Below are 144,179 nucleotides of genomic sequence, written 5' to 3' on the forward strand. Positions count from 1 at the left end.
TACTGAAATAGCTGTTGTGTTTGTGATTATTGCTCTCTATTTCAGAACGGTGATGCGACAAGTTCAAGCGGGGCTGTCAGCCGAAGACAAAAGCTGTCGGAATTATGCCAGTGCAAACGCCCGACGCGCGCACGCGCACACACACACACACGCCTTCCCTCTCAGAGTACCAGACACATCAGAGGAGACAGAGTGGTGGTGCTAGGGGCCCGAGGCCCTTCAATGACTGTTTTAGCCTGGGCTGGCTGGGACCCTGTCTTCCGCCTGTCACTGGACTCTGGTCTCAGGCACTTTTATTGGTCCATTACTGTCACCCAGATAAATGGGAGTAATGGAGATATTCTACTCAGCCACAATAACCAAGGAACAGGGACCGCCGTGTCCCCATAACTGTCACTAGGAATATATATGGTGTCCAGAAAGCCCCAGACAATCAAAAAGTTGTTCTATTTCGCCCAGCTATATACACATTTATTAGGAGAGGGGAAAACTTTCCAAATAGAGGTTTGAGTGTGACAACAGCTATGTCAGAAACAAAGGTAGTTGACTCTTGCTCTAACCCCATTAAATGATACCCTTTCAAATGACACCCATTGTTCAGAAATAAAAACAGGTGTTAAAAACATCCTCACAGGTCCAATACTGTTTGCGCATCCTTTGGCAGATATGACTGTTCTACTGCTGAGCAGAAGGACCCTAGGTACAGTAAGCTAAATCAAAGCCTCAAGGTGATATAAATGCGGCCGTCAGAAGCAGCTCAGCCTTCACAAACCGCCCATCTAATCCAATGGACAGGCATGAGTGCACAAGATCACCTCTCCATCTACAAAGACAAGTACCACTGTCAGATTAGGTGTTGAGGTGATCTATCTCCTACAGAGCCTCCAGAGGAGAGAGATAGACAGAGAGGAGAGAGGGAGGATATCATAACCTGAGCTGTTCATGATGACCCCAAGTGATGGAGTCAAGGCAAAGAAACATCACCTCCTGATCTTTACTGTGCCCATAAACCACAAACACAAAGCCACTGTCCTCTCTCAGGACGATCATATTGTCATCATGAGCATGGTACCGTGTTGAATTGCTCAGAGACCATGGAGACCATCTGTGCCCGTCTGCTTTTTCTACATTTGGACACAAGGCTTTCTGAAGTGACAATGAAAGTTCAAGAACAGGATGCGTTGATGAAAAGCTGAAGGTAAATGGATGAGATAAATAGACACAGTATCCTTTGCTGTTAATGGGCTCCCGAGTGGCGCAGTGGTCTAAGGCACTGCATCTCAGTGCTAGAGGCGTCACCTACAGACCCTGGTTTGATTCCAGGCTGTATCACAACTGGCTGTGATTGGGAGTCCCATAGGACGGTGCACAATTGGCCCAGCGTCGTTAGGGTTTGGCCGGGGTAGGCCATCATTGTAAATGAGAATTTGTTCTTAAATGACTTGCCTAATTAAATATAAATAAATAATATAGTTCATTTCTGTTAACAATACAGCTACTGTTAACCATAAACAGACATCTACAGTAGCATGACTCAGGGAAATTCACTAGCTCTACAGGGTTTCATCAAACTTTCAATCTACGTGTGCTTGGATATAATCTCTGCTCTTGTATATTTCTAAAGAGAAACACAGTGGTTCTGTGAATGTGCTGAAAGGATGCTCGGGTGGAAGTCTGAATCTCTGACTGTGTGTGTCATTCCGCATGGGAAAGGCTGAAATTATTACTGGCTTGCCGTACTCGCTCTCTCTGTAATTACTGATATTGTGCAGATGCAAATTTTGGGTGATGAATATGGAATTTAAATCAGATGAATTGCATAGTTCTCAACAGGATGCTTGTTGAGGCCTTCTGTCTTTTTATGGGATGATAATGTGTTGCAATCAATCCATAGTTTGGTGACGAACCCTCTTGAAAGGCTATTTTTGTTATATTCTTCTGCAGTATCTATTTACTGTGATCTGTCTGGAAGGTAGGAATCATATTCAAATTGTAGTGGCTGAGGTTATGCAAATTCTTATCTACAAAAAGCTCAGGTGGTAGGATCTATAAAATCGTTACGTTTGTGTGATTGCACTCAATAATGAACATGAATTCCGCTTCACTTATCCAAGTGTATATGGGGGTAATGAAGGCATACTGTGTGTGTGTGTGTGTGTGCATACAGGGTGTGTGTGTGCATACAGAGTGTGTGCGTGCTTGTATGTGCGCTCTGTCTGTAGATATGTGAGCTCAGAGGTTGTGGAGGGTCCAGGTCCACATCATTAATTAGAGCTGGTATAATCTGTGCCCCACTCTGAACTTTGCAGGGATTCCAGGGCTAGTGCAGCTGCCACCAAATTAATGTCAATGTCTTTGGATGTAAATGAGGGTCTTCTATTTTTGTAGTGCTCTCACAGATGGCAGTGGCTCTAATGCTCATTTCACGGTTATTTAAGAAGTAAAGCAACACTGATTGGGTAACCAATAGCACAACTATGTAAATACTTTGTAACTACATAAGTAGAAACACACTGTATACAAGGCATAGATTTAGCATCATATGAACATGGTTATGGTTATTGATTTGATACAGTATAAAAACAAGGACAGACTTTTACTATGACAACAGATGGGTTACAAGTCTACCTACAGCTAATGAATCCGTCCAGAAAATGTAGCTTTATGCTAGCTAGCTCCTCTGTGTGTTGTGTGAGGGCAACACCTCCCCTCCTCTGTCTCGTTAATGCTGGTCGTGCCGATGAGATCAATAGCGGCAGGACGAGTGTGAACTTTCCAGGGCCTAGTTAATTATGAGGAAATGGACGGGCTGCAATTACCATGCATGTCAGCATCTCCACTAAATAATGAATCCCTCCATCTCCTCGCCTCTATCTCCTCCTTCACTTCAAACCCACGCGTCATCCTGACTGACTGACCAGGAGACCTCTGCACGCAACATTATTGGATGATTTAGGTAAAGTATGTTACAATATACAGCTCTGGAAAAAATTAAGAGACCACTGCAGAAGTATCAGTTTCTCTGGTTTTACTATTTATAGGTATGTGTTTGGGTAAAATGAACATGTTTGTTTTATTCTATAAACTACTGACAACATTTCTCCCAAATAAAAATATTGTCATTTAGAGCTGTAACAACTTTCCTCTTCTTATGACGAGGAGTAAGAGATATCGGACCAATGTGCAGCGTGGTAAGTGTCCATTTTAATATATAAAACTGAACACTACAAAAATACAAAACAACAAAGTGAATGAACAAACGAAAATCGAAACAGTCCCGTATGGTACAAACACAGACACAGGAAACAACCACCCACAAAACACAATGATAAACAGGCTACCTAAATATGGCTCCCAATCAGAGACAACGACTGACACTTGCCTCTGATTGGGAACCATACTAGGCCAAACACATAGAAATATAACCATAGAACATAGAAAAACAACATAGAATGCCCACCCCAACTCATGCCCTGACCAAACTAAAATAAAGACCTAAAAAAGGAACTAAGGTCAGAACGTGACAAGAGCATTTATTTGCAGAAAATGACAACTGGTCAAAATAACAACAAAAGATGCAATGCTGTCAGACCTTGAATAATGCAAAGAAAATAAGTTAATATTCTTTTTAAATTTTTAAACGACACAATATCAATGTTTTAACTTAGGAAGAGGTCAGAAATCAATATTTGGTGGAATAACCCTGATTTTCAATCACAGCTTTCATGCGTCTTGGCATGCACTCCACCAGTCTTTCACATTGATGTTGGGTGACTATATGCCACTCCTGGTGCAAAAATTCAAGCAGCTCGGCTTTGTTTGATGGCTTGTGACCATCCATCTTCCTCTTGATCACATTCCAGAGGTTTTCAATGGGGTTCAGGTCTGGAGGTTGGGCTGGCCATGACAGGGTCTTGATCTGGTGGTCCTCCATCCACACCTTGATTGACCTGGCTGTGTGGCATTGAGCATTGTCCTGCTGGAAAAACCAATCCTCAGATTTGGGGAACATTGTCAGAGCAGAAGGAAGCAAGTTTTCTTCCAGGACAACCTTGTACGTGGCTTGATTCATGCGTCCAGATCATCACCGATCCTCCACCAAATTTCACAGTAGGTGCGAAACCTGGAGAGGCCTACAAGCCACAGTGTCTCACACCCACTGTGAAATTTGGTGGAGGATCAAGAGGAAGACACAAGCCATCAAACAAAGCCGAGCTGCTTGAGTTTTTGCGGCAGTTGTCATTTTCTGCAAATAAATGCTCTAAATTACAATGTTTTTATTTGGAATTTGGGAGAAATGTTGTCAGTAGTTTATACAATATAACAAACATGTTAATTTTACCCAAACACATACCTATAAATAGTAAAAAATAATTTTGCAGTGGTCTCTTAATTTTTTTCCAGAGCTGTATATTAGTTCAAATGCATTGTCTGCAGGATGGTACCAGGGGGTGATTACAGGACTTGCTTTTACAGGTATAGAGTTATCTCTTTTGTAATCAGCAGATGATATGCTGTTGGCCGTCCGTCTGTGGTGTAAGGTCTAGCTAATAAAGCTCATGTTAATTGCATCGCTGTCTGGCTCACACCAGCCCGGCTGATGTGATGACTCCCATCTCGCTCACTAACCTGTCATCTCCTCTGCCACAAGGAGAACTTCTGCACATCCCCAGGCCAAACTCATTTACTGCTGTAGTTTCATCACACCCACACACTCAAAGTAACAGCCAAACCTCGCCGCTGCTCATATCCAAAGGTGAATTATCAGGCCAGTGGACAAGACGCCATGGGAAAACGCCCTGGGTTAGCCTTCATAGCTGTTAATATGATTACATAACTATCTGCTTTTCTTTAGCTTTAGAGATCGCCTGGCGAAGAGCTTTCAATTCAGACTTTTAGTGAGTCTGCAAAGCCTTGTCATTATCAATCTAATCTCTTTGCATGACTTGCAGAGTGGACCACTTTTGACTGGGCGCTTGCAGAGTGCATTCCCGTGACATATTATGATTAATATTTGACTGGAACTGTCCCCTGGTATATTGTCTCCAACCCCCTGAGGGGACTGTATTGATAAATGGAGAGCACTAAGTTTAGCTTGTTTAATCTGCTCAGTCAAGGCTATACAACAGAGTTGTATGCCATTTAATTTGTCTCATTTCTTTCACCCGATGTTGTTTGTCACATCCCCATCAAAACTTGTGTTTATTTCTACTGCCTTATTTCACTGGAATAAATCATGAGTCATGGGGACCAGTAAGCAAAGGTTTATCTGTGATCACAATGCTATTGTATGGACAGACCTGTTGGAGGATAACACAATGTTCAGGGTACACAAAGGTTTAGTTTTTATTAAACAATGAGTGACATCTGGCCCTGACCTTTAAAGGACGCACACGTGGAGCCATTGTTAGCCATCTCCCCTGACGTATAGCAGCAGCCGTTGACTGGTCCTAGAGTGCTCCGTTCCAAACAGCGTCTCTGGAGTTGTGACATTCAACAGCACAGAGCAGATAGCACTGTTGTGAACACTCTGACACTAGCATGACATTTCCTCTCATCAGCACAAGCTGTCAGAGACGGGGCTTTCAGCTGTACACTCATTTGAACTCAAAACACCGGAGCAGCAGGTCCATAATACAGAGAGTTAAGACTATGCTTTCTGCAGAGTTAGTTAACCTATATCCACAAGTACTATAAGGTGCAAAAAAACTAAAAGCTGATTTACTTAACTCTGTACACTGAAGGAATTTCCAGAGTTATCCATCCCTGAGACCCTTGTACATCTAAAAGTTATTTTGATCTTAGGTACAGCAGGAGTTTTTGTAAAATAGCTTTATAAACAAAAAGAGAGCAATGCATCGATCTACGAGACTTCAACGGGCCAACCTTCTTTCTGATACATAGTGTATTGATCTGCTTCCTACTATTAAGCTAGAGGCATGACATATTTATTTATTTTCTATATAAAAATGTAATTTTGGGGGGGGGGGGGATCTTGTCTCATCGCTGCAACTCTCCAACAGGCTCAGGAGAGGCGAAAACATGACCCACCTAACCGCGCTCCTTAAAACCTCTACGGGATCGGTGTCCCTCCACCGGGACGGTTGAGCTAATGTGTGCTAATGTGATTAGCATGACGTTGTAAGTAACAAGAACAATTCCCCGGACACAGACATGTCTTATATGGACAGAAAGCTTAAATTCTTGTTGCAAGTAATGGCCCTGTCCAATTTACAGTAGCTATTACGATGAAAAAATACCATGCTATTGTTTGAGGAGAGTGCACAACAACAAAAAACTTTTGTCGCGGCTACTGGTTTGATACGTTCACCTCTGAAGGTAAATAATGTACTTACATTCAGTAATCTTGTTCTGATTTGTCATCCTGACGGTCCTGGAGATAAAATATAGCATAGTTGTGTATGATAAAATAAATGTTTATATTAAAATGTAGGAACTGGGTTCTAAAGTTTGAACCCCTGCTGTTTCTGGGCTTCTTCTATAGAAATAGATAATGCAGGCCCTCCTGAATGGCGAAGCTGTCTAAGGTGTTACTACAGACCCGGGTTCATTCCCGAGCTGTGCCACAACCAGCCATGGCCGGGTATCCCATAAGACGGCGCATAATTGGCCCAACGTCGTCCGGATTAGGGGAGGGTTTGGCCGGTGGGGCTTTACTTGGCTCATTGCGCTCTAGTGACTCCTTGTGGTGGGCCGGGTGCCTGTGGGCTGATGCCGGTCACCAGTTGAACAGTGTTTCCTCTGACACGTTGTAGCGGCTGACTTCCGGGTTAAGCTGGCGGGTGTTATTAAACCAGGTTTCAATACTGACCATTAAAATGAAGGGTGAGGTGTTGAGAGCTCATGTCAAAATGAGCGCATCTAATCCTTATAGTCCAGTCCATGCACGCAATATGCGGAACAGCCTGCTGTAAGGCCCTTCTAATGATGTGTCTCAAATGACCTTTCTCCGCGGGTGTCTGAGACGTCAGGAAGCATGTCTGAGACGTCTGCTTGCTGTGATGTATGGTGGGGAGCTGCTCTGACTTATTACCCTTCACTCATGTAACACAGTGCCTGATAGTCAAGTACTGCCCCTTCATTTAACGGATGCCCCTGGCACAATACGCCCTCTCTAGCTTCTCTAACTCTGCCACCCTCTTTATGTGGCTGATTTGGAGCTTGATTTCCTGTTTCATTGTTTTGTATGGATCAGTGGTCCTTGAGTGTGTACTGGAGACCTAGTGTTTGCGAGTGTGTGTGTGCGTGCAGTAGAGTGAGAATGTGTGTGTGCTCTTACTAGTGTGAGTTCCTCTCTGTATTGCAGTCAGGTCTGTGTTTCTTTGCCATTCCTCATCCATTCTCTCAGGGCTCTTGTTCAGTATTCTAACAGGACACACAGACAGACAACACACCAGTGCACATTGTGTGTTCTTTGAAAAGATGTGCTTCAACTGCAGGAGTTGTATTCCAGGGGATATAACCATAGGTACTGAGAATGTTTTTGCAAGCGCTACAGATGGCTATCATTCCGCTAATACAAGATTAGTCAAGGCCCAGTCCACTACTTTTGTGGGAAATACAGTATATACTGTATACACTGTATATACAAAAGTATGTGGACACCCCTTCAAATTAGTGGATTTGGCTATTTTAGCCCCACCCATTGCTGACAGGTGTATAAAATCGAGCACACAGCCATGTCATCTCCATAGAAAAACATTGGAAGTAGAATTGCCTTACTGAAGAGCTCAGGCCCTTTCCTGTGTCAGCATGACAATGCCCCCGTGCACAAAGCGAGGTCCATACAGAAATGGTTTGTCGAGATCGGTGTGGAAGAACATGACTGGCCTGCACATAGCCCTGACCTTAACCCCATCGAACACCTTTGGGATGAATTGGAACGACTGCGAGCCAAGCCTAATCGCCCAACATCAGTTCCCGAACTCACTAAGGCTCTTGTGGCTGAATGGAAGTCCCCCAGCAATGTTCCAGTGTTTCATTCTGTGTGCAGCATGGCGTGTCATCCAAGTCGGTGCACTCTGAACCAACAAAAAAAAATATTACTAATTTAATCATATTTGAAAAAATATACTCAGCACCCCTACTTCCTGCGGCTATGCTTCCAGATACAACAGAGTGCAACACAAGGTGGTGTGGAATCTGGAATCGTGCGTTAAGAGTTTAAAAAAGGTGCAGGTTCTGTGGCAGCGTGTTTTGTGTGTGAAAGGGGAGTAATAAGAGCAAGGTAGCATGGGCGATTAATGTGCTATCGATCCACTCACCTCTCCGCCCAAAGGCAAGGAGTCTCCAAGCAATCTACAGGTCAATTTACAGTTCTCCTCCACAAGGTCACCCAAAGGTTCAGAGTGCACCGGCTTGGATGACACGCCATGCTGCACACAGAATGAAAACCCCCTTGCAAAGCTTATTTCTCTGCCAGCCAGGGGCCACAGTTGCGCCTCTGGTCCTATCTATTTCAGTCCTCCTCCACTGACCTGGGACTTGTGAGTGGAATAAGTCCAGCGGTGTGGGAGCGTGCATCGGTTACAACTCTGACAGACACTTAGAGGGGGTGTGTTCGGTTGGGTTATCATTTACCGTTCAGTCATCAGCTTCTATTCTCAAACCATTCTCCTCTCCCATGAGCTCTCTGTGCAAATCTCTGTACAAATGTCTACAGCTGCCTTTCAAATGGCAACAAACAAAAATGTGGATTAACAGTGATGAAATCGAAGTGACTGTGGACTAATACAATTATGAAAGGTTAGATCATGGAGGTATTAGATTAGACGTGGAGAAAAGCATAGAGCATCCAGAGCCAACCATTTAGCCACTAAGTTGGGGGCAGTAATGCCATTACAATCTTAAAAGGCCAAGCAAAATGTTGCCTCGTGAGTATCTACCAATTCAGAGGCTGTGCCCATGAAAAATAATGTAAAGAGCACCAACTAGAAACGTAAAATCTTTCTTCAATAGTTTTTTCACATCTTCCTCCCTTCCACCTAATTGATCTCCCTATTATATTGTCCTTTACATCCTATTCCTTCTTCCACCTCTATCCAACGAAGGGAATGGATTGTATTATTCTCTCCGTCATTCTATTCTCTCACAGAAGAGAAAACTGCCAAGCTAGGGGTTAAAGCAAGCAGGGTTTAGGCAGAGTGACTGTGGGAGTCTACCTCTTGCATTTTAATCAACATCAGTCCATTTCAAATTAAAGGAGAAGCAGCAATGGAATGGAGACACAAGCTATGAAGTTTCTACTGCTGCTTGATGCACTTTGGATCATTAAACAATTCGGCATTTCCATAGTCATTTCTATAGTCAGCAAAGAGGTGGTTGTAAAATGCTAAGTTAAGATCACTTCTTCATCTGAGATGTATCCAATGACTATACTGTGAGCTGGCTGGCCATCAATGTTTATTGATGTAATGGTGTGAGGTATTGAGCCGTTATTCCCAAACCACACTGCTCCACACGCATGCAAGGTGAACATTATACAGCACCAAAAGGACATTAGTGACCACTGACATGCTAGGGAGGAAAAAATACATCCACTACATGACCAAAAGGATGTGGACACCTGCTTGTCAAACATCTCATTCCAAAATCATGGGCATTCATATGTAGTTGGTCTCCCCCTTTAATGCTATAACTGCTTCCACTCTTCTGAGAAGCGTTTCCACTAGATGTTGGAACATTGCTGCGGGACTTGCTTCCATTCAGCCACAAGAGAATTAGTGAGTCCGGGCACTGATGTTGGGCGATTAGGCCTGGCTCACAGTTGGCATTCCAATTCATCCCAAAGGTGTTCGATGGGGTTGAAGTCAGGGCTCTGTTCAGGCCAGTCAAGTTCATTCACACCGATCTCGACAAACAATTTCTGTATGGACCTTGCATTGTGCACAGGGGCATTGTCATGCTGACATAGTAAAGGGCCTCCCCCAAACTGTACAGTGAGCACTATGCATTGGGGCAGGTATCGTTCTCCAGAGTCCAATGGCGGCAAGCTTTACACCACTCCAGCCCGACGTTTGGCATTGTGCATGATGATCTTAGGCTTGTGCGTGGCTGCTCGGTCATTGAAACCCATTTCATAAAGCTCCCGATGAACAGCTCTTGTGCTGAAGTTGCTTGGAACTCGGTAGTGAGTGTTGCAACCGAGGACAAATTATTTTTACGTGCTATGCGCTTCAGCACTCGGCGGTCCCATTCTGTGAGCTTGTGTGGCCTACCACTTCGCGGCTGAGCCGTTGTTGCTCCTAGACATTTCCACTTTACAATAACAGCACTTACAGTTGACCAGGGCAGCTCTAGCAGGGCAGAAATTTGACAAACTGACTTGTTGGAAAGGTGGGATCGGTACCACGTTGAAAGTCACTAAGCTCTTCAGTAAGGCCATTCTACTGCCAATGTTTGTCTATGGAGATTGCATGGCTGTGTGGATGATTTTACACACCTGTCAGCAACGGGTGTGGCTGAAATAGCCAAATCCAATAATTTTAAGAGGTGTCCACATACGTTTGTATATAGTGTGTATATTTTTTGTATATTTATAATACAAAGCCTACACCGTCTACAGTATAGGGAATCTGCTCGCTTGGCAAGGATCATGTAGCGTTGCACAGTAGCTTTATTACCACATAATCAGTGTAATTATAAGTGATTAGCAATTGAAATGACTTCCTGTCATTTAAAGTCTATCATTCATATGAAATATTAGATTGATCATTACTGTAAAGGTTGCTGTTGTCATTTCTTAAATGTAATCTAACAGCAATCTCCAGAAGACGCAGCAGTGTTGGCTGATAATGCAATTTCTTACGTAATTGAAATAAACAGCTCATTAGACAAAAATGTAATGGTTTAGTACAATGACTGCACGAGTCATACCAATAAAGAAAAGGGTCAGACACTCAAACTTAGAAGGTTCAATTTTATTTAACACATGGAGATCAAAGATAAAGAAATACAAGTCTAATGACTTTTAAACCTTGCTCGAAGTGCTTACCAGGTAAACATTTTGTGGCACTGATTTCTATCACTTCTATCCACCTCTGTCCTATGTAGATGGTAAACAGTATATAATATTTAACAGCTGTTGTGTTGGAGAAACCAAAGGCTTTAATGATCTCATTAATTATTCAGAGGTTTTCATATCAGATGGTTCAGCTGAAGGAGAGAGAGGGGATGTTTATTAATGAAGGTTTTTCACAACAACAACGCTGCCTCTCCATGGTCATCATCAACCCTCTCTATGAGGAGAGTGGTCCTGCAAGATAGAGCTACTTGGTAAGCTACACTGGTGGCACATACACAGACCCTATACCGCTCATAACGATTTGGAGCTTAGCATTGATCTCAAGGAGAGGATGTGTAATGCATTGCTGAGTAGAATTGGAATTAAAAGGGCATGACCAAACAATCATCATATTGTCTAGTGTAGGTATTAGTAGTGGTCGTATCGGATAGGAGAGGTCAGTAGGTTTACAAGTAAATATTATATGCCCTTAGAGTTGTATTACTATAATGCATCATCATAACCCTACAGAAGATCCATGAAGATGTAAAAGACAGTACATCAAGTAGAAGTTCATTATTATGTACACTGAACAAAAATATAAACGCAACATGTAAAGTGTTGGACCCATGTTTTATGAACTGAAATAAAAGATCCCATAATTGTTACATACTGTACGCACAAAAAGCTTATTTCTCTCAAATTTTGTGTACAAATTTGTTTACATCTCTCTTAGTGAACATTTCTCCTTTGCCAAAAAAATGCATCCACCTGACATGTGTGGCATATCAAGAAGCTGATTAAACAGCATGATCATTACACAGGTGCACCTTGTGCTGGGGACAATATAAGGACACTGATAAAATGTGTAGTTTTGTCACACAACACAATGCCACATATGTCTCATGCTTTGAAGGATTGTGGAATTGGCATGCTGACTGCAGGAATGTCCATCAGAGCTGGTGCCAGAAATTTGAATGTTAATTTCTCTACCATAAGCCAACTCCAATGTTGTTTTAAAGATTTGGCAGTACGTCCAACCGGCCTCACAACTGCAGACTACGTGTGGCGAGCGGTTTACTGATGTCAACGTTGTAAACAGAGTGCCCCATGGTGGCGGTTGGGTTATGGTATGGGTAGGCATAAGCTACGGACAAAGAACACAATTACATCTTATCGATGGCAATTTGAATGCACAGGGATATGGTGACGAGATCCTGAGGCCAATTGTTGTGCCATTCAACTGTCGCCATCACCTAATGTTTCAGCATGATAATGCACAGCCCCATGTCGCAAGGATCTGTACACAATTCCTGGGATCTTAAAAATGGTCCAGTTCTTTCATGGCCTGCATATTTACCAGACATGTCACACATTGAGCATGTTTGGGATGCTCTGGATCGACGTGTATGACAGCGTGTTCCAGTTCCCACCAATATACATTAACTTCGCACAGCCATTGAAGAGGAGTGGGACAACATTCCACAGGCCACAGTCAAAAACCTGATCAACTCTATGCGAAGAAGATGTGTCATGCTGCATGAGGAAAATGGTTGTCACACCAGATACTGACTGGTTTTCTGATCCACACCCCTACCTTTTTGTAAAGGTATCTGTGACCAACAGTCATTCTCAGTCGTGAAATCCATAGATTAGGGCCTAATTTATTTATTTCAATTGCCGGATTACCTTACATGAAATGTAAATCTTTGAAATTATTGTATGTTGTGTTTATATTTTTGTTCAGTATATTTCATAACATTATTCATATCTGTTATTTAATATTTCATACATCTCTAGCACTGTACATCTTTAAATATGTAGAACAATACTGACAGATCTTAGAGGTATAAACAACATTTACAGAGAGCATACACAGTATCAAACCTTTCCTCAATCCAAACAACAGGTAGTATGAGACTCCCCAGGTACACACACTGGTTAATCCTGTCACAAGAAGCCTTTACCTTGTTATTACCAGTCCCAGTCCCAGTGCAGCCTGGGGAGTGAGGGCTGTGGTGTGTCAGCACTGCTAGCTGATTCTCTGAGAGATATTTTTCATGTCTGTCAGTACCATTGTTCTGTAACTGTGCTCCAGACCCTCCATGTACTCCAGGTAATGACTCACTCTGAAGCTCCTCCTGATGGGAAATGAGAGGAGAGAACACAACAACTCTGGTTAGGCTTCCAGTCCAGCCCTCTATGGGCTTGTTGTGTGTGTGTGTGTGTTTGGTGAGGAGGTTGACATAGCAATATACAACCAACAGCAACGTGAACTTTAACAACCTGTAATAGTACAGCCAGTGTGTGGGATGGCCTAATGTGCAATGACATTTTAACAACTTCAATTGGATCGAGGCCAAATTGCAAGGACAAAATACAATTTAATTTGGGCAATTTGTAGTCAGCAATTTAATTTAAGGCGTTATAATTACTCTCGGAGTGATACATATTTTATGGTGATTCTCAAGTACACAGACAATACAAAATGAAAAACAGAGGAAATAAACTTTTATGGGTTCATTGGAAAGTCGATGTGTGCAGTGCAAGCGTATTCTGTTTGCTACCTACAGTACACAGCACCCAAAGGAGCGATATCTTAGCCAATGACACAGGACAACCCTGAGCAAACAAGTGCAATGCAAATGCCCTTATATTCACACATTAAATGATGTAGTGGCAGGGGTTAAAGCCCCCAAAAATACCATGATTGAAACTTAAGTCGATCTCAGATCAATTGCCTGGGGCCTAGTTAACCTCCTTTTTATGTAAGAAAGTCATGACCATCATGCTTTTAGGGAAAGAGGATCGTTTTGTACATGTATTAAACTGTGAGTTTGACCAATTCCAGTCCCCTTGCTTAGGGGGTCCGGGTCCTCCCTGGGATCATTTTTATGTAGAAGGACTGAAAAGCTCAGTTCTGGTGACTTTGTACTTTCTTTTTTTTCTCTTTTTTTCTCCCCAGTTTTGTGGTATCCAATTGGTAGTTACAGTCTTGTCTCATCGCTGCAACTCCCGTACGGACTTGGGAGAGGCGAAGGTCGAGAGCCATGCGACCTTTGAAACACGACCCCGCCAAGCTGCACTGCTTCTTGACACACTGCTCGCTTAACCTGGAAGCCAGCCACACCAATGTGTCGGAGGAAACACCGTACAACTGGCGACCGAAGTCAGCGTCCATGTGTCCGGCCCACCACAAGGACTCACTAGAGCGCGATGGGACAAGGACATCCCAGCCGGCCAAACCCTCCCCTAACCCGGATGACGCTGGGCCAATTGTGCGCCACCTCATGGGTCTCCCGGTCGCGGCAGGCTGCGACACAGCCCGGGATCGAACCCGGATCTGTAGTGACGCCTCTAGCAATGCGATGCTATACCTTAGACCGCTGCGCCACTCGGGAGGATGTTTACTTTTTAAAAGGACATTCTAAAAAAACATAATGAAAATAAAATTATGCTGACGCTATCTAAAATATAATTTCCACCTCCAGAAATGGGCGCAATAACATATTGGTAAAAATGATTGGACCATCAGTAGGGTAGTGCTATGTTTTATAGGTGAGGGATCGCATTTTTTTTATTTAACTACTAAAGGTTTGTACCGACAGATTGAATATCATAAAAAAATAGGTGCATAAAATGCATCCTCCAATTGCAACGTCTGCCTATGTGCCCACACATCTTGTCTCAAGAATTATTAATATTTTTAGTACCCCCAAACACCAAGTTAGGCATACCTAATTTCAAAATAGGCCATTATCACTGTCAATAATGAATGATAATTCTTCACGTTTTACCATTGAAATGTCCAAACTGCGTGCCCATTGTTTGATCTCAATCAGTTTCATGGGAACATGCATTAAGATCTTCTTGAATAACTGTTTCATGAGCGAATTAAAGCAGATGGTGTTAACAAACTATTAGCATTTCTTGTAGGCCTATTTTGTTTCAACTAAAGCATGCGGTGCCTACTGTTGAGTTTTGGCCGCATGAGGATTTTTTTTTGACTATTCAGCTTCAGATAAGAAATGACTGAGGAGGTGTTTTTGGTGTAACATATTATAGACCTACTATGCTACAGTAGACTTATATGGTATTATATTCCAATCCTATATTCCAAAATGTAAAATACTAATGAATCATTATGTGATCTTGCGAGACATTTATTCAGCTTTATCTAACTTTACTAAACTAGCACCATTGTGAGAAGTGACATTTGTAATATAATAATAATAAGTGATGAGTAGGACTATTAGGCGTAGGCAACATCTTGATGAGGGTGATTATAAGCGTTTTGAGTGCCCTTCGTATCGTGGTGCTGAAAGGACAGCAGTGTTGTTCTGGGTTCACTGCAGGGTGTCCACTGCAGGGTGTCCACTGCAGGATGTCCGTGGAGTTTTATGAACATCAAGGCAGACACAGGGTGAATTTGGATGCTAGATCTCATTGGTGTGATGATAAGGTTCATGCGTGGATCAGTTTGTCTTCATATGCAATAGAGATGGTACGTTTCTGTAAGCTAAGCACTCGGACAGTAGGGCGAGTTCAAGTGGGTCGTATAAGAACGTTTTGAGAACAGAAGTTTTAGCAACCCCTGGTAGAGATTTCGGTCTGCGGCTGTTCTTGTTTCATCAGATTTGGCCTGCTCAAAATGGTCAATTAAATATAATTTATTTACAATTCATCAGAATATATTTTCCAGAAATAATTTTACCATGCAGCTAGGTGTATTCTCAAATTGAAAAAGTGAGGGAGCGCTACATCACTGTGAACCATGTTTATAGCCTATGCATGGTCTATATTATCAGATGTGCTATTAGCAATAAGCATCATCACCTGTAGCCCAACTGATGCAGCATAGTGGCTATAAAATGGACCTAGGCTGAAGCCATCTGCATTTTCTATTACAAAGTATGTCATTGCCCTTTTAAAATGACAATGCCCCTTTAAAAGTTCTGTTGCAACTGAGCCTATACCATGCTTGAATCTCCGGTTGTAAAACTGCATTTGTAAAACAATGCCACACTGAAGAAGTAGAGATTTTTTTTATAATTTAGATTTTTCATGGGGTTGTTTCAGCACCCTTACTTCCCGTGGCTATGAACGTGGTAGCAATGTAAAACTGGGATCCCCCTCTTTTTACAACAAAGGCCAAAACTGCTTTCAAAATAAATTTGAAATAAATTCAAAAGTATTTTCTGCTTTCAAATAAATTCAAAAGTATTGAATTAAGAATAGTTGTGCATTGAATGCTAGTTGTCAGAATACATGTTTCCCTCCTATGGCTCTCACAACTTGAACGCGCCTCGAGAGGAATATTTATCTCACATAGAAAAACCAGAGATGGAAACTCGAGTCTGAGCCTCGGACTCGAGTCGCAAAGAAAATGACTTGCGACTTGAATTAGACTCGGGATCAATTGACTTGAGACTTGACTTGGACTCTAGATGAGAGACTCGTGAACAATGCAAGTCAGTACTGGGATACGTTTTTGTTGTGCATTCTGTCAGATAACATGGAACAGGCGGCATTGTAACACAGAGATAGTAGTTTAACACAGAGGGCTGAAAAACATTCTAGAACGTCTGCGTCATTTGTACGTCACTGTAGTACTACAGCTAAACAAGCGTAATCAGCAACAATGTCATCAGGTGGTGAGGCTTTCGTTATTACATTTGGTTACAAGAACCTGCATTATAAAGCCAGTGGCAAAAAATGAAATGCTGTTTGCAAAACTTGTGGAATTAACATTAAAGATGCAGGCTCAACTACACCCGACATTTGAAAACTCACCGCAAAAGGTCAGTTAGGCTAGTGTTGATAAAACGTTTACAGGAGACAGGAGATCAAGTAGAGACAATAGGACGAGGTGGATAATTTTATAATAAGGCCGTTTTATTTAAGTGTAAAGATATCAGGCAAAAACGTGCACGGCCCCTTTCTGTCTAATTCTTATGGAATCGTCGGAGAAGAGATAGTTCCAAGAACCGTACAGTATTATATAGACAACAAGCAAAGTAGGTAGATCTGCGAGTCTGGCCTTCCGATTGGTCGATCTGGGTCTTGGGTAGTCCTGAACAGGCCTGGTGTCCACGTTCCATTGGTTCCTGAGATAGTTCTTTGTCCTGAGCTCCAAGCATGAGTTGTGTGTGTCTGTGTGATTGTCATGGGGGAGGGGAGTTGTGGGTATCGTGTATATGTCTAATGAGTCCAGCATATGTCCAAGAAAAAGAGGGGGTGTGTATGTTGTGTCAACTATAGCTAATGTTGAGAAGTTGTTAAAACAAGTTACCAATATCTAATACAATTTCTTACAAATCCCCCTCTTCACGTCTCACAAGAGACGTGACATAAAAGTATATAAAAAGACAAAACTAAAGGATAAAATTTGTCAGAAGACAAATTTTTAATTCCCTCTCTTCACGTCTCACAAGAGACGTGACATAAAAGTATCTTAGTCCTCAAATAGATAGACAGGTCCAGCTTCCCCATCATCAAGCAATGGGAACATTTGGGCCCTTTCCTGATTAGGGTCTATAGCGGCAGTTATAACACGACTAGCAAGCGTGCGCGCACATGGAATGCAACAGCATCCACAAAGTACAAGAATGGCCGCAAAAACAGAAATTGATACTAGGATGGAGGAAACCAGCGTCTTATATTTACCAAAAGCATCCATCCATGAGTCCCACATAGTAGTGTCCACTCCAGAATGCTGCTTCATCTTACCATTAAGGGTACGAAGTCCCTCCAATGCTACAGTCAGACTCCCATCCGTAGCTGTGTTATTGGGAATGAAAGTACAACACTGTTCACCAAACATTGCACAGACCCCCCCCCGTTCAGCCAATAACATATCAACCGCGATTCTATTTTGAAATGCCATCAGGGACGTAGCTGCCAATTGTCCATGGACCGCCTCGAAGCCTTGTTGAGTCCAATTGCCCAGTTTCTGGACATTAAAATGAATGTAGTTAATTCTGTCCACATTTTTATTAACTGTACACCACCAACAAAATGATGATTCAAACCCAGCTGTCACTTGGTCCACCAGTTTATATTCATCTGGCACCCCCTAGGGACACCAATAGCATCAATGTAAGTTGAGTCGTAACTGAGCAAGGACCAAAAAGGAGACCACTCCAATAACTACACCTGGAGTGGCCAACCACACATTAGTAAACCAAAAAACGAGAATATGTTAAACCCTCCGGTCCATCCCTCTATACAACCTGTACCAGGTGGGCTCGTCGCCACCCGGGAACTTCAAACCTTCACAACAGGGAGGACAAACATCACTTTTTATTCATTCAACAACATCATCTACAGCAAACCAAGGGTCCTCCTCTGTCAGCCCACTCTCCTGCGGAAGCTCGTTTTCGTATCAGCCTCTCCAACTGGAGCATCAAGCAGCGGCATCATACCAGAGGCCCCTTACACATCTGTAACAAACTTCTTCAAACAAGGTACGATACAGGCTACACAGAAATGAAAAACAACATCTAGTGTCAGAAATCCAGTAATCATCATTGCAGTGTACTTACCAAAACAACCACCCAGCCAGGGGAACAGTCCACTCTCCTCCACACCTGCAAGACCCTTCATCTCCACTGATAACCTTGCCAACCCACTCAGAGCTTTTGAAATGCTCCCATCCGGACTAGTATTGTTAGGAACAAACGTGCAACACTGTTACACCTCCCTAGTTGGCCAGACTTATGTCCAGTTTTAGTCTATTGTGTCTACTGGTTTGTGAGGTAGCATCCAATTGTTCAGCCATCCCTGTAAGTCCTGTGTGGGTGTGTTTAACAAATCATCATTAATTATAGTAGATATAATTGATCCAGACCTTTTGTTTTAGCATCAACAATAGCTGGGCCAATGATGGGCATCAGATGCCACAGGCCATCATTCCTGGTTAATGTCTGGAATTCGTGGGGGACCCCTATTGGGACCCCCAACAGGTTGGTGTGCATGTTATCTGTACCCTCGGACCAAGGAGCGTCACGTTTCTGCCGTCTCCTGGGTTGGTCCCAAGCCTCTGTGTCCTGTGTATTTCCCAGAAGTTGATTAGCTATAATAATAGGCAATGGTGGTATCAGACTGGCCAAAACACATGAGCAACGACAATTTCCTTTCAAAAATGGGGTCAACCGCCTGGCAGGTCCACACATCCACCATACATCAGCAACACCTCTAGTTCCTAGTGGTATTAGTGATGCAGGTAGTAGCAGGGAGCCTTCCATAGTCTATACCTCTACCTGTACCAGTGATACAGCTGTTATATCCCCCATATGCCTTAACTCCCCACGGTACCTTTTGGGGAGGGACCACTGGGAACACAAGACTCGGAGTTTTACACAGGGTTGAATTTGGCTTGAACTTTTCCAATATGCACATCCAACCTTCCCCATTACTTAGGACAAATGGGTGAGCAGCCAGAATAGGTCTGGCATGTCCACATACGACACAGTCCTTTCTATTAAGTGTTTTGTAGGCCAACCACATATTCTCCCTTTCCTCATAACCAGTTTTAGTCCCCAAATGTTCACTATCTGAGATGTCTTTTATATTTATTATCTGTACCAGATTGGAGAGCTTAGGTGATGGCGTGGGACTTGGTCTTGAAGTGGTGGAGGAGGCCGGCTGAACCCTGGTCCGTTGGAACTGGTGGTGGTTCTGGCAGCACTGCGATGGTAACATCCCCATCGTATCCTGATCAGACAGCTCAGGACTACAAGCAGTCCTGTAAAACCCCACCCTCTCCCAGAGAACACATCATCAGCCAGAGATCAAGCAACACTTTCACTTCTATGAACGAACACAGTGAGGAAAGGTCGGGGTCAGGGATTCTTCATTAAGGAGTTGATCCCCGAGCTCTATTAGCAACGGTTCTTCTCCTTAACTCTGTGATCATTCGGCAGTGTCAGTGTGTCTCACCCTCCAAGTGCGATATGCCCCCAGGTCGAGTGATTCACCTTCTCCCTTAATTCACCTGCAATGCATAAACTCTTGGACATACAGGTTTGGTTAACTAGAAATGTTTAATTTTAAATACGTTTATTATCCAATAGGCCCCATCCTTTCCTAGACCACAATGTACCCTCCTTCGTTTGATACCTGGCTCTGGCCAGGTATCAACCTTACCTACTCTAAATAATGACTTAGTACATCATATTATAAGAATGTCCCTTTTATTCCCCGCATATCCAATTCTCCATTGGGCGTACATTCATATCTATTCTTTTCCAATTCTCTGTCAAGTGACTTATCTACTTTGAAATGTATCTGTGCTGCTTATATATGTTAACCCTTTTCTCTCCTATCTTATTTCACAGCCTACCTTGCTCATTTCCTGGTCCACCCTCCCTAACCTGCTCTCAAACCTTCAAGGTCTCAACAGTACGGGGTAGACCCATCTGTCTGCCTTTTTCTATATGTTCCTTTACAATATTAACTAAGTGTCTCACTGTTTTGACTTTATCTGCATGGATTTAAAAATAACAACAGGTCTTATAGTGTCAATCTTTAAAGTCCTAACATAACCTTAATTAACCTATCTCTATCTTCTAATGGCCAATACAAATGCTTACCTTATGGTCAAGAGTTATAAACTCTATTATAATCAATTTACCTCAAAACTAGTATCCCAAATGACACAATCTCATTATTCTCACTACATTTCCCCGCGAGTGATCAAGTCGCCGGGAAATGCAATGGAAACAGAAAACAGGTCAAAATGTTACCCCTACATTCGTGTTCCATATCTAGACATACCAAAAGAACCCTTTATCTTCTCAAAGTCCCTTGCCTAAATAAAACTCAGAAAGTAAAACTCCTATTCCCATATGAGTGTATTCTTTTAAGATATCTTATCTCTGGGTACACGGAAACCCTTAACCTTAATGTTTACTCCAAAAAACAAAATTATGTCACCAGCATTCAACCAGGCCCCCCCCGTCGGCTGGGAGACCATTGGGTGCTGCAATACTGCCATCTTCTGTCCATTCTCTGCACAGCTCTCCACCCACTCTTATTCAACCTTCTCAATTTGAGCAATGTTAGTTCCTTATTTTGACTATTGTTTTCCAAATTTTTAATTTTTTTAATTTTTTTAATCTATTATTATCTAGTTAGACTAGAGTGTCCGTGACATACATCCATGGGGATCCGGTTATAGTTATTCTATTAACCATGTGAAAGTGCCCAGGGACACCCCAAATATCAGTAGGAATATCACAAATAAGGGGCCAGATATCCCTAGCCTTGCCCAGGGAGGGAGAAATATCCCTCTAACTGGGCGAGGTTCCTTTATCAGGGGAGGCGGAGTTTGATTCCGCATCACCTGAGTCAGAAATGTCTTCATTTGGAATCGAATTTAAGCTGTTTAAATCAGCTCTGACTTCTGTCAGTGTTCTAGAAGGGATTGGGGCTGGAGTGCAATGTGTGAGGTGGTGCCAAGGTGCGCCTGATTTACCTTTGACCTGGACTGAGTGTGAAGTAACCTCCCTCACTTCGTACAGTCCAGTCCACCTGGGTTCTAGCCACTTTCTCTTGTGGACATTAACCCCACCCAGTCACCAATTTTCCCTCAGTGGTGCCGGATCTCTCGTCAGCTTCCCTGTTGGACCTTGTGAATCTGTGTGAAGAGAGCTGCAGAAAGTTCCGTCAATTATCAGACATTACAATTTGTTGTACATCAAGGGCGGGCATATGACCTCCCTTCCTTGGTGGACCAAGCATGACTCCTCCAGCCATTGTCTCATGAGGAGAGAGATGGGTGCCTGCACCTGGAGAGGCTCTCATGGCCAGCAACGCCAGGGGCAGGACTTCAACCCAAATCAACTTCAAACCTGCACATACATTTGATTGGCGCGTTCCACGAGACTTATGAGATTGTGGCCTGTACACTAACCCCATCATTAAACAACAATCAGTTGACATTTACACATCCGACCCTATTGGTACATGGAGCGTTTGTCATTAAACAATACACATGAGTTCGGTTTGCAGCCACTTAATGACCTATTTTGCATCCTCCCTTGCTGTTGGTATTGCCTCAACCCATTTAGAGAACCTGTCTACCATAACTAACAGGTACCTTTTTCCATTTGTCACATTGTCTTTCCCCATATCTGTGTGTGTTGGTGAGTGGTTCGTTCCCCAGGTCAGGTCTCCGTTTCAGTTCCTGTGCAGCTCTTTCTGCACAGGAGTGGGGTAGACCTTCAGCATTGAGTGCGTCTGCCATGTTTTTGTCAGTGTTGACAAATGTGATGTGTGATTGTGTGCATTATTCTGGATTTTCGTTTTCCTTTCAGCGCTGAACGTGAATTCTTTGCTCATCAGATATGCTGCAACCCCATGGTGGGTGTGGATTTCCAATGGATGGCACATTATCATGTGGGCTGTTTTTCCAATAGCTTTTGCCACTGCAGCCACATACCTGGAGCATGTGGTTTGCCCTTCTTCAATGTGGTCCAGTTTGGAGGAGTGATACCTCAACACTCTACTCTCCCCCTCTAGGTTCTGGAAAAGGATGGATGATGTAAATCCTTCTTTTTCAGAAACATCCAGATGGAACTTGTTTTTTTTTAGTCAGGTGCTGTTAGGGCTACTGCCACTTAGAGATCTGTTTTCAAGAGTGCAAAAGCCTTTGATGCTTCAGTAGTCCAGGTCAATGATGAGTGTAGGTTAGTGGTGAGCAGCTTCAGGGCCATGGGGCATATTCGTCAGCCATGCCCTGAAAAGGGGGAGGTGATTGCTGATTCGGGTCTGGATTGGGGTGATTGTATGCGGGTTGAAGGGCCGCACATGGTTGATACATCATTGGCCTGACTCCCCCTTGGTCTAGGGGCGTATCCTCGTCCCCTTTTGGCCAGAAACTGGCTTTGGGCCGGGGTTATTGGGTGCGGACACTGTCGCACCATATGCCCAGCTTGTTTACAATTATGACAGCTTCCATAAGATCCAGAGTACCTCTGGGGCTGTCCCCATGTGGGTGAATAGTTTGATTGTGGTAGTGGGTAGTAGGGTTGTGGTGGTGGTTCCGACGAAGGGTATGGCTGAAGCGGGTAGGCATACGGCAGTTGGAATGGCTGCTCCTGGGGTGGGTGTATAGGTGGTCCCTGCTGGGTGAAGATGGGTAGTTGTTGTTGCTGTATCATTCGGGAAACAGTTTTTTCAATAATTTGTGAGATTTCTCGTTGGTCTTCAGCCACCATCTGTTTCTTGGGCTTTTCCCCTTTTTGGGCCTCTTTCAGTTGCAGTTTCAAAAGTTGTACCTGTAGGGACTGGACTTGTGTTTCAGCTCCTCCCTTGTCTTTGTTGAATTGGGTGATATGATGATGTACATGTGAGTTGAACTGAGCCTGGGGAAGTGCCATTAACCCCACCGTGGCCCTAAGTTTAGTTCGGACCTCATTTGGAGCACCGCTCACCACCATCTCCTTCCACATGCTGACCGTGGTGCCAGTATAGTCATATGGTTCTTCATGAACAGTTCTCCATGTGGTCTTCGCTCTGTCGAGATAGGCTGCCGGTTGTTCCCCTGGATTGATGGTGAATGATGAAAGGGTTGCATGGTTTCGTTCTGTGGGATATGCCCTTCTCAACACTGCCCACAATTCCGCTCGGAAGTCTTCCTGGGCTAGTGCAGCCGGGGCTGTGGCAAGATCTGCCTCTCTTATCAGAGCACTCATGGTGGTATGGTCTGTTGCTCTAGCCAGAAGGGCCCTCATGTCACCTAGACAGAGCCGTAGGCCTGACGTCAGTGTTTGCAGTTGAAGGAGCCATGCAGAGGCCCCCCCATGCAGACTGGGTAATTGTTCCATCAAAGTGGTAAGGTCTGTCATTTTCCAGGGTTGGTATTCTTCATGCCCTCCGTCCGGAGTGGGCCTCAACGGCATCTGCATCTCCTTTCCACCATATTGGAGATCCCAGTCTGCCCTGGACGAGACACCCCTGCTGTTCTGTTCCCTGAGACGTACGGACTGTCTGATAGGTTCGACCAAATCTGTCACCTTCCCCAACATTACCCCTTTTATATGGTACGAGCCTTCTCCCCGTTCAGCATCTTCTATCATAGATTTGGCCTGTGCCACTGAATCCCTGATGTCTCTCTCCACCTCTTCTTCATCTTGTCCTAATCTGTTCTCACCTTCATCGTCCTTGCTGTGATTTCCTCTTAATGAGGCCCCAGAGGAGCATTGTCCTGGTGGCGACCATGACCCTTCAGAGACTATTTGACTATCCCCCTGTGTTCTGTTTCTGAACCAGTCTGGGTTTGGAGTGGAAGAAAACTGAATCAGCTCTCTGTCTTCTCTCTTCAAAGGGCCTGGTTGAGACCCACCATGTCCCTGTAGTGAGGCGGGGTTCGAACCACCCCCACGTCCCTGTGTGTGCGCTCTGTCCCTCTCCTTCCTTTCTCGATGATCAGGCCTCTCTTCACACACGAGTTGCCCTTCTTGGATCCCTAGAGTCATGCTTCCTTTTAGGTGTCCTTCATGCACCACAAACACTGGTGCCTGTACCACAGCAGGGGTCAAAAAAGGGTTTTGAGGGAGGTGGCTGAATGGATTTTGAGAATAGGGAGGTGGTGTTATTTTCTCTCCCTGTGGCAGTTCCGGGTATAGTTGGGTGGGGGCCGATGGGGTTGCTATGGTGGTAGGTGGGGCATCATTATTGTTGGGCCTGCCTTCTTTGGTGTCAGTTGGGGCTTCAGTGGCCACCCCCATCATATCAGGTTTCCTGTACGGGAGTGCTCTTCTAATTTCTTCAATTGCCCAAATTCCTATTTTCAGCTCAGCCTCTGCTCTTTCCCTATGCTTTGTTCCTTCCTTTTTTAATAAGTGGTTCTTATTCCTTTCAACTTCACGTTCTATCCCTTCCTTCACTACTTCCTCTAATTCCTTCTCCATAGTGAGGAGTTGCCCTTTTGATGGGGCCACCCCACTGAGGTATCCTGCTTGGGTCCATTTTAGCCTCACACCTTCCCAAACCTTCTTAACTTCCTTATACTGCATCTTTCCCCCTGATCTATCTTTCATTCTCTGATCTAAGTATTCATTGAATTTGTGTTTGGGGACGGTGGTCGTGGCCATTTTGTCGTTAAGCTATGTCTGGCTCTATGCTATTTTGGTGCACTTAGCCCATCACTGGCCAAAACTAACAATGTATCTCTGGTGCTGACACAGTCTTATCTCTGGTGTCTGTCTCCCCCTTGTGTACAAAGAATGTTATTGCTTTATGTTTGGCGAATTAATTAAATACTTTCCCAAAGTATTTCGGCAATATCCTTTTGGAACACTCTACTAGTATTATCTAGCGCTTCTATTTTAAATATAATAATAATTTTAGGAACTATTTTCTAACAGTTATTATTCGTTTTCACTTTTTCGATTATTTAAATACTTTGCCAAAACATTTCAGAAATGTCCTTTCGGGACATTATATTAGTATATTCAAGCGTTTCTAGAATAAATATTTAATTAATTCTAGGACTCATTTTTCTCAAAAACTAATAAAAAACTCAAAACTCAAAAACTAACTTAATTAATTAAATATTTTCCCAAAGTATTTCAAACGTGTCCTTTTAGGACAATATATGGTGTATCCTAGCGCTTCTAGAATAATTATCAAATTAATTCTAACCCTTAAGGATTTACCAACATCACCAGAGGGAAAAACCAGGTCAATTTATCAGCAGAAAAATAGCTGCTTCACAGCAGCTCCCACAATCTGACTCGGCGGTCACTTAAACACAGCCTCAACCTAGCATATGGCTAAATAGTAGCAATCGGTCTCGTGGAACGTTCAATCACTCACATTAATTTGGAACATACAATACCACATTAGATTTTCAGGTTTTAATACCTTCTACCATTAATTACGCTAACACAACTTAAACATACAATCATTAATTTCGCTAACACAACTTAAACATACAATATCACATTAGATTCGTCACGGTAACACCTAGTTGATCAATCTATTGCCCGCCTATTTGAATCGTATTTTTTATTTTATTTTTTTATGAGTCCTCACGTAACACTTTAGCTGATTGCCAATTCAACTATTGCACGACTATATGGATCTCATCTATTAATTATGGATTCGTCACGGTAACCCCTAGCTGGTCAACTTACAGCTATGGCCCGCCTATATGAATCGTATTTTTCTTTTTATTTCTGTGGATTCCTCACGGTAACCCCCTAGGACGTCAACTTTCCCCTGTGGCCCGTCTATTTGAATCCTTATAAGCTTATTCCTCACTTTACACCTAGTCTATCAACATATATACTAGTGCAAGACTATATGAACAAGTCTTTAACTATGATTACTCAGATATCTTTACACAATGCCTTAGATTCTAAACAATTCCACATAAATTTAGCAACAATTCACACTCACCTCAGTACTTCTGATCATTGAATTTAGATATTGGCTATAATACAATATGCAGATTTTGATTAAACCGGCTCTGCTTACCTTAATATTTTCGAGCTCTTTGATCAGTTTCCTGGGTGAGTTGAATCGCCGACGTCTCCCTCGAGCGGGTCACCTCTCCTTCTTGAATCTTTCTCCCACTCGCCTCCTGTCTCATCAACTCTCTATGGACCGAATTGTAAGGCTGTTAACCATCCTCTGCTACCATGTTTGTTGATAAAACGTTTACAGGAGACAGGAGATCAAGTAGAGACAATAGGACGAGGTGGATAATTTTATAATAAGGCCGTTTTATTTAAGTGTAAAGATATCAGGCAAAAACGTGCACGGCCCCTTTCTGTCTAATTCTTATGGAATCGTCGGAGAAGAGATAGTTCCAAGAACCGTACAGTATTATATAGACAACAAGCAAAGTAGGTAGATCTGCGAGTCTGGCCTTCCGATTGGTCGATCTGGGTCTTGGGTAGTCCTGAACAGGCCTGGTGTCCACGTTCCATTGGTTCCTGAGATAGTTCTTTGTCCTGAGCTCCAAGCATGAGTTGTGTGTGTCTGTGTGATTGTCATGGGGGAGGGGAGTTGTGGGTATCGTGTATATGTCTAATGAGTCCAGCATATGTCCAAGAAAAAGAGGGGGTGTGTATGTTGTGTCAACTATAGCTAATGTTGAGAAGTTGTTAAAACAAGTTACCAATATCTAATACAATTTCTTACACTAGCTAGCTAACAACGTTCCAATGTGGTTAGACTAATAGCAGCCTGTTTAGCAGATGGCAGCTTGATATAGCTAGCTTTCTTGTGTGTCATCTCTTTTAGGTAACTGGAAATGTGTTACTGTCGAATATTTCCTTGAAAGGTTAAGAGGTGGGTTGTCAGAAAGCTAGGCCTACTTGTTAGCAGAGATTATTAAATTACATCTCGGCGATATGCATATCACTCTGAGATTTAACATACTTTCTGCTGTAGCCTGGTCCTAGGAAGTAACGTAGTATAAAACGAGAGTTCAAAGCATGCAACTTCTTTGACATTTCTGCTGAAAAATCCCATAGACTATATACAGTGGGGCAAAAAAGTATTTAGTCAGCCACCAATTGTGCAAGTTCTCCCACTTAAAAAGATGAGAGAGGCCTGTAATTTTCATCATAGGTACACTTCATCTATGACAGACAAAATGAGAAAAAAAAATCCAGAAAATCACATTGTAGGATTTTTAATGAATTTATTTGCAAATTATGGTGGAAAATAAGTATTTGGTCAATAACAAAAGTTTATCTCAATACTTTATTATATACCCTTTGTTGGCAATGACAGAGGTCAAACGTTTTCTGTAAGTCTTCACAAGGTTTTCACACACTGTTGCTGGTATTTTGGCCCATTCCTCCATGCAGATCTCCTCTAGAGCAGTGATGTTTTGGGGCTGTTGCTGGGCAACACGGACTTTCAACTCCCTCCAAAGATTTTCTATGGGGTTGAGATCTGGAGACTGGCTAGGCCACTCCAGGACCTTGAAATGCTTCTTACGAAGCCACTCCTTCGTTGCCCGGGCGGTGTGTTTGGGATCATTGTCATGCTGAAAGACCCAGCCACGTTTCATCTTCAATGCCCTTGCTGATGGAAGGAGGTTTTCACTCAAAATCTCACGATACATGGCCCCATTCATTCTTTCCTTTACACGGATCAGTCGTCCTGGTCCCTTTGCAGAAAAACAGCCCCAAAGCATGATGTTTCCACCCCCATGCTTCACAGTAGGTATGGTGTTCTTTGGATGCAACTCAGCATTCTTTGTCCTCCAAACACGACGAGTTGAGTTTTTACCAAAAAGTTCTATTTTGGTTTCATCTGACCATATGACATTCTCCCAATCTTCTTCTGGATCATCCAAATGCTCTCTAGCAAACTTCAGACGGGCCTGGACATGTACTGGCTTAAGCAGGGGGACACGTCTGGCACTGCAGGATTTGAGTCCCTGGCGGCGTAGTGTGTTACTGATGGTAGGCTTTGTTACTTTGGTCCCAGCTCTCTGCAGGTCATTCACTAGGTCCCCCCGTGTGGTTCTGGGATTTTTGCTCACCGTTCTTGTGATCATTTTGACCCCACGGGGTGAGATCTTGCGTGGAACCCCAGATCGAGGGAGATTATCAGTGGTCTTGTATGTCTTCCATTTCCTAATAATTGCTCCCACAGTTGATTTCTTCAAACCAAGCTGCTTACCTATAGCAGATTCAGTCTTCCCAGCCTGGTGCAGGTCTACAATTTTGTTTCTGGTGTCCTTTGACAGCTCTTTGGTCTTGGCCATAGTGGAGTTTGGAGTGTGACTGTTTGAGGTTGTGGACAGGTGTCTTTTATACTGATAACAAGTTCAAACAGGTGCCATTATTACAGGTAACGAGTGGAGGACAGAGGAGCCTCTTAAAGAAGAAGTTACAGGTCTGTGAGAGCCAGAAATCTTGCTTGTTTGTAGGTGACCAAATACTTATTTTCCACCATAATTTGCAAATAAATTCATAAAAAATCCTACAATGTGATTTTCTGGATTTTCTCCCCTCATTTTGTCTGTCATAGTTGAAGTGTACCTATGATGAAAATTACAGGCCTCTCTCATCTTTTTAAGTGGGAGAACTTGCACAATTGGTGGCTGACTAAATACTTTTTTGCCCCACTGTATATATATTTGTTTGTGTGCTTGTACTTCCATCTCAAGTCAGCAACAACTATCTATCGTGTTGCTCGTCTGCAGGTTCACTGAATTCTACAAAGCAAAGGTGCAGGGACAGAAGGACAGAGCAGCATTGACTCATTCTTGACCACCACAGGTGTCCATGTGTACAGCCAGGGCCACCCCAGGCAGAAGGCCATAACAGAGGCTGTACTGCAAGACCTGATCATTTCCAGCAGTCTGCCTATGTCCTTATTGGACAACCCTAACTTTAGGCATTTCATGTCAGTGGTAGATGACAAATATAGAACAGTAAGTAGGCCCACGTTGAACGGGCGCATGCATGACGTAACACTGAACAAAGAGGCTACAATCAAAAGTGCCCTAGAGAAGACAGAATCAGTGTCTGTCACTGTAGATATATGGACTGACAGGACCATGAGGGGCTTCATGGGAGTAACGGCCCATTACATGGCCATGGAAGAGAAAAAAAACACCCAGACTGGAGTCAGTTCTGTTGAGCTGTGATAGATTCACAGTGTCACACACTGTGGAAAGAATCAGTGATACATTTGAAGTAATATGTGATAATTTTGGCATAAAGCATCAATTAGAGTATATCATATGTGATAACGCTGCAAATATGAAAAAGGCCTTCACAGTTTGTTTCCCCAATGCAAGCAATGATCATGATGATGATGTGGATAACCCCAGCCTATGGGAAGAATTTGGTGAAGAGTACAATGCTGATGTAGAAGCTAAACCAACTGCAGGCAACAGCACTTACAGTGCTTTGCCCATTCATTACAACTGGTGATTAGAGATGGACTAAAGAAAACAAAAAACATAAACCGTGTGATGGCTAAGGTAACTCAACTTTGCAGCTTACTACACACTACCTGTGGTCTGAAAGAAGCATTTGAAGCTGAGTTCGGAGCCAATCGTAGTATCCCTGCTGCTGTGTCTACCAGATGGAATTCAATCCTCCGGCTTGTTAAAGCAGTCACCAATCTGAATCAACAAAGCCTCAATACGCTACTTGAGGCCCAAGGACACAAGGAGCTCAGCTTATCACCAGGGGAATGGAGCCAGCTATTGGAGCTAGTGGACATTTTGGACCCTTTTGTCCAGGCCACCGACCTTACTCAGAGGGAGAAAGTGGTGACTCAGTGCTGCCCTTCCTTGTGTACTGTCACTCAACTATCATCTGCAAAGTATACTGAGCACAAGTTGTCACCTAGTCAGTCTAGTAAAAGCACTGCAGCAGTCACTCAAATGCTGATTCCAGGGGGTGTTTGTGAATGTCAGAATGGAGCACTCGGATGAACAGGCAACAAAACTTCCATTTGGTGACAATGTATACATAATGGCTGCACTGCTGGACCCATCTTTCTGCCTGCTCTGGCTTATTCAGGATGTCCTCATACCACATGAAGATAAAGCTCAATAGAAGGAGATTCTGATTGGTAGGTACAGTGCATTGCAACATGCAATGTTTTCTATGTCACTTGCATTCAAATAATAACTGTTTTTTCATGTACAATATATACTGTTATATTCTTGATCATATACATAATTTTATGATTTTTTTTTCAGACCTTGTTTTGGCTGAGGCATGGAAAGTCACCGTTAGGAAGAGCAGTAGTGGAGAAGAAGAACAACCACCTGCCAAAACCTCCAGACTGTTCTCTGGCCTCCGCAACAAGATCAGCAAGAAGAAAGGAGACAAAGCCATGTCAGAGCAGAGATTATTCGCTACATTCAAGTATCTTCTGATGAAAATGAAGTTGATTGCTTGGATTTTTGGAGAATCCATGCAAAAGACTTTCCAAGGCTGCCACCAGTGCCCCAGCGGAGAGAGTGTTTAGTCATGGAGGCCTCATCATGCGCCCTCATCGTGCCAGGCTCAGTGCAAGAACGCTGACAAACTTCATCTTTCTGAAATGTAACCTGTCTGCAACATAAATGTTCTCTGTCTTAGGGCACAGGACGTAATTTGCTACTTGTTACAGGAAATTGTATTTCTGTTGTTCAGTGTCCAGGTCAGTAAGTATATTCTAGGGATAAAGGTCATTACGTTTGACATATAGGATACTTTAGTAGTGCAGTTAACAGTTGTCAGTCATTTTGGTTTACATTCATACTTGTCATTTATCTTCCCTCACCTACAGATTTTTTGTTTGTGTGACAGAATGAAGTGAAATATAGACTGTCTGCCACAAAATACCATGCACTTTAAAATGTTATGTTTGCTTTTTTCCATATCCGGTACAATTACTTTTATTAATGTAAACTGTCTACATTTTAAAAGGAAATGTATTTTGATTTAAATAGTGCCTGATGTGCTTTCTTTCATACAAGTATAGACTAATGAACAAGGGAGTCTCTTCAAATAATTTACAAGGTTTATAGACCTAACCCACAGCATGCAGAAAGCCATTGCCAAAAGCGATTTGAGACTTGACTTAGACTTGGCCCTAAAAGATTTGAGACTTGACTCTACCTCAAAGACTTGTGAACATCTCTGCATAGAACACACAAGTCGAGAAGGTAAATAGGTAAACTATTATAACATGGTGTTGTCTGATTTTGTTTTAATAACAACATTACATGGAAAAAATAGTAGTTCTGGAAAGTTACATCCTGAGGGATGAAGTAAATGCTTTAAATTACTTTACCAGCATTATAGACTATTTCATTCCTTTAATTTGAACATCGGAGTGCCAGAAACCATCATGCATGTCAGTTCAGTGCATACAGCGTAACAGAGAAAATAAAATATTTGAGAATACATTTATTTTGGAATTTCATAGACCAGACATGCTTCTATCTGTAATGGGCTAGGTCATCTCCAAACCAGCATCCCCAGCACCCTGCTCTAAGGCAGACCTGTTATCTATGTTCACGAGCACATTCACTTACTTGCCCTGTCAAAACAAGGGAGGGCTGTGGTGATAAATGTGGGATTAGCATGAAGAACACTCTACTTAATGGAGTGACATTTCTTCCTGCTCCAAGTTGATAATGGCAATCTTTGTATGAAAAGCCACCCAAATGACCAATATAATTTTCCTGAGTCTTTATCACTTGTCACCAAGAAAAGAGCTGTAAACACCATCAAATGTGCAAAAAGTGATCTATCTAACAGATAAGAATTCATACAGCAAGTTAGGTATACCAACTGTACTGTAGCCTTGCTCCTATTGTTACTGTTAGAGAGAAGCAGGGACGGGAGAAAACATTTAGGAATGCACTTTAGAAAATATCTCAGAGCAGATAGTTGGCTGAGAACCTATGGCAGCATTGTGTAGTGACAGGCAATTTCGTTTGAATAACAAAGAGAGGCTTTACTTACCATTTGATTCATGTAGCATTTGAATCACCGGCAATGCTTTTTTACACTCTGTCTTCCACCGCATTGAGCTGCAGACTGACATCCAGAACAATTGTAACAAGTAATTTCCATTTAAATGTTTAATTGAGATGAAATATAGATGTACTAAGCAGCTGCGGATACGTACAAAACCCAACAAACCCACCTGACTGTCTGTCTAAAACAGATCCCCTATTGTTCAAAGTGTGAATCCTCAATGAACATTTACAAAGTAGCATGTTTCACACTGTCCAAGTTGAAGCAAGGACAATGAGGAAATTGTGTAAGCATGTTTCTGTCTAGCTGTATTTGAGGCAAAATGCACGCTACAATTCATCACAAGAATATCTCCAGATAAGGCCATGATGTAATATTTTAGTCAAACTACTAACAATCTGTTGATGGAGCTGGGACTCAGTTGTTATCTCTTGTGGACAAATTCACTAGCTCTAGCTGTATGAATATGACTGTACTCTATGGAGAGTATCTCAGTGTTTCAGGGCTTTGCGGTGCCGCAGGTAGTGTGACTGACAGCCAGCCAGCCTCACCTTAAGGAAGACCTGAATGTCCTGGGACTGCGTGTACTGCAGGTGTTCCAGCACGGCCACACACATGTACACCTGGTAGTTCAGCTGTATCACCACACAGGTGGACACGTATTGGCAGATCTCAGGCCAGCCCAGGTAGTTCCAGAAACATCGGCCCAGCCAGTGCAGACACATCTGGAAAAACACCTACCCACACTAAGAATGTAAACCAGAAAATGACACAGATGAAGGGATGATATTAAGGGTTATGAATGTTTTAATCTAATCCACATGACTTGGAGAAATAAGTACTGAGGCTTTGAGATAGTGGTGCTGTGTGTCACGTTCCTGACCTGTTTTCCTTTGTTATGTATTTGTTTTAGTTGGTCAGGGCGTGAATTGGGTGGGTTGGTCTAGGTTTCTATTTCTATGTGGGGTTTTGTGTTCGGCCTGGTATGATTCTCAATCAGAGACAGGTGTGTATCGTTTGTCTCTGATTGAGAGTCATACTAAGGCAGCCAGGGTTTCACTGGTGGTTTGTGGGTGTTTGTTCCTGTGTCAGCGTTTGGGCCACACAGGACTGTTGCAGGTTAGTCACGTTTGTTGTTTTGTTAATTTGTAGTGTTTGTTGGTTTGCCATTAAATAATGAACACTTACCAATCCGCATCTTGGTCCGATCCATGCTCCTCCTCGTCTGAGGAGGAGAACGACATTGACAGCCGTTACAGAAACACCCACCAAACCAGGACCAAGCGGATTGGAGAAGGACGGCAAGAACAAAAGCAATGGAGAGAAGAGGAATGGACATGGGAGCAAATATTCAACGGAGAAGGACCCTGGGCTAAGGTGGGAGAGAATTGCCGCTCTCGGGAGGAGAAGGAGGCAGCCACAGCCCAGGAGCGCTGGTATGAGGAGGCAGCACGTAAGAGAGGCTGGAAGCCCGAGAGGCTCACCCAAAAATTTCTTGGGGGGGGGATAAAGGGGAGTGTGGCGAAGCCGGGTTGGTTACCTGAGCCAACTCCCCGGGCTTACCGTGGAGTGAGAGGGCGTCGTACTGGTCAGACACCGTGTTATGCGGTAAAGCGCACGGTGTCCCCAGTACGCGTGCTTAGCCCAGTGCGGGCTATTCCACCTTGCCGCACTGGTAGGGCTAGGTTGGGCATCGAGCCGGATGCCATGAAGCCGGCCCAACGTATCTGGCCTCCAGTACGTCTCCTCGGGCCGGCGTACATGGCACCAGCCTTACAGGTGGTGTCCCCGGTTCGCCTGCATAGCCCAGTGCGGGTTATTCCACCTCGCCGCACTGGCAGGGCTACGGGGACCACTCAACCTGGTAAGGTTGGGGAGGCTTGGTGCTCAAGAGCGCGTGTCCTCCTTCACGGTCCGGCATATCCGGCGCCACCTTCCCACCCCAGCTCAGTACCACCAGTGCCTACACCACGCACCAGGCTTCCAGTGCATCTCCAGAGCCCTGTTCCTCCTCCCCGCACTCGCCCTGAGGTGCGTGCCCTCAGCCCGGTACCTCCAGTTCCGGCACCACGCATCAGGCCTATAGTGCGTCTCAGCCGGCCAGAGTCTGCCGTCTGCCCAGCGGTGCCTGAACTGCCCGTCTGCCCAGCGGCGCCTGAACTGCCCGTCTGCCCAACGCCGTCTGAACCGTCCGTCTGCCCAGCGCCGTCTGAGCCGTCCGTCTGCCCAGCGCCGTCTGAGCCGTCCGTCTGCCCAGCGCCGTCTGAGCCGTCCGTCTGCCCAGCGCCGTCTGAGCCGTCCGTCTGCCCAGCGCCGTCTGAGCCGTCCGTCTGCCCAGCGCCGTCTGAGCCGTCCGTCTGCCCAGCGCCGTCTGAGCCGTCCGTCTGCCCAGCGCCGTCTGAGCCGTCCGTCTGCCCAGCGCCGTCTGAGCCGTCCGTCTGCCCAGCGCCGTCTGAGCCGTCCGTCTGCCCAGCGCCGTCTGAGCCGTCCGTCTGCCCAGCGCCGTCTGAGCCGTCCGTCTGCCCAGCGCCGTCTGAGCCGTCCGTCTGCCCAGCGCCGTCTGAGCCGTCCGTCTGCCCAGCGCCGTCTGAGCCGTCCGTCTGCCCAGCGCCGTCTGAGCCGTCCGTCTGCCCAGCGCCGTCTGAGCCATCCGTCTGCCCAGCGCCATCTGAGCCATCCGTCTGCCCAGCGCCATCTGAGCCGCCCGTCTGTCCCGAGCCGCTAGAGCCGTCCGTCAGTCAGGAGCCGCCAGAGACGCCAGCCAGTCAGGAGCTGCCAGAGACGCCAGCCAGTCAGGAGCTGCCAGAGACGCCAGCCAGTCAGGAGCTGCCAGAGACGCCAGCCAGTCAGGAGCTGCCAGAGACGCCAGCCAGTCAGGAGCTGCCAGAGACGCCAGCCAGTCAGGAGCTGCCAGAGACGCCAGCCAGTCAGGAGCTGCCAGAGACGCCAGCCAGTCAGGAGCTGCCAGATCCGCCAGCCAGTCAGGAGCTGCCAGATCCGCCAGCCAGTCAGGAGCTGCCAGATCCGCCAGCCAGTCAGGAGCTGCCAGATCCGCCAGCCAGTCAGGAGCTGCCAGATCCGCCAGCCAGTCAGGAGCTGCCAGATCCGCCAGCCAGTCAGGAGCTGCCAGATCCGCCAGCCAGTCAGGAGCTGCCAGATCCGCCAGCCAGTCAGGAGCTGCCAGAACTGCCCTCCAGTCATGAGCTTCCCTCCAGTCATGAGCTGCCCTCCAGTCATGAGCTGCCCTCCAGTCATGAGCTGCCCTCCAGTCATGAGCTGCCCTCCAGTCATGAGCTGCCCTCCAGTCATGAGCTGCCACTCAGTCCGGAGCTGCCACTCAGTCCGGAGCTGCCACTCAGTCCGGAGCTGCCACTCAGTCCGGAGCTGCCCCTTATCCTGGTGCTGCCCCTCAGTCAACTGCTACCCCTCAGTCTGTTACTGCCTTTTGGAATAGCGGGATTGACATGGAGGGTGAATATTGGGAGGAGGCCACGGAAGCGGGGGTTGACTATGGTGGGGTGGGGACCACGACCAGCGCCAGAGCCGCCACCGTGGACAGACGCCCACCCAGACCCTCTCCTAGACTTTGTGCTGGTGCGCCCGGAGTTCGCACCTTAAGGGGGGGGTTCTGTCACGTTCCTGACCTGTTTTCCTTTGTTATGTATTTGTTTTAGTTGGTCAGGGCGTGAATTGGGTGGGTTGGTCTAGGTTTCTATTTCTATGTGGGGTTTTGTGTTCGGCCTGGTATGATTCTCAATCAGAGACAGGTGTGTATCGTTTGTCTCTGATTGAGAGTCATACTAAGGCAGCCAGGGTTTCACTGGTTTGTGGGTGTTTGTTCCTGTGTCAGCGTTTGGGCCACACAGGACTGTTGCAGGTTAGTCACGTTTGTTGTTTTGTTAATTTGTAGTGTTTGTTGGTTTGCCATTAAATAATGAACACTTACCAATCCGCATCTTGGTCCGATCCATGCTCCTCCTCGTCTGAGGAGGAGAACGACATTGACAGCCGTTACACTGTGGAGCATGCTGAGTGGTTGTATGATGTCTATCATGTGCTTTACCGACAAAATTAACTGGAGAGCTTGGCTCTAACAATAATTAACTGTTTTGTTTCTCTACCCAAGATACTGAACCACACAGAGGACAATCATTATTTTGAATGCATAATGTATTGTAATCAAACTCCTATCTTGCCTACATTAAAACAATGACAACTTCTAATTCATTTTTGTAAGAACAGATTCATCTGTAAAATCAACAGTACACTTGATATCCTTTATAGGTCTTTCTAACTGTCTTTTCAAGGTCTTCTCAATAACAGTATTTTGAAGGGAAAGAAGTGACATTCAACTTGAACTATTCAGCCAGACAGAGCTAAGGCCAGTCCCAGACGGATCTGCTAGCTCCTCCACCCACTCACTCCACACTGCAATTTACTCTGTATGTTTACCACAGGAGGCTGGTGAAGGGAGGATGGCTCATAATAATGACTGGAATTAAGTGAATGGAATCAAACACAAGGAAACCATGTGTTTAATGTGTCGAGACCATTCAATTTATTCCATTACAGCCATTACTATGAGCCTGTCCTCCTGAATTAAGGTGCCACCTGTGATGTTTACAGTCTGAATATCTCTCCTAGCAACCTCAGATGATGTGGCATAGCTGCAGGTGCACAATATCTTGCCATTCCTGATGGAGGTGACCTCATCTGAAGGTCAGTTTCATTAGTGATTCCTGCTTTGTCATGTTATCAAAACGTATTAGGGCATAATTTCATTCATGGCAAGAACATACTGGATTGATATATAGAGGTTGATTGGGAAGGTGGGTGCAATAGTTTGCACCCAATGACTTTAAATCTATACTGTAAACTCTTTAGCTTAAGATACTCAGTCCCTGATGACACATACGAGATGACAGTCAGCCTGGAACACTGAGCCAAAAGAAGATGAGATCAAAACAAGACTTTCAAGGTGAACTCTTTGTTTGGACATGAACGTTTACGTCAAGGGAATCAAGTGTGGCAAGCCGAACAGTAGAGGGATTCTGCAGCCTCAGTTCTGAACTTCTTTATAGAGAATATGTGTGGCTGTGACCTTGAAGAAAACATATTACACTGTTTCATGAAAAATCATTTATATTCCATTTCAATGGTTGAAACCAAGGTCAAAATAGTAATTAAGGGTATCCATTTGATTATAATATAATCCTGTGAAAACAGTGGAAAGTGAAAGGACATAGGGTGATATTGTACCTGGGAGGGGGTAAAACCGGACATCCTGAAGGTAGAGAAGACCAGTGGCATTTCAGGCTTCAGCAGCATCTCTACATAGTGTGTTGTACATGAGTAGACTGGATAGATGCCAGCATGAGCAATCTCCATGTGGACGTGAACCTAAAAGGCTAATAAAATAAAACATGTACAGAGGAGAGGACTTTAACGACAAAAGCCCAGCTCTGTAGGTTAATAGGTAAACGTGTGAAAGTAACATTCAGACAGACAGCTGCTTTGTCTGATTTTCACTCCTCATTTTCCTCAAAATAACAGAATTGTCAGAGCCTGAATGCTTTCGAAGAATGCAGTATGTGTGTGTGTGTGTGTATGTTCACAGTCAATTTGCTACTACTACTTAATTACTTGTCCCTGTTTTCTTAGGTATTGACAGGATCAATCGCATCAAATTTATAGAGGATTTTGCCACCGCTGTTTAGAAATTCTCCTTCATTGGCGACATGGTGTGCATACTCCCATCTGTCTGCATACATCCTGATTTGCATGCACTGCTGCTCGGATGGCAGAGCTATGAAGAACTATAATCATTTGTGCAAAATCGTCCACGGTAGCATTACCATTTCCAAGACATATTCTTACCCCTGAAACTCTATTAACTTCAGCGTATTCACCAACATCTGCAGAGAGAGATTGCCGTTTCCACATTTTATGGGGACAATGGTAATGACTATGCCACCATAATCTCATCATATTCACCATTTCCATCAAGAAAACATGAGGCATTAACAATCCCTAGTCTACAAAGATACAAACGATAACATAACTCAAAACGTGTACGATTTGGCTCGTGTTGCATAAATTGGGGCGAGAATATTTAGTATTAAAATGCAACTCATCTTTCCAATGCACAGCCATACAAATGACAGTATTTCATAATAATCCAATTGCAGCAGGATTCAGTAGAAGGTCCCACCAAATGAAAGAAGTGTTTATCTCCTCACATACTTTTCACATCCTCTTCCTTGATTACTCCTTAAGCTGCATGCAAATGGAAGGCAGAGAGAGACAGAGGAGAGACAGCAGAGACAACTAAGTTCTATTCGTCAGACTGGAGGCCTCTTGGTATTCAGTCCCTTCCTGGGAGAGCGAGGGGTGGGCTGCTGGACTCATCGATCCGTGGAGCCTAGCGGGCCAGAGGAAGGCCGATGTGAGCAGGTTTATATTTTTTTATTCAACCAGGCAAGTCAGTTAAGAACAAATTCTTATTTACAATGACGGCCTACCAAAAGGTAAAAGGCCTCCAACGGGGACGGGGGCTGGGAATAAAATAAAATAAATAAAATAAAAATATAGGACAAAACACACATCACGACAAGAGAGACACCACAACACTACATAAAGAGAGACCAAAGACAACATAGCATGGCAGCAACACATGACAGTACAGTATGGTAGCAACACAACATGACAACAACATGGTAGCAACACAACATGGCAGTAGCACAACATGGTAGCAGCACAAAACATTGTACAAACATTATTGGGCAACAGCACAAAGGGCAAGAAGGTAGAGACAACAATACATCACGTGAAGCAGCCACAACTGTCTGTAAGAGTGTCCATGATTGAGTCTTTGAATGAGAGATGGAGATAAAACTGTCCAGTTTGAGTGTTTGTTGCAGCTCGTTCCAGTCGCTAGCTGCAGCGAACTGAAAAGAGGAGCGACCCAGGGATGTGTGCGCTTTGGGGACCTTTAACAGAATGTGACTGGCAGAACCGGTGTTGTATGTGGAGGATGAGGGCTGCAGTAGATATCTCAGATAGGGGGGAGTGAGGCCTAAGAGGGTTTTATAAATAAGGATCAACCAGTGGGTCTTGCGACAGGTATACAGATTTACAGTTTACAGAGGAGCATAGAGTACAGTGATGTGTCCTATAAGGAGCATTGGTGGCAAATCTGATAGCCGAATGGTAAAGAACATCTAGCCGCTCGAGAGCACCCTTACAAATCAGGACAGGTCATTTCACTGAGCAGCCATTACGAACACAGGCTGTAAAACAGTGATCACTAAGGTCGTTACAGAAAACACCAGACTGGTACATATCAGGATTATTTGTGAGAATAACATCAAGGAGACATCAAGTAGCCTTTGCTGGGTGTTTGGAGTCATACCTTGTGGGATTGGTAATAATCAGAGAAAGATTTAGGGAGAACCATTGCTTTAGGACGGTCAGGAGGTTTAAGCATGTCCCTGTTTAGGTCACCTAGCAGGACAAATTCAGACTTAGTGTAAGGGGCCAGGAGAGAGCTTAGGGCAGGTACGGTACAGGCCGGTGCAGATGGAGGACGATAACACCCAGCAACAGTCAACAAAGAGCTATTTGAAAGTTTAATGCTTAAAACCAGCAAATCAAATTGTTTGGGGACAGACTTGGTGGAGACAGCTGAGCACGGAAGGTTTTCCTTGGTAAAGATTGCTACACCCACCACCTTTGAAAGATCTGTTTTGCAGAAAAAGGTTATAACCAGAAAGGTTAACATCAGTGTTCAAAACACTCTTCCTTAACCACGTCTCAGTAATGACCAACACATCTGGATTGGAGCTGTGAACCCACACTTTCAACTGATCCATTTTAGGTAATAAACTTCTAGTGTTAATGTGCAGAAATCAGGCTTTTACGAGAGCTGAAATCAGTGAAGCAGATATCAGAGAACAAGTCAAAATTGGGGTTAGCAACACTAGATGGGCCAGGGTGCACATGCACATTTCCAGATATCATCAGCAGTATACAATCAGTACAATCAGGGCACGGCTGAGGACAAGGAGAGCTCTGCAGTGTTGATTTATGACATTTGAATGTGCATTAGATGGCAACAAGCAGAAAATGCCAGGGGATGGTCTCTAAACAGCAGGAGTAGGCTTCAAAGGCCTCTGGATTTAGATGGGGTAGGCTGTGAGAATCTCCTGACATTTTTGGGCTCAAAGGATTTGACACCTCTCACTTCACACCTCAGTGCTAATTGAAGTTGTATCTGTTCTGTCCTAGCAAGCTTGGTAGCCTTAAGTTAGCATTCAGTCCTTATAAAGTAAAATATATCATTGTAATGCATTTTTCTTCTTGGCTCTCAAAATAGCTTCAGACTAAACATTACTCACTCAGTTCCAAGTTGGATGGTGTTTCAGGTTTATGTTGTTTGTTTGCCAGAGTATATGCTGTATAGCTTGGAAATAGGAATCTTTGGTAGTAGGAATCTTTACAGGTAATTTTGTCCACAATCAGGTTGTTGGTTTGGAGTTTTGATTTGTAGTGAAGGTTATGTTGTGGAGGGTAGTATCCTGTATATGTCCTTGCCAAAAAAGTGTTTCTAACTCTAAATCTATCTTTTTTTAAAAACATGCAGAAAATTATGTCTCTCTCTCTCTCTTTCCATTTATCCAGCCATGAGGCAAACCAGTCGTGGCAGGGTTAGGCTCCCTGCAGTGTCTGGTGGGGGGTGTCAAGGAGAAGCTCTAACAAAGTGCAACATCTGGGCCTGTCTGACTGCCCCCCCCCCCCCCCTCTAATGTTAGGGAGAGGTCCACTACAACAACCACAACATCTTACCTAGCGCACCACAGGTCAATCTCAGTAGGCAGCAGAAGAGAGGGGTTACAGATTGAGGGGGCTGAGGCTGGACGCAGTGGGCCTTCTCAATGTGATTGACAGGCACGTACTGCAGGGGAGTGGAAGCGGCCAGTCAGGATGCTAAACAGAGAAGTATGAATCTGAATTTAAAACAGAGCATAACCATGAGAGGTTCTTACCAGGGAATAAAGAGAGGAGTCTCGGCAGAACTACAGGTGTCACTCTGTTAAGGAAAAGGTCCGTTTCTAAAAGCCTGAGTGTTCATGATGAGTCCTTGAAAAAAGACAGGTGTAAAATATCTCTTCTACCTCTGAGGGAGAATAATAGAGTTATCACTTTACTGACCCTGGAATTGTCTGTGGAGGCTAAGTCAGTCCCTTTGTGATTCGTGCGGGTGTCAAACATAGATAGCTGATAAGGATACAAAGCTCCGATGTGAGTTTAGTTCTCTGTTGAGAGAGGAGCTCTTGGCAACGCTTCACCAAAAGACAGAGGTCCTGCTCGAATTCATTGCTCAATAACTTCAGATATCTCCCATACCTACAAACAAACACAAACTGACACAAATTCAACAGGGCTCTACTGATCTTATTGTGTCCGTTGTCACAAAGACATCACAAAGTACGTTAGAAAATATTCAGGATTCTAGATCACACTTTGACTATTTTATTCAACAAATTATGAGGTGTGCAATCAGAACAATTAGGGTTAATAGAAGGATATAATTAGCCCAAATGAGCCTTGTTTTAATGCTCTTCTGTTCATTAGCATATTGCCCAAAGACAGTATGACATATCTTAAAGGAGTTCATAGAAAGTTGACCTATTGTTCTAGAATGTCTCTGTAATACCGCTGATCACCGTATAATTCTGTAATCATTTTAGTTATCTTTATTGGTCGCTGAGTACCCTCTCTGAGAAAATGGCTGGTGCTTACTGGGGGGATTGAAACAAAGCTGCGAGGTTCAGTCAGACTTTGAGGATGCAGACGGCGTACCTGAGAGGCCTGAATCCCCAGCTGGTCCAAGGATGACAGGCTGCCAGCCTTTACGCCGCTCTCCGATGCTATAAAACAGGCAATAAAGGAACGGGAAATTACCAGGGGTTTACACAATCGTGCTCCCCAGCCATGAATAAACATTTAAATTCAATGACTGCGGCAAAGCAAAGAGAACGTGGCTTTGCCAAAGCTCGCTCATCTGGCGAAATGACACGAACCCTAATCACACCTCTATGTGATACATTGCAGAAACGATCAGACGAGCGATCTGTATTCATCATAGAAACCAATGCATGCTTTAATTGAGAAAATGACCTTGATGAGAGTGAAGTAAACCCAGACTGACTGCTGCAGTTCTGTGGAAACTACTCTCCTCTCCTTATTAATGTCAGCGAACCCCACTTCCTGATTGCAATTACAATCTAATGGAGATGAATGACTTCTCTCTCCCGTCTGCTATTGTTGCCTCTTGATAGATGAGCCTGTGAGAAATGCCTGGGAGAGATGCGGAGAAGCTCACAGGGTTAAGGCTCCAGAAAATGTCTCTGCTCCGCACAATGGCAGCCCCTCAACTTGAGCAAATCTCTGAGCCTATTGTTGATGTCAATCACAAGCCATGACAAGAGAGGGAAAGAGAGTCAAACCACACTGGCTATGACAGCTGCTCCCCTGATGGACCATTTTGTGAGAGGAATAACTTGAAAGAGGAAAGGAGAAAACAGGGCATGGGAGTGTGTGTGACTGAGGGGGGAGATGGAGAGTTTCTTTTGCCTTTTTCTATGATTCACCGTCCATTGGGAGCTCCAGCCCAAGAGTACAGCTCCGTTCTGATGAGCATATCTCACACAACGACTCCAGTGTTCGTTTGGCCTGAGTTAAGCAAGCGAAGCGGAGAAAGAATACATTCTGAACATATATGGTATTGATCCAGACGTCAGGACTAGAACACCTACAGGTCTCAATGAAACACTCACTGACCTCTACACCTACAGTATGTTACCAAGTCAACCATGTATTACTTCTCATTGACTAACAGAATTGTACAGGAACACATAAAGGAACATACTTAAGGGAATGGGTCTCAAAGGTTATAAAGGTATGCTATTAGCCTCTAGGTTTCAGGGAAACCATAAAACTAAGCTCCACAAAAACATGAAAATAAAGATTTAAAAATCAACACCAATGCCTTAGAAATGACAGACCATCATTGACTGGACTGAAGTTACTGAAGCAAGCTCCCATCAATAAATAATGGGCAACATTGAGGTCTCAGGGGACCCCGGAAACGTTAGTGTGTGTTGATAGCATTATGAGGCCAGTTCGGATGAAAGAGCACCAAGGCACTGAGAATCCTTTGAGCTTCAAGGGAAAGTTAAATGCTGTAACTAGTGATGAGATGGAGAGAATGTGCTTACAGTTTCCCTGAGTGAGGCCTCCACTGAACAGTAAATAACCTGCCTTTGGATTTCTGGACAAAGAGCCAGATGTCATGATGGAGCACTTTGTACAAGATAAATAATACATGCAAAATGATTATAACACTGGGGAAAATAACAATATTTGAGTTGCATTTAAAAGGTTTGGTTCTGTTTAAGTGGTGGATGCTGATTTGTCCTGTCATTAGATGTCCACACAGATGAGCGACACATCACTAATTAAAACACAGTTAATTATAGATAACAAAGCTGTGAAAGTGATGGGGATGGGAGCGTTTGTTCTATCATTTGCTATTTACTTGTAATTAATAAAAGTGTCACCACTGGAATAACTTCAAGCCAAAATTCAAAGAAATGTAAGATGTGATGAATTTTTAAGCAGTTTATGAATAATGAACAAAAAGTCTGCATGAAGGACTGGGAGGTCTACCGACATTTCAGTAAGGCACTTTGGGTGGGAGACTGGGAGTGGCTGTCAGGGTAATATCTCCATTGTCATTCCTTTACAAGATAAAAGGGCCCGGCGCAGGACACACACCTTTCCATATCAATTAAATGTAAAGGTCAGAGGGCGATAGTTTTCTGACATGGTATGGAAGCATGTCGACGTCATAGGGCTGCAGCATGTTCCTGCCAGGCCTGTCTTTCCTCTATGTTCCACAGACACGCCCAATGGCAGACAGTCTCTCTCTCTCGCCCACTAGGCCCAGGTAGACCCTGAGGGGCTGGGAGGGAGACAGTAAGCTCCTCAGCTCACCCTGACCTTTGTATTGTGCAGGAGGGAAGAAATGCTCTGACTGCGAAGCAGAGAGGTGGCAACACAGCCTTCTCCAGTAGATCAGCCAGGACTGGTGAGGAGACAGGAAACACACATTGGATCAGCCAGGACTGGGGAGGAGACAGGAAACACACAGTGAATCAGCCAGGACTGGGGAGGAGACAGGAAACACACAGTGAATCAGCCAGGAAACACACAGTCAATCAGCCAGGACTGAGGTGGAGACAGGAAACACACAGAAGGTTTTAGGAACATCACAGAGGCCTTGGATAAGCCATTTATCTTCAATGCTACATCAGGCAAGTACAAATTGTGCTGCCTTTATTATACACACAGCAGGGAAAAGAGTAAAGTAATCAAGCATCTTGTTTATCTATTATACAAAGAAAGGAAGCTCTGTGTAGACATTTTTTCTTATTTCTAAGATACATCAAAAGCCTTCGTCCTGGGTGCTTCTTTGTCTCTGAATGAAATAAGCAATCAGGAAGTATGTTACTCTGTACACCGCAATCCCTTCACAACCAATAACTCAGAATGGAACTCTTTGAAGTGACATTCAGAGGAAGAAATTGAACACACAATGACACATAATCATGACGGTTTCAATGAATAGCAACCAATCAATGACATAAACACCATCAGAGAGTGCAACAGTACAGTACATATACAGTAAATTAAAATCGTATGTGGGTAAATTAGTCATCTTTACCGTTATTTACTGTTACCCAGGCAAAGTGATCATCTATACATTTGCAGTTGTAGGCAGAGAGATATTGGTTCTTCATTATCTAGTAGTCTAGCAGCACACCCAATATGGGCCTATCATTTCATCCACTGACAAATGTATCATCCATTTATTCATGGGAATGTAATGGACTATCAAATGTTAACAAACTCTGGTCCCTGTCTGTAGTTTGAATATAAAACAGATGAGTTATAACCCAACAGCGCTATAATTCTCAAATACAGTGTGGATTGTAGCATATCGGAATGGCAAGAACATTGAAATATGGATTCCCAGGTTTTATTGATAAACTATTCAAAGTCAGTTTTTTTCCGCTCTGACCATGTGAGCTGACCAGTAATAACCTGACCAGTAATATCTTTTTTATATATTTTTTTATACATAACATCATAATATATCACCCCCATTTGCTGAGACAATGTTGGACTTGGTGGTCATGACTTTACAGTATTGTCTCCTGCAGGTATCCATCCAGCTCCCATCCTTCTCTGTGTCCTTGGTGGAGGCCAGGAAGGCACTTATCTCAGAGTCCACAGACAAAACCAAAAGACATCTCACTCACTGACTACCAAATGCAATCATTCATATCCTAATTTACTTTCAGGAGAGTCTATAGCCACCATTATGCAATCAGAGCCATCTTTTATTTCAGAAACCCTGACCTTTTTAACAACATTGACATTGTGTCTGAATCTAAAGTACCACCTCACCTCACAGACATTTGTTTAGAATTTCAATTAGCCTCTCTAGCCTTAATCTCTAATGTCAACTAATGCTTGATGTTCCCATTCAGGCATTACATTTTTAAATGTCTTTTTTTCAAGGCCTCTACTGATTAAGGGGGTATTGTTTGTATTGAGTGCTTTGAATAGCCTACGTTTATATATTTACACGACAGGCAAAGCAGAACTGTAATGAAAGGAAAGGTTTTAAAGCATTAATTAACCAGGGGAGGATCCTTGGCACCAGGTGGAGATCTTGTGGCTGAATGAACAGCATTGTTCAAGAGACCCTGTCCTTGCACCCAACTCCACAGCTAATGACAGACAGGCTCACCCAAACCCTTCATATGAGAACTTCAAACAACAAAATCTTGTTTCGCCTATTGGAAAATTATTGCTGCATAACTAATACCCTTACCATGGTCAGGCAGAAATACACTACATAACCAAAAGTATGTGGACACCTGCTTGTCAAACATCTCATTCCAAAATCATGGGCATTAATAAGGAGTTGGTCTCCCCTTTGCTGCTATAACAGCCTCCACTCTTCTGGGAAGGTTTTCCAGTAGATGTTGGAACATTGTTGAGGGGACTTGCTTCCATTCAGCCACAAGAGCAATAGTGAGGTCGGGCACTGATGTTAGGCGATTAGGCCTGGCTCGCAGTCAGCCGCCACTTGACATTGCACATGGTGATCTTAGGCTTGTGTGCGGCCGCACGGCCATAGAATCCCATTTCATAAAGCTCCCGACGAACAGTTATATTGCTGAAGTGGCTTCCAGAGGCAGTTTGGAACTCAGTAGCGAGTGTTGCAACCGAGGACAAACGCTTTTTACCGTTCTGTGAGCTTGTGTGATCTACTTCATGGCTGAGTCGTTGTTGCTCCTAGACGTTTCCACTTCACAATAACAGCACTTACAGTTGACCGGGGCAGCTCTAGCAGGGCATAAATTTGACGAACTGACTTGTAGGAAAGGTGGTATTCTATGACGGTGCCACGTTGAAAGTCACTGAGCTCTTCAGTAAGGCCATTCTACTCCCAATGTTTGTCTATGGAGATTGCATGGCAGTGTGCTCGATTTTATACACCTGTCAGCAACTAGTTTCAGGACTTCCTCTTTTTTATGTTAGGCCATGGGGTGCGAGTAGAAGAGCACTGACCTTCTGGAGGGCCCTAGGGGGAAGTCTCCTCTCCGATAGTCCTCCAATCACACTCATATGCACCAGGATGTGGTTCCTCTCAACAGACAGACCATCAATGATGAAGATGGGGGAGGGGATACAAAAATGGGAGGAGAAATTAGGTGATCTCTAATTCAGAAACAAAACTGGCGTGCTTGCAGGCACATTTATTTTGTGACCAGACAATTCACAGCATTTCAATTCATGACCAGTCACAATATCCATTATGGAGGCATTCAAAAGACACTTTTGGAAATGGCCTTTTGTTTACGCTTTATTTCATTTTACTGTGACAAGGCAAATGATAAATTTCTCATTTTGTCGTGATTAGACTAACGGTGGAACCACAGCCTGTCATAACATTATGAGGCACAGGAAAACAAACAGCTTTTCAAATACACTTCACCAGACAATGTATCGGTGATGTTGTCCTTCTGACATTGCAACAACATGTCGTAAATGTTGTACTGTGACTTCAGATGCAAGAGGGAGTCTAGGTTGCAGCATCACACACTTAGTAATCTGAAAGTATATGAAAATACATAGATAAACAAATGTCACTTCTCAAGGACATACAATTACAGATCGTACAGACTTAATCCTTATAAAGTTAGTTACCATTTGATTTAGAGTGCTTGCTCTGAAAACCCATTGGGTCTAGCTGCCTACTGCCTACAGACCTGTAATGGACAGTATGTTGTATTTTTTCCCAGGTCTTATAAAAGTTATTATTTGTTTCCGCTCGCCTGCCTTATTGCCTTGTATATCAGCAGACTCCACAGAGGGCCAAGCCAGAGTGCTTTGCATAATAGGGAGAAAGAATCTCTAACTGAATTGTGGAAATAGATTTCAACATTAACGCAGCAGTTGAGAGTAATACATCATGAAAGCGGATGCAGGCGGGATGTGACGGGGACATAACAACGGTGACATAAAACAGGCAGGTGGAAGTGAGCAGTAAAACAGGACAACCCTGCGTGTCATTGTTAAGTGACAGATATTTCCCTCCCTAATGGCTAATAATGATGGGATTTACTACCGAGCAGTCTGTTCATATCAGCCTTGTCTCTTTGCTGTGACAGTAACACAAGCCCATTTTATAGGGTTTGGGCAGCAACACAACATACTGAAGCTGTAATCAACCAAAATTTGCACAGCTGGGACCAAAGCAATCTTGGGACACCTGGAAGCAATTCAAGATAGCATTGTTTCAACACAGACACCAAACTGCAGGAATGCAAGTTATTGTAAACAGGAAAAAATACCAGTCCTAGAGCAGAAAGAATTCCCCTATTCTAATCATTAACTATAAGTGAAAGATTCTGTAGAAGCCAGTCAGGAGCCAGTAAACATTATACATGTTCGTCCTGCATTCAGGGAGTGAGGAGCTCCATATTTGTTCATACCATTAGAAGGCTCTGATTAGGAGTGCAGCGTGAGGGCAATTCATTATCATTACTTTAAGCATGACAACTGGGAGCCAACGTGCTGCTGAAATGAACACTGAATAAAACCGCTCAAGAAAATTACACAGCCGCGTCGTTTTGTCAACAGGAAGCCTTCCTCCTCCAAAACAACAGTCTCTTAATTGATCTATTTAGCATATTTGGTGGAGCTGAGCAGGTCTCTCCAAAGAGAATGTAGCTCAGGCTCTTTCATCTGAAGTCTCCGCCACGGCGCCAACCTCCGCGAGACACCAACACTGACTTGCGCTCCCTTTGACTGGGGCGGCCATCGCTAAGGATTCCCTTTGACTTTCACATGAAGATGGAAATGTGATCTGGTTAAGCAAGGAGAGGTGCGAGTCGTTGCCGTGATGGAGCATCCTGTCAAAGCAAAATTATTAATTTCTGTGATGCTGTGAACTGTCATCACGCCCCCAGTGTCATGGGCACCTTCAGTCATTCAATTTGATGTCCACTGGAAGACAGAATGGCTTTGTGAGTTCTGAAGGTCGTCCATTTTCCACCTCATCCTTCACTGTTTACCATTCAGATTGAAATCTAACCTTTATGGTTTCAACTAGTTTCAGCCGGAATGAACTGTCTCTAGATTCTACAGTTCTTTTCAAGATGTAGCTGTTATGTTCACTTCGGGACAACAGTGCAGAGAAACCCTAACAAACTGTGAGCTAACACCCACTCAAGCCGGTCCTTCTCCCTGTGATGTCCCGCCAGCCACTCCAGCGACACACTGACAGCTTTGACAGTTGTTGGGTGAAATGAGGACGTGAGAAGGGACAGTGGCTCAGTAATGATGACCTCTCCCCAGAGAGACAAGAGAGAGGCAGAGGCTATCCAGTGACATGTCTATAACCACTGGAAGTGTGGTTTAGTTAAAGTGAAAGCACCAGCTGTGTTTACACTGAGGCAAGTTAGTGTTTGTTTGGAGTGTGTGTGGAATACATCGCCCTTTCCAAAAGTATCCTCCGGGGAGGTTAAGCGAACCAAAAATAAGTGAGCAATATAAGCAAAATAAATGTTCACATCAAATCATGTTAAGAATGAAGAAATTACAAAAAAATAAGAACATCCTTTGTGGTAGCTTTAATAGCCATGGTGGGGTCTTATCTGTTGTAAATGCATTAGTGTTATATTAATGAGTCTTCTCTGTGTCTAAAAGAGTGACTCAGTACAGCATTACTTAATTCAACTAAGAATGCTTTTCAAAGAAAAAGAAAAAAGACACGACTCAATTCTGAGAATAGCTCTTTTCATATAGCGGAATTATTATATCAGGCAGTCCATGTCGTTTAATCAAAGCATAAAGCAAAGGGTCAATCTCATATTGATCAATGGGTGACGGATGTATGAATGCGACACAACATGCTAATCAGATGGTAAACCACACAATGTATGCGCTGCTGTGCCTTTGTGCTCCTGCTCCCCATTCATTCTGAAAGGAAGATCGGAGAACAGAATTCATCTTAACTCAGGCCAAACGTGTGAGATTGCTCATAGTTGAACAGTGAATGAATTTTCACATTGAATTCACGGCAATCAGCCTATCAATCAACTCCTGTGGCAAAGAGGAACAAAACAGAGTGAACAGGATGGAAAGATTGTGATGATGTGAAAGGTAGATAATGAATTCTTACCTAAATACTGATAACGTGCAGTAGTTATTGATTTGGCTGTCTGTAGAAGCACACGTAGAACTACGTTACGATAGTCCTGTTTGCACACAGTGTAAGTATGCCCTCCTATGGTAGAACCTGGGACTGCAACCACATTTAAAAGTACCACTGTATCTTTCATATTGGCTGCATAATTTAAACTAAACATTCTTCTCTTTCACATTTTCACATATTTTAAACAACCCATGTTATTTATGGGGAGCATCCTCTGAACAAACTGATGTGAAACCGTATCCAACCTAGGAGTCATACAAGTGTATGACAAGTCAAGCATTCTCCTCGTAGTGTGTGAGGGTCAGTGTTGAGGTCAAGACTCACTGTGAGGGAGATGGGCATCTCCCTTAGGTTTTACTCAGCCTTATTGGGCAGAGGCTGCTGTCCCAAGAGCTCCCACACAGCATGGGGGGAGGACAGCAGGTTGACCATGGACAGGAACGACTGGGGAGCAGGAGGTGTCAGGGCAAATCAGTCAGACATAATTTTATTGTTCTGAAAAGCTAAGGTCAAGGTTACATTAGTTTAGTTTTATGACAAGGTCACGGTGCAGCAATTGTTTTTGTTTCTTTCCTACATTATATCAAATCAAATGTATTTATAAAGCCCTTCTTACATCAGCTGATATCTCAAAGTGCTGTACAGAAACCCAGCCTAAAACCCCAAACAGCAAGCAATGCAGGTGTAGAAGCACGGTGGCTAGGAAAAACTCCCTAGAAAGGCCAAAACCTAGGAAGAAACCTAGAGAGGAACCAGGCTATGAGGGGTGGCCAGTCCTCTTCTGGCTGTGCCGGTTGGAGATTATAACAGAACATGGCCAAGATGTTCAAATGTTCATGAATGACCAGCATGTTCAAATAACAGTAATCACAGTGAACAAGTCAGGGTTCCATAGCCACTGGCAGAACAGTTGAAACTGGAGCAGCAGCACGGCCAGGTGGACTGGGAACAACAAGGAGTCATCATGCCAGGTCGTCCTGATGCATGCCCCTAGGGCTCAGGTCCTCCGAGAGAGAGAAAGAAAGAGAGAAAGAGAGAATTAGAGAGAGCATACTTAAATTCACAAAGGACACCGGATAAGACAGGAGAAATACTCCAGATATAACAGATTGACCCTAGCCCCCCGACACATAAACTACTGCAGCATAAATACTGGAGGCTGAGACAGGAGGGGTCAGGAGACACTGTGGCCCCATCCGATGATACCCCCGGACAGAGTCAAACAGGCAGGATATAACCCCACCCACTTTGCCAAAGCACAGCCCCCACACCACTAGAGGGATATCTTCAACCACCAACTTACCATCCTGAGACAAGGCCGAGTATAGCCCACAAAGATCTCCGCCACGGCACAACCCAAGGGGGGGGCGCCAACCCAGAAAGGAAGACCACGCCAGTGACTCAACCCACTCAAGTGACGCACCCCTCCTAGGGGCGGCATGAAAGAGCACCAGTAAGCCAGTGACTCAGCCCCTGTAATAGGGTTAGAGGCAGAGAATCCCAGTGGAGAGAGGGGAACCGGCCAGGCAGAGACAGCAAGCTGGAAGTAACAAAAGCATGGATTAATTTTTCTGCATCATTTTTGGACAGAAAATGTCAGATTTTTGCAATGTTACGTAAATGGAAAAAAGCTGTCCTTGAAACAGTCTTGATATGTTCGTCAAAAGAGAGATCAGGGTCCAGAGTAACGCCGAGGTCCTTCACAGTTTTATTTGAGACGACTGTACAACCATCAAGATTAATTGTCAGATTCAACAGAAGATCTCTTTGTTTCTTGGGACCTAGAACAAGCATCTCTGTTTTGTCCGAGTTTAAAAGTAGAAAGTTTGCAGCCATCCACTTCCTTATGTCTGAAACACATTATATCTATTCAAATGGCTTTAAAATGATTTTGAGTGGGGGAATAAGGAATTTGGACTATAGAGATTTATTCTGCATGCAAATAACCTATTTCTTCTCAACAAAAGGATGACAATTACATTCACATCTGCTACAGACAGTGTGTATTGCTGTAGGGGTATCAGAGGACTGACATATTGATAGATCACCCTCAAAGTGATGCACAGAACACCAACTGTTAGCTTTTGACATTATTGATCATAGTCTGCTGCTGGAAAAACACATGTGTTATGGCATTACACCCCCTGCTATAATGTGGATAAAGAGTTACTTGTCTAACAGAACACAGAGGGTGTCCTTTAATGGAAGCCTCTCAAATATATTCCAGTTAGAATCAGGAATTCCCCAGGGTAGCTGTTTAGGCCCCTTGCTTTTTTACATTTTTACTAACGACATGCCACTGACTTTGAGTAAAACCAGTGTCTATGTATGCGGATGACTCAACACTATACACGTCAGCTACTACAGTGACTGAAATGATTGCAACACTCAACAAAGAGCTGCAGTTAGTTTCAGAGTGGGTGGCAAGGAATAAGTTAGTCCTAAATATTTCTAAAACGAAATACATTGTATTTGGAACAAAACACTCACTAAACCCTAAACCTCAACTAAATATTGTAATAAATAATGTGGAAATTGAGCAAGTTGAGATGACTAAACTGTTGGAGTAACCCTAGATTGTAAACTGTCATGGTCAAAACATATTGATGCAGTAGTAGCTAAGATGGGGAGAAGTCTGTCTATAATTAAGCGATGCTCTGCCTTCTTAACAACACTATCAACAAGGCAGGTCCTACAGGCCCTAGTTTTGTCACACCCTGACTACTGCTCAGTTGTGTGGTCAGGTGCCACAAAAAATGAAAATTGCAATTGGCCCAGAACAGCGCAGCACGGCTGGCCCTTGGATGTACACAGAGAGCTAATATTAATAATATGCATGTCAATCTCTACTATACATACACATGGATTTAGTACTGTAGATATGTGGTAGTGGTGGAGTCGGGGCCTGAGGGCACACAGTATATTGTGAAATCTGTGAATGTATTGTAATGTTTTTAAAATTGTATAAACTACCTTAGTTTTGATGGAACCCAGGAAGAGTAGCTGCTACTTTGGCAGCGGCTAATGGGGATCCATATTAAATACAAATACAAACTGTGAATGCATGAGTAGATTACTTCCTGTAGATTAGTGAATACAAAAGACTGGATTTAAATAAAACATGAGAAAACAAGAGCTAGGATATTTATCTGTCAGACACCGTTATTTAATTTAGGGAATAAATCATACCAAAACAGATCTAAAAACCCACATTGTCATTCTTGCAGGTCTGGTGTCTGTCGTTTTTATCTATGGCTGGGCTGGTTCCTATCTTGTCTGAATATGGTATAGACCAGGGCTGGGCAATCATTTTATCTTGAGGGCCACATCGGGATTTCACAATTTCACGGACGGATTTGTTAGTCAAAATAAATTTGAGGCCCAGAAAAAGGGCAGTTATTTGAAAACGTATACTGCAGGTCCATTAGAATTTCTATATACTTTTTGTATCTAGTTTTAGACGTTCAAGAGTGGCCTGGGGTGTTTTTTATCCCCAAAAATGTATTTCTCAAACCAGATTGACTGGGCAGTATGTTGCCCAGCCCTGGTATAGACCTACCATTCACACACAGCCTTTAACCATCCACCATACAGAGTTAACACAACAAGGACAATACTCACAACGCCAACGTCAATCAGAGCACTGCTCACTGACATCTGCCAACTCAGATCAGCCATTCATCCTGTTTTGAGCACACTACTGGTCTCTGTAGTAAGTCCTCTCTGACCTCATAAGGAAGGCTGACTGTGTATGTCAAGGCTGAGGAGGTATCATAAGGAAAGCATTAGTGTGGAAGCACACAGAACTGTAAAAAACTGAGAAGATCATTTATCTTCAAACAGCTCCTGTCAATGAAGTCCATGCGGGTGGACTTGGGGTGAACGACCCTCACATCCTCTCTCCCACACTCCAGAACCGACCACAGCTCCACCACTATGGCCTGCACGAAACCTGCCAGGACATACTGAGATGTAAGTCATTTGTAATGTGCAATAATTGTATTTTCAAACTGCTATCCGTGCTGTCATGTAGCAGCTAGTACCTGAGCTGTGTAAAGCAGCAACAAGGGGTTGTTGCTGCTACCTGTGTAACCATCACACCGTAGCCAAACTTGTCACATGGTCTTGCCTGGAGGAAAGTGTGATAACAGATTAAAAGTATGCCATGATAGTAAATTGCTTTTGGCTAATAACAATCTTGCATAATCAAAAGTGTGTGTGTGTGTGTGATTCCTCATTCTTTGTGTGCAGTATATTTGTTTATTATTAAAATGGGAACACATTAGTTAGGCCAGAGGCATTATTCTATACTCTGGGATATTGAAATGGCACTCAAGTGTATAAATATATTTATGTTAATTGACTTTATGTAAATCTCTAGCTCAAACAATTGATAGAATATAAAGATAAAAGTAAAACAATATTCCAAGCACATTTTCACCACTATTGTGGATTAATCAAAGTAATGGGAATTTACAAAAAAATAGGACTAAAAGCTGAAATGGAAGATTTAAATCATTTAGAAATGTAAACACTGATTGATTTAATGTGTAAAGATCCTTAATTAATTACAAAACAAGGGTGTGATTTAAAAATAGATTAGTTTAATTAGAATACGGAGAAAAATGTATGCAAAACAAGGGGGGGTAATTAAAAGAGCATGTAAACAATTCTAGTCATTTAAAGCAGCAGGGATTTCTGCCCAGGTTTGCAGTATAAGATGCATACACTGGGCAGTAAGGGTACTTAATGAGAGACTAATAAATCTAATTCAGTGTAATAGTACCAGCATATGATATACTTACAGTACATAGCTAAATGCATGCTCTTCAACCGATCGCTGCCTGTACCTGCCCGCCCATCCAACATCACTACTCGGTTCTGACTTAGAATATGTGGACAACTACAAATACCTAGGTGTCTGGTTAGACTGTAAACTCTCCTTCCAGACTCACATCAAACATCTCCAATCCAAAGTTAAATCTAGAATTGGCTTCCTATTTCGCAACAAAGCATCCTTCACTCATGCTGTCAAACATACCCTTGTAAAACTGACCATCCTACCGATCCTCGACTTCGGCGATGTCATTTACAAAATAGCCTCCAATACCCTACTCAATAAATTGGATGCAGTCTATCACAGTGCCATCCGTTTTGTCACCAAAGCCCCATATACTACCCACCACTGCGACCTGTACGCTCTCCTTGGCTGGCCCTCGCTTCATACTCGTCGCCAAACCCACTGGCTCCAGGTCGTCTACAAGACCCTGCTAGGTGAAGTCCCCCCTTATCTCAGCTCGCTGGTCACCATAGCAGCACCCACCTGTAGCACACGCTCCAGCAGGTATATCTCTCTGGTCACCCCCAAAACCAATTCTTCCTTTGGCCGCCTCTCCTTCCAGTTCTCTGCTGCCAATGACTGGAATGAACTACAAAAATCTCTGAAACTGGAAACACTTATCTCCCTCACTAGCTTAAAGCACCAGCTGTCAGAGCAGCTCACAGATTACTGCAACTGTACATAGCCCATCTAATTTAGCCCAAACAACTACCTCATCCCCCTACTGTATTTATTTATTTATTTAGCTCCTTTGCACCCCATTATTTCTATCTTTACTTTGCACATTCTTCCACTGCAAGTCTACCATTCCAGTGTTTTACTTACTATATTGTATTTACTTCGCCACCATGGCCTTTTTTTGGCCTTTACCTCCCTTATCTCACCTCATTTGCTCACATTGTATATACTTATTTTTTTCTACTGTATTATTGACTGTATGTTTGTTTTACTCCATGTGTAACTCTGTGTTGTTGTATGTGTCGAACTGCTTTGCTTTATCTTGGCCAGGTCGCAATTGTAAATGAGAACTTGTTCTCAACTTGCCTACCTGGTTAAATAAAGGTGAAATAAAAAAATTAAATAAAAAAATAGCTGGGCGTCATAAATACTAAGTACGGAAGTAGACTTAATTTTGCCTATTCATCCCTACCATGGTGTTGATTCTCAATGCACATTCATTCAAGTCATTTAGCAGACGCTCTTATCCAGAGCGACTTACAAATTGGAAAGTTCATACATATTCATCCTGGTCCCCCCGTGGGGAATGAACCCACAACCCTGGCGTTGCAAGCGCCATGCTCTACCAACTGAGCCACACGGGACCAGTAAGCAATAAGAGTTGACTATAACATGGTAATATCTGTAGTTTCTTGGTGAACCTGGAGTATGCTGGAGGAGCAGCAGGCCTTTCGGAGTGGCAGAAAAGTTCAGCAGGTTCAGGTTCAGGAAAGTCTCCTCCCAAACCACTCTGTGTGAACAGACAGCAAAAGGAAAGTATAACGGGGAACCTCATTATTTCCCATCTTATGTATCCTTCTTAACAACATGCCAGAAGGGTGACTGAAAATAAAACCACAACATCATTATCATAGATCCACAAGCACCCTTTGCCTGCAGGGGGAGACACTAACAAAACAAACATATTCTGCAGCTCTTGAGAGGATATGCCAAGGATGGCTCTGGGAACCGGGGTGGGATCTCTTTCTGACAGGGAGCTCGTCTATGATAGGGAGAAAATAACTTCAGAGTGAGCCTTTGTAATTCTCCCCTGAACCCGTACACTGAACAGCAATAATGAGGAGTTCAGCAGTGATATTAGGGGCTCTGAATCGCATTCCTCCAGCCTTTCTACCTTCCTCCATAGGAGCACAGGGCTCAAAGGGATTAGTTATTAGCAGAGTGGAGAAAGTTCTCTTCTGTTCTCCTCCATTGCCTGCCTGACACACTATATCCCTCACATAATAATGAACTTGGACAATATCTCACTGGGCACAAACAGGTTAAATCAATGTTGTTTTAACGTAATTTGTAAACGTATTGTGATGTGGAATCTACATGGAAAATACATTTTTTGAAAGTCATTAACTGTCGTTTTGAGGGTGAAATTTCAACCACAGGATTATGTCATCATGGTACCAAATTTTAACAGACAAACCTTGTATAAAATATTTGGAATTCGTACCTTGAAAATACCAGATCTTAAACGTTATATCCACTATCAGAAGAAGAAAAAAATTGTCTTGGCAGCACCTCCTACTGGAGAATCTATTTACAGCTACCCTTTGGTCTCCCATCCAGGGTTTTAACCAAAGCCTGTTTAGCTTTTATAATTGCCACTGGCTATTACCAATGTGCTATTATTGAAAATGACATTGAGAGATCTCTTAATAACTAAATATATTCAATGTTGCTATCAAACTCATTCCAAAGGTTAGGTTTAACAGAGCAGATCAAATGTAACCATACTTTATCACTCATGTATCATCAATTATACTATTTAGGCCTATATAGCATTTGCAAAGTCATCAACAGCTACTGTTTCAATTCAACACAGGGTTCAACTAAAACTAGACAATACAATAGGCCTAGGGTTTCAACCTCTGGTTGAATTAAAATGTCATATTTAGTGATATTGAAGTGTAGTCCATTGTCAATGCAACCAAATATCACCATTTGAAGGAGATGTATCTTCTGCTTGGATAGTTCCATCTGGCTTTAATTATTAATAATTTATATGTTGGATTCACGCCTCCATCTCAACCAGTGGCACAGATTGAAGATAAATCTCCTTCAAATGTTGATATTTGGTTGCATTGACAACCAAACACAAATCAATATTCCTTTGTAATCCAGTAAACAGCCTACAGTTAAGACCATTTTACAAACTAATGTAACATTCAACCTTAACATGAGGTAAACATCCATGGCCACATTGAGGTTACTGTAAATATACACTTCTTATGTAATCATATAAAGCGTGCATGTTGAAGATAGAATACATAGGTCGTCACAGGTCTGTGGAGATCTTCACAATTGCTGTAATAATGTGTGCAGATTCTCGAACGGCAGTGATCACTTGCACCATGTACTTTTAATCTAATTTCAACTGCAATCCAGGTAATTTGGTTGTGCTATTAGATAAAGCACAGTGATAACACATTCATCTGTTGTATAAATAAACAAAATATCTTTGTATTCCCATTTGAACTTTGCTGTCCTTTTAAATGTCTGAAATCACAGTGATAACGCTTTTAGGTGACAACTAATCCAAACATCTGATATTGTTTTTACATTGGAATTTAGTTGTGCTTTAGATGTTTGAAAGCATAGTGATAACACATTACGAATTCAACTAACTTTTGGCTCATTTTGAGTGGGAGAAATTGAATATAGGTTTTCATCTCATTGATGTCACACCCTGATCTGTTTCACCTGTCTTTGTGCTGGTCTCCACCCCCCTCCAGGTGTCGCCCATCTGCCCCATCCCCTGTGTATTTATACCTGTGTTCTCTGCTTGTCTGTTGCCAGTTTGTCTTGTCAAGCCTACCAGCGGTTTTCCCGTACTCCTGTTTTCTAGTTTTCCCGGTTTTGACCATTCTGCCTGTCTGCCGTTCTGTACCTTTTGGACTCTGTTCTGAATTACTGACCTCTGCATGCCCTTGACCTGTCTTTTGCCTGCCCCGTTTTTGTAATACACTTTTGTTACTTTGAACTGTCTGCATCTGGGTCTTATCCTGAGGTCTAAAAATTGATCAACATCTCAACCAAATATTACCCAATTATCCACGTTGAAATGACGTGGTGTACCTAGTGGGATGCTTATGTTCAAACGTTCATGATGTTTGGTTTGTGAAGTTAAACTGTTGTTCTGGGAATTGCAAGGGCAGTTGAGAAGCTCTAACTGAGAAGTGAGACACCATGGATGATGGAGGTTTGGGATCAACAAAACACAGCCTATCCATCATAAAGTATGTTTTTTGGTAAACTCTCAAAAAATGATTCAGAATATTTTAGAGGGGCGACTCAGGTAAAAGGAAGTGGATTGCTCAGCTGTTTTTCTACACCCAGTGAAATAGTTAATATTTCATTCACATGTTATGTTTGAGAGAAGACTAGTAGAGTGGAGTTTGATATGTGAACCTAGGTTAAGGATTACGTTGATCAGTTCTCTGCTGCCAATGACTGGAACGAACTGCAAAAATCACTGAAGCTGGAAACTCATATCTCCCCCACTAGCTTTAAGCACCAGCTGTCAGAGCAGCTCACAGATCACTGCACCTGTACATAGCCCATCTGTAAATAGCCCATCCAACTACCTCATCCCCATACTGTATTTATTTATTTATCTTGCTCCTTTGCACCCCTGTATCTCTACTTGCACATTCATCTTCTGCACATCTATCACTCCAGTGTTTAAATGGTATATTGTAATTACTTTTCCACCATGGCCTATTTATTGCCTTGCCTCCCTTATCTTATCTCATTTGCACACATTGTATATATACTTTTTCTACTGTATTATTGAATGTATGTTTGTTTATGCCATGTGTAACTCTGTTGTTGTATGTGTCGAACTGCTTTGCTTTATCTTGGCTTGGTCGCAGTTGTAAATGAGAACTTGTTCTCAACTAACCTACCTGGTTAAATAAAGGTGAAATAAAAAATAAATATTGATAAAGGCGTAGACGATGGCTCATGATAGCCAACAGCATATCATACGTGCTAGCTGGCAAAGAGTAATCAAACTAGTAAAACTGCTGATAAACGTATCCTAAAATATTCCTTTCCAACATAAGTCTTGCTAATGTAACCTTTTATTGGTCGATAACTTGATATAGTAGTATACAGTGGTGTAAAGTACTTAAGTAAAAATACTTTAAAGTACTACTTAAGTAGTTTTTTGGGGTATCTGTACTTCAATATTTATATTTTTGGCAACTTTTACTTTTACTCCACTACATTCCTGACGAAAATAATGTACTTTCTACTCCATACATTTTCCCTGACACCCCAAAATACTCATTACATTTTGAATGCTTAGCAGGACAGGAAAATGGTCTAATTCACAAACTTAAAAGAGAAAATTCCTGGTCATCCCTACTGCATCTGAAGGACTCACTAAACACAAATGTTTTGTTGGAGTGTTCCCCTGGCTATCCGTAAATTTAAAAGACAAGAAAATTGTGCCGTTTGGTTTGCTTAATATAAGGAATTTGAAATTATTTATACTTCTACTTTTGATACTTAAGTATATTTTAGCAATTACATATACTTTTGATACTTATGTATATTTAAAACAAAATACTTTTTTTTACTTAAGTAAGACTTTACTAGGTGACTTTAACTTGTACTTGAGTCATTTTCTATTAAGGTATCTTTACTTTTACTCAAGTATGAAAATATGATACTTTTTCCACCACTGGTAGCATATATTTATTTTTTACTGACGACAAAGCCAATGAACAGATGCTTTGAATGACTGGGTCTGATTTAGCTAAAAAGAACTGCCCATAACTGCAATTTGTATTGCCAAACTCACAACAAAACAAAGTACTTTAGTTTAACTGTAATATGATGGAAATATTGCTCCCTTTTTGGTAGAGTGAAAACACTACCTTTTTCCAGGCTGCAGCGATGCACTCATGCAGGCCATAGGGCCTGAGCACCTGCAGTCCTTCAGATGTATTGTACATCTCCCGACACACAAAGATGAAGGCCCCGCTCACGCCAGGGGATGTCTCTGCCTCCTGTAACAATGGCAGCTCTTTAGCCAGGAACCTCTGGGTGAACTGGAAGATCACAGATCAAATAGCCTGATTGATTACCTGATCCACCTCAAATGTTTACTTTTAAGTAACAAGCTTTGATGTTTTTGGTATCAACAATCAAGAATTAAAGGCCCAGTGCAGTCAAAAACATGATTTCACTGTTTTTTATACACTGCATTTGGAGAGTATTCAGACCCCTTCACTTTTCCACATTTTGTTACGTTACAACCTTATTAAAAAATGTATTAAATACATTTTCCCCTCATCAATCTGCACACAATAGCCCATAATGACAAAGCGAAAACAGATTTTTTGAATTTATTAAAAAGAAAATAACTGAAATACCTTATTTACATAAGTATTTAGACACTTTGTTATGAGACTCAAAATTGAGCTCAGGTGCATCCTGTTTCCGTTGATTATACTTGAGATGGCACACACCTGTCTATATAAGGTCCCACAGTTGACAGTGCATGTCAGAGCAAAAACCAAGCCATGAGGTTGAAGGAATTGTCCGTAGAGCTCCGAGACAGGATTGTGTCGAGGCACAAATCTGGGTAAGGGTACCAAAATATTTCTGCAGCATTGAAGGTCCCCAAGAACACAGTAGCCTCCATCATTCTTAAATGGAAGAAGTTTGGAACCATTAAGACTCAAACTGAGCAATCGGTGGAAAATGGCCTTGGTCAGGGAAGTGACCAAAAACCCAATGATCACTCTGACAGAGCTCCAGAGTTCCTCTGTGCAGATCGGAGAACCTTCCAGAAGGACAACCATCTTTGCAACAATCCACCAATCAGGCCTTTATAGTAGAGTTGCCAGACGGGAGCCACTCCTCAGTAAAAGGCACGAAAGCCCATTCAGAGTTTGACAAAAGGCACTTCTCTACAGTGAAGCATGGTGGTGGCAGCATCATGCTGTGGGGATGCTTTTCAGTGGAAGGGACTCGGAGACTAGTCAGGATAGAGGGAAAGATGAACGGAGCAAAGTACAGAGAGATACTTGATGAAAACCTGCTCCAGAGATCAAAGTTCACCTTCCAACAGGACATCGACCTTAAGCATACAGCAAAGACAATGCAGGAGTGGCTTCGGGACAAGTCTCTGAATGTCCTTGAGTGGCCCAGCCGGATCCCGGACTTCAACCCGATCTAACATCTCTGGAGAGACCTGAAAATAGCTGTGTAGCGACGCTCCCCATCTAACCTGACAGAGATTGAGAGGATCTGCAGAGAAGAATGGGAGAAACTCCCCAAATACAGGTGTGCCAAGCTTGTAGCGTCATACGCAAGAAGACTCAAGGCTGTAATCGCTGCCAAAGGTGCTTCAACAAAGTACTGAGTAAAGGGTCTGAATACTTATGTAAATGTAATATTTCCGTTTATTTTCTTTGCAAACATTTCTAAAAACCTTGTTTTTGCTTTGTCATTATGGGGTATTGTGTGTAGATTGATGAGGGGGGAAAAACTATTTGATGCATTTTAGAATAAGGAATGTGGAAAAAGTGAAGTGGTCAGAATAATTTCCAAATGTACTGTGTATATTTCCACACTATGAGGTTGAAATAATACTGTGAAAATTATGACAATGCCCTTTTAGTGTAAAAGCTGCATTGACTCACATCAACGGCCGTCTGCACTGATAACTTGCAAACACTCATGGGATAGCGAAAAATAAGTTTGGCTACAAGATGCTGTCCTAACATTAGAAAATGTCAGCCACTGAACCCTCGTTCATCCTCAAAAAAATGCAGAGTTAATCTTACCAAAAAGTATAAACCTGTAGCTAATATTGACTCTTTTTTTTCATGAGCAAGTCTTCACTACCTATTTCTACATCTAACTAGTAAGGTATTTTGTGGTGGTAGAATCAGTATTGATGAAAATCGAAAATTGGCAAGACAATTTGCTAGCTTAATGAAGTTCTAGCTAATGCACAAATCCGTTTTCATGATATCTGTTCTGCCGTGATTAGTGCGCCGAGTTCTACAGCACAGCTGACTGCTCTCCGCGACATTATCGCGTTGGCCAAATGTTACAAAATAGCGAGGCACAGTGCCCGCTGTCAGAGTCAGATACAGTACATGCTGATTTCTGAGAACAGTCCCATAATTTTGGTGCTGTACAACTTCATCAACAAGCTGGCAAACTAGCTACCGTATGGCCATTCAAACAAGCTTGCACTAGCCTGCTAGCTGGAGCAAATTTGCTCAGCTGATCGAGCATGGTTTGCCATAGTAGCCAGTACATCATAGCTTCCGAGAGAGGAGGGATTTTCACAGATTTTCAGAATATTTGTAAATGTTTTGGTGATTTTCTGAATTGGATCCTGATTGGATCCCAAAATTCTAAGGCACTGTGGCTAGAGGAGTCACTACAGACTCGGGTTCGATCCCGGGCTGTATCACACTTGCCTAGTTAAATAAAGGTTAAATAAACAAGGAACTAGTGTTAAATGGATGAGCAAAATCTCGATTTTTAGAGAGGAGTTCCACATCCTAAAAGACAAGTCGGTTAAGGGACGAGCGTTGCGTAGGAGTGACGTCATCTGACGTGAGACAATTAGGAGAGCTGTTTGAAAAGAGTGCTGAAATGTCTGCCTGTTATGGTGGGATGGAGTATGGCCTGCCTGGTGACATCAACAGGTTGTAAATTACATAATAGACCAATAAGAAAGAAAGTTCCAAACCTCTCTGCCAATAAATCAAATCAAATTGTATTTGTTGACATACACGTGTTTAGCAGATGTTATTGCGGGTGTAGCAAAATGCTTGTGCTTCTAGCTCCGACAGTGCAGTAATATCTAACAAGTGATATCTAACAGTTTCACAACATATACCCAAAATACATTTAAATCTAAATAAGGAATGAATTAAGAATATATATACATATCTCAGAGCTGCATTGTTCTAAGATACAGTGGCATAGTATAGAATACAGTGTATACATATGAGATGGTTGATGCAATATTTACAAACAATTACAATGACTAAGATACCGTAGAATAGTATAGAGTACAGTTTACACATAAGAGATGAGTAATGCAAGATACGGAGATATTATTAAAGTGGCTAGTGTGTCTATTCCCTTAAAGTGGCCAGTGATTCCTAATCTATGTCTATAGGCAGCAGCCTCTGATGTGCTGGAGATGGCTGTTTAACAGTCAGTGGTGTAGTCTAGAATACAATACAGTATATACATATGAAATGGGAGATGCAATATGTCAACACAATTTAAAAGTGACTAAGATGGAGGGATCACGTGACCCCTGAACGAGATGGCCGCAGGAACTAAGAGCTCAGCACAAGTAGTTTCCAATTCCTAATCTTACCTCCACTTCAAGTTTAAACTCCTTTAGCTTTAGTCAAAAAGTCATGGCGGCTACAAAAGGCGACACTACAGGTGACATTTTTACCCGGACTCGAGCATTAGCGACGGAAAAAGCCTCCAAGAAGCAGCTAGCTTCAGAAAAAGCTAGCGCCATTAGCCAGGAGCAAGAGGACCCGTTCCCCCCCCGAGGCCCAACGAATGCCAACCTTGCACTCTGTCGAAGACATCCTTTCTGAGTTGAGATCCCAACGTACAGAACTCAACATTAAATTAGATGCCATTAACTCTCAGCTCAGTGCGATAGGGGGCAAGGTGACAATCCTGGAAAATGCTTTGCCTGACATCAACAACAAGATAACCATAAACGCGGGGCGCCTGGACGAGGCAGAGGGGCGAATCCTATCCACGGAAAACTTATTGACAGACGCCATGGAAACAATAGCATATGCTAAAACAAAAAATTGAGGACCTGGAAAACAGGGGGCGAAGGAATAATGTGTTCTATTAAATCTTGGCGAAAAATAAGAGGGAAACATGCCACTGATCCGCTACCTGCAAGACAAACTTCCCGAGTGGCTCCACCTGTCCACCGACAGGCCCATAGAACTCGAGAGCTCACCGAGCACTGAGGCTCCCACCAGCAGCCAGACAACCACCGCGCCCAATCACCATACGTTTCCTGAGATTCACCGACAAGGAACGAGTCCTACAGGCGGCGAAAACCAACACCATTACAGTGGGAAACGCCAAACTCACCTTACACCAGGACCTGTCAGCTGGAATATGCCGAAAGCGCCGAGAGTTTGACGAGGTGAAGAAATACTCCATTGACCGAGGCATCTTTAGGGGATTCAAATACCCAAACGAGCTCAGGATTCTTCACCAAGGAGCCCTGCGACACTTCAAAACTCCCGAAGAGGCAAAACGTTTTTTGAAAGACAATCCCGGTCAATGAGAAATGGACCAATGACTAAATGCGATTACTGTTATTACTAAAGGAGGTAAGACAACATATAGCCGATATCCAAAGACCTACCCGCCCCGCTAAATGTCATTATAGCCGTCTAATCTATATTTATGTTCCTTTAGCTGAGAGGGATAGGCTCTATAGCATAACCTGGGCCTACTAACGTTTCAGCCTACTTTTATTTACTTTTTTTTTTTTTTGCTATTATTACTTGTGGTTCCCTATGTCCCTTGGGGGAGGTATATGTAGGCTGGGCTATTGATTTTATTTTCTCCCTCTTTTAATGTGGTCTGGACGGGGGCTACGTTGTCATTTACTCAATGCGGTGCGGAGAGGATGAGGCATTTCTTTGGTGGGGAGGGTGAGACGTTGTGCGTTGCTAACTGTTCCCGTTTTTTGTTTTTGGAACACAGAATTGTGACTGAGCGGGGGGGTAATAGATCCAACGGGATATGTCGAGTTGTTTGGGAACTCGGCTGGGGTGTTCAGAGATTGTTATTTTATGTAAACCATTTATTTTCCTTTTATGTGAACGCAGCTGTAACCACTATCCACCTTTACCCAGAGATGACTTGCACTAAAGTTCGATTACTGTTCGATGACGATGACTAGTACCTTAAATCTATTGACATGGAACTGCCATGGTCTAGGTCATGCAATAAAACGGAAAAAGGATACTATGTGCTCTAAAAAAGGAAAAAGCAGACATCGCGCTATTACAAGAGACACACCTCTGTGATGCCGAACATGTCAAACTCCGCAGAGCTTGGGTGGGACAGGTGTATTTCTCATCTTTCAAATCAAACAGTAGAGGCACAGCCATACTTATCCATAAGAATGTTCCATTAATAATTGACAAAAACATATCTTATCCGGGAGGGGAGATTTATTTTGATAACTGGGTCACTGTATGGGCAACCAATTACTATCTTAAACATATACGCCCCTAACACAGATACTCCTGCTTTAATGTCGAAAATGATAACCCTGTTCAATGAGCATTGTGTTTCCTTTGGAGTGCTGGCTGGAGATTTTAATTGTACCCTCAACCCAACCCTAGACAAATCATCTCAAGTCCCCACCACAAATCCCAGATCTGCAAAGATGTTGAACTCTCTTACTAAAGAGATGGGACTGATAGATATCTGGAGAGAGACTAATAGCTCATCTATGGACTATACATACTACTCTAATGTTCATAACACCTACTCTCGTATAGATTACATTTTTATCCCAAAGAGTTTCATAAATTCAGCCACGTGTACAATCGGACCCATAGCACTTTCAGATCACGCCTTTGTCTACCTCCGCTTTGACCTCTGCAAAAACATCCCGAGGTCAAAGAGCTGGAAATTCAACACCTCCATGCTATCAAACGAAGCGTTCCATACATTGGTAACTACATGGATAGACAACTACACACAAGACAACAAAGATTCTCCTGTTTCTCCGGCCACAATGTGGACGCTGCTAAAAGCCATACTAAGAGGTCATCTAATTGCATATGCTTCCTCTAAGAAAAAAGCAATGGAAGCACACAGGCTAGATCTTGAGAGGGAGCTGGAACGCTGTGAAAAAGTACATAAACAATCCCCAGACAGCACCTCCTGGAGTCAACTTAAAGCAGCCAAAGCCAAACTGAATTTGGACTATACTCGGGAGATAAAAAAAAAATGTTTTCTTTACTAAACAGAAATACCATGAGTATAGCAATAGGCCTAGTAGATTGCTTGCTTATCAATTAAAAAAAGAGCAGTCAGAGCGTACAATTATGGCTATCCAAACAGCAGAGGACGAGGTCACATATGACCCAAAAAAAGATCAATTTCACTTTTCATGATTTTTACTGCAAACTATATACCTCTGAGAGAAAACACACAGAGGCAGAACTCCACTCCTTCCTAGAGGGAATCTCGCTACCTAAACTATCAGAGACCGACCAAGAAGATCTCAACTCCCCCTTCACTCCTGAGGAGATCCTGGAGGCAATTACCTCCATGCCACCTAATAAGTCCCCAGGCTCAGATGGATTCCCCAGAGAGTTCCACAAAGCTTTTTGGCCCCAGCTTAGCCCTATTTTCATGCCAATGCTGGAGGATTATTGCAAAAACGGAGTTCTCCCAGACTCAATGCACACAGCTCGCATTACAGTGTTGCTCAAAAAAGACAAGGACCCTCTATCCTGCTCCTCCTTCCGGCCCATAAGCTTGTTGGATTTCGACTACAAAATAATTACCAAATTGCTCGCCAAAACACTCAACACTCTTCTTCCCAAAATAATAAAAGCGGACCAAACTGGATTTATTAGAGACAGATACTCTTCTGATAACATTCGCCGTCTTTTTGATATTATTGATCAAGTAAATGCACAGAAGACCCCTGTCCTGCTGGCTTCACTGGATGCTGAGAAGGCGTTCGACAGGATGGAGTGGAGCTTTCTGTTCTCAGTCTTAGAAAAGTTCAACATGGGCCCAAACTTTATTAAATGGATTAAGTCCCTATACTCTCATCCAAAGGCCATGGTGACTACTAACGGACTGAACTCTGACAGATTCCCTTTGGGACAGGGCACAAAACAAGGCTGCTCTACTCTACTACCCTGCTCTACTTGTTGGGGGCGGAGCCTCTGGCAGAGTTGATAAGGAGCAATCCAAGTATTATAGGTGTTTCTGCAGGCGGCCTGCAGCACAAGATTTCGCTTTACGCGGATGATGTCTTGCTCTACATATCCAACCCTGAGAAATCCCTTCCTCCCATTAAAGACACAATTGCTCAGTATGGCACGTTTTCAGGTTATAAGATCAATGTTAACAAATCCACTGTCTGCCCTCTCAATATTACACTCACCAGCTCTATGAAGACACAGGGGTTTCAATACCTTGGGATCTTCATAACACCAGATCTGAATAGCCTTTTCAAGGAGAATTATCTTCCACGCCTGGACCACTATCGAATCAAGAACGATCTCCAAACCTGGATCTCCCTCCCAATTAGCTTAGTAGGAAGAATTAATGTTATCCGTATGAACATCCTCCCTAGACTGAACTATTTATTTCAGATGCTCCCATGCTATCTCCCAGCTTCCTTTTTCAAAACAACTAACCAAAGCATCACCAAATTTATATGGGGCAATAAAAAACCTAGGATCAAGTTCTCCACTCTATCGAAACCTGAATCTAAGGGCGGTCTTGCCCTTCCCTCCCTTCAATTGTACTACTGGTCTGCCCAAATCCGCAACATACTAACATGGATCACAAACAGACAAGAGTCAACGTGGATTCAGATAGAAGCCCAATCCTGTGGTTCATTGCCACTAAGCTCAATTATATTCATTAATAACTTTAGTGAAGTGGGCAACATAGCCAAAACCTTTGTGATTTACAGCACCCTACTAGCGTGGAGGGACTGTAAGAAATACCTGGGCATATCCTCCCAAATATGTTCTCACTCGCCTATAGTAGGCAACCCAGACTTGCCAAAAGCCCTGAGGGATGCCAACTTTAATCTTTGGCATACTCTAGGAATCAGGACCTTTTCAGACCTATTTCATCAGAAGACCACTACACTGAAATCTTTTCAAGAGCTCTGCAGTGAATTCAATGTGCCAAGATCCCATTTTTTTAAATAAATATATTCAAATTAGACATGTCATTTCCTCATTTACTTCCAAGAGGAGGTTTAGAACTCAGTTGAATGAAGTTGAAACCCTGCTTGTCACAGCACAATCCATTAAAGGCAAAATATCTTATATCTGTAGACTCCTTTCTGAGAAAGGAGGCTCCTCCTTTACTCCTTTGAAAATAATCTGGGAAAAGGACCTTGGTCTGACTATCAGTGATGAGTTATGGGCGGAGGTTTGAGACAGGGTATACTGCTCCTCTACTAATGTAAAAATGAAAGAATCTAATTACAAATTTTTGTACAAATTTTATTACACTCCCTTGAGACTCCATAGAATGAAAACAGACATTTCTCCTAACTGTAAAAGATGTACTTCTGAAAGTGGAACCTATATGCATGTATTTTGGAGCTGTAGAGAGATTGACAGATTTTGGCAATCTATACATAATGCTGCACAGAAAATACTAGATGTACAGTTTGATATGACCCCGTGTATCTATCTACTTAATGCCCAGCAGGACTTTGTTCTTGATCCTGACAGAGAAAATTTGCTTATGACCATTACATACTTTGCTAAGAAATTTTATTGTGGGCCTCTAATACCTCTCCTACATTTAAAATGTGGATTGACCAGATGGTTGACTTTCTCCCTCTTGAAAAGCTCACTTATGACCTCCGCAAGAGACAGCCCAAGTTTGATAGACTCTGGTCTCCACTACTCAACTATATTTCAAATTGGACAGAGTGAATGGGGTGATTAGGGAGATGAGCAGATGCATGTTGTATAAGGTGCTGTAAAATCTAAAAACGAATTATTTGCTCGTTGTCTCACCTAAGGCTGGAAATACCTTCCCAAGTTCTCTCACGTCACCCCGCTCCTCCGCTCTCTCCACTGGCTTCCAGTTGAAGCTCGCATCCGCTACAAGACCATGGTGCTTGCCTACGGAGCTGTGAGGGGAACGGCACCTCAGTACCTTCAGGCTCTGATCAGGGCCTACACCCAAACAAGGGCACTGCGTTCATCCACCTCTGGCCTGCTCGCCTCCCTACCACTGAGGAAGTACAGTTCCCGCTCAGCCCAGTCAAAACTGTTCGCTGCTCTGGCACCCCAATGGTGGAACAAACTCCCTCACGACGCCAGGACAGCGGAGTCAATCACCACCTTCCGGAGACACCTGAAACCCCACCTCTTTAAGGAATACCTAGGATAGGATAAAGTAATCCTTCTAACCCCCCCCCCCCCCTTAAAAGATTTAGATGCACTATTGTAAAGTGGCTGTTCCACTGGATGTCATAAGGTGAATGCACCAATTTGTAAGTCGCTCTGGATAAGAGCGTCTGCTAAATGACTTAAATGTAAATGTAAAATGTAAATAGCTAATAAGAACCTTGATAGTGCTGCTGCAAGTTTTATATTTAAAATTTTGTAATAATTATTCTTTGTGTGTATGTATGTATATATATATATGTATATATATATATATATATATATATATATATATAACTATTTTTATTTTATTATTATTATATATTTTTTTGATTTTTAAAGTCACATCTGTGAATGTGGAATGTGTTTTGTTGGTTGATTGAAAAACAAGAAAACTTAATAAAACTTTAAATTGAAAAAAAAAAAGTGACTAAGATACCGTAGAATAGTGTGGAGTGCGGTTGATACATATGAGATGAGTAATGTTAGATACGGAACATTATTCAAGTGGCTAGTGATCCATTTCAATAACAGCTAGATTTCAGTTTTCTGCTCCACACTCAAACCACTCCCAGACAGTCCTATCAAAACACTTGTTTGAGAAATTGCTCTTGCTAAGAATCACAGTAAGGTACTTAATTGTTACCCAGAAATTATTTGGTATTGAGTTGCAGTTGACCTTTAACAAGCCAATATCCTATTTGTGCTCTGCAAGTACACGAGAAAGAACTTCTACATACTTTCTTAGTATACTGAAAGTGTAATATTCATAATAATAAATAAACACCTTGTGTACTGTATAAAGTCAGTTTTAACTTACCCTTCACTCTCGGCAGAAACTAGATTTCTTTCATATAAGAAAAGCGACAATCCTCACTCCGTGGTGGCAATTCTTGCGAGAGTGTCTGCTATATGAGTGCAGTTTCTGGGGACTTTAATTTGGCCTGTGACACACAAATTGAATTGAAATGGCTTTGGGCACATTGCGGAATGAATACAAAATGACACAGACAACTCATACAGTGCATATGTAACTCTTGACATACCATCAACAGATTAGACACACATCCACATGGGTCAGTTCAGTTTCTGCAGTGTAGAATTGCAGCATAAATTCTACAGCGTAAATTCCTAAGTAACAGTTATCATTATCTGAACAAAGATAACGAACGATATGGCTGTTTTTAGCTGTAAACTAGTTAGTGACGAAGCACAGACAAAGGATATCCTGTGAGACAGGGAAGGTACATTATTATTGATCTTTTGACTGGAATAAAGATAGTGTAGTGTTGGTCAAGAAAGTGAAGGGGAAATAAAAGAGGCGTTGCTGTCACCAACTGAGACAATGTTTAATGGCTCAATACAAGGTTATGGCACGCCAGTGAATCTCAGTGATTTTGTTACGTCTCATCTCAGTGAGTATCACAGTGTTCTCTAGAGTCGAGACAAAATGTCTGACAGAATTAAAGTGGGTGTACTCTAGAACACTATATCGAGATAAAGGACTGTCATAAAAACTAAGACACATACTACAGTATCCGTTACACCTTCTTTCATAGTTAATTAATAATCTTAAATCGGAAGCTGGGCAGCATGTGTAAATGAAGGCTTTGTCGTGAGTCAAGGGATGGGAGAGGCAACGTGAACCACACCTGCATGTAACGAGTCACTGTGAGGAGGCTTGGGGTGTTGGTACATGATGCCAATCAGAATGACAACCAGGTCTGTCAGACTGACTGGATCTGTAAGACAGGAAAATTACAAATTGATCAGACAGTTAGAATGGCAACCTAGAATAATGGATTGCAACAGCTGTACCTCAAGGATGGGGTCTACGTAACTTCTGTGAAATAACTGTCTAACTATCTAAAACGATAAGACAACTGTTTAAAAAAACATTTTATTTCTGCTCATACCTTTGCGTTTCCCCACTTTGATGGGAAAGAGCTTTCTCCCATTAATGTACATGAGAAGCCTTCCAAGCACACATAATGAGTGAACAAAATAAGTGTATTCCAGCTTTTTGGCTGTGTAGAGTACTTTTAGCAATGCCTGAACAGAAACAAGATAATACAACAGTGGGAACATAATATATAAAATGCTGTCTAGACCCAATTAACATCTGATCAGGTAAAACTGATGTGTAACAAATAGCATACTGATGTAATTTCATACAATTTATTCACAAACCTATCTTTTAGCATATGCTAAAACAATTAAAACACACAACGGGCAGTGGTGACACTACAAAGGTTTTGTATAATTTCAGCCAGTAATTTTGAAAGTAGCACTAACGAGCCAAAACTAGTGCTCAAAATTGTGTACAGTTGTGTACGTCAACTATTTTGTATATATCTTTCGTCCTGCAAAACATAAAACAAAAAATGCGTTTGATGTTACGTATTCCAATTTGTACAATATGTTACAATTTTTTAAGGGACAAAAAAGCCTTTGTGCAATCACTGACAATGGGGTCAGTTTATCTGTGCTCATCCAATGCAAGGTCAAGAACGCAACCTCACTCTACGCCAGATAACACGAGGCACGTTCCGGAGAAATACTCCCTCCTCTCTGACGATAACACAGCTATCTGGGCTCAGGAGACAGGCAGGGAAGGAATAACACCTATGTTTAAAAGGGAACAATACAGCATAGAGAGGTATTAAGCGTCTCTTTTTCACTAGGCCTTCCATATCATACAGGAGGCTGTGGACATTTGTACTGTATTCAGGAGAAACAATGTATGGAGAAAAATAGTGTCTCAATGGATTTAGCATGGGAGAGAATAGAGAAGCTAGTCTGAATTAGAATACAGGTGTAGGATAAGTAATATGTTCCGTCCTAACCAAATGACAAAACACCTAAGGGATTCTTAAATACTTTCTGCATTTCCATAATCCAGTCTCCTTTACTTAATTACCCCGTAGAATGATATAGCCTACCACAAGTTATTTAGCAAAATTATAGTGAGCTCTATCTAGTCCACACATAAACCATTCATTTTATCGTGGACTAAATTATGTATACATATTGCATGGTCATAGACAATCTGGGCTTTTCAAGACTTTTCAAGAGCCCTGTACTACCTGAGCTTGACCAGTCAGTGATTCCCTCCATCCCCACCAACACTATGCAGCTCCTCCCCAGACTATACAGTATACACAGTGGTCATCTCTATCAGTGCACTCCTCGACTCTGGCGATAGATAGTAGAGGAGCCATTGGGCCTGGAGAGGAGGAGGACAGACTAAGACCACAGAGGAAAACAAACCAGCGGCTGCCTGATAACTCCTGATACGGTCCGCCTAAACAAGACTTGACTTATTCAGCATCTAAACACCACAGAGTGGGATAAGGAGGTGTGTGAACTAGATCAATAGGGAGAGATGGAGGCAAGCTGTGAGGGGTGGCCTCTGGCGCCTGCATCAAGTTCTCAAGGGATATAGAACAGGTGAAATAAATAGACATTTTGACCTCCAACAACTAGATATGAAATTGGCCTACATGTCAATTGTTGGTGTTGTGCTACAGTAAATCTTGGTTTTAATGTAATTGAAATAGAATAGAGAAATACCCGTGTAGATTAAAGTTGAACTCACTGATGTGCTGGTTCTCGATAGAGTGGATGACCTCAGCCGTCTCGTCTATGAATAGGTCACAGGACTCAATAGATACACTGCTGAAGAGCTGCTACAATCTGGGATAGAACAGCACTCATTACAATCATCAAAGGGATGTTTTAAACACTGAAAAAAAGACAACTGAAGACCAGGAAATTACTTTGTTTTAAGTTAATTCATTTTAAGTTAATATATTTTCCAGAACTCTACCTCAGAATATAACTATGAATAGCAAGTGTAATGTCTTCATCGTCCATCAATGTCATACTGTACGGCAAGCATTACATGTATGGCAAGGTTTTAATAGCTATAAAGGCAAGGAATTTAATATTAATCAAACTGGGAACTAATTTCTAATCACGAAGGAGGAGAATCAGAGACAGACCCTTGAGATTCCTGGAGTGGTCAATCATCAGCTCATCATCAATCTCACCACCACCACCCTCATTTCCAGTCCACTCTCACTGCCACAGAACAGAACCATTAAGATTAGTCATCACTCACTCACCAGAGACTTGTACTTCATCTCCAGAAGCCTGTAGACCACGGTCCTGCTGTAGTAACCATGCTGGAAGAGACAAGACTGACATAATTTATGGGCGGGGGGGGGGGGGGGGGGGGGGGTTGGTGTCTTGTAATGTTTAGAGAAGCAAGGTAATATTGTGCTCACCATCCACTTATTAAACCAGGTGGCTTTGATATCCAGTAAGGCAATGAGGTGCAAGGCTTTCTCTGACACTTGTGTGCCTAAGCCATGTTCAGGGTGTAAGGACATGAGGGAGAAAGTACTCTATTATCTCCTCCATGTACCTAGTGAGACAAAGAAGATACCAAATTACATTTTAGACTAAACTATTACTTTGCAAATGCTGATCACGGAATATACTGTAAAATAGAACATCTCACTTTTCTGGGTTGCGAATCAAAAAGATTGTCACTTCCTTCTGAAAATCATTCATTAGTCTCATCTGGTGGTAAAATAAATGTAAATAAAAACTATATCATATTCATATGGGTATAACTGCCATGCAACTATCACATTACAGACGGTGCATTCTTGTTTTAGAAGACGGGTAATGTCCGGTCTGTTTACATCATTCCAACCGATCCAGTCAGGAGGCTCAGTTTATTTATTTTTTTACCTTTATTTAACTAGGCAAGTCAGTTAAGAACAAATTCTTGTTTACGCCTCAAGCACAGAGGCAGTGCCTTAGACCACTGCGCCACTCGGGAGCCCCAGTTTAAGGTACATGAAGTCAGACTCCAGACTTTTAGCTATTTGTCAGAAGGCAAAATATACATTATTCACATCATTATCCACATCAGACTTTGAATAGAAAAAGAAACAAGACATTTCAGAAACATATAGGAGAAAACTAATGAATTACCTAGACTGTTGTAGATCTCTCGTTACATTCAGTGGAGAAGAGAATGTTTTTGATAAAAAAGCACAGGACCTTATCCTGAATAGAGGAGGAACAAAACTATAAGACTCATGCAGGTGTGAATTTTTGCAATTTCACTGTGTGACAAATGTTCATCAGACCAATAAAAAACTAAAGTTGTTTACAAAACAGAGTACACAAAATCCCTAGGGGGTGAATTCCCATATTAGAGTATCCTATTCTATTTAGCCCATTACATTCTAAGCCCTGTCTAAGCTGGGGTAAGGGGTTTTACTAAGGTTTATGGAATTGTTTTAAGAAGGTCATACGTAAGATAATTTTGCTATTTGATTTTGAATTTTAAGACCCCTTGAAGTATCAAAAATATTATTTAAAAAAGTATTTGATGAACATTTTATTCGGCCTTACTGCTATTTGCCCATACAAACGCATTGAATAACAGATTCACTACATGGAATAACAGATAGTCCCAAAAATTAAATAAAAAAGGAAGTTTGTTCTGAAGTGTCTGTCCTATATCTGAGAGATATAAGAAAGATCAGGAAACATTTTTTACATGTATTTAAACCCTTATTTTTGGCACTTAACAGTCTCCATACATACTTCCATCCATTTTTTCAAATGGTACCGGGGGACCGTCAGACAAGTCTTGTGAGGCCTGTGGGCATCTTAGAGCAAAACAACCGACATGTATTTGTTCGGGAGAGTCTCACCTTTCCATATTATCGTGTAAACCAAACTGTTCGGACGCTACAGACGATTTTGTGAGAAGACTGATTTTCGGGATGTCTCATTGTCTGACAAACACCGTCCTAGCTCTGTAACCTTTCACCGCAGATGCGGAAGTGCGACATCGGCGGAAGTGCGACATCGGCGGAAGTGCGACATCGGCGGAAGTGCGACATCGGCGGAAGTGCGACATCGGCGGAAGTGCGACATCGGCGGATGCGGTAGATCCAATGCAAAAAAACAGAAATCTTTAGCTTAAATAGACAGATTTTTATGGTGATTTTTTTATTCGATTTCCGCGGGGTGAGGAAATCGACTCTAAGGGGTTTTAAAGACCTTGTATAAATACAGAGATTTTAAATGTCTACTCTAAGAATGCCTACAAGCGTTGTTGCCAATGTTTAATACCGTATGAAGATGGCCTACTTTACTTTGAGTTAATCTATCAGACATCTTCAGTTGCCAAACTAAGCTGTCCAGCTCTTTACCTTTTAACATTTTGTTGTATAAGCAAAACCAGGATGACTGCATTCCTTTGAGTAGTACATAAGAAAGGCATTTTGCTGAGAGCATGTTATCTCCACTCCAAAGTGCTAACTTTTGTGTGAGCATTTTTCAGTGACTTACACTGAGGTCAGGGTCTGGGTCAGCAAGGGCAGCTGAGAGGTTCCTACGCAGGCTGCTCCAACTCCCACAGCTCAGCACATCCGAGGGCTATGCACCACACAGACCCTGCATGTCCTCCCAGTGCACTTGCACACCACTGTCACTCTCAGAGACCACACAACATTGGATGCAATTAATAACATTTTTACCAATCTAGTAATAATCTAGCAAATTATACAGAATAGAAATCATATTGAAATCCTTTTAACTCTTTAGGCCTACTATGGTCCAACCTTTCAGCAAGTACTTGCAGCTGCTATTGTTTGATAAATACATAACCCTAAGGAAACATTTGCAACTGTAGTTAATGTGTATTTACTGTACATTCACTTTTTTGTGCTCGTGAGTTATAATTAGACAGCATAACTTACACTGATTGCAAACTCAACTCAGAGGCAACACAAACAACTTAAGCCTATAATGTAATGATTTACAAGTATAATAGTATTACTTATCCAGATCAACAAAATATATGTTTATACGGTATAATGATACTGGTCCGGTAGTGTATAAAAAGCCATTCAATGGATAGTTGGGTGGATCCTCACTTTGCAAGAGTAACTTGTAGGCTACTTCTTTAACATGGTATTACCTGATTGAAGCAAGAATCACTGTCGGCTCAGTTGTCTGTGTAATGGCTGTTTGACTGATGATGTTGGCTCTCCCTGTGCAGCTCCTCCCTTCTCAGTTGGTCCGCTTCAAATGTATTCATCAATGGTTCAACAACTACCATCATTGTGTTCTTCAGGTTCTGCATCATTTGCTTGTATCTATAAATGACAATGTAGAGGTTAGAAATGTATTTAAGTGTCATTCCACAATGATACAATAATTTACAACACATATTACAGATTTATTTTTTACCACAATGTGGACCACTCAGGTAGAGCAACAAACATAGTCAGACATGGTACAGTGGCTCCTTTCGCGTCATGTACATTACATTATCTACATTATTGGTAACAGTTATTATACATTAGGTCATCTATACACATGTATTAATAAACACAGAAACAAAGTACAGTAGATAAAAGGACATTTAGGCACTTATCACGAAACGTATCCGATGGAGGATAAGATTGCAGGCTTTGGCGCAGGAATTTACATTATTGTTACCTGATGAAATTTTACACAAAGTAAATGAGACAGGTAAATACAATGAAAGATCTAGTCTACACTAAGGGAAAGGGGGATACCTTGTTAGTTGTAGAACTGAATGCATTCAACTGAAATGTGTCTTCTGCATTTAACCCAACCCATCTGAATCAGAGGAGTGCGGGGGGCTGCAATAATCCACTTCCACGTCTTTGGTGCCGGGAACAGTGGGTTAACTGCCTTGCTCAGGGGCAGAACAACAGATTCTTACCTTGCTGCTACTGCTTCAAGATTGTATTCATTGTGAAGCACACAAGCACATAGGCTTTAGACTCCCTGTAAGCAATGGCATATTCTGTGAAGTAAGTGACGAGCCATGTTGGGAATATAGTAAAGGATAAAGTTAATCAAAAGTCACTTGTGAGAAGTCTTCACTGAGAATGCTTTATAGAGACACCATACATACTCTCCAGATTCTCTAGTCCTCCTTGTAACAGCATGAACCAAGGTGTCCTGACCGGACCCAACAGCATGTCCCTCTCCTCTGTTACATCTCTCTGTCTCCTCCTCGATAACTGCTCCCAGAGAGCTTTCCACATACTTCCGCAGGTACTTAACAAATTCATAACTGAAAAAGAGACGGATATTAAACAAGCGTTAGATAATAATGGATATCATTTACTACAGATTTGATTGTAGCAAATGAGAAGGTATTAAATTCTGCATACTTATGGAAGTTCTTGTCCATCTCCTCCAGATTAAGAAATATTTCCTCTGCACATTCAATTGGTAGATGCACCTGAGATTCTGTCTTGATGCTTTTTAGCAGTTGCCTCAACAGACTGAAGTTCAGACTCATCCTCAGCTGAGATCTGAGACATGGTCCTAATGTGGATTCACTCTTCTCATCAGAAATATCCACAGAATGGAGATTATCCAGTGGCAACTCAGTTTGCTCGCTAGCTACAGTGCTACTTTAATGTAACAACTAAAATCGAATCAAATGGAATTTGTCACATGAGCCGAATACAACAGGTGTAGTAGACCTTACAGTGAAATACTTACTTACAAGCCCTTAACCAACAGTGCAGTTTTAAGAAGAAAACAAATAGAAATATAACAAATATAGCTAGACAAGCGATGCCATTGTATTAAAACCTGGGCATGCATTGTCTTGCCATGTAACGTTACTGGAGCTAGTTGACGTTATGTTTGTTGACATGGTAGCTAACGTTAGCTTGCTAGCAACGGAGGTAAGGAGATAAAGTCCTTTGCATGACAGACCTTGGTTAAACATTTTCGCAAAACCATTGCAAATGTATCACATTGTAATAAACAGTGTACGACTTCCATACCGTACTGCTCATTTCGCCAATATAGTTATGCAGTATAGTTAGTAACAATTTCCAACCTCCTGCAGAAACATGGAAACATGTAACAGTACTTTGGAAAAGGGGTGCAAACAAACACCATATTTTTTTGTTTGTTAACACTGACAATTATGATATACAATAAATGCCAGCTACTCCTGTTATTTCAAACCAAAGTGTTGATGCAATATGCTTTTTCCTGTGCCTTTAAATCCCTGTCCGTTAGATGTCACGTGGCCCCCCATGTTTACACTCTTTTCCGGGAAAGGAACGTCTGTCAAAAGCCAAATCAAAGACAGAACTGTTATGAAGACAGGCAAAAAAAGGGCCAGTCTTAAACTGCTTCTCTAATCGAAATCTCCTACCGTACGTGTAGGCGAGGCCATGAAGGCGTTGGCTAGCTAAACTCATACGTAGAAATACGTCATCGGGTCTAATGGTCATCTCGCGTCGAACTGCCCATGTGCAAGCCGTCAAATCAAAGGCGCTCCTTCGATATAAGGTTGTTTGTGACGAAAATGACAACGTATCTGTTTGTCACTTTCATGAGGTTGTTGTAATAACGTTTACCTACTTAAGACAGTGGCACAAATTTTTGATTTCGAGAAAATGAACAACTATGGAATAATGTTAGACTCTCATTTGGGCTCCAGAGTGGTGCATCTGGGTGCTAGAGGTGTCACTACAGGCCCTGGTTAGTGGCCCTGTATCACAACTGGTCATGATTAGGGGTCGCATAGGGCGGAACACAATTGGCCCAGCGTTGTCTGGGTTAGGGTTTGGTCATGGTAGGCCTTCATTGTAAATAAGAATTTGTTCTTAACTAGTTAAATTAAATAAATACATCAAATTGACTTCTCAAACCCAAAGCCCAGGCCTGGTCTGTTGGTCTATATCACAAGCATTCCCACAAAGCTTGCAATGTTGCGCCTCTGGGTTTAGAAACTCTGTGGCCAAACCAGAGACAGAAGAGGAAGCGAGACACAACACTCATAGTTTTTTTCTGGTACAATGAAAGTCAGTGAATTAAGTACACTAGACCCAACTGCTATTGCATTGGTGTCTATGGGAGAGCCACCCCGTTAAGCATGGTAAACGACCATCTTTGGCAAACTAGCTCAATATTGCGCCTGTCAGAACTGCTGTGTAGCTAGATTACAAAATACTATGCACAATTTAACTTTAAGCTATAAGTATCAAGTAAAGTATATAATCGGGAAAACCTTAGCCAAGTAGTACAGATTGGCTAAGATTAGGAAACATTGTTTGTAGCTTGCTTCAGTTTAGCTAATTACCAACCTGTGACTGCTATGGCTGGTGTTGACAGTTTTGAGCTTTTGTACAGAAAAATTTCTCAGTCATGCACTTCATTTGTGGAAACCCTAGCTGTTGTGGGTGCTCTGTGTACAGCCAGCAAAGGTGCGGGACTGCTACAGCTTGGTCAGGGTGCATTTTCTTCCTCGACTGACGCAAAGCACTCGCCTTGGCCACCGTTTTGGTGAATGGGGTGTCATTTATGGTAAGGTACAGTGTCAGTGACACAGCCAAGGCCATCTCTGAGACTCCTGGAGTGGATACAATGGTGCTTGTGGCTAACTTCAGTCAGAGCGACACAGGTTGCAAGCCTGTCAAAGACGCCTTGAGGGGACAAAAATATAGGCTTTCTGGTTAACTGTGTGAGTGACTGCCTTGGCAACTCACCAAACTTGACTGGCCTGCCTGGAGACCAGTTGTGGGACGTACTCCAACACACATTGCTGTCACCACACTGATGACACGCCTGGTTCTACTTGGCATGGTAGAGGAAACGGGGAGCAGTGGTGAACATCTCTTCTGGGGCATGTTATAGACCCTCTCCAAGCAAAGCTCCTCTCTCACGTTCTACGGTCAGATACTACACACACACACACACACACACACACACACACACACACGCTGATTATCCTTGACGTACATGTTGTTAAATGCATTGTGATCTTGTCATCCTACTGATTCGTTGTAATAAATGCCTGTGATTCTTTTCTTTTTTTCTCAGGCTTACCTTGATAACTTTTCCTGTGCTCTGCACCATGAATATGGTCATCAGGGAATCCTTGTGCAAAGTCTGGTACCTTTCGAAGTGGCGCCCCATGGAGCATCAGCAGGTGGCTCGCTAGTACCACAGTCAGATGTTTATGCCTGTCATGCCATTTCCACCCTGGGCATCTCACACAGGACCACAGGCTATTGTCCCCATAAACTGCAGGTACACAGATCAGTGCTGATTAAAATGGTGTTTGGAAGGGGTGACAGATAGACATTTAGTAGTCCATAGTCCATTTTAAACTATAGGCTAACCATGACCCTTGTTTGTGTTATCTTTTCTAGTTTGGACTTGTGCAGTCAATGCCAGAATGGATTTGGGTTTTTCGGTCATGTATGCTCACAATCTCATGCTGAAAGGTCTCCTTCATACAGAAAACTGAACTCCAGTCACTGAACTCATGACAACAAAGTTATGCCTAGCTAATACAGGCATCAAACAGATGATATTACACTAGTGTGTGAATGAGTGTGCGTAATAATTGTATCTTAAAAATCTATATTTATTCAGTGAATGTAATACTAAATAATCTCCAGGAGTGTAGCTCCCAAATTATGTTGATGACGTCTCTGAAATGCACAGATATGTGAGGTGATGGAGATCTTTTTTGCAGTGATTTGAGATGTCTCTTTGAGGAACTGTGGTCTTTGAGGTGTTCGACTGGTGGTCCTATGTAAGCCAGTTGTTTTGACAACAATTTACAGTATACTCGAGAATACATTTTGAAATGAGTTATTTTTTATTAACTGATGGTGCTGGGATTCTAATTATTGGTGATATGATTGCAGAAATAAGTTGTGTGCTTGTGAATGACTTTCCATCTGGTTTATGCTTGGTGAATATGCATATGTTATGCATAGCACAATACAAAATGTAGCTCAATAAAGATAATCCTTACTAAATAATTATTTGTTGATGTACTTTATGAGGATTTCATTTTTGAACAAAAATCTGTTTTTGTCAACAAAGACAAGATAGTTTAGTAAATCATTTACACTTAGAAGGACCAACACTGTTGACATATTCTTTCGGAAAAAGTAGGTCAGACATTGTTTGTAATCTTCACAATAACATGTGAAGCAAAGTCTGCTGTTAAAAACAAAACAATTGATGGAACAATTAGAATGTAACTATTAACAAAGAAATTACAACATGTCTAATCATTAGACACATAAAATGCATGTTGTGTATGAATACTTGATACTTGATCTATAGACAGATAAATCTTGTTGCGGGTTGGCAGTGTCTCTGACTTTTAAATCATTTGTCAAACTTAATTTCTTGAATATTGACATACCCTGCCTCTATGTTTGGTATAGCTGTACACTAGATATCATAGGAACCTAAATGATCACTTTAAGGTTTCATCTTGGGCCACAGCACTACCACAGGTCATTGAATGGTGTCATGCCTAAGAGGTGGGATATGTAGTCTTTGTTGTGGTTTGGATGGTGCCTCGTCCATAAGAGGGGAAGGTTGAGAAGGTTCTCGTCTTCACCCTGACATCACCATCCTGAGAGACTGAGCTCGGACCTTTCTTCAGGCTTGTCCCTTGGTAAGTTGAAAATTCACTTATGATAATTACATGATCAAATACCAGATTTGTGAAAATTGCACTCATGACATTAGAAAGTGAGATGTAATGGTTAATTGCCTCTGGTTAGTTGTTGGTATTCGACAATCATAATGCCTAGACAGTGAGGTTAATCAAATGAGCTTTACATTAGAGATCTATCACCTGCTTTGTAAGGATGGATGGGATTGCTGACGTTGACAAAAAGTAATAGATAATTAGATAATTAGATAATAATTAGATAATTATAACAGATAATTATAACATTATGTGACCATACCAGTTTACCAATAGACTATGCATACAGCCTTGATGAAAAGTAGACTACTATCTGCAGTGGGAGGTTTTTCCTAAAGAAAACTTTGATAGGCAAAGATTTAATTTTGAGTATGTATTCAATAAATGTTCCTGAAGGAAATAGTGGCACAGCAAACTGACTGTAATGAAAAGGTAGGAAAAATAATCTTCATGTCTTCTTGTGCCTTCTGAATTAAACAATCAATGTTTAAAGATTGAACAAGGTCAGGTCCTTGGTTCCCACCAGATTGGAAAGGTCTGTTATTGGAATGGCTATTGATATCTGGGCCTCATGGGCCTTCACGTATCAATGTACTCACTGGTCCAAATGAACAGATAAAGAGGGTCCTTGACTGGGCGCGCATTGGTACATTTCAATTAGTACATATTAATTAATGCTGTTATGAGATCTATTCATTCTCTAAAACTTTGCTTCAAAAATGTAATATCTTATACAGTTCTTGTCATAACTGATAATCCCCCCAGGTGATAAATATATACCGTTGAAGTCGGAAGTTTACATACACTTAGGTTGGAGTCATTAAAACTCATTTTTCAACCACTCCACAAATTTCTTGTTAAAAAACTATAGTTTTGGCAAGTCGGTTAGGACATCTACTTTGTGCATGACACAAGTAATTTTTCCAACAATTGTTTACAGACAGATTATTTCACTTATAATTTACTGTATCACAATTCCAGTGTGTCAGAGGTTTACATACACTAAGTTGGCTGTGCCTTTAAACAGCTTGGAAAATTCCAGAAAAGGATGTCATGGCTTCAGAAGCTTCTGATAGGCTAATTGACATCATTTGAGTCAATTGGAGGTGTACCTGTGGATGTACTTCAAGGCCTCCCTTCAAACTCAGTGCCTCTTTGCTTGACATCATGGGAAAATCAAAAGAAATCAGCCAAGTCCTCAGAAAAAAAATTGTAGACCTCCACATGTCTGGATCATCCTTGGGAGCAATTTCCAAACGCCTGAAGGTACCACATTCATCTGTACAAACAATAGTACACAAATATAAACACCATGGGACCACGCAGCCATCATACCGCTCAGGAAGGAGATGCGTTCTGTCTCCTAGAGAAGAACGTACTTTGGTGCGAAAAGTGCAAATCAATCTCAGAACAACAGCAAAGGACCTTGTGAAGATGCTGGAGGAAACAGGTACAAAGTATCTATATCCACAGTAAAACGAGTCCAATATCAACATAACCTGAAAGGCCGCTCAGCAAGGAAGAAGTCACTGCTCCAAAACCACCATAAAAAAGCCAGACTACAGTTTGCAACTGCACATGGGGACAAAGATCATACTTGTTGGAGAAATGTCCTCTGGTCTGATGAAACAAAAATATAACTATTTGGCCATAATGACCATCGTTATGTTTGGAGGAAAAAGGGGGAGGCTTACAAGCCAAAGAACACCATCCCAACCGTGAAGCACAGGGGTGGCAGCATCATGTTGTGGGGGTGCTTTGCTGCAGGAGGGACTGGCACACTTCACAAAATAGATGGCATCATGAGGCAGGAAAAGTATGTGAATATATTGAAGCAACATCTCAAGACATCAGTCAGGAAGTAGAAGCTTGGTCGCAAATGGGTCTTCCAAATGGACAATGACCCCAACCATACTTCCAAAGTTGTGGCAAAATGGCCTCAAGGACAACAAAGTCAAGGTATTGGAGTGGCCATCACAAAGCCCTGACCTCAATCCTATAGTGTGTGGGCAGAACTGAAAAAGCGTGCGCGAGCAAGGAGGCCTACAAACCTGACTCAGTTGCACCAGCTCTGTCAGGAGGAATGGGCCAAAATTCACCCAACTTATTGTGGGAAGCTTGTGGAAGGCTACCCGAAACGTTTGACCCAAGTTAAACAATTTAAAGGCAATGCTACCAAATACTAATTGAGCGTATGTAAACTTCTGACCCACTGGGAATGTGATGAAATAAATAAATGCTGAAATAAATCCTTCTGTCTACTATTATTCTGACGTTTCACATTAAAATAAAGTGGTGATCCTAACTGACCTAAAACAGGGAATTTTTACTAGGATTAAATGTCAGGATTTGTGAAAAACTGAGTTTAAATGTATTTGGCTAAGGTGTATGTAAACTTCTGACTACAACTGTATATATATTATTTTTTCACAGTAAACTGTCCAACTGGACTATCGAAATGGGTTAATGGGACTTGCTGGGCCGGCTGCTGGACAAAGTGCGAGATGAATAAACAAGTACAGTATGAGAAGGCCAATAACTTCCTGAAGAAGGGCTACACAGTCCCCAAGTACAGCAACGTCAATGAGATGATTAACCTGCATGGCCTTCTGTTATGTAGTGCACATATTGGTGAAGATCCGGTTAGATCTGGGGTTCTTTGTGGGTCAATACCACCTGTATGGATTCACCCTCCAGGCTCGCTTTGTCTGCAGCCGCTTCCCCTGCCCTCACCAGGTGGACTGCTTTCTGTCTAGACCCACAGAGAAGAGACTGTCTTCATCTGGTTCATGTTCATCGAGCTCTTCTACTTGTTGGTGAAATCGGTCAAAGAGTGTGGACAGGAAGCAGGACTACACGGTGACCCTGGTCACCCCTGTCCTGAAGAGAAAGGCCTTTGAGAACAGGGACCAGATGATCCAGAACTGTGTCAATCTGGAGTTGGAGCTGCATGGGAGGAAGCTGGGCAGTGGGGTGATAAAGTGTGGCTTCTGAGGACAACATTGCTAATATGGAGGAGGTCTATATTTTACCTGGCAGCTTCTGTACACATTCCTTTTTCACACAACCTGCGTGTATGTTGACCCAATAAGTCTGGTGCCAGGCTAAAACCATATGTATAAAATTACCTTATTAGTGTGCCTGACAAAATGCCTGGCATTTTTTAAAAATGTTTTCATCGAATAGAGGATGTCTTTGAGCTTGTGCCACAGATAAATAATATAAATGTGTATATTTCTTTGGGATTTGTATTATTGGTTGTGACATTGCTTGTATGAGTTGATGTAATGTAATTCATATATCACCATAATCTTGATTTAATCAATTACTCTTTTATAAGGAATCTATTCTGGCTGGTATCATTGTGTTTGGTTTGATTCCTCTTTTGTTATTATAAATGAGTCTCAGAATGTCTGTCTCCATGATGCCGATTTCATGAACAACTCTGAGCTCTGTGTTATTAATTCAATGCAATATAAAAACAGATGTGTTCCTGTTTAATCTGTTGTTGGTATCTATCTGTCAATCATTACGCGGAACCTTCCAGTCAGTCCCAAGGGTTAACTTTTAAAATCCCATTTCCCTATGATGACTGTGACTGTGAACCTGCAGATGGGTTACACAATCCTTACCACCAGCCCTAAAATCTCAAGGTCCAACTTATGTTAACATCAGTTGGCCACAGTCTCCATAGGGTCAGGACAAGGTAAGAGGCAACATTTTCTTTTAAAATTTAATGACAAATGAACAGAACAGTAGTTCAATTTGTTATAATGTTTGATATAAGGATTCCACTGTAAATATTGTCTTTGGAGTTTACTGAATAACAGGCATTATCATCAAATGTTTAAATATAATTGATTCCAAAGTTATACCAACATTTTATCTCAGAATGTTTACGTTTACATTTAATACTATACATTTACTATCAAATAGACTGTCAATCAGTGGTTTCTCTACATTTGACAAACTGCTTACATTTGATTTATTTTTGGTTTTAATAATTTTTGGATACACACGGAATTAGAAGACAATGTTTTGTAACAATCATTTTCTTATTAAAGGTAAATTAAAGCGATTGAAGGGATATCAGTTTTAGGCACTTGGCTTGAGGCTATTGTGTGCGTTTCCCAATAGTCAGATTAATGATTAAGGCTGAAAACTGAGTGAAAAACATTGAAAACTTGACTCATTGATAAGATGGCCCTTGTGTACTGAGCCCCTCGTGCCCATTCTGCCCTCATATTCATAGACAGTAACTTGTTTCATGTCTTCTTCTTTACTCTAGAAAGCCATTGAACATCAGCAAACATGGGGGACTGGGGTTTTCTTTCCAAGCTACTGGACAAGGTGCAGTCTCACTCAACAGTCATCGGAAAGATATGGATGAGTGTCCTGTTCCTGTTCAGAATCATGGTCTTGGGTGCCGGAGCGGAGAGCGTGTGGGGCGATGAACAGTCTGGTTTCATATGCAATACGCAACAACCTGGTTGTGAGAATGTGTGCTACGACCATATCTTCCCCATCTCACACATCCGCTTCTGGGTCATGCAGATCATCTTTGTCTCCACCCCAACTCTTCTATATCTGGGCCATGCCATGCATGTCATCAGCCAGGAGAACAAACTGAGAGCCATACTGCAGAGCCAAGTTGACAATGGCACATTGAAGAAGCCCAAATACAGCAACGAAGCAGGGAAGATAAAAATTAAGGGGAATTTGCTGGGCAGTTACATGACCCAGCTGTTCTTTAAGATCATTATAGAGATCACGTTCATCGTGGGTCAATACTACCTGTATGGGTTTGTCATGGTCCCCATGTTCCCCTGCTCAAGATCTCCCTGCCCCTTCACTGTCGAATGCTACATGTCCCGTCCTACAGAGAAGACCATCTTCATCATCTTCATGCTGGTGGTGGCCTGTGTGTCTCTGGCTCTGAATGTGATTGAAGTGTTCTATCTGCTTTGTACAAGATTAAGATGTGGTGGCTCCAAAGGCCGCAGGTATCACACTACCTCAACAGCGAACCCAGCCACCCTCCCGCATCCTGGGTGGTCTGGTCGCGTAGATACTGAAATGGACGCCCTGAGACAGAACAAGATGAATCTGGAGTTTGAGAGTGGCCAGAGTTTAGGGGGTAGTCTGGATAGAGCTAAGGAAGAGAAACATTTGCTGGGTGACAACCACTAAAACATTTGAAAGTTAATTTGCCTTGAATGTATCTTAATCTCTTGTATTGTTGAAAATCTGAATGAATACACTACCTTTTTTGTCTTCTTATTTTTATTTGTTTTAGGCACAGTGCACTAGTAGTGTGTATTAAGTTTCAAAAATTGTCCTTAAGTTATGGCAACTACCAGCTGGGGTCTTGAATTGAGTTGTAAACTCACACTTGAATGCCTACAGTTGAGATATGTTCTATCATGTGATACAATAAATGTGTCAAGATATACAAGTGTATTAAAAAAAAAAAAATTAAAACATAGTGCCAAAGTTAGTAGTGTTTTATTTGTATCAATGGTGCCTGAATGAAAATGAGAGACTGAAAACCCATCAATAAAATCACTGAAACATAGCAAAATAACACACATTAGGAAATAGTTGATTATCTTAGGACACCATTTATGGAAATATGTCTATCAAATTAACATCACTGAACATAAGACATCTGGTCTCCAAACGCTAAAATAAAGGGGCTTGTAAATAAACTCTCCTTTTTTACCAGAACTTTGTCAAACTACCAATCCAGACAAAATGTTCTAGAAGTGAGAGTATGAAAATATGTCTATAGCGTCATTTGAAAATAAGGAGCGCCCGTCCCCCAACCCATCACAATAAAGAGGCATAGACGAGTGGTATGTCTCCCAACCCCTCACAATAAAGGGGCTTACAGGTATAATATAACAAAAATATCCTTGTTTTGCCAGAACTGGATTAACTACAGTACCAACCCAGGCACATATTCTGAGAGAGTATATTATATTTAAAAAAATTGATTTCAGATTTCATGACCTCATATTACCTTCTACCTACCTGGACCACCCACATTTTCAATTAGAAATCCTTAGCACAGAACATGACTTAGACTACAATGCTCTTTCATGGTTATTACTGATTCAATTGTAATAAATAACTTTATCATTGTGTTGCCAATTATTAACCTTCACAATCACCCCAGGTACAGCCAAATTCTAAACAGCAGACTTCTCATTTCAAGATGTCATGCACAACGTGCCACCTTGCACAACAAGCAAATTGTGCAACTTAATAGGTAGACGATTGTAGGCTACTACGTAGAATTTGATCATTTGTCTCTACAGCTGGTGGCTGTTGTGTTCTGTCCAGAAACGGTCTCTTTAAAGGTAAAGCATTTGTTTTACTTATCTTTCTACTTCTTTTTTATGTTGCCTATAATTATGAATAATTGCATTGTTTTCATCTAACATGAATAGACATAAGAATGAAAATCTAATATCATCAAAACCAAAATGATTTATTGATAAGCTTGAACCATTCTAAGATGGACAACCTAAGTGAAACATAACCTACAAATTATTATCTGAAACAAGTGTAATAGTTTTTATTTAAATATTGATTTTGTGGTATTTGGGACATTTTACTTTGATATCCTCGTGCCGTTTACTTGAAGCAAGTAAATCATTGATGCAGACTAAACACACAGACCACCTATACTGGTATACTGACCTCATAAGAGCCCCGTGAGGCTTACAGCATGGAAAAAATATCACATTTACTCACTTTCCCAATGTTTTTGGGCATATCATAAAACTAAATTAATAGAATTTGTAACAAAATGTTATCACATGGAAATAGAATACATACTGTATGTATTAATAAGTGATATATACTGAGTGTACAAAACATTAGGAACACCTGCTCTTCCCATGACATAAACTGACCAGGTGAATCCAGGTGAAAGCTATGATCCTTTATTGACGTCACTTGTTAAATGTACTTCAATCAGTGTAGATGAAGGGGAGGAGACAGGTTAATGAAGGGTTTTTAAGCCTTGACCAATTGAGACATGGATTGTGTATGTGTGCCGTTCAGCGAGTTAATGGAAAAACAAAAGATGTAAGTGCCTTTGAATGGGGCATAGTAGTAGGTGCCAGGTACACCGGTTTGAGTGTGTCAAGAACAGCAGCGCTGCAGGGTTTTTCACATTCAAAAGTTTCCCGTGTGTATCAAGAATGGTCCACCACCCAAAGGACATCCAGCCAACTTGACACAACTGTGGTAAGTATTGGAGTCAACATGGGCCAGCATTCCTGTGGAATGCTTTCGACACCTTGTAGAGTCCATGCCCCAACGAACTGAGGCTGTTCTAAGGGCAAAAGGGGGTGCAACTCAATATTAGGAAGGTGTTCCTAATGTTTTGTACACTCGGTATATTCCAATGTTAGATGCTGAAAGATGACACATTAGATTTTGACAAAAAAAAAACAATCTGGTTGATAACAGACAGCATGGGATATCTCTCCTGTTATGCGATATGTTTTATAGCTCACTTGGCTCTAGGAAATAACCTTACTATCACATACACAGCTTGTGTTCTTATCTCCACAACACAGACTGTTCTCTGTTGAGCTACTTACTGTGTGTGATTCTGCTTTAGTCATTTGATATTTAGTCATTTAATTTTATCATAGATTTTTCATCATTTATCAAAATGTTGCAAATATTGTAACTCAACTTGTACATTTGTTTTCCCAAACATCAGCATCACATTTATCATTCCTATGTTCGTATTTCTTTCCAACCAGAACAATCCGCAAACATGGGAGAGTGGGGATTCCTGTCATCACTGCTGGACAAGGTGCAGTCACACTCCACGGTCGTGGGTAAAGTTTGGATGACCGTCCTGTTTATCTTTAGGATCATGGTCCTGGGTGCCGGGGCAGAGAAGGTGTGGAGCGATGAGCAGTCTAATATGATATGCAATACCAAACAGCCCGGCTGTAAGAACGTGTGCTACGACCACGCCTTCCCCATCTCCCACATCCGCTTCTGGGTCCTTCAGATCATCTTCATCTCCACCCCAACGTTGGTGTATCTGGGACATGTCATGCACGTCATCCACAAGGAGAACAAACTGAGGCAACGGCTAAGTCAGGCAGCCAATGAGATGGGGAAAATGCCTAAGTATTCTGATGAGAAGGGTCATGTCAAAATCAAAGGTGACTTGCTGGCCAGTTACATGGTCAATATCTTCTTCAGGATTTTGCTGGAGATAGCATTTATAGTGGGTCAATATTACTTGTATGGGTTTGTGCTGGACCCCAAGATTGAATGCAGTAGAGCTCCCTGTCCGTTCACTGTAGAATGCTTCATGTCACGACCAACAGAGAAGACCATCTTCATCATCTTCATGCTGGTGGTGGCGTGCGCATCTCTGCTGCTGAATGTGGTGGAGATATTCTATCTGATCTGCTCCAAGTGTGGTTCTGGCTCAAGAAGACGAGCCAAAGCAGTTCCAGCCATCGCAATCCACAGCTGTCTGGATGGAGGCAGTATGATGCAGAACGAGAAGATGAGTCTTCATGCAACTGGTCACAGCACAGCCTGAAGTCACTGATCACCAATCAACTATTGTAAACACTATTGACATTTCTGTTGATATACAGAGGAAGAATGCCACTGAAACTGTCAGCCCTACAATAATGCAGGGTCTTAAAGGCCCAGTAAAGTCAGAAACGTGATTTACCTGTGTTTTATATGTATTTTCACATTATGAGGTTTGACTAATGCAGTGAACTTGTGAGAATGATGATAATGCCCTTTCATTGTAAGAGCTGTTTGAAATGGCTGCCTGAAATTGGAGTTTGGATGGAGTTTTGACCTTCCACAGTGACATCACCATGCGGTAATTAGTTAAATAGACCAACAAGAAAGAGAGTTCCAAACATCGCTGACAATAACAGCTAATTTTCAGTTTTTCCCTCCCTACTCAGACCACGCCCAGACAGTCCGAGCAAAATTATTGCTTGAGAAATTGCTCTTTGCTAAGAAGTTATTTTTGTTTCTTTTTGACCATTTACATTGAAAACAATCACAGTAAGGTACTTCATTGAAATGATTTGATAACGAGATAAAAACAGCTGCATTGGACCTTTAAGATTATTGTTAGGCTTGGCTTGATTCCGTACGTTTATTTATTTTAATTTTACCTTTATTTAACTAGGAAAGTCAGTTAAGAACAAATTCTTATTTTCACTGACGGCCTAGGAACAGTTGATACAAGTAAGGGTTAATACAATACAGTAGGTGTAGCAGGACTGATGCTTTGAGCTTTGCTTCATTGTCTTTTATTTGTTCATGATGTGCACTAGGAGCAACCTAATTTTCAGCAGTCTTGTTGTCACTCCTCAGTGAGCTAGTCACCGCAGGGTCTTTCTCTAATGAGGTGTGAACCTTGATATAATGTGATTCATCATACATTGTTTTGGTTATTGAACCCACACTGTCCTAAAGTGACACAAAAAATTGTTTCAGAAAATATTTGTAACTTCATCATGTGAATATGTCAATTTGATTTTGTAATTTATTTATGTTTTTGTAAAAATAAAAAAAATGTGAGCGTTGACTTGAGTGTATTTTATAAGATGAGGAAAGATGAGAAATAATATAAACAGGGGACTGGTGAGATGTTTTTTCTCTTTATGTACATCATATATAGAAAAGTAAATTGTGCAGCAAAACAGGACTTTGATGTGTACTGTATATTATATCAGTGATTTAATTGACTCAGACCAAAACATAAAACGTATACACAGCATAGTCTTCATGGGTCAAGAGGTCAAACAAACTTGTCATGGTAATTGACCATAACAAATATGTGTACAATGAGGCTGTCCACTGGGCACACACTGGTTGAATCAACATTGTTTCCACGTCATTTCAATTAAATTACGTTGAATTGATGTCTGTGCCCAGTGGCTGTAGTCTACACACTGTATCTGCAGGAATGTACAATAATATTGAGTCAATTATGGTTGAATTGTAGGAGATGCAATTATAAGTACTTCATCAGTTAGATTTCGATGAGGTGACATTTTCAAAAGTTAATCATCTATGTACCAATCAGTGAAAGTTTGCTTTTGCTACATCGTGAAAAAATGTGTCAGTCTACAGCTGCATATGTGAAGAGAAATTCTGTAACATTATAAAACTCAGTGAACTCAAATTTGATGCTTGATATATGACTGCATGGATCCAGACAAGCTAATCTGTGTATGCAACAAATCAACTTTGATTTGATTTGTTGTATTTTTTTAAAAGGCACGTCCTTATCAAATGCACAGCACTATTTCATGATTCATATCCCAAACAAAAAACGCACAAAAAGAACCAATTCGGTTGTCAGTAGTAGCCTATGCATCTAGTCTCCTCTAGTATTCGTCAGACATCAAAGATACTTTAGTCACAACTCAGCAATGTCTTAGAATTTGTTAGAACATCCCAGTTTTTACTGCATATTAAACATATAGGCAGTACATTCAATCAATTTTACACAACAGAGTCAGAGAGCAGCGGTAAAAACAACAACGTATTGTATTCGGGATTTCTTGTTATAATTGTGAGGTCAATGGCTCTCGTCATACTGTACACGAGAAAACAAATTAAGATAGACAGTGATTCAACTGAATATTCAGCAGAATGACTCTTTATCAAATTGCTTGTGTTTATCATGGAGTGCATACCTCTCAGCTGCAGGAGGCTGTCTGTTACGCCCCTGCCTAACCTTTGATCCAATCAGGTGGAACATCTCCACCACATTGAGCAGCAGAGACACACAGGCCATCACCAGCATGAAGATGATAAAGATAGTCTTCTCAGTAGGCCGCGATATGAAGCACTCTACATGGTCTCCCTTACATGGGTATCCACTGCATTTAATCTTATTGGGCAATACAAAGCCATACAGGTAATACTGGCCCACTATGAATCCAACCTCAAATAGAATCTTAAAAAACACATTGGACATGTAACTGACAAGCAAGGTCCCCTTTATGTGAACTTTGCCCTTGTCGTCAGTGTATTTGGGCACTTTCACAATTCCATTCTTTCCTTTTGATTGTTGTCTTCTCATTTTATTTTCCTTGTGGATGACGTGCATGACGTGTGCCAGGTAAACCAGAGTTGGGACGGAGACGAAGATGATCTGAAGGACCCAGAAGCGGATGTGGGAGATGGGGAAAGCCCGGTCGTAGCACAGATTCTTACAACCTGGTGACAGTGTGTTACAGACCAGACGTGATTGCTCATCCCCCCATACTTTTTCTATCCCTGCAACCAGAACCAACAGTCTGAACACAAACAGGACTGTCAGCCAAACCTTCCCGACAACTGTAGAGTGGGATTGTACTTTGTCCAACAGGGAAGCAAGAAAGGACCAGTCCCCCATTTTTCAGGTGTGGCTAAATGTTCGAAGAAAGATTGGATAATAGGAGATAAAACATGATTAGTGTTGTTAGTACTGTATCTACTACATATGAATCTTAGTTTGATCGCTCTGTTGTTGCTGAGAATTTTTCTGCACCGAAGGATATGCAGATAAGCTTTGTGATTTACATAAATCCACTGACACAAGGTGCAGTAACTAACCACGCTAACACACGGTTATATTAACAGAGCTTTTCATGTAGCCTACTTTAGGACAGCTAATAGCCTAACCACTGATCAAGCAACATTATGGACTAAACGTTAAAATCCCTTTGCTGCAGGATTGTTTTGCTGTGAAAACACAGGTCAAATTAAGATCATACATCTGTATACTCTATGAAGATACAGTAGTCAGCCAATGTTCTATGTAACACGTTTTGCTGCAGTGTAAACTAAATTACATGGTAGTTTGCTGAAATGTTGAGTATATAAAGCAGCTTTCTTACCTCAGAGGTGAGCACAATCTCCCCACACCAGTTCTTCTCTACTGTGGAGAATTCTCTCTTAATGAATTGAACTCTCCCCTCTTATAGTTTGACATCAGTTTGAATCATCAGGTCAACCCCATCCAGCCCCATACTCTCTGACAACTTGCACGTCGTTCATTCCTCTTTAAAGATGTTTAAACCAAGGAAGGCAGAAACTCATGACTGCCCCCCCCCCCAAATATGTCATCATTGGTCAGTCACCACCCAACGCCTCATCCTTGTGAAGCAATCAAATGACTGTAAATCCAAAAGGTCATGGTGGATTCAGGGATGATATCAAACACGATCCATGGCATTTGGTCCCTACCTGGAGGGGTAGGCTACTATTCATCTCTATGTTTGTGTTGATATCTCCTTTGAGACTTTCCAAAGATGCCTTACTTTAACAGATGAGTTTGCTCATGGAGAATCTCAGCTGTGTACAATAATTTAAAGTACTGACACAAAAATCCAGTAAGAAACAAACTTTCTGTAGAAAATACGTCAGAGAGGGTTGAATGACTCTACAAAATGTGTTTGTAATAGTTCACATGTTTAGATTGGGAGTTCAAGCACATCTTTTGTGCTGACATTAACATGAGGAGGGGGTGTGATGTCAAAAGGTCAACCCACTTTAGAGGAAGAGAGAGATTAAGTGAAATTATGAAATTGTTGCATGGAAGTCTGATTGGTGTATAAGTGTTACTACAAGCACGTAGTATAACTGTGAGTCAGGCTGACCAAACCCATCAGGTTTATAAGAATGGGCTAGTCTTTGAGTATTTCAATATCCTAATCCCATGTTCACGAACGCTATTCCTTGCCTCTGGCTTATTGATGATAAACATTTCTGATCTGAGCAATATAACAAGTGAGTAAATCTGTTTATTTTTGTACAAACTGAAGATAATATCTCACGGATATGTAGAAATAAATAGCATTTAATTTTGAAATAGTGCTGTGAAGCCAATTTACTTTTACAGTCTTTTCACAGCTCACTACTATCAAAGGCAATTAATTATCTCAGTATGTTGTCAATTTTTCTCTAAAATGGTATTCATGAATGAAATTTGACCTGTGTTTTCCACAGAGATAATAATCAGTGACAATGGGGGACTGGTCATATCTTTCCAAGTTACTGGACAAGGTGCAGTCCCACTCAACGGCCATCGGAAAGACATGGATGAGTGTCCTGTTTATCTTCAGGATCCTGGTTCTGGGTGCAGCAGCAGATAGCGTGTGGGGAGACGAACAGTCTGATTTCTACTGCAACAACAAAGAACCTGGGTGTGAGAATGTGTGCTATGACTGGGCCTTCCCCATCTCACACATCCGTTTCTGGGTCATGCAGATCATCTTTGTCTCCACCCCAACTCTTCTATATCTGGGCCATGCCATGCATGTCATCCAAAGGGAGGATAAAATGAGGGAGGCACTGCAGAGCCAGGTTGACAATGGCATGTTGAAGAGGCCCAAATACACAGATGACCGGGGGAAAATCAAAATCAAGGGAATTCTGCTACGTAGCTACATGACCCAGTTGTTCTTTAAGATAGTGTTGGAGCTCGCTTTTATTGTGGGACAGTACTACTTATATGGGTTTGTCATGAAACCCATGTTCCTCTGTCAACAACAGCCCTGTTCCAGACTGGGTGCTGAGTGCTTCATGTCCCGTCCCACAGAGAAGACCATCTTTATCATCTTCATGCTGGTGGTGAGCTGTGTGTCCCTGCTTTTGAATGTGATCGAGGTGTTTTATTTGATTTGCACCAGAATAAAATGTGGAAACAAGAAACAATACCCACTGCATATCACCTCAGTTGAGAACCCAATCACGCTTTACTGTCCTACATCAGAATGGAAAGGTAACCTGGATGGACATGAAGATTGCTCACCCCTTCACAACATCCAAAGAGAAGCTGAACTAATGGAGGAAAAGAAAAACACTCCTTAGGTTTGCAATAGATTTCATGTGATGATATTCTGACATGTGAATTGATGTAATCGTATCCAATTAGTTGACTACACTTCCAGTAAATTAGGGAAACAAATCATTCCAGAGTGTATTGAGTTTTGTTTGTCAAATAGACTACCTTGTTACGGAATGTTGTAAATATTACAGCTTGTTTCTATGCTGACACTGTGATGACAAATGTTTTGTAGGATATACATATCTTTGTTAAAAATAAAAGTACTGGAAAAAGAAACGTGAAAAATAACTCCGGACGCGCATTCACAGGGCTTACACTAGATGGCAGCATAAACTTGGTGATTGAAATCACATTTTACCAGCACATGTGGTCAGACTTTGTTCCGCAGAATAGGCTATAGTCTTATCTAAATGTCTAGCTCTATGCTTATAAACACATGCAACACAAGTTACCTTTCATGTCAAAGTTTCATATTATCAGTGCAACATAAAATCGTTAGGCGTCTTGATGAGTTATTCTCATCATGATTAATGTTTGACACTTTTGGTCTGTCATTACAACTAACAAGAAAAGGTGACAGTCAAACATGTTAAGCAACTATCTTTGGGCTTTGATCTACATACAATGGATATTATCTAAAACAATTAAAACATACTCCTCAACTAGGCTACTGGTTTACGGATTGGCGCACAGGACCTATCAACGGAACGCTCTAGCCTATCATATGCTGTAGACTTGGTCTCGGTGAAGCTTTTAATTCATAGTGATCTGAAAAAGTTACGGTTAATCTTGTTATTTAAAGAAAAAAAATCTATGACACAATTACATTTAAGTAAAAAAAAAAGATACAGAAACCGAGCGTAAGGAGGTCTAAGGCTTGACGTAGGGGTCAGGTGACTCCAAACTTTTCTCTCCATCGTTTTTTTTCTCTCCCCCCAGCCTGTATGTGGACTGTTATAAGGCAAGCAAAGTTTGACAAGTCAGTCTAAGTTTCTCCCTGGTCCCAAACTTGGATTTCAAGAAAGTGGTGACTGTTTAAGAAGTGACAGGGAAAGTCCCTAAGGGCGCTCTTCTTACTGCTGAGTAACTTTCCAGGTAAGCGTTGCGTTCAATTCCAGTGCCAATATTGATCTGAAGAAGTATTTGTATATATATATATTACACAGGAATATATATATATTTGCCGAGAAACTAAATTGCTCAGAATCCAGATGCACTGTGCCAATACAGACGCATTGCATTAATATAGGCTATCTATCCGCTATAGTATGGTCCATAATATATACTTTTAAAAATGTTATTTTTTTCTGTGTTTAACAAGGAAAAGTTGAAATTATCCTCCAGGAAAGATTGAGACATTGATTCATCTGTTACTTTTGATGTTTTCCTTTTATAATTTGGTGTGGCCATTGTTTATGAGATACACGAGTAACCTGGGTCCAATTACTCTAAAAGCAGCATGTGATGTCAAGTTTATAGAGAATTGCAACTGAACTGCTTATAAGCTGTAGACTGGAGATAGATTTGTTTTCTTAACTTAATCCTAACCAAGCATATTGACATGCTTATTTATACTTTTTTTAAATGAAATATTGGCGAATTTGGCTACTCAGATTTGTGAAGTTCTTCCTTGCATCTGGGAAGAGCAGTTTAAAATACGCTTCCACTAAGGAAATATTGAGGTTGAACTGATGTACTTATTACAATCTTATACATTGTGATATTCGCTCAACGTTTAATTTAATTGCTGTAATAACATCATTACAAGATCAGAGATCTTAAACTTTAGTGGGTTTCTTACTCTAGATCAGAATTGTCCTCGTGGACGTTTTTTCTTCTTCTTCAAGTCACGAAATGGTTCTGTTATATTAAATAGACCTATACATTACCCAGTGAAATTGATTAAACAATTTTTCTTGAATTACAAATTATTTATTTGAAAAGTCTTTTATCATGGTACCATCATTGTTGAGTAAGAAGCAGTCCTTAGATTGATGTGTTATTTTTCAGTTTACTGTAGTGCTTTGAGAAGTGGGGCCACAGGTGAGAATAATTTAGAAGTTTGGTGGGAGTTTAGAAGTTTTCCTGCATGCTAAACATCTAAATTGAATGACAATTAAATATTGAATGACCATTTTGATGTTCCTCAAGGTTAGGGTTAGGCATTATGGCTCATGCATGTGAAACCTGCATGTGAAAGGTTGTTTGTGATGTGAAGTTGCAAACTCTAGTACAGCATGTCTACAGTATATACAGTACATTATTAGCTAATTGAAGACACATGCTTTTGTTACACCCTCCTAACAGATGGCTTCTACTTATCCATGTTTGTTCATTGTGCAGTCATTCTCTGAACTTTATTTGTGTACTGGCATCGTTCAGAATCTTTATTCAAATGGTATTCGTGTTTACAAACTTGAATCTCATATGACACGCAGTGTGAGTTTAGTATCTGTGAGAGTTGGGTCTCTGTAGCGGAGCTACAGTAGGCAGGTCACTAATAAGCGCACAATGAACGGGGCCCTGTGCTGTAGTCTCAGAGCGCAGACGGACTGTCTGAGTGCGCTCCAGACACTCTTGCTATTGGCCCCAGCAGGAGAGCCATTGTTCCCCAATCTGAGGCATGCTCTGAGCAGAGAGCTATTAGGCCTTAGTAAAGTAAAGTTTGTACCTGGATGTGGAAGTTGGTTCAATTCCATCTCCAGCTTTTAGGAACAATATTTACTGAGGATGATACTTAATGAGAATAAAAATTATATATCCAGGATAATCAGAATGCAAATAGATCTTGCATTCTGAAGATCTTATAGTTATTTTCTCTGCTGACTAGTAAATTAATGTATTTTGTGAAGAACAGTAACTTTGTCTGAAACTGTGTGTGACATTTATTTGATACTTGGGGGTGTTTGCATAACAATTCTTCAATTACACTGTACAACACAAGTTAACATTGAGGAATGCTCACACACACCCTACTTGACATATTTTTAACAACCCTAATAAACATGAAACAATGTAGAAATAAGGCATGCGGACCAAATTAACAAACAATGGTTTGATGAGAAACAGGTCATGTTTTTATAGCCTGCCGATGAAGGGGAAACAAATGTTTGTGCTTGTGTTTCAAAAACCTGGGCTCTATCATCTACCATTACACTATTCACTTACTCAGTCTTTTAAGATGTACCATCAACACTTGTAGGACCACACAATGTGATTTTCCTCTCATCACTTCCAATTGGAAGACAATAGCTATCAAATTCACTTTCTGGATTGAAGATTCATTAAGCATAACATAAGGGATTGACATCTTGTGGTCAATAAGACATTGGTCTAGTCCATACAGAAAGTGGATTTCACTCCAGAGCCAGGAAAGAGCCACCACAAGACTTGTGGTCATTCCACTTTTTCATAGAATGTTGAGATGTGTTTGATTAGAATCAAAAATGTTACTTGAGAAAGTGATATATAAGCATGTTTACTGTATATAGGAATGTTTATTTATTTATTGCATTCAATTATTTTCTGTCTAATTGCAGCTAAAGCCCCTTCATCATGGGTGACTGGAGTGCTTTGGGGAGGCTCCTGGACAAGGTACAGGCTTACTCCACGGCTGGAGGGAAGGTGTGGCTCTCTGTCCTCTTCATCTTCAGGATCCTGGTGCTTGGGACGGCTGTGGAGTCTGCCTGGGGGGACGAGCAGTCCGCCTTCAAGTGCAACACCCAGCAACCTGGTTGTGAGAACGTGTGTTATGACAAATCTTTTCCTATATCACATGTACGGTTCTGGGTGCTACAGATTATCTTTGTCTCGACGCCGACTCTTCTCTACCTTGCCCATGTGTTCTACCTGTTGCGAATAGAGCAGAAGATTAACCGCAAAGAGGAAGGGCTGAAAACCATCCAGAACGACGGAGGCGACGTGGACATACCTCTAAAGAAGATTGAGTTAAAAAAGCTCAAGCATGGGCTGGAAGAGCATGGGAAGGTTAAGATGAAGGGAGCCCTTTTGAGAACCTACATATTCAGCATTTTTTTCAAGTCCATTTTTGAGGTTGGCTTCCTGGTCATACAGTGGTACATTTACGGCTTCAGCTTGGCTGCTGTCTACACCTGTGAGAGGTCCCCCTGCCCCCACAGAGTCGACTGTTTCCTCTCCCGACCTACTGAGAAAACCGTCTTCATCATTTTCATGCTGGTCGTCTCTCTGGTCTCCCTGCTTCTGAACGTCATTGAGCTCTTCTACGTGACGTTCAAGAGGATCAAAGACCGTGTGAAGGGGAAACAACCGCCCGTCCACTACCCTGGCACCGGGACATTAAGCCCCACTCCCAAGGATCTCTCCACCACTAAGTATGCCTACTATAATGGCTGTTCCTCTCCCACTGCCCCCCTGTCACCCATGTCACCCCCGGGGTACAAGCTGGCCACTGGGGAGAGAACCAACTCCGTTCGCAACTACAATAAGCAAGCCAATGAGCAAAACTGGGCCAACTATAGCACGGAGCAGAACCGCCTGGGCCAGAATGGCAGCACCATCTCCAACTCCCATGCACAGGCCTTTGACTTTCCTGACGACACCCAGGAGAGTAAGAAACTGACCCCAGGGCACGAGCTGCAGCCGTTGGCCTTGATGGACCCCAGGCCCTGCAGTCGGGCCAGCAGTCGCATGAGTAGTCGGCCGAGGCCAGATGATCTAGATGTCTAGCCCCCCCCCCCCCCCCCCATTGGTGCCAGAGAACAGAGAGCATAATTCTCAAAGTGCTGAAGCGGGCGGGTCATAGCCCATTCACTGTTCTCACTAGAGAATCTAGTCAATAAAGAGACATTAAAATACTTACACTGTTGGAGGTACTATACATTTATTGATGACTTTCAAACTAGTGGAGCTAACAAGCTTTAAAAAGAAAACAACTAGTTGGTGAAGAACATGTGACCGTGTTCCGATAACTGTGCCCAACAGTCCCTCATTTCACTTTAGAAGAATATGCCTTGGTGATGTGTTTGGTTAAGTTATCATGTTTTTACCTGTAGGTTTCATTACGCAGGATGGCATTTATTGTCATGAATCTTGCCCTGGAGGCAGCTCTGCTGAGTGGTCACTAGCTGGCACAGCCACAAAGTCATACAATTTAATTTTGAACTTCCTACCTTACCTTACCTGCTAACCTTAATGTCTAACCCTAACCTTAAATTAAGACCAAAAAGCACTTTTTAAAAATGAATTTTTATGATATAACCAATTTTGACTTTGCAGCTGCCGGCCCATCTAGCAGAAATTTCTCAGTTCTGCCTCCAGTGCAAGATTTATGACAATAAACTTCAACCTGCTTCCACCATATGGCCACACACAATGACATTACAATTAGAAAGATTACTCTTCAATATAATAGCAATGTGTCTTTTTCCATGCCTTGGAAGTAGTTTGAAAAACACTTGGCTTTTAAGTCTCCGTCACACTCATCCTCTGTATGACTTCCAAGTATGTCTTGTCAAACTGGGTTGTGAGAAGGATGCTCAAATTCATGAATAAAGATTTATTTATTAGTATGCAGGACATCCACCACTAGAAAAAGATTGACTACTATCCAAGGTCATGTCCATACACCCAACTGCATATTTATTGATAATAATCCAAATTACAGCAGTACAATTTGTTCAACAAATAAGAGGTTGATTTTATTATTGTGGACTGTCATTTCCTGATAAACTTTGAATTTATGTGGTGTCAGTTGATTTATGATATATGTTTGTTTTTTGGGGGGGAAGAGGTTGTTGTCAGATGGTGGACTCAAGCTGCTGGAAGAGAAATACAGAGCAACAGTTTTGTATTGCAACAGGTGTGTCTCGGAAGCATCTTTGAAAGAAAGGCTTTATATTTTTCTCATTTTAAAGTGTGTGTTTGTTTTTTAATGTTGTTTCCTGTTGGATGGTAGAGGAGGGCAATAGAATGATTTTTTTGTTTTGCCTTTTGAGTGAATGATTTTTTTTCTCAAACTCAATGTAATCATTGCTGCTTGAGAGATAGATATTTAGTACTGTAAATCAAGCTAACTGTGTCACAAATGTGAGTTTGTAGAAGACTGCTTATAGAGCCGGACTAATATTTAGTCAAATATATTAAAAGGTATATGCCAATGTAGCTCCACACCTACCATACACTTGTAAATGGATTTTCAATTGGAAATGTTCATGTTTTCTTTCCGTTTTTTTTCTCAAACTTTGCATTATAGTATTTCGGTACTCAAACAGAGAGTTTCATGGGTTTTTCAGCTACGATGGTGTTTGCACTGAGATCTTGACTAGGGTTTAATAGGATTAAAAAAGTGGCAAGTGTTTTCGGATATGCATGTTACTAATTTATTTTACAACACCAGGCAGAAATCACTACAGTACATACATTCAGACAGTGCTTTTGTTTGACCACTGGTTTCAATGATCTTGCAAGGCTAAAGCAAAGGGCCTCCATACAGAGTACAAGACAAACTTGGGTGTACATTTGTTTGATAACGTGGTCAAATAACGCCATTCCATGGAAATCCACTGTTGTACAGTGTGTAAGTGCATGATAGCAAAAAACCTCATTAATCATATCTGTGAAAAGCTATTTTAACCCAATAAAGATTTTTTCTTTCTTAAGATTGTTTTCTTTACAAGTCTGTTATCATATGCACTTCATTTTGCCTTTGTCCGTCTTGATACAGGCTATGTGTCTAGTCCAGCCTCCTCAGTGAAGGACCTACTGTTTAATAGGTATCAAACAGATCAATGTTATGGTTAAAAGATACATTTCTCATGTTTTGAGACTACATTAGCTCACACTTTCCTCTTTTATAGGAAACAAACCCTAAACAATGAATCATATATGTTAGTCAGCTTGGGGATATTGAGAGAATGACAAGAGTTATTCAGTATTATGTACTGAAAATGCCTCGGAGACTTTGAAAATGTCATAATATGAAAAGACTCAGCGCTTTTCTCTTATCCAAGTTTCCTATTTAACCTTTCCACAAAGCTAAATAAAACCACATGTTTGGACCCAATCTGTAGACCACATGTGGCTGAAGCAGAACGGAAAAAAGCGATACTTTGATCCAATGCTAATTAATCTAGATTTTTAATTTAACGATGAGTTTTTATCAAGACTTTTAAACAAGACTTTACTGTAAGTACAACTGTCAACACAAAAATGGTTAAAACACACACCATTTCTACGAAAAATCTGTATTACATAATGTATTTACATAACAGAAGATATCATAAAAATTAAGAACTGTGCCGAGTGGGAAAACTAACAATACAGCAGTTCACCTATTTAAGATAAAGTTTTCTGAAATATGTTTTAAATGTTGATTCTCTGTGTGAGTGAAGCAAAGACATGACCCCTGATACTGTGGAATACTAAATAGTAGAAATAGTTCAAAGTCCATTAGCAAAACTATATCACAGAATTGTCCAATTTAAAATGGTAGTCCTAGTACATTTTAAAGCATTCAGAAGGTGACGGAAAACAAAATGCGATACTACAACTTCTGTCTCTAGTGCAGATGCTACCCACATGAATACTTGATAAATGTCAAATAAAGTCCTGTAACTGTACTTGGTGCAGTGGTTAGGTTAGAGTTTTACTGTGTTTGTGCATGCTTATTTTTAGACAACGAGGATTCAAATGAGTACAGCTTTAATTTCTCCCAAAGACTACTGGAAACCTCAATGTCTGAGTTACATTTCCGCTGTCTGTACAACCACTCAGACCACAAGGCCAGGGCGGTGCTACCAATGCATGGTAAATCTGCTAACCTTAACTAAAAATGCTAGATTAACTTTTCATCATGACGTCACCACAGAGTTAACAGAAACAGCTGGTGCTTGGTGTCGACTTCTCATCACAGAATAAGCTTTATTCCTTTTATCATGTCAGTGGGGTGGAAAATAGTTGTATTAGGCGTCTTTGACAGATTAGCCAATCCCTGTCCTCTAAAGGAAAGACAGCTTGCAAAACTACAGATAAATGAGTAGCACAACACATCAAAAGTGAATTCAACTATCTACTGTACATGGTAGATATATCATTCACCTCTCTCTGCAAAGTTTATTAGTAACTGAACTGTCCTATGGAGTCTATAGCTAGACCATTAGCGTCACTAACTTGGACCTAATTGCTGTTTATTTTTCATATGCTCTTCAGTTTTTGTTAGGGCAAACCTGTGGATTCATAAGACAGACTTGACCCTATTTACTTTGTGGTCACCATTACTGGGTCAGCTAACCAGTGGTGACCCGTCATTCAGGGCAGAGCCCCGCCTGTTTAGAGCCGCACATTTCTAGCTATAATTTTTTTATAAAAACATTTGTTTAATTCTGGGTTGCCTGTTTTGCATGTTATTTCGGCATTAATACATGTCACATATCAGTTTGCAAACAATGTAAAAAATCTATAATAAATCATAAGGGTGGCCGAAAGGTTGCTGGATCAAATCCCTAAAAATCTGTCATTCTGCCCCTGAACAAGGCAGATAACCCACTGTTCCCTGGTAGCCTGTCATTAGAAATAAGAATTTGTTTGTAACTGACTTGCCTAGTTAATTAAATAATGCTGCATACAAACATGGTCTCTTTTTTGCTTTCTTGAATAAGGCAGCTCCAAATCGCAGATGTTTCAGCCTAGCTCAGTGCTTTCTGTGGTGGTGGGGCAGCCAGCGGAAAATACGGAGCGTAGGGGTTGGTAATGTATTTGCGCTGTGATTGGCTCAGTGTTCTGTCACTCATGGGGACACTACGTCACCGCCAAATCTAAGGGTAGAGCTAGAAAATTCAAGCCCCTTGGGTGCTGCCATAGAGTTACATTAGAAGTGCCAATCCAAGAAGGCTCAAGGTCATTGGCCACAGACAAAATGACGTCAAATCACGTTTTATCTACAGTAGCTTTGATTGGACTGATCATGTCAACATCATACTTTCAAAATAGCTAGCAGTCATCATCATGAATCAAGTCAACAATCTACTGGCAAATCATTTTTAATCCTTGTCATATGAAGATAAATAATTAAGAGAAATTATAGCTAAAACGTATCGGTGCTCATCGGCCATCGGACATAAACATTACAGAACAAGTTGGAAATTGCAAATTCAACAATGAGTGATTAGGAAGGAATCAGTGGCTAACTGCAAGCATTGCAAAGCAATCACTAGTCTGATATTCAGTGGAGTGGCTGTGTGGTCCCAAGTCTGGCTTTAAGGGTCTCTTTTCCAAGCTTAAAATGATAAACATTCAACATTGGTTGTGCTGTCAATCCAGCATAATTTCTGCCGCGCTCAAAACAACTGAGTTCAAGACAACTGGGAACTCGGAAGTAGCCTATATCTGCTGAACAATTAATCAAATGGCCACCGGACTATTTACATTGACAACCCCCCCCCCCCCCCCCCCCCCCCCAAACCAAACCCTCCATTTGTTTTGTACACGGCTGCTACTCGCTGTTTATTATCTATGCATAGTCACTTCACCCTTACCGACTGGGAAAATACATTTTGAATGGTCATCCAACTAAGTCGGGAACTCGAGCCTCATTCTAGTGCTCCGACCTGCAGATCACTGACGTCATCATGATTCGATCTTGTTTGAAAGCACCATAACTCCAGAGAATGCCAGACTTTGATGACAAAGATTGATGACAAAATTTGCCCACGAAGGACCGCCGGGCCACCTTCCTGTTCAAGTGAGCACAGCACAACAAGGTGACTCCAAGAATGTCTTGTATGCTGCTGCATAAATTATGTAATATGCCAGAGAGATATGTATACTGTAGCTAAGAAGGTAATGCTAAGTGTATTTTGTGTAGTAAGCTGTTAGTATCCCATGTCATTTCACCTACTGTTTTGACTTGGTGGTGCACATGTAGCCTATAACCTGTTTGAGAGAAATGTAATCATTGAATATTGTAAGCGCTTTCATTGTCTGCTTATATGTCCCCTTTAATAATCCTACAGTTCTGACTTGATGCACAGGGAGAATACTGTAAGAATGGCCCATGTTCTGAATTCTGCCGCTGTACATTTCAAAAGTGCTGAACAAATAGTTATATTGACTACGTCTGTCACGCCCTGACCGTAGATTGCTTTGTATGTTTCTATTTTTTGTTTGGTCAGGGTGTGATGTGGGTGGGCATTCTATGTTTGTATGTCTAGGTTTTGTATTTCTATGTTTTGGCCAGGTATGGTTCTTAATCAGGGACAGCTGTCTTTCGTTGTCTCTGATTGAGAACCATACTAAGGTAGCCTGTTTTCCCACTGTTAGTTGTGGGTGGTTATTTTCTGTTTAGTGTTGGTTGCACCTTGCAGAACTGTTTCGGCTATTCTTTTTGTTATTTTGTATTCAGTGTTCAGTCAGTTAAGCGAATAAAGATGAACACGTACCCCGCTGCATTTTGGTCTGACGATTCCTCTTCTTCTTCCGATGAATGCCGTGACAACGTCCGTCGTCGCTCGCTCATTAATGTCTTAATCGAAATTACGGATTGGCTCTTATCCGCTTGTCGTCCCCTTATGCCATAGTTTGTACATCTCAATTGTCAGTAGAACCCACATTGTTTAAGCAAGTCAGCCATATCAGATATATTTATAAATGAGGTTGACTGGACTGTTTCACTGCCAGACAAGGCTCCGCTGATAGCCAGGTGTAGCAGTGGTAAGATGTTGGGACTGCTGTTTGGACTCTGCTGTTGGGACAGCTTTATGTGGGCCCTAACAGTTTATGGGCACCATTTGTCATCGGTTTAGTACAATTAATGTATTGTTTAGTGTTGTGTTGTGTAGTGGCTATGCTGGCATGCATCCCCCAAAAAATGTTGGGCTTTGCCCCACCAAGATTTACATGCTAAAATCGCCGCTGCAGCTAACCAACTTTGGCAAGCAGTTCTGGCAAAATCACTGAATGGAAATATCCCACCTGTTGCTAGCTGGCAGCGGCCAGGATTATTGGTGAAACAGAACATCATATTTCATCCCTTCAAGCAGATCAGACTCAAATAGAGCATGGAGAGTAAGGGTAAATCCAGCCATTCCACATGTGTGTGGGAAAAAAATGTGTGAGATCTCATATCATTCAGTGGAAACTAAAGTCAGGATGTGTGCTACATGTGAATTGTATCCACAGATGTTCTTTACCGTGCAGCTCCATAGTGAGTGCGGATATTATGCTCAGTCATGTTTCCTGAGCTGTCTACCCGCTCCCAACTGTTTATATAAGCAGAAATAAAGGAAAACAATCGGATACTTCACATTTTAAATGGCAAGAGTAGCAGATCTTTAAAAAAAAAGAGTAGCAGATTTCAAAAGGTGTCTCAGCTTTCTTTGCGGTTACAATTAGATTCATACCCAATCCATTTTCTTAGAATTTTGCCACAGAGGCCGTCGATCTGTGGCGGCCTCTGAGGCCGTCGCACTGTGGTTATATTAAACACGGGAAAGCTCCTCTAAGCATGTCTAATGAACATGTGGACTTGCGCTGAGTCAAAGTATGTTTGTGCCAATGTACTTTTACTGTCAGTTAGACAAACACACAGCACCATGCCCAATCTATTAGGGAAGTGCCTTGGAAGTGTCCACCATAACTGAAGCCATAGCAGGATGTCTGTGCTGAAATGTGGGGTGCCAGAGCATGGGAGCATTTGACCCCAGGGTTTCCTCCCATGGAAAAGGACTCAAAACACAAGGTAAAAAGAAATGTATCTGAACTATGTGTTAATATTGGTAAATTGTTTAATGAACTGACATAATAAGAAAAGTTAAATAATTGTTGAAACTTTTAACCAGATTACCAAACACTGAAAGCTAAAAGCATTCTTGGGTTCTTACCATAGTATCAGCCATAAAACATCACTTAATTCAATTTAAAGGCCCAGTCCTCTAAAAAATGTGATTTATCTGTGTTTTATATATTTATATATATATTTCCACACTAGGAGGTTGGAATAATACTGTGAAATTGTGAATATGATGATAATACCCTTTTAGTGTAGGAGCTGTTTCAAAAGACTACCTGAAATGTCAGCCTGTTTTGGTGGGATGTTTAGGCCTGCTTGGTGACATCACCAGTTGGTAAATTAAATTAGACACCAATAATAATTAGAGACCAAACCTCTCTGCCAATAACAGCTTGTTTTTAGTATTCCTCTCCCCACTCAGACTACTCCTAGCTAAATTCTAGCTTGAGAAATGTCTCTTTGCTAAGAAGATATTTTAGTTTCTTTTGACCATTTTCAAATGTCTGAATTGGTCCTTAAACTCATACTTTTTTATCTTTTCATCACACACACACACACACACACACACACACACACACACACACACACACACACACACACACACACACACACACACACACACACACACACACACACACACACACACACACACACACACACACACACACACACACACACACACACACACACACACACACACACACACACACACACAGAGAGCGTCAATTCATATTTGTACGTGCCTTTATTTCAAGGCACATAAACCACTGATTGCGAAAAGCTGTGTCCCAGACATTTTTGCTTTTGAAGTCTGTGAGCAGCACATTAGGCATATGGTTCATGAGCTTCCTTGTCCCAAACAACTGGAGCCTGAGGCAGGGAGAGACACAGAGAAGGAAGCACTGAGCAGAAAAACAGGGTCTCAGAACAGATTATGGTAAAGTGAAGGGGCAGGTAACTACAGTACAGTGGTTTCTGTAACATGAAAGGTGTCCAAGTTAATTTAAGTATTATAAGCCAGTTCAAGCCACTGCCTATGAAACAAGACACTTGGATTTAGATGGACAGGACTGGAACTATCATAAAACTGGTGAGGCTAAAATGACAGTTTTTGACAGCTTTTTATTCTCTGAAAGGTCATAATAAAGAAACTATGTAGCAGGCAGAGAAATGTAATAGCTAATTGTACTGGCACACAAATTATTTCCACATTTCGCTAAATAATGTTCTGTGTAGTTTCTTCCACATCAGCATCCACTAACAATGCAGCCTGGTCGGTGCGTTGGCAATGCTGGTTAGTCTATATTTGGCCAGTTGGGTCCTGGTTTACCATGACAAGATCCAAATCTCGAAAATCAAGCCAGGAGTATTCTAAGAATGGCGAGTCCTACATTATTTTTCAGATACCTAATATGCTTGCGATTGAATCACTTGCGCAAGATTCTTTTAGCAATGCTGTACATATTCGCCATAGCAGTAATTTCCTCGGGAAAGGTCTGTACGCAGTTATACACTTGCTCTCGCAGAGGGAACAGAGTGAAATAACCAGAGGTAATGTGTGATGAATGGCTCAGAGTCACTGGGTAAGGCCCAAAGTCAACCTCTCTCTTGCGTAACAAAATGAATGTAGCCATTTGGTTCAAGATCCTCCTGTACATACACCACCTGGCTTCTTGTGCAAATGAAAAGAAACAAGACCCCCCAAATCATAGTAACATATTATTTCTATTCCCAAAGCAAGTGATAAGTTGGATGGCTGTAGTGTAGACAGTAGGAGGACAGAGCAGAACAGACTGCCAAGTGGAAACTGTTACTCACTGGTAACTGATTCAAATCTAATTTAGGAAAAAAATGGTTTCTGATTATCATTACCCACTTGGCACACACTAGTTGAATCAACGTTGTTTCCATGTCATTTCAATTCAATTACGTTGAACCAATGTGGGAAACATGTTGAGTTGACATCTGTGCCGAGTGGGTATGTTGTGATTGATGATCAGAACCAGTTAAATCTGGTGTTTAAACTAGATCTGGATTTGCACTCGTAGCAATAGCTAAAGCTTACCTGACCATAATGACTACAGTCCTCAGTTTGCCCCAGTATCCATCACCACAGTAGCCTATATCTGCTGAACAATTAATCAAATGGACACCGGACTATTTACATTGACAACCCTCCCCTTCCATTTGTTTTGTACACTGCTGCAACTCGCTGTTTATTATCTATGCATAGTCATTTCACCCCTACCTACATGTACAAATTACCTCAACTAACCTGTACCCCCGCACGTTGACTTGGTACCGGTACCCCCTGTATATAGCCTTGTTGTTGTTATTTTATTGTGTTACTTTTATTGTTTTTTACTTTCGTTTATTTGGTAAATATTTTCTTAACTCTTCTTGAACTGCACTGTTGGTTAAGGGCTTGTAAAGTAAGCATTTCACGGTAAGTTCTACACTTGGTGTATTCAATGCATGTGACAAATAAAGTTTGATTTGTTTTGATCACAAGATACAATTCACAAGCAATTACACCAATATGGGCTAACCAGAATGCAAACCCTTAAACCCTTGACATGTTTGTTTTCATATTACTCTTTGAACATTTTACAGAACATGTTTGTTAGTTACTAGATCCAGTAGATTAGTGTGGACTGTAGGCTACAAATTACTTTCAGAGGCCATTACAACAAGCTGGGTATAACATAGCACCCCTTTAACAGCTGTGGACTTATTCAACAAACAAGTTGAAGAACACATCCACCAATGTCAAAATATAGCCTGTTTTCATTGGTGAGCTATTTTCGCAATATAAGGCTATGTACATGAGACGCCGATTATGTCAAAGATTTTTGATGCAGGGAGGACTGTGTGGTGTGTGATTACTTACTAAACTATTCCGTATGTCGAAACATATACAGTAACATTTGTCTGACAAATGCTTGTTTTAAAGTTAAAAATACTTAAAGTTTCATTACTTTGCCTTAGGATTTTAGGCTCCCGTCTCTTACTGGGCATCTGAAACACACACGAGGGATGCAGTCTCTACTTTTTCTTCTCTCTGAATAGGTAGATTGAAATGTACAGATGAAAGGCTACTGTCTTAGCCTGATGAATACCTCTCAAGAGACATTTGAGATCATAGAGAGATATTGTGAGTTGTAGTAGATTTATCGGGGGCAGTGTCACGGTTACTGATAATGAGTCTAGCATGCTTAGAGGGTACTGCTTTTCCCATTAGTGTACAAACCTGCGCAGTGGGAGCTTGGGCATTTAGCCGGATAAAGCAGAATGAAGCAGAATGAAAAGTAGCATATGCAACTCATGTAGAAAAGGAGACAGGCCTCTGAGGAAATTGAACAGGAAGTGGAGGTATGTGTGCTTACCAACAATAGGGACTGGACAGGTTTTTGCAAAGCAACATGAAAGAAGACTGAGGATGTTGATCCTGCTTGTTCCTGGATACCATCCAGACCCTCAACATTAATTTTCCCCTTTGTTCATTAAAAAGGGATTCTCAAAATGTTCACATTGTGATAGAAAGGAGACAATCACAAGTTTCTTTGGACAGGACAAAAATACCCAGTGTGGTACAAACTATTATGTTCAAGAGGTAGGGAAGGAGGGAAGGACGTAGCAGCACAAATGACTAGGATTAAATGGCATTTATAACAAAGGACAAGGTAATGTGCTATTGCCACTACTTTGGGCCAGTGGTGGTGATGAGATATCCAAACATCAGAGATACTGACATATTTCCTCTCCATTGTCCCAGACAAATGATAATTGTACTCAGGACTAATGTCATAATCCATTTGGTTTATGTCCTTAAACGAACTCTAAGCCATTTTCCAATATACTGCACATGTTCTGTGTACTAAAACAGATACAAATACCAAATGTTTCATTAGACAATTTGTAATCTTTTACACAGCATCTTGAGTTGGAAGTACTAAATCACTCTCACGCATCTTCGCTCGTTCCTTGTAGCATAGCGCCTCAACAAATGGATCTCCACGGTGTTGAATCCCAGGTTGTGTAGGTCGTCCTCCAACTGGTCGGACCATTTGGCTCTCGGTCTTCCTCCTGTGCATGGCCAGTTGGGGGATGGCTCCTTGAGGATAAGGGCAGGCTCCAAAGGTGGGTTTGATCTGACCAGGTGACCAAACAGTCGGAGTCAGGAGGCTCTGACCAGGGAGGAGACGGAAGGTTGGTCCGTATTGGGGAGTCAAATGCGTCCAGATGACATGTAAGGTCCAGGGTAAGGGTCCAATCCAGAGGGGGGCAAAGGTACAGGTCGGCAGGCAGGCTCAGGGTCAGAGGCAGGCAGAGTGGTCAGGCAGGCGGGCTCGGAGTCAGGACAGGCAAGGGTCAAAACCAGGAGGGTGAGAAAAGAGAGACTGGAAAAAGCAGGAGCTGGTGTATGATGTCCAAGAGCTCGGCAAGGATTGCCACATCGTCCGCATATTCCAGGTCAGTGAAGCTGAGGCTGCTTTAACTGGTACCACACATGCTTCGGGTAACAGTCCTTCCCATTACGAAGTCGATGGTTGTGTTAAAGGTGGTAGATGCCAGAACACAGCCCTGTCTAACTCCACTGTTGATATTAAAGGTGGGGGAGGTTCGCCATTTGACCCGAACTCAAGAGATGGTGTTCCTGTACAGGAGGAAAAGCAGACCGGTCAGCTTCCCTGAAACTCCTAGGATCCTTAGGAATTTCCAGAGGGCTTCCCTGTGCATCCTGCCAAAAGCCTGCTTTAGGTCAACTTAGGCAACGTATAGTGGCTTCCTGAACTCTCTTTTCTGCAAGAAGTCTGTGGGAGAAGACCTGGTCGGTAGTGGAGAGACTAGGGGTGAATCCGCTTTGTTCACAGCTCTGTTTTTGCAGAAGTAGGGGGCATATGCATTTGAGGAGTATGTGGGTGAGTGCTTTTCCTGCGACACTGAGGAATGTGATGCCTCTGTTGTTGTTGCACTGGTCCTTGGGACCCTTCTTTCAGTAATCACCTTTGAGTGTGGACCATATTATTACGCATACTGGATGGACTGGTTACCGTATGCTATGCTCCAAATGTTCTATCCATGAGTATGGGAGAGAACTAATAGGCCTAGGTGATGCTGTTGGTTCACTGACTGTGCTGGGTGGCTTATAGAGTAGTTTACAATTATAATGAATTTGTATATTATGTTGAATAGCCTAGTAATCACACCTCACCTTTCGGTACAGAATATCTCACCACCGTGCGTGTCCATCTCCTCCCCTCTCTCCTTCCTTCCTTTCTCAAGCGCGCAGAGAGGAGCTATCAACAGTTTAATGAAATATGTTTCGTTGTGAAAATGTTGATGTTCCCGAACAGATCTCTCTTGGTTTCGCAAATGAAACACTGGGTAGCTGCAGGAAAAGGGTTGGAGAGCCCATGGCATACATAGTTTTAGTGGAATACCACCTGTCATGCAGAGAGAGGCTGCATGCTCCTCAAACAATGGTTGATGCTTGGAGTGAAAGAGCTGGAGTAGCATACTCTGGATGAAAGTGAAAAAGTGGCCTCGACTCTCTGTTCCAGTGCATACAGATGACATATATTTTTTTCTCTTGCCCCTGTTCCTGCCCATTTGATAATATATGGACCATTCTAAATAAAAGTAATTTGACATACTAGTAAAGACAAGATTAAATTGAGAATAGTCTGATGGATAAAAATAAGATAACTTGATGAAAGAATAGCGTGTGCAGCTTAAGGCAAGGAACAGCAAGCTTTTTTTGGTGTTTTTCTCAAATCATCAATAGCCTATAGTCGCATCATGCAGCCCATATACGTTATGATTTCTAAAACATTCTCATATTGGCTGCTAAATGAACAAACCTACAGTCTATGGCAGGTTTCCCCAACTGGCGACCCGAGGGTGGTTTTATTTGGCCTCCCAAGTTTTCTGAGCATAAATAAATACATGTAAAAATAAATAAATAAGAAGAATTCATTGGGGCGGCAGGTAACCTAGTGGTTAGAGTGTTGGGCCAGTAACCAAAAGCTTGCTGGGTCGAATCCCTGAGCTGACAAGGTAAAAGTCTGTTGTTCTGTGCAAGGCAATTAACCCACTGTTCCCTGGGCCCCGTGGATGTCGATTAAGGCAGCCCCCCGCACTCTGATTCAACATTTCAGTTGAAGGCATTCAGTTGTACAACTGACTAGGTATCCCGCCTTCCCATTGTTGGACATAAAAGACAACACCAGGAAATCAGCTCCAAGTGATTTTCCTTTTGAAAATCTGTTCCCAAGTATTTCCACGCATAATAGAGATCACCATAATAGAGAGACACGTGATCGTATACAAATGTAAGCAAGGTTTGAAATGATTATGTTTTAGTTAAATATTATAAATGTTCGAGCTTCTTGTGGTCAATTTGCAGTCTACTAATTATTTGTAATTATGATCTGGCCCCCCAACCATCTGCTCAAGAAAATATCTGCATAAAATAAATAATGGATTTATTGTGATGGTGTATATTAAATTGATTTATAGGGCTAGACTTATTTTAAATGTAGGCTAGATGTTCCAAAGGCGCGCATTAGCAGCGCATGAGGCTTGTATGAGGTTTGTATGTGTGGAGGCCTAGAGACACTAAACGTGCTTATGTTACTTAACGGTCAATTACCATTGGACTGACAGCATTTTCCATGAGAATAACCAGCTGACAAAATGTAATGACCCCCACAGCCGTAACCCTGCCCCAGTGGTGTATTATCTAAATGGCCCGCCCGCAGAAAGAAAAGCGCCCTATGTGAAATATTCTATGAGAAACAGTGACATACACTATGAATGACCTAAAATGATACATCTCATATTGGTCTTCACAGTCAGGCCAACCCGAACTGTACTCTGCAGTAGGTTAATAGTAGGTCTACTATTGAAACAGAAAAACTGAATCAGAAATTTTCCGGAATCTTTTTTCAGGTTCTAGTTCAGTCACACTTTTTAAATATTTTTATTGGGGGGGAGGGGGGGCAACAAAATTGTGCGTTCTAAGTCCATAACAATGCTTAAACCACATCAGGAGACCACTTTTGAGGCCTGGGAAAAACATAAGACATTGACTTTTGAGAGTAGTTACCTTTTAATTCAAGTGTGCAGGCACCTATCACTACTGTTTGATTAGCAGTGTTTCTGTAGCACATGAGATGGAGTTTGCAAAAGAAATGTCCACTGGACTGATGCTAATAATCACCATGATATCATTCTGACAGGTAGGCATGGGCTACTTGTAGCTAGTTAACATTTAATAGAGAAGGTTTTGGGGAAAGCCTTTCCATCTACCAGAAGACGGTTAGGCTATCATTAGCATTGCTAAATTGTTCCTGTTTCTTTATTGTTTGAAACCTGGACGTTTTACTTCAAATTATGAGGCATGTCTTAATTAATAATTAGCAAAGTCCACTCACATAGAACTATTTGGAGAGGCTTGGAAATGCTAAGCAGAACGGACTTTGCCACCCTATAACTGCCCATGGTAGCCTGGTAGTCGTATCCAAGACATAGCTTTTGCTTAGCCTGCCATCTGCCCAAATCTAATCTCAATCAGGTGGATCACACAGTGAAGATAATGGAGGATTTGTGTCCAGTCATAAAAATAAAAGCAGTTTCGATAGATCTAATATGTTCATTTTTCTGTTATTTAGAAGTGAAGCTATTGAGGTGTTACCTCTGCGACACCCAGCATCTCCAATTGTACGCACTGGATTAGGCCTGGATGTAATGACTAATACAAACAGGGATTGAGGACAGAGCAATAGGTACCACTGCAAGCAATGCACCTAACTCCTATTACAGGATTCAGCGGAGACCTCAAATCCTTCACTTAGACTTGAGTACAGCCAGAGAGAGATACTTTCTCACCCAAAGAGTATTGGCACATTTCTAATGTTCCAACCCAATCCCACTGCCAGAGCTAATCAACTGAAAATGCTGACAGATTCTAAATGATTCTGACAAATAAACCAAGTCCTTACTGAAGGGGTGGTCCATTCAAAGAATCACAACTGCAAAGACACCCTCCCACACATGCAACTAAATGTGTTTTTCTTTTTCAAAATTTCACTGCATGAGCCCAATTAAGGAATGTAGTTCCTACGCAACCCCGCCTCTGCTTCACACGTCTCCGAATGCTTGGCTGTCGGTCTTTGTGATATTGGCAACAAAGAGTTACGACACATACTTAAATGCAGTGCCATGCTCTGGAAGCTTTTAAAAGAAACAGTCCAAAAGTGTTTAATCAGTGTTGCCTATTTGTACAGCAATTATTATTTCTGTGGGTTAAGATATGCACAGCAGAAGCAATGATCTCACCTCATCTAGAGAAGTGGATATAATTAGGGCATGACCACATCTTTATGCTTCAGTCATTGTTATGGTCAACAATTACGTCAGCTGTAGTATTACATACACTTTTAGAAAAAAGGGTTCCAAAAGGGTTATTCGGCTGCCCCATAGGAAAAGCCTTTTTGGTTCCAGGTAGAACTATTTTTGGTTCCATGTAGAACCCTCTGGGGAAGGGTTTTTACATGGAACCAAAAGGATTTCTTCAAAGATTTTCTCTATGGGGACAGCTGAAGAACCCTTTAAGGTTTTAGATAGCACCTTTTTTTTTGTTCAAATATTTTTTATTGAACACACACAAGAATGGTGTATAGGTATAAAAGACAGGTATACAATTCTTATCTAAACATAAAAGAGCAGACAGAAACAAAAAGACCCAGAGTTCTGGGTACAAAACAAATATTACAAAACAAGACATACAGAACAAGTACAGATAGAAAGAAAGAGGGTAGGTGTCACCCCCCACTTATTCCCCCCCTTTACCCCTCCCCACCTTTATCCCTTCCCCTTGTTCCCCTCCCGACTGCTCGGGTGGCGGGGCCAGCACATGCTGCCCAAAGGTGGATTAAAATATTACAATTGAGAGTGCGTTAAAAAGTACAAATTCACAGCGCCGAATGGTCCAAGTAAGAGAGGAAAGGCTGCCAGATTTGATCAAATGTTGATAGTTTATTGTTCAGAATATATCTAATCCTTTCTAAGTGTACAGTGTTTGCCAATTCGCTGAGCCATAATTTGGTAGTGGGCGCTTCCCTCTTTTTCCAAAACAACAAGATTAGTTTTTTTGCCGAAATGAGACTGTAAGAGATGAGTTGTTTTTGAGGGTTGGTTAATCCGTTTAGGGAAGATAGCACCTTTTTTTTTAAGAGTGTATACTTTCAAATACTTTCTCAGAAGGAAAAATAATTTAGGATATAGTTATGGGAGAGTAAGATTAAGCAGTGGTGGAAAATGTACCCAACTGTCATCCTTGAGTAAAAGTAAAGATACCTTAATAGAAGATGCCTCAAGTAAAAGTAAAAGTCACCCAGTAAAATTCTACTTGAGTAAAAGTCTAAACGTTTTTGGTTTAAAATATAGTTATCAAAAGTAAAAGTTTAAATCATCAAAATTTCCGTATATTATGCAAACTAGATGGCACCATTTAATTTTTTTTTTTTTTTACGGAAAGCCACGGGCACATTCCAACATTCAGACATCATTTACAAACGAAGCATGTGTGTTTAGTGAGTCTGCCAGATCAGAGTTTTTAGGGATAGGGATAGGGATAGGGATGTTCGGTTGATAAGTGTCACGTCCTGACCATAGTGCTTATGTGTTTTGTTATTTTGTAATTGTATATTGTTTTCATGTTATTAAATCATGGAAACTTACCACGCTGTACATTGGTCCTCCGATCCTTCTCGCCTCTCCTCGTCCGATGAGGAGGACGAAATAGACTGCCGTTACAGAACCACCCACCTAACCCGGACCAAGCAGCGTGGAGACGGGCAGCAGCGACAGCAGCAGCGGTACCAGGAGGAATGGACATGGGAGGAAATTCTAGACGGTAAAGGACCCTGGGCAGAGCCAGAGGAGTGTCGCCGCCCCAAAGCGGAGCTGGAGGCAGCAAGAGCGGAGAGGCGGCATTATGAGGCGCTAGCAAGGCAGAGCGGCTGGAAGCCCGAGAGGCTCACCCAAAAATGTCTTGGGGGGGGGGGGGGGGGGGGGCTAAAGGGGAGTGTGGCGAAGTCAGGTAGGAGACCTGTGCCAACTTCCCGTGCTTACCGTGGAGTGAGAGGGCGTCGTACTGGTCAGACACCGTGTTATGCGGTGGAGCGCACGGTGTCCCCAGTACGCGTGCTTAGCCCAGTGCGGGCTATTCCACCTCGCCGCACTGGTAGGGCTAGGTTGGGCATCGAGCCGGGTGTCATGAAGCCGGCCCAACGCATCTGGTCTCCAGTGCGTCTCCTCGGGCCGGCGTACATGGCACCAGCCTTACAAATGGTGTCCCCGGTTCGCCAGCATAGCCCAGTGTGGGCTATTCCACCTCGCCGCACTGGCAGGGCTACGGGGACCATTCAACCAGGTAAGGTTGGGCAGGCTCGGTGCTCACGAGCTCGTGTACTCCTTCACGGTCCGGTATATCCGGCGCCACCTTCCCGCCCCAGCCCAGTACCATCAGTGCCTACACCACGCACCAGGCTTCCAGTGCGTCTCCAGAGCCCTGTTCCTCCTCCACGCACTCTCCCTGTGGTGCGTGTCTCCAGCCCAGTACCTCCAGTTCCGGCACCACGCACCAGGCCTACTGTGCGCCTCAGCAGGTCAGAGTCGGTCGTCTGCCCAGCGCAGTCTGAGCTGCTTGCCTGCCCAGCGCCGTCTGAGCTGCCTGCCTGCCCAGCGCCGTCTGAGCTGCCTGCCTGCCCAGCGCCGTCTGAGACATCCGTCTGCCCAGCGCCGTCTGAGTCATCTGCCTGCCCAGCGCCATCTGAGCCATCTGCCTGCCCAGCGCCGTCTGAGCCATCCGTCTGCCCAGCGCCGTCTGAGCCATCCGTCTGCCCAGCGCCGTCTGAGCTATCCGTCTGCCCAGCGCCGTCAGAGCCGCCCGTCTGTCCCGAGCCGTCAGAGCCGCCCGTCTGTCCCGAGCCGTTAGAGCCGCCCGTCTGTCCCGAGCCGTTAGAGCCGTCCGTCAGTCAGGAGCCGCTAGAGCCGTCCGTCAGTCAGGAGCTGCCAGAGCCGTCCGCCAGTCAGGAGCTGCCAGAGCCGTCCGCCAGTCAGGAGCTGCCAGAGCCGCCCACCAGTCAGGAGCTGCCAGAGCCGCCCGCCAGTCAGGAGCTGCCCTCCAGTCATGAGCTGCCCTCCAGTCATGAGCGGCCCTCCAGTCATGAGCTGCCCTTCAGTCATGAGCTGCCCTCCAGTCATGAGCTGCCCTCCAGTCATGAGCTGCCCTCCAGTCATGAGCTGCCCTCCAGTCATGAGCTGCCCCTCAGCCCGGAGCTGCCATTAGTCCGGAGCTGCCTTTCAGTCCAGAGCTGCCTCTCTGTCCAGAGCTGCCTCTCTATCCGGAGCTGCCCTTCAGTCCGGAGCTGCCCCTCTGTCCTGAGCTACCTCTCTGTCCTGAGCTACCTCTCTGTCCTGAGCTACCTCTCTGTCCTGAGCTACCTCTCTGTCCTGAGCTACCTCTCTGTCCTGAGCTGTCTCCTCAATGTAGTGGGGACCTTGGTGAGGATTCCTAGGCCAAGGTCGGGGGCGAGGGTTGCCACTCAAAGGACGCTAAGGAGGGGGACAAAGACAATGGTGGAGTGGTGGCCTCGTCCTGCGCCGGACCCGCCACCGCGGACAGATGCCCACCCAGACCCTCCCCTTGAGTTTTAAGGGTGCGTTCGGAGTCCGCACCTCAGGAGGGGGGTACTGTAACGTCCTGACCATAGTGCTTATGTGTTTTGCTTGTTTTAGTGTTGGTCAGGACGTGAGCTGGGTGGGCATTCTATGTTGTGTGTCTAGTTTGTCTGTTTCTGTGTTCAGCCTAATATGGTTCTCAATCAGAGGCAGCTGTCAATCGTTGTCCCTGATTGAGAGTCATATATAGGTGGCTTGTTTTGTGTTGGGATTTTGTGGGTGGTTGTTTTCTGTGTCAGTGTTTGTGCCACACGGGACTGTGACGGTTAGTTTGTTTTGTTATTTTGTAATTGTATATTGTTTTCATGTTATTAAATCATGGAAACTTACCACGCTGTACATTGGTCCTCCGATCCTTCTCGCCTCTCCTCGTCCGATGAGGAGGACGAAATAGACTGCCGTTACAATAAGTGCGTGAATTTGACTTTTTTCCTGTCCTGCTACACGTTCAAAATGTAACGAGTACTTTTGGGTGTCAAGGAAAATATATGGAGTAAAAAGTACAATATTTTCTTAAGGAATGTAGCGAAGTAAAAGTAAAAAGTAAAAGTAAAAAGTAAAAATATAAATGGTAAAGTAAAGTACAGATACCCCCAAAAACGACTTAAGTAGTACTTTAAAGTATTTTTACTTAACCTGTTTAGGATGGGTGTTCCGCTAGCGGAACTCCTCCCACATTCCACTGAAAAGGCAGAGCACGAAATTCAAAAAATATTTTTGAGAAATATTTAACTTTCACACATTAACAAGTCCAATACAGCAAATGAAAGATACACATCTTGTGAATTCAGTCAACATGTCCGATTTTTTAAATGTATTACAGCAAAAACACCACGTATATTTATGTTAGCTCACCACCAAATACAAAAGAGGACAGACATTTTTCACAGCACCGGTAGCATGCAGGTAGCATGCACAAAGCCAACCTAACTAACCTAGAACCAACCTAACTAACCTAGAAACAACTCCCTCAGATGACAGTCCTATAACATGTTACACAATAAATCTATGTTTTGTTCAAAAAATGTGCATATTTGAGCTATATATCAGTTTTACATTACTGCTACCATCATAGCTACAGTCAGAAATAGCACGGGAGTAGCCAGAGTAAATACAGACACCAACGTCAACTACCTAATTACACATCATAAAACATTTCAGAAAAATATATGGTGGATAGCAAATGAAAGACAAAGATCTTGTGAATATAGCCAATATTTCCGATTTTTAAAATGTTTTACAGCGAAAACACCACGTATATTTATGTTAGCTCACCACCAAATACAAAAGATAGACAGACATTTTTCACAGCACCGGTAGCATGCAGGTAGCATGCACAAAGCCAACCTAACTAACCTAGAACCAACCTAACTAACCTAGAAACAACTCCCTCAGATGACAGTCCTATAACATGTTACACAATAAATCTATGTTTTGTTCAAAAAATGTGCATATTTGAGCTATAAATCAGTTTTACATTACTGCTACCATCATAGCTACCATCATAGCTACAGTCAGAAATAGCACGGGAGTAGCCAGAGTAAATAGACACCAACGTCAACTACCTAATTACACATCATAAAACATTTCAGAAAAATATATGGTGGATAGCAAATGAAAGATAAAGATCTTCTGAATATAGCCAATATTCCCGATTTTCTAAGTGTTTTACAGCGAAAACACAATATATCGTTATATTAGCTTACTACAATAGCTATCACAAAACAGCATTGATTCAAGGCAAACGTAGCGATAGCACAGTTCGACAGATATATGAAATCGCATCCCAAATTGGGTCCTTATCTTTGTTGATCTTCCATCAGAATGTTGTACAAGGGGTCCTTTGTTCAGAACCGTCTTTGTTTGGGTCCAGTCCGAACTATTTCCCTCTTGAATTAGCAAGCACACTGGCAGTGCGGCGCTAACCTCTCCTTTTTGAAGAAATTCCTCCAACGCATCACGTCTAAAGTCCCGAATAAATTTCAATAATATAATTAAACTATATTGAAAAAACATACTTTAGGATGATATTGTGACATGTATCGAATAAAATCGAAGCCGGAGATCATATTCATCAATAACGACGGTTTTCCAGGAGGCGATACCAGGTCCAAATTCGCGCCTCCCAACAAAAAATAAATGGCGGTCCTCTCAATCAAAGAGGTTGTATTCAATCCCTGAACGAGATAATCACCTCATTTCTGCTCTCACTTCCGCATGACACCCAGGGGAAGGCGTATGGCGTGTTTCTACAGTCATAAGTGACATGCCCTTTTATAGACAAGCTCTTGAAGAGAGACCTCGATTTTGGAAATCTCACTTCCGGATAGGAAATGGGCTGTAAAAAGAGTTCTGTTTCACTTAGAGAAATAATTAGAACTGTTTTAGAAACTAGAGAGTGTTTTCTATCCAATATTAATAATAATATGCATATTGTACGAGCAAGAATTGAGTAGGAGGCCGTTTTAAATTTTGAACGATTTTCCCCAAAAGTGTAAACTCCACCCCTAATCCTAAAGTACTTTACACCACTGAGATTAAGTACTATTTAACCAACAGGTAATGGACTGAAAGTTCACCCCAGGTGACTGGGTGGGTTCATCTCCCCCACATACTGGAGTGCAATACGCTCCTGATGTCTGCAACTCTTTGTACCAATATAGTCCACATGCAATAGAAAAGTGTGAAGAATGGTAACCATAGCAAAGCTGAGCAGCAACAGACAAGTGTTTAATTTGGCTCTCTGTCCCTTTCACCAAACGTTATGTCCTTCCTTCCTGTCTGTACAAGCACTCTTCCCAATGTTCTGATAGTCTCTAGGTCTAGCCTAGAGAAATTCCTGTCCATTTTTTTATGATTTACTTCAGATCATAAAAATACTATTTCTCATTAGACTGGTGAATAAGAAAGTGCACAGAGGATGAGAATAGGATATAGCTTATATTTAGCAAATATAATACATTTATAAGAGAGTATTATGAGAATGGATTGCAATTGCAATTTAAAAAACCTATACGATCTGGTCTTAATCAGAAAATAAACACTGTATCTTGGAAAATAGGATTACTCTCCTCACACTTCTCGTAATTATCTGAAATTCAAAATCCCACATGAAACCTCAGGGATTCTTGAGATTTGCTGATCTTTTGTTTTTCAAGGAGACTAAGCCCATTTTTTTGCCCGCAACATTTGTTTCTAATGAAAAGAGTATGGCATTGCACTATGATGTTATGTTCATGAACTTGCTACCCAGACAAAGTTTGCTCCATGATTATGAAATCATATGTTATGCTGCCAATACATCATGTGTTTCTATGTATGGTTACGGTCTGTTTTGTCTAAACATAATTATTGAGGAAATTATTATTTACACCTTTTCAGTTTGAATATTCCCACCATTATGTTCCCATGGTGTTTCAGATGAAGTCAGTCAGGTGGGCTTGGCCAAGTGTCTTATAAACACATTCTGTCATGTTTTGGGGGGAAATAATGTCACCCAGTCACAGTATCCTGGTTCAGTATAATACATTATTGGTTTGGAAAACCTTTTTGAACCTCTAGCATCCCTATCACCAACATTGGAGCTGTATCAGACAGTCAGTTAAGTCGAGCAAGATGGAGGACAACCATACAGTAATCTGCATACTAGATATGTTTGTCCAACAATCTTTCGTTTTTGCTGGGCTCAGCGATAAGTAATGAAAATTAAAGCAGTTCAGCATTTATATGCTGTAATTAGGCGTACTGGACTGTTTGGACTGGGTCTCTCAGACATAGACAGGGCCTAATAACCCTCTTCTTGGGTTTTACTGCCCACAAAACAGCTTCATTAACAGTAGCTACCAGTATCACCTGCTGGGTGTGTTTGGCCCGTGGACAGGGGGGCCAGCCAGGGGCAGTGTGGCTGCGCCACAAGGGGAGCTCCCTGTGGGTCCCCTCCAACCCCCCGTCACCATCACCACAGGCCCGAGATGAGTCTCACATTTCAACCTTTTTTATTGGACCAATACGCCTGGGTGATGGTACATTGTTTATGGTGCAGCTGCGTCACTTTCTTCAAAATGGAGTGGTTGTAAAGTTGTAATAAAATCTCAAATGTATTAATAACCCATTATTAACAACTTGAAAGAAAGATGTGATGATTTAGAAGTAGATTTAGTGGAAAACTATGAACTTTGTGTAAAACGGATGTACTAAAAATACAGTAGGTGTGCTTTGCACTGTGTCCCTCCCATTCAAAATGGCTCATAAGGTAGAGTAGGCACCAGTAACCGTTTTGCTTTTTCAAGTTAGTCTTCATTTTAGGAGGGTTGTATTGGCTACCTGAATACTTCTAGTGATGTGTCCCCTAAGGGGGAGTATCTCTGATTGAACAAAAAGGGGATTTACGTTTGGGCTATTCCTTTCCTTCTGCAGTCTCTTGGGTGACCAAACAGACACAACGATTACTCTCTCAGAACTACTCCTTCTGAATGACATTCTACTCTACAATGTAACGTTTAAGCCATTTTTAAGCCATACAGAAAAGAGCTCACATCCAAAATATGCCTGTATGACATGACTCAGCTGCTGTAGAAGGGTGATATACTGTAGAGCTGTTGGACTTGTTCACTTCCTGCCTCTTATAGAGGAGTGTGTGAGTGAGCTCAGTTTATTAAAATAGTCTTTGGTATAAAGTTTACATGGCTTTAAATTAGGGATCAACTTACAGTATATGCATGTTTGCTCCTCATGTAATGAGTTATCAAGTCTCTGTGAAAGGAAGAAAACCCTAGCAAGTGTGATTGCATCATCAATATACAGATACATAGAGAGCTAAAGGTTTCATTTAAACGTCCCTGCATACTGCTACCTAAGTAACTATTCTTCACTGTAAGTATATTTGACAAACTTTATAATAGAAAGTTGGTACTCTGAAGGCATCTTTTTATATTTTGTATCCTGTACGTCTTTCTCTGAGACAGAGGAACAGATCTGTGGTTCGGTCCTTGGACGTTTCCAGGAAACCAGAGAGATTATTTCCTCCTCATTAGTAGGCAGGTCATCAATGAAGGGCCGATGTTAGCTTTTCACTGTTCCTTGTAGTTAGTGATGTCAACGGGTAAATCTAGTGATTGCAACTACCATGAAATCCTTATAAAGTATAAGCTTACTTCACAATAAATTATTTATACCTTGAATTGAATAGTTAGTTATATGGTCATTAATGCCTGTTGATGTAAAAAATGAAACCCCCAAAACTAAAGCCTGTGTTCATAACAAATGCTATATTATTTGGTGCCTGAACCTGTAAAAAGGTCACAATGCACTGCGGGGTCCTATATACTGTAGCTCTGAAATTCACCCTGTATGCCTGGTGAGATCTTTGTCTTCTGTTCTTACATAGCATTTTTCCGAGCCACTTATGTATCAGCTGGTTTTGGGACTGCTGCATCAGTTTAGCATTGTTTAATACCACTATCATGAGAAAGCAGGCGGTCACACGGAGGAGATGGGCTTTTTGGTTAGCACATCAAACAGCACAGTAACTCTCATGAATGGCCAAAGCAATCAGGCCCTGATTGCCTAAGCCATCCGAGCTCTTATTATGTGCAATCTTTTGGTAATGTTGCAGACAACCAAGAGATCTGACGTCTTCATTTTGTCCTTTCCAACCTGGCATTAAGGAGGGTGTTGGTAAAGGCCCATTCACACGCACTACACCACACTACAATGCTGGTTCGCCAAGTGGTCATATCAGATCTACACAAAACAGATTATCATCATAAGTCATCTGTTATATTTGAGCTAATTGAATCCTCAAAAAATTTAAATGCTTCTGAGAAATCAGACTCAACTTCACTTATCGAGACAGTGTCTGAGACTGAGTTTGTTACTTTCACTGGGGTGATGCCCATCTATGTCCCACAATGCTTCATGCTCTCTGGTTATGTGCAGTTCACATCTTGGGTCTTTCTGAAGAAGTCTGAATTATGTTTAAAATAGTTGTTTTTTTGTTTCCACTGAGTGCAGTCAGTATGAAGCAGAAACAAAAAAGTATCCCTTTAACACTAAGTGCTCTTGGCTGTTGTGTCCATAAAGCTTTCTCCCAATGTTACTGTTTTTCAAAGAGCTGACTCTAAAGACATACAAACCATCCATCACTCTGTCAGAAGGGTTTATCTTCACACCTAAGGAAGGACACTTATCTGAAGGGTGCTACATTAGCATGGTTGCTCTGCACATACTGCTCAGAATAGAGGGACATACAAGTCTTTTGAAGGGAAATCAAGTGTTGAAGACACTGTAAATGGATGCTTATTGCAATTTCTGATTAACCTCTAACGCCTACCAAACCCGGATCCGGGATCCCCCCCATCACCAAAAGCTGACTAGCATAGCCTAGCCTAAAGCCACAGGGATATCATATAATAAAATGTTCATGAAATCACAAGTCCAAGACACCAAATGAAAGATACACATCTTGTGAATAAAGCCATCATTTCTGATTTTTAAAATGTTTTACAGGGAAGACACAATATGTAAATCTATTAGCTAACCACGTTAGCAAAATACACCAGTTCCATACTCCACCATTTTTTTACTGCATCAGCAGCTATCACAAATTCGACCAAATAAAGATATAAATAGCCACTAACCAAGAAACAACCTCATCAGATGACAGTCTGATAACATATTTATTGTATAGCATAGGTTTTGATAGAAAAATGTGCATATTTCAGGTATAAATCATAGTTTACCATTGCAGCCCCCATCACAACTCTCACTAAAACGACTAGAATAACTACAGAGACCATCGTGTATTAGCTAATTACTCATCATAAAACATTTCTTAAAAATACACAGCGTGCAGCAGATGAAAGACACAGATCTTGTGAATCAAGACAATATTTCAGATTTTCTAAGTGTTTTACAGCGAAAACCCAATATAGCGTTATATTAGCTTAGCACAATAGCGAACATCACACCAGCATTGATTCAAGGCAAAAATAGCTATAACGTATAAACCACCAAAATATATTAATTTTTTCACTAACCTTCTCAGAATTCTTCAGATGACAGTCCTGTAACATCATATTACACAATTCATATAGAGTTTGTTCGAAAATGTGCATATTTAGCGGCACAAATCGTGCTTATACATTGAGAATAGTGTCCAAAATATCAAGCTATCTGTCCGGCGCCATCTTGGAACGGCACCTATTCTTATCGAAAACTATTCATAAACTTGACTAAAAAAATACAGGTTGGACAGCAATTGAAAGACAAATTAGTTCTTAATGCAATCGCTGAATTACATTTTTTAAATTAACCTTACTGCGCAATACAGGCTGCGATAACGCAAGGCTACACTGCCAGAAATGGCGTCTCATGCATTTAACTTTTTTCAACAGAACAATGAATTATCAGCATAAATAGTTCTTACTTTTCGATGAACTCTCATCAGAATCTTGGGATGGGTGTCCTTTGTCCAAAAGAATCGTTGCTAGGTTGGAGAACGTCGTCTTCAGAGTTGCAATTAGCAGTAAACATTAGCACGAAAGAGAGAGATACCAAAATTCCTACAGCGCCAAGGAAATAAATACCCGAAAATCGCAATATACTGACATAAACTGATATAATTCGGTTCAAAATAACAAGATTATGATGTCTTTAAAGCCTATATTGAATAAAAACACAGCCGGAAATGTCAAAGACCTATAACCGATGTTTCCAAAAGAACGTCCCAAGGTCCTTAGTGCGCCAGAGCGAAGGTGAAAAGAAAGAGCCACCTATTTCCCAAGCAATTTATAAACTTTGGGAACTACGTAGAAACTCCATTTCAAGTCTCCCTATTCGCTAACAACCAGGGGAAGGCGTATGCAATGCATCTCAACCAATAGAGGACAGGCAAATTAATACACAGGTCTCAGAACAGCCAGCAAAATTCTGCATTCTGACATACACATAGGAAAATTGCTCTAAGTCGAGTTCTGTTTCACCCACAGATATAATTCAAACGGTTTTAGAAACTAGAGAGTGTTTTCTATCCAATAGTAATAATAATATGCATATTGTACGAGCAAGAATTGAGTACGAGGCAGTTTAATTTGGAAACGAATTTGTACTATGTCGAAATGGCACCCCCCTAGTGGCAAGAAGGTTTGTCCTAGACAGATCTGTCCTGTTTCAGTTTTATGTGAATGATTAGCTAGCTGGTGAAACCCTGTATTGTATATTCTTCTGCTCATGATGACTCAAATGAACCTGCTGGAACTCCAGACTGTAATTTCAGCTTGGAAAAACACTGTAAGAGGATGGAGGCATCCTGTCAGATGTGTATTAAGGACTAATAAGAACTGTTTTAAGTATGGGAGCACTGAAATATCTCTAGCATGGCACTAACATATTTGCCTTCACCTGGAGGCTGGCGGAGTATGGGACAGTATGAAACTTCCATCTCCCAGTCTTGGTTGGTACATAGACCTCCACCACACCACCTTAATTCCTACTGAAGGAAAGCACTCTCTAACCTTTAATCTACCATTAAGTCAAAAAGTATATTTTCAAGGATGACCTAGATTGTTTTCCATCTTTAATAGTAATATTTATACTTGCATTGAACTTGCCAGTGCAAATAGATATTTTATAAATAGTTAAAAGGGCATTTGGGAACAGACCACAGGCATTATGGAACCTTTCGTAATTGATGCTGGAAAGACTTTGAAAGCTAAACTACACAGACAGCTCTTCTCATTGCAACGACACAAAAGCTCAAACAGGTCCTATTTGGATAGTGTTCCCCTCAGAAGCGTTATTGAATAACATGCAAATGAAGATTTGAGGAGAACATATGACTTAATTTTGCCAAACATCATGAATTGAGGAATGGTCACAGTGTTTTACATAAGCTCAGAAAAGCAGCCTTTTTTTCAGGTCAGGGGCAGAAAGCCCACTTGACATAATTGTGGCCGTGTATGGCTCCAAGAGAGCCCCACCTAGTGCACTCTATCGCCCACAGATCATAAACAAGTCGTCTCAGGGTCTTGTAAAGTGTTCTGTCACAGCCATTAAAAAAGCTTTAACTTGAAGGTGTTATCCTAATTCTGTTAGGTCTTCCTTGTGGAGGAAAGAAAGAAGTTTAGGCAGAAGAATAAGTATGTCAGGAGGAGATAATTCACCCCTCCATCCCTCCAACGTGTAAGTATAGCATGGAACTGGGCTTTCACTCTCCACAGCTGACCACCTGACCACACTCCCATGCTATTTCAGCTAAGATAACATCAGACCTCTGAGAAAGTAAATGGTATAAATTCAAAATATGTTATTATCACCTACCTATCGCGCTTACTGAAGATGTGTGTAGAATACCTGAACAGTAAACTAAATGTTGCAATAGATTAATCAGAAAACATTTGTATATTTCAAAACATTATTTTAGCTGTGGATGTTGGGGGAGCTTTCTCTGGCTTCATTTTATATCAGGGCATTGTTTGGCCTAAATAAAGGCAGGAAAAAGTTATTGATACTGGTTTCAAAGCCTTAAACAGAGGAAAGAAAAGGCAGAGACCACATCAGACACAACAAACTATGCCTGCAACTTGTAATTATGTTTGAAATGCGGTAACTAGAAATCGGGATTTCCAATTATTTGCAAAGTCTTTTGAGATATAAGTCTGCTTCACATGGTTCCACTTTACAAGCTTGAGGAGAAACAAACAAATTGCACCTCATTTGGTTCACTAGGGTATTTTTAACTGCCTTTGGCTAGCGCGGCTGCAGGACAATCAATAACGTGCTGGAGACAAAAACTGACTCTGCCGAAAGTGTCACGTTCCTGACCGGTTTTCTGTTATTTTGTATGTGTTTGACGGTCAGGGCGTGAGTTTGGGTGGGTAGTCTATGTTGTGTGTTTGTTAAGGGTGACCTGATATGGCTCTCAATTAGAGGCAGGTGGTTTTCATTTCCTCTGATTGAGAGCCATATTAAGGTAGGTGTTTTCACACTGTTTGTTTGTGGGTGGTTGTCTCCTGTGTCTGTGTACGTTGCGCCACACGGGACTGTTTTCGGTTTGTTTGTTCGTTTGTTCGGTTTATGTAGTCTGTTCCTGTTTCATGCGTTCTTCGTTATATGTAAGTTCTTATGTTCAGGTGCGTCTACGTCGTTTGTTGTTTTGTAGTTTGTTAAAGTGTTTTCGTGTTTTTTCGTCTTGTTCAATAAATCAGTATGTCATATTCCAACGCTGCATTTTGGTTCAATCCCTGCTCCTCCTCTTCGGATGAAGAGGAGGAGGAAAGCCGTTACAGAACCACCCACCACACCAGAACCAAGCGGCGTGAATTCGAGCAGTGGCCTGCTACACAGGAATCCTGGACATGGGATGAAATATTGGAGGGAAAAGGACACTGGGCTCATATTGGGGAATATCGCCGCGCTCGTGAGGAGATGGAAGCAGCGAGAGCCCAGGAGCGGTGGTATGAGGAGGCAGCAAAGAGACGTGGCTGGAAGCCGGAGAATCAAGCTCAAAACCGCAGATATGAAGGTACGCGGCTAGCAAGGAAGCCCGAGAAGAAACCCCAAAAAGTTCTTGGGGGGGGGGCTAAGAGGTAGTGGGTCTAGGGCAGGTAGGAGACCTGCGCCCACTTCCCAGGCTAACCGTGGAGAGCGGGAGTACGGGCAGACACCGTGTTACGCAGTAGAGCGCACGGTGTCTCCTGTACGTGTGCATAGCCCGGTACGGGTTATTCCACCTCCCCGCACTGGGAGGGCTAGATTGATCATTGAGCCAAGTGCCATGAAGCCGGCTCTACATATCTGGCCACCAGTACGTCTCCTTGGGCCGGCTTACATGGCACCAGCCTTACGCATGGTGTCCCCGGTTCGCCTACATAGCCCGGTGCGGGTTATTCCACCTCCCCACACTGGTCAGGCGACGGGGAGCATACAACCAGGTAAGGTTGGGCAGGCTCAGTGCTCAAGGGAGCCAGTACGCCTACACGGTCAGGTATTTCCGGCGCCACCTTCCCGCCCCAGCCTAGTACCACCAGTGCCTACACCACGCACCAGGCTTCCAGTGCGTTTTCAGAGCCCTGTTTCTCCTCCACGCACTCTCCCTATGGTGCGTGTCTCCAGCCCAGTGCCTCCAGTTCCGGCACCACGCACTAAGCCACCTGTGCGTCTCCAGAGCCCTGTACGCACTGTTCCTTCTCCCCGCACTCGCCCTGAGGTGCGTGCCCTTAGCCCGGTACCACCAGTTCCGGTACCACGCACCAGGCCTATAGTGCGCTTCGAGAGGTCAGTGTGCCCTGTCCCTGCTCCCCGCACTAGCCTGAAGGTGCGTGTCCTTAGCCCGGTGCCTCCAGTTCCGGCACCACGCACCAGGCCTACAGTGCGCCTCATCCGGCCAGAGCCATCCGTCTCCCCAGCGCCATCTGAGCCATCCGTCTCCCCAGCGCCATCTGAGCCATCCGTCTCCCCAGCGCCATCTGAGCCATCCGTCTCCCCAGCGCCATCTGAGCCATCCGTCTGCCCAGTGCCGTCTGAGCCATCCGTCTGTCCCGAGCCATTAGAGCTGCCCGTCTGTCCCGAGCCGTCAGAGCCGTTAGTCAGTCAGGAGCCGCTAGAGCCATTTGTCAGTCAGGATCTGCCAGAGCCGCCAACCAGACAGGATCTGCCAGAGCCGCCAACCAGACAGGATCTGCCAGAGCCGCCAACCAGACAGGATCTGCCAGAGCCGCCAACCAGACAGGATCTGCCAGAGCCGTCAGCCAGCCATGAGCGTCCAGAGCCGGCAGCCAGCCATGAGCGTCCAGAGCCGTCAGCCAGCCATGAGCGTCCAGAGCCGTCAGCCAGCCATGAGCGTCCAGAGCCGTCAGCCAGCCATGAGCGTCCAGAGCCGTCAGCCAGCCATGAGCGTCCAGAGTCGTCGGCCAGCCATGAGCAGCTCCTCAGGCCGGAGCTGTTATTTATCCAGAACTGCCCCTCAGTCCAGAGCTGTCTCTCTGTCCGGAGCTGCCCTTCAGTCCGGAGTTGCCCCTCTATCCTGAGCTACCTCTCTATCCTGAGCTATCCCTCTGTCCTGAGCTACCTCTCTGTCCTGAGCTACCTTGTCCCGGAGCTGTCCTTTATCTTGGTGTTGCCCCTTAAATTAGGTGGGTGGAGTAAGAGGGTGGTCATTCTGAGGGGGAGACGTAGGCTGGGATTGACTATGGTGGGGTGGGGACCTCGCCCTGAGCCTGAGCCACCACCGTGGTCAGACGCCCACCCAGACCCTCCCCTAGACTTTTGGTGGTGCGTTTGGAGTACGCACCTTGAGGGGGGGGTTATGTCACGTTCCTGACCGGTTTTCTGTTATTTTGTATGTGTTTGACGGTCAGGGCGTGAGTTTGGGTGGGTAGTCTATGTTGTGTGTTTCTATGTTTGTTAAGGGTGACCTGATATGGCTCTCAATTAGAGGCAGGTGGTTTTCATTTCCTCTGATTGAGAGCCATATTAAGGTAGGTGTTTTCACACTGTTTGTTTGTGGGTGGTTGTCTCCTGTGTCTGTGTACGTTGCGCCACACGGGACTGTTTTCGGTTTGTTTGTTCGTTTGTTCGGTTTATGTAGTCTGTTCCTGTTTCATGCGTTCTTCGTTATATGTAAGTTCTTATGTTCAGGTGCGTCTACGTCGTTTGTTGTTTTGTAGTTTGTTAAAGTGTTTTCGTGTTTTTTCGTCTTGTTCAATAAATCAGTATGTCATATTCCAACGCTGCATTTTGGTTCAATCCCTGCTCCTCCTCTTCGGATGAAGAGGAGGAGGAAAGCCGTTACAGAACCACCCACCACACCAGAACCAAGCGGCGTGAATTCGAGCAGTGGCCTGCTACACAGGAATCCTGGACATGGGATGAAATATTGGAGGGAAAAGGACACTGGGCTCATATTGGGGAATATCGCCGCGCTCGTGAGGAGATGGAAGCAGCGAGAGCCCAGGAGCGGTGGTATGAGGAGGCAGCAAAGAGACGTGGCTGGAAGCCGGAGAATCAAGCTCAAAACCGCAGATATGAAGGTACGCGGCTAGCAAGGAAGCCCAAGAAGAAACCCCAAAAAATTCTTGGGGGGGGGGGCTAAGAGGTAGTGGGTCTAGGGCAGGTAGGAGACCTGCGCCCACTTCCCAGGCTAACCGTGGAGAGCGGGAGTACGGGCAGACACCGTGTTACGCAGTAGAGCGCACGGTGTCTCCTGTACCTGTGCATAGCCCGGTACGGGTTATTCCACCTCCCCGCACTGGTAGGGCTAGATTGAGCATTGAGCCAAGTGCCATGAAGCCGGCTCTACATATCTGGCCACCAGTACGTCTTCTTGGGCCGGCTTACATGGCACCAGCCTTACGCATGGTGTCCCCGGTTCGCCTACATAGCCCGGTGCGGGTTATTCCACCTCCCCGCACTGGTCAGGCGACGGGGAGCATACAACCAGGTAAGGTTGGGCAGGCTCAGTGCTCAAGGGAGCCAGTACGCCTACACGGTCCGGTATTTCCGGCGCCACCTTCCCGCCCCAGCCTAGTACCACCAGTGCCTACACCACGCACCAGGCTTCCAGTGCGTTTTCAGAGCCCTGTTTCTCCTCCACGCACTCTCCCTATGGTGCGTGTCTCCAGCCCAGTGCCTCCAGTTCCGGCACCACGCACTAAGCCACCTGTGCGTCTCCAGAGCCCTGTACGCACTGTTCCTTCTCCCCGCACTCGCCCTGAGGTGCGTGCCCTTAGCCCGGTACCACCAGTTCCGGTACCACGCACCAGGCCTATAGTGCGAGGAAAGCCGTTACAGAAAGCTTGATACCGTGTACAGTATATAGTTGTTAAACATCATGCAGCTAACCCACTGAGGGAGAATAGAGAGACACCTTAGGCTTACCCTGACATGCCAAATGAAGACCTTGTCATCCGTGACAGAGAAAGGAATGATTAATGTCTTTGAGATGATAAGCACAACTATAGTTTTATCTCTCTGAGAGAACAAGTATAGCTCAAGAGAGTATGGCTCATGTCTTTACTTCATAAGTGTCCTGCTGCAGCAGCTAAGGTGTTCTTGAACCCCACATTACTTTGTTCTCGTTTTGGCATGGACTTCAGAAGATGTGTAGGATTTCAGAAAGCAAAGTGCTTTGTTCTTTTCATTGCTTAGAAGCATCCTCCAATAGTGCAGCTTTTATAGTGTAGCATAGTGTGGTGTTTGTTCGTTTGCTCCTCACAAGCAGAGCCAAGCTGGCGGCGTGAAGAGAGGAACCCATAAAAGGCTGCTAGCCTGGGTACAGAAAGCATGGTGTTAGTGCTCCTCTGTAAAAGGAGGCTGCGGTTCATACAGAGAGATTTGGAGAGCTGCAGACTACACCCCCCCCCCCCCCCTCTGCTAGCAGCTGAGGTGGAGAGCAGACAGACACACAGAGACACAGACACACACACACACACACACACACACACAGACACACAGACACACACACACACACACACACACACACACACACACACACACACACACACACACACACACACACACACACACACACACACACACACACACACACACTGGAGAATGAGGTTTTCAATAAGAATACATTTATCATATGAATAAACAATTTATTCTTTGTCACCAAGAGGACAAGTAAAAAGTGTCATCCCTGAAAATATAATTTGCAATACTGCTATGAGAGACTATAGCTGGTAGATAAGATGTTATGTGAAACAGGCAGTGTCTCAGCACAAGCAACTGATTCAGTTATGTTTGAGAAAATGTACAGTATTCCAAAATGCTACCAGGAGTCAACAAATGAACAACAGAACACAATACAGCTCAGTGACTGCATTATTAAGCAAAGGATATAACTCACAAGACTGAGATTACACATTGTTATTTCACTCCCATAAAACTTTATTAGTTTTACACAATAAATGGCCCAGTTATGCTGAAGTTTTTCATGAAAACAGAAGAGGCCTCTGCCGCCCTCTTAAAAGAAACGGTAGACACTAAGCAATTATGAAAGCAAGTGGTGGGAGGAGGAGGGGAGATGTGGGTAGTGATGGCGAAAGAGCTTTATCCCTCTTTAAAACAAACTGGCAATAACTCTCCCGTGTTATAATGGACACTTCATGAACTGTTCACTGTATTCATTTATTTTTAAAAGCTCCTTTGTAAACAGGAGAAATGGTCGACTTCACACTAAAAACTGTCCCATCCATTTTAATTGGAGAAAAGAGTCCCCGTCAGACAAGTCAATGCCTGCCGCTCCGTTTTTGAACTAATCCCCTCTAATTAACACGTGATTGGCCAGTGAGGGAGCATCAGGCAGACAAAGTAGTTCCGTCATTTGGAAAACTATTTGATGGTAGACAGGAAGGAAAGTTAGACATAGACCTGTGGTGCATGTTAATAATCTAAGATGTTTATTTATTTGTAATCTAAATCTAACTGTTGATGCTGAGCATAATGAGGTACAACTGTTTGTAACTATATATCAATCTCATAAATATAGGAATGATTAAGGAAACCTAGAGCGAACAATACAATGATAGAAAGTTTAAAACTTGGAGAAATTCAAACAAACAGCTCCATCTCTATAAGCATACTATCTCGGTGTGTTTGAATTGGAATTCCTCTTGACAAAGTTGGCTCTGTTGACATTCTGTGGTCACTCCATGCAGAAGCAGCAGCTGACTGGTCTGATAGAGAATAGAGGGAAGAATAGATGGAGAGGAGAAAGAGAAGAGAGGGAACAGCTGTTTTTTCCATAGGGATCTTAGGGCTAAGCCCTCTCATAACCGCGCTTCTTGCTGGATTGTGGCCTTAAACAATTATTTCCACAAAGGCCATTCTGCTGATGGCTTGGGCGCATTGTTCCCATACTGGTGGCGTCATGTCTAATTTGGAGGGAATGTATGGTTACAGATGCTAAGTGCTGACCCCGTGCAGTGAAGGAGAAACAGGGCCGGCAGCAGTCAGTAGCTGTATAGTCCCCCTTCTTGGCCAATCAGAGGAAAGGAGGTAGAGTATCCAAACCCCCACCCGCGCCCCCTCCAACTACCCACCATCCCCTATCCATGTTACCTTAACTGTGACCTTAATTAAGAAAACAACACACATTCAGTTAGAGAGTATGTGACACATATGGTATTTAGCACAATTAGTATGCAACGCGGTGACTCACACAAGGAGAAGCATGTCTCTCCCTGTAAACAAACAGGATGCTGAATGGGACGCAGCGTGTCAGTCCAAAGTTTATTTTTTGTTTTTGACAAATGTCATGGAATTTATAAACGGAAACAGTTGCAGACAATGTTTTCTGCACATGTGCTGAACTGAACCTTCACCAATAACCATAAGTTTGTGTTTTCGCTGGGGACCAGCCTTCGCTGTGTTTTGGACACTGGTGACCAGCAACGTACTGTACCAGCATATGTTGGTCACCTGCAAAACCTGCAATAAGTCACATTATACTGGCTTGCGAAGTGATGTTGAATTCCTATTGGAATCCAGCATGAGTGGGGATATCCAACAATTTGAACTTTTATTCAGCCACAAAATGCATTCAGAATGACTGCCAGGGTTAGAAAGAAGGATGAACAAAACTGCCTAAACCATCTCAACTGGAACAACCATTTCAGTAACGGGAGCAATAAATCCGACTAACAGATTGGATTAGTTTAGAAAAATGTATGTTATTTATCTTTGTGATTAATTAATCAATCAATGTACATGCAAAAATATAGATATTGAAACAAACAATTCTACAAATCAAACTGCAATAGAGCATGCTGGGAAATATGATAATGATCGGCATGGTTTTGCGGACCAGCTGGACCAGCATACACTAAAGGTGAGGGTGATATGTGTAACCAACCATCAGGAAGGGTTCTTTACTGGTGTGATAGATATTTCCCTCTCCACCATGTTTTCCTTTTATGCCATGAAATGGTACACTGTTAAAAAGTTCCTGTAATTTTATGGTACACAACAAGTGACTTAATTTATACTGCTGAATGAAGGTATTATTGAGGTAAAAGAACAGTATGCTGCTGAATGCAGGTTACTTGAGACTATACCTCACCTGGGATTTGACTCACAACCTAATGACCTGAATGTCCTGCTATACCACCAGGTCTGTGGGCATGGCAGAGATTGGCACAGATTTAATGGCAAGAATACATTTCTGCACTTTGGAAAAAGTTGATTAAGAATCAAGTCAATAATTGTCAGATTATCTGACAACACCAACGTAAAAATAGCAGTGCTCAGCGACTTGATGTTTTTTAATTCATTTTTAATTTTTAACCTTTTTTAAAGTAGGCAAGTCAGTGAAGTGTGTAAAGTGTGCATGAATGCTTTGCAGATTTGACCTTGCAAGTTTTAGGCGGAAGTGCATTAACGTTTCAGCAGTGCCAACAGGCAAATCTTTATTACCAACAACATACAGTGGGGTCTGAAATGATTGACACCATTGATAAAGATGAGCAATAAAGACTGTATAAAATAATTCAAATACTGAGCTATATTGTATTCTCCAAATACTATCACACTTGCTCAGAGAAAGGGATTTTGTTTAACAAGTAATGCTTTTTTTTAAATCAAAAAGGTAGGAGAAACACATTTTGATGATTCCACATAAAATGCTGAAAAGGGGTATTTCAGAATGCTCTCCAGAGTATCCCCACCCTGCTGGAAAAACCCCCATACAGTAAGAAAGGGAAATTGAATTGAATAAATGGGGAATTTCTATCTGAACAGAGTTCCAGTAATAGCTAGTAGCAGGACTGAAATCGTATAAAACTGCCTCAGGCCAATGGTCGCACGAGTTAGTTCCTGCCTTAAGATAATCATCCACACCATTAAGAGTTTCATAGGTACTGCCAAGACACTTAATCTGCAGAGTTGAGAGAAAAAAGTCAGCCAACACTTTAAACAAATCAAGTATATGCCTGCTTATCTTGGCAAGTCTAGGAGAAATAGTTAATTACTTAGGAGAAAGACTAATGTCTGCCGAACCATAACTGTTCAAGCTCAATACTGTTATTTAAAACACTGTTGGATGATTGCGCGATGCAGTAACCAGCTCTAAGGGGGTTTATGATAACCATGACGTAGCAGACCCGGCTATTTTTCCAAACAATGTTACATAATCTATTCTAGGATGCATTTCATGGAGGCATGAAATAGCTCCAATGGTGCCATGTATTGATTAGGATGCTAAAATATGGCACACATACAATACTATTCAATGAGTCATTCAATTTAATGTGATTATATACATCCAGATTCCAAACCCCGGTCTGAAATAACTCTCCATATAAAGCATAGAGCTACAGTATTAGATAGTAAACCTGGCCAGCGATGTCAGAAGTGTAACACCAGTGCACCGTGTTCATGGACACAAGTTCCCATGTCTTGAAGTACGTGTCTATCACCGGAGGTTAGTGGCACCTTAATTGGGGAGGACAGGCTCATGAAAATGGCTGGAGCGGAATAGGTGGAATTGTATCAAAGACATCAAACATGGTTTCCATTCGCTTCGTTCCAGCTATTATTATAAGCGGTCCTCCCCTCAGCAGACTCCACTGTTGTCCATGTGGGTCACGTGTATTTGTGCCATTGTGGGAAGCGGATGGTTCGTCAAGTGCAGCGGCATATCAACAAGAAGAGGAGACGAGGTCAGGGTTCACCCTTATGTGTGGCTGTGACCTCATACTGTAGCAGCATATACTGTCCCCGTTTGTTCCCACTGGACATTACCCAGCTAGTGCATTTGGTTCATTGGAAGTTGTAGGAATGTATGTTTTTGGTTTCACATTGGTTGTGTGAACAAAGCCATACATTTCCCGACCGTTTTTAAAAAAAATTCTAAGAACAGAAGTGAACCTTTTGCCTGGTCTGTGAACGTTTATTTTTAGGTTTCTAAGCTGTTAATTTCCGTCTATTCAAACAGAGCCCATTTCAATGGAAACAAGCACTCATTAAGGTCAGGTGAGGCCAATTAGTGGATGCGGCCAAGGCACCTGAACACATTTTACAAGATAGAGGATAGAGAGAGTTTTGTTGATGCTGTGAACGGAGACACCCATCTGTCAGAACCTTCCCCCCACTCAATCACAACAAACAAACCTCCTGCAGGATGAGTTTAATCACTACTTTACATGCAGATGCACTGGTGAGATGCCGGAGGAAGCTTTGAATAGGTCAGTAGCCTACAGAGTAATATGAGAATACAATTTCTGAATTCATGTAGATATTCTAAACTAAATGTTTTGATAACTTTTAAATGTAGTAACAGGTCCATGTAGATATATATATATTTTTTTAACATAATACCATAGAAGAAGTGTTCTGCTAATATAACAATGTGCATCTTTTCATTTTCATTGTCATTCCTACTGTGCCAATTGGAATTTTGTCTGGTGGTAATGGGGCTAACTTGGACAACATGTCAGAGTGGTCATACCTTCCTTTATGGTGTCCCATATACAACAGGAGTTCACTGATCCTGGTGCAGAATACAAAGGGTTTCTCCCTCCCCATATTGACTGATACCATTTAATTCATGAATAAAAAAGACAATACAAGTAAAAGTTGTCTATTCCCAATGTCAAACCAGCTGCAGAACGTTCCTAGAACATTACCAACATGTAAAATTCAATGTAGCCGTTTGAACTTTTAGGAAACGTTCTGTTAAAGTAATGAAATACCCCAAAATACGGCCCTGTGTTAAATGCTTAGCTGTGTTGCATGCGTAGTGAGTGACTGACTCTATTGCTCAAACTGCTTGGCTCCCACCTCCGGCAGTAATGGGTGGCTGCTAATAAAACCGCAGTCACAGAATTGAAGTGGAACGTTAATAAAGCCACAGCCACACTGAGACAGAGTTGAGTGTGACTGGAACTGAATAGGGGGAATAATTTCATTTGGATCTCAGTTTACAGCTTGTCAACACGTACGTAGGACCCCATTTCGCATCCAGTATAAAAGTCAGCCAGGCACTGGAAGGGGGACTACTAAACACATCCCTTCAATGCATTAACACTTGACTGTCGGCTTAAAGTGCTGGCCTCTCCCCTGCCACGACCTGCTTGGCTTCAGCGTGTGACATTCCCGTTGTGACGTCTTTGAGCATAGCAGCAGCCACCTCTAGTAAGATCATAGGGAAAACACATGGTTTGCAATACAGTGTTGACAACAGTTACTGAGGGGTAGGAGTGTGAAAACTGAAGCAATTAGTGGGCAGAACTGATATGTTGGCACTTTTAAGTACAGTATTTACCATTGATTTAATAACCCGAGACTGTGATGAATAGAAAGGCCATGACAGCCTGTTGTTATTGTGTCTGAAAAGAGATGTTCCCCACTCCGAAGCATGTTTTCTTTTTTGTTTTTTTTCTGGACCCATTCAATGTGGTTTCCATTTGCTTACGTTGCAGAAAGCCAGTCATGAAATATTTTGTGCTGAACTGCCCATTCACCCACACAGTTAAAGTTCTTGTTCATAAACTGACTCACCCTATTCAAATGTAGTGCAATTCTACAGTATGACTGAGTTGTTATGGGCCCTACAGGATGTCATGTTCTTACGCTGTGAAATTCTGTCTTTCTTCACGTGATCTAAATAGTAAAATGTATGAAAAAGTAATGCCTCTGTTACTTTGGTAACTAATCTGTGTGACACAGAAGAAAACAGAGACTGCAGAGGACATGCACATTAGGCCTGTATTTTTGTTTTCAAGCACTCAACAAGCAATTAGTTATGACTCCCAAACTTTATGGTGAGAAAAAGTTGTCATAAAAAGCACTGGTCACTTTCATTTAAATCTGGAGTGGCCAAACAAATATTTTAATTACATTTCCATCGCTTGTTAAAAGAAGCCAAAAACAGAGACAATACTTTTTGGTGGGGAAACATAATGTTTAGAATGTGCTTTGCTTGGCCTTGATGGCTGTAAAACAGTAAACACACTTATTTTTTTCTCAAGAAAAGCTGGTCTGACCTCTAATTCCTCAATGTTAGGGAGCTTCTCCCATGGCCTTTGATCAGCCCAGAGCTATTTTTCTTCCCATAGCCATGCCACTGGCGGAAGTGGAGCCATTTGAGGACATTGGGGACAAAGGAACAACGTGCAGGGATTCAGGGAGATGTCGCAGACACACAGGCGGACATGCACGGTCACTCACACACAGGCACACAGACACACAGGCGGACATGCACGGTCACTCACACACAGACACACAGACACACAGGCGGACATGCACGGTCACTCACACACAGACACACAGACACACAGGCGGACATGCACGGTCACTCACACACAGACACACAGACACACAGACACACAGGCGGACATGCACGGTCACTCACACACAGGCACACAGACACACAGGCGGACATGCACGGTCACTCACACACAGACACACAGACACACAGGCGGACATGCACGGTCACTCACACACAGACACACAGTTTCAATTTCATGGTTCAAGTTGTAATGCCACGTACACAAGTACAGGGAAATGCCTTTCTTGCAAATCCAAAACCCAACAATGCAATAATCAATAATGTAATACTAGAAAAAAACACATGAGAAATAAGAAATATGAACACACACACACACACCAGTGGAGACTGGTGACTTGAAAAATTGAGGAGGATGGGAGACCTATAGGCGTAGAACGCATGGAGACGACAAAGTGTGTTTCAAAAATCGTCAAAAATAATTTTAACCTAAAGCATTTAATAAAGACATTTATAGTACAATAGTATGGAGAATCGAAATGAGAGGGCTACTAACAGTGTAGGAAAGGGATCATAGCAGTAATTGAATGAGGGTATGAGGCATGAGTTGAGGTGTTCAGAGGCTTGACCAGTGGAGGACAGGATTTTACTGAGAAGACAAAAAACAATCAATCATTGATGTGTAATAACATGATTGTTTTTGTGTATGTGATTGACTCTACATACAGTAATGAGAGAAAATTGATAGGGGTACTCACAGTGCTTGGAGAGGAAACATTCAACGTGCCAGTGGATGAGTGGGCACATGAGACACGGCTTCAGTTCATGTCAGGAGAGAGTTGACAATGATAGTGGAGTGGAGTGGTCATCACCTCTTAATCAGGGAACAGAATAGCAGATACATTCCATTACAGCTGCACCATCGTAGGTTTGAACATGATGTTAAACTCAGACATCTCAAAATTCATGAAGTCAAACACAGACTGCGCATCTCGCCCACTTGACACATCAAGGTAGCTCAAGAAACTTTCCTGAATAAAGCCCTGATCATCCACATACCTGATGATAACTAACAACTGCAATGCAAGCAGTCTGGTGGCACCATAGGTCCCAGAGTGGTGGGGAATTTTTTACCTCCTGGTGCCTGGAGTTTTTCCTTATCTGTTAACCTGACCAGAAAAACTCTGGACCCTATAAGGTATGACAGTGATTAATCAGTTGTTAAAAGGTTTTATATGGGCTATGATGGGACAGGTTCTTCCTAATCAAGTCACATGGTTTAAAAAACTCCTGGCTCTGGGGGGATGAATCCATTCAAACTGCAGCTACCTTATATTTGTTCATATACATTATATTTAGACTAGATTAGGAGGGGGATTTCCTTTACCCAGACACAGACAACAACTGATAGGTAATAGAACTCACAGGGCTGAGCTTGTTTTTTGCATGTTTGCAACTGTAGGCCTTATAAAAATGTACTCACATCTGTCCTCACTATTATGTTGACTGATTAGTTCCAGCTCATCATTTTGGATTAAAAACATATACGCAGCCTAGCCAGCTCAATCTTGAATATAAACAACATTTTATCACATTCACATTTTCTCCTGACACACAAATGGACTATAAATACATAACGTTACCAATTAGTTACCCTGACCAGATGGACAGAGCACATAGGCTGTATACAGCTGCTCTATTTAGTAGTCTTCAGTTGATCAGACGGAAAAATGGTCTCATTTTCATCCCACACAGCATGTATAATTTCTAATGTTTAGGTGTCACCTAGGCTGCTGCAACATTTATGTCATGAGTTTTTGCTTGTGTCTGTCTGGAGTGACCATGTGTTATCATCTTTGCTAAATAAATACCGGAGGAAAGCCAAAAAAATGCGCTGTGTCAACCTCTCTTTTTAATCTACATTTTAATGGATGATGCGATGGAAGCTATCAAATCATTCAGAATTGTTTTCTACTTCCTAGAAAAGACAGTCGAAAGTTCGATATGTTCAGCAAGTAAAGCATAGTAACGTGCAATAACCTCTGCAAGCTCCTTGTAGTTGCCCTTGTTGGCGGAACTTTCCCTCTCGTCGTGTCCTACCAATGCAGCTTTTTCCCAGAATCTTGAATCTGATGTGGGCATTTATATGCTCCCTTCTTTTGTTTTGCCATTTAGCTGAACGATCGATGTTCTTCAGGTCACTGTAACCACCTTTTGACCAAGGCTCAGACTTTCCAAAAAGCAGGCAAGGCCAGCAATACAGGCGGCTTGATGAAAGGCTCCCTGTTAACCAGCTATACTTTTGATACCAGTTGATATTGAACGTCTGCACCTTTTCATCCTTCTACGTGAAACTGATGTCAGGCGAAGGTCGACCCTTGCTTTTAATTCACACCTTTTTCGTGTACCTCAGAGAATGAAAGGGGTTCTTCAACAAAAAGTGAAAAAGGTGAAAAAAAGTGAAAAAACTGCACCCTCGCGCTGGTAGCTAGCTAGCTACTAAAGTCAGCAAGGCTAACTTTGATTTTTTTTTTAAATAAATTGTCCTAACTGGATACAAAAATTAAATTCTAAAACCAGGGTATATACCTACTTCGTCTCCTGTAATTTGAAAAAACGAATTTGAATTTAATAATATCCCAAAAATGCTCAACTATTACTCTTCACTCTTAATCTCTATCCAACAATGTCACCAATATTCTCAACAGATAGAACCCACATAATGCTCTGTGGCACAGTCCCAATACAACACACTAGGATCGTTCTCTGATCCTAATTCTATGATTAGATGAACAACATGTTAGTTCATACTGCAAAAGCTTTGATTGGAGGAGGACGTCCTCTGGAAGTGTTCATAATTACCATGTATGTCTATGGAAGTGGGTGAGGCCTACAAGCCTCTTAGGTTTTGTATTGAAGTCAATGTAGCCAGAGGAGGAC

At 42.2% G+C, this 144,179-nt stretch overlaps 5 protein-coding genes and 3 pseudogenes across 5 annotated transcripts; 6 read left to right on the top strand and 2 right to left on the bottom strand.

Moving 5' to 3' along the window:
- Positions 1-13,055: 13,055 nt before the first annotated feature.
- LOC120023999 lies at positions 13,056-79,381 on the bottom strand (annotated as a pseudogene).
- LOC120024623 lies at positions 79,242-81,934 on the top strand (annotated as a pseudogene).
- A 3,148-nt stretch (positions 81,935-85,082) lies between these two features.
- On the top strand, positions 85,083-86,060 carry LOC120023899 (annotated as a pseudogene).
- Positions 86,061-86,214: 154 nt separating this feature from the next.
- On the top strand, positions 86,215-88,134 carry LOC120024291 (gap junction Cx32.2 protein-like). The gene is made up of 2 exons (XM_038968494.1): positions 86,215-86,343; positions 86,926-88,134. Exon 2 carries the CDS (start codon positions 86,949-86,951, stop codon positions 87,825-87,827), a length of 879 nt encoding a protein of 292 aa, XP_038824422.1. The 5' UTR covers positions 86,215-86,343; positions 86,926-86,948; the 3' UTR covers positions 87,828-88,134.
- A 731-nt stretch (positions 88,135-88,865) lies between these two features.
- LOC120024327 (gap junction Cx32.2 protein-like) lies at positions 88,866-92,241 on the top strand. The gene is made up of 2 exons (XM_038968546.1): positions 88,866-88,999; positions 90,422-92,241. The coding sequence occupies exon 2, from the start codon at positions 90,436-90,438 to the stop codon at positions 91,222-91,224; it is 789 nt and encodes a 262-aa protein (XP_038824474.1). The 5' UTR covers positions 88,866-88,999; positions 90,422-90,435; the 3' UTR covers positions 91,225-92,241.
- A 1,065-nt stretch (positions 92,242-93,306) lies between these two features.
- LOC120024000 (gap junction Cx32.2 protein-like) lies at positions 93,307-94,062 on the bottom strand. The gene has a single exon (XM_038968089.1). The coding sequence runs from the start codon at positions 94,060-94,062 to the stop codon at positions 93,307-93,309; it is 756 nt and encodes a 251-aa protein (XP_038824017.1).
- Positions 94,063-95,675: 1,613 nt separating this feature from the next.
- LOC120024454 (gap junction Cx32.2 protein-like) lies at positions 95,676-96,704 on the top strand. The gene has a single exon (XM_038968703.1). It carries the CDS (start codon positions 95,676-95,678, stop codon positions 96,519-96,521), a length of 846 nt encoding a protein of 281 aa, XP_038824631.1. The 3' UTR covers positions 96,522-96,704.
- Positions 96,705-97,495: 791 nt separating this feature from the next.
- LOC120024609 (gap junction alpha-1 protein) lies at positions 97,496-103,136 on the top strand. The gene is made up of 2 exons (XM_038968904.1): positions 97,496-97,593; positions 100,038-103,136. The coding sequence occupies exon 2, from the start codon at positions 100,054-100,056 to the stop codon at positions 101,203-101,205; it is 1,152 nt and encodes a 383-aa protein (XP_038824832.1). The 5' UTR covers positions 97,496-97,593; positions 100,038-100,053; the 3' UTR covers positions 101,206-103,136.
- The last annotated feature ends 41,043 nt before the right edge of the window (positions 103,137-144,179 follow it).

The sequence above is a fragment of the Salvelinus namaycush genome, chromosome 29 (assembly GCF_016432855.1).
Source record: "Salvelinus namaycush isolate Seneca chromosome 29, SaNama_1.0, whole genome shotgun sequence".
Taxonomy (NCBI): Eukaryota; Metazoa; Chordata; class Actinopteri; order Salmoniformes; family Salmonidae; genus Salvelinus; species Salvelinus namaycush.

Coding starts and splice junctions, on each gene's coding strand:
- LOC120024609 (XM_038968904.1), top strand. CDS start 100,054: ATGGGTGACTGGAGTGCTTTGGGGAGGCTCCTGGACAAGGTACAGGCT.
- LOC120024000 (XM_038968089.1), bottom strand. CDS start 94,062: ATGGGGGACTGGTCCTTTCTTGCTTCCCTGTTGGACAAAGTACAATCC.
- LOC120024327 (XM_038968546.1), top strand. CDS start 90,436: ATGGGAGAGTGGGGATTCCTGTCATCACTGCTGGACAAGGTGCAGTCA.
- LOC120024454 (XM_038968703.1), top strand. CDS start 95,676: ATGGGGGACTGGTCATATCTTTCCAAGTTACTGGACAAGGTGCAGTCC.
- LOC120024291 (XM_038968494.1), top strand. CDS start 86,949: ATGGGGGACTGGGGTTTTCTTTCCAAGCTACTGGACAAGGTGCAGTCT.